Genomic DNA, 144179 nt, shown 5'->3' on the forward strand with positions numbered 1-144179 from the left:
CTTCTGCTCTCAGGTATATATTTTCCCTGGTTTATGGACACGTATGAACATTTGCTCTATCTCATGGGACCTGGCCTATATCTAGGTTTGGGGACTTTATTGGGGAGTGGACCACATGGAATGGAATTAGAGAATACTATGAAAGTAAAGGTCTCAGGATGCCGGCCAGACTTCCCTGGATTGAAGACACCACCAATGTGTCCTGGAGCTCAGCTTCCCCAGAGACCCATCCTACTAGGGAAAGAGAGAGGCAGACTGGGAGTATGGACCGACCAGTCAACGCCCATGTTCAGCGAAGAAGCAATTACAGAAGCCAGACCTTCTAACTTCTGCAACCCTCAATGATCCTGGGTCCATGCTCCCAGAGGGATAGAGAATGGGAAAGCTATCGGGGGAGGGGGTGGGATATGGAGATTGGGTGGTGGGAATTGTGTGGAGTTGTACCCCTCCTACCCTACGGTTTTGTTAATCCTTTCTTAAATAAAAAAAATTAAAAAATATATATATAAAAAAAAATAAATAAAGTAAAGGTCTCACCCGAGTGATGAAGCTGAAGGTTTGTCATTCCACATCTGAAGTCTCTGGACACAGTCTGAAGTGAAGCATGCTGGGGTGACACTCTTTGAGTTGATTAGGTTGCGATTGGCAGATGCAATATTATTTGATATGAATTGAGAGAAGCATGCAGGAAAATGTTTTTAAAAGTTCTAGACATATGATCAATATTTCCCCTCTCATATTAATTAAATAGTGGTTTATATGACTACACTTTAATAGGAGTGTACATAAACACCATTCCCACCACCAAAAGTCTGTGTTCCCCCCACTCTCTGCTGCCCCGGGGAAGCTGAATGTCCACCCTCCCCCTCAAAGTGTTTTTCATACTTTGAATCTGGTTGTTGTTGGGGGACAGAGAATAAAGCAATCACAGTTTCATATAGTAGAGCGACACCTTGTGGCAGACTAAAGAACTGTGTAGTATCTGGGGCATGTTGGCAATAAGTGTTGGTTTCAGTCTAACTTTTGGAGTAGAAATGAGGGTTCCTCAAAACCTGGAAGCAGCCCAAGTGTCCAACAACAGATGATTGGTTGAGCAAGTTGTGGTCTATATACACAATGGAATACTATTCAGCTATAAAAAATGGTGACTTCACCGTTTTTAGCCTATCTTAAATGGACCTTGAAAAATTCATGTTAAGTGAAATAAGTCAGAAACAGAAGGATGAATATGAATGATCTCACTCTCAAGCAGAAGTTGAAAAACAAGATCAGAAGAGAAAGCACAAGTAAAACCTGAACTGGAGTCGATGTATTGCGCCAAAGTAAAAGACTCTGGGGTGGGTGGGTGGGGAGAATGCAGGTCCAAAAAGGATGACAGAGGACCTAATGGGGGTTGTTTTGTTAAATGGAAAACTGGGAAATGTTATGCATGTACAAACTATTGTATTTACTGTTGAATGTAAAACATTAATTCCCCAAAAAAGAAATGAAATGAGGCTTCCTATTTTGCTAGCTCTGTGTCTCTGCTTTCTTTTGTGAAACTAGGAACACTCATAATATCTTTTGTTTAGCAGGTCTGCAGGTGACTATCTTTCTCTCCCCCCTCTCTCTCTGTCTTCCCCTCCTCTCTCCATTTCTCTCTGTCCTATCCAACAACAAAGCAACGTCAACAATGGCAATAATAACCGCAATGAGGCTGCAACAACTAGGGCAACAAAAAGGGGGGAAAATGGCCTCCAGGAGCGGTGGATTCATGGTGCAGGCACCGAGCCCAGCAATAACCCTGGAGGGGGAAAAAAAAAAAGCATTTAGACTGGTTCCCACAGCTACTGTTTATAGACATCGCAGTAGACTTCTGACCCACTGAAGGGGGCATATGGTCTTTGGGATATGGGTTTGTAGATTATTTATCTTGAATAGGATTATAAAGGCATAATATTTTCTTGCTATAGCTCTCCATTTGTGATAGTTAATTGATACATCTTAGATACAACTTCAGAAATTCAAATCTGGAAAGGTTCTGAGTGATTATGACATCGAACTACTCCTGCTCATACTATGACTATTCCCAGACAAAGAAATACCATGTGGCTGAAAAGAGACTTCACATTAAAGCCAGACTATTTGTGTGTGGTGATGGTGGTGGTGGTGGTGGTGGTGGTGGTGGTGGTGGTGGTGGTGGTGGTGGTGGTGGTGGTGGTGGTGTTACCAGTCTCATGTGTTCAGTTTGTGCTTTGAATTTTCTGATATGAAGATATGATTCCCTTGGTTCCAGGCTCTGCAAACCCAAGAAAGTACTGTTGTGTCTGAATGCCATCGCTTCTTGGTGCAGCAAATTCCGGCCCCCCCTTTTGTGATTAAAAGTGGATAGGATTACAGGGTATAGTTTTACACCACCAAAGTTCTGTGCCCCTACTCCTTTAATGGTAACCGAGTAGTTCTCACAAAGTCTTAGAGGCAATTTGTTCCTGATTTTGTTTTTTTCAGGATCATGTATTTCATTTCTCTAGATTCCACATACGAGTGAAACCATCTGATAGTTGTCTTTCTTTCTTTTTTAAATTTTTTTATCGTTATTCATTTATTGGATAGAGATAGCTAGAAATTAAGAGGAAGGAAAAGATATATAGGGAGACAGACACCTGCAGCACTGCTTCACCACTTGTGAAGTTTCTCCCTTGCAGGTGGGAACTGGAAACCAGATCCCCGCACACTGCGACCTGTGCGCTCAACCAGGTGCACCACCACCCAGACCCACACAGTTCTCTTTCATCTCTTAACTTATTTCTCTAAGCATTTTCACATCCAGTTCTGTCCATTTTTGTCCCAAAGGACATAATATCACCTGCCCACTCTTCTTCTCCTTCTTCTCCTCCTCCTCTTCCTTCTCCTCTCTCTTTCTCCTTCTCCTTCTTTTAACCAGAGTAGTATTCTATGGAGTATATATTCCATAACTTTTTAAACTAGTCATCTGTTAGTGGGCATTTAGGCTGCTTCCAGTCTTATGCTATGACTGGCCAGTTGTCTTTTGTGAGTGAGTGAGTTGAATGACTGAATTTTTTGTACGACCCATTTTGCTCAGAGTACTCTGAAACTTAATTGACTTTATATAAAAATGTTGGACGTAGTCATGATTTCTGGAGACGTCCAGAAACAATGCTAAAATTTTTTTTTCTCTTCTTTTCACTTCCTCTTTTGATTTTTTTTTTTTTAGTCTTGGTATAAATGTGAAACGTTTAGTCTTAAACGGTGTGAATAAAGATGGTTCAACTAAAACAGTACAGATCTAAATTCATGTTTGAAATGGTATGTCTTTGTAACAAAAGTTTTTCTCCTCCTGTGTGTTACAGACTACATGTTATGTGTGTGTTTCAAGTTTGATAAACACTGCAAACTCTAGTATACTTCTGCTTTCTTACTTTGGTGCCATACTCCAAACTCAGTCAATTTCTGCTTTGCGTTTCTACTTCTTCTTTTTTTTTTTTTACATGCATAACATTCCCCAGATTCCCATTTAGCAATACAACCCCCACTATTTCATTCATCATTTTTCATGGACCTGTATTCTCCCCACCCACCCACCCACCCCAGAGTCTTTTACTTTGGTGTAATACTCCAATTCCATTTCAGGTTCGACTTGTGTTTTCTTTTCTAATCTTGTTTTTCAACTTCGGCCTGAGAGTGAGATCATCCCATATTCATCCTTCTGTTTCTGACTTATTTCACTCAACATGATTTTTTCAAGGTCCATCCAAGATTGGCTGAAAACGGTGAAGTCACCATTTTTTACAGCTGAGTAGTATTCCATTGTGTATATATACCACAACTTGCTCAGCCACTCATCTGTTGTTGGACACCTGGGTTGCTTCCAGGTTTTGGCTATTACAAATTGTGCTGCCAAGAACATATGTGTACACAGATCTTTTTGGATGGATGTGTTGGGTTCCTTAGGATATATCCCCAGGAGGGGAATTGCAGGGTCATAGGGTAGGTCCATTTCTAGCCTTCTGAGAGTTCTCCAGACTGTTCTCCACAGAGGTTGGACCAATTGACATTCCCACCAGCAGTGCAGGAGGGTTCCTTTGACCCCACACCTTCTCCAGCATTTGCTGCTGTTACCTTTTCTGACGTGTGACATTCTCACAGGAGTGAAGTGATATCTCATTGTTGTCTTGATTTGCATTTCTCTGACAATCAGAGACTTGGAGCATTTTTTCATGTGTTTCTCGGCCTTTTGGATCTCTTCTGTGGTGAATATTCTGTCCAATTCCTCCCCCCATTTTTGGATGGGGTTATTTGTTGTCTTGTTGTTGAGTCTGGTAAGCTCTTTATATACGCTCCCAGAGGGATAGAGAATGGGAAAGCTATCGGGGGAGGGGGTGGGATATGGAGATTGGGCGGTGGGAATTGTGTGGAGTTGTACCCCTCCTACCCTATGGTTTTGTTAATCCTTTCTTAAATAAAAAAAAATGTAAAAAAAAAAAAAAACATTAACTTTATGGTTAAAAGTGTAACTTTGAAGCTACATTCTTATCAGACAGAGTTAAATGAAGGAGTTTTCAACACGATTCTTATAAAGGTAAAATTAATTTGCTAAAGTAACTGAGTATTTAAGGTAAAAGTCTAAATATTTAATGTGATAATTCATCATCTCCAAAATTAAAATACAAATTCTCTATACTGGACACATTTGGAGGGCCCCCAAAAGTGTCCTGTGAACTATCTTGTGGAAATTAATCCACAACAAATCTGGCATCAATGTGACATTGTAAATGTTCTAAAACATGTGTTAACTCTCTAAGTAACCTGAGTTTTTTTAAAGTCTAAGATAAAAATTAGTGAAAAATCAATATATTTTAACTAAATCTGTCCTGAAGGTCCTGTGCACACCAAGGGTGTGTCTCCATCTTAAATGGGTGTAACAAAAGATAGAAAAGATATATTGATATGTAACGCTCTCATATACCTTCTCAATTAAAGAGGTAGAACCAGCCTGGGCGAATGATAGATCACACAATGGTTATGCTAATGATTCTCATGTCTGAGGCTTCTAACAATGGTCTGTTAACCTTTCCACATTTTATTGTGCTTAAATTGTTTAAACAGCCTTAAAATCATACTAGAAAGGCCTTTAAAAATTATAAAGATATTTAAACCAATTATAATCAAGTTATCAATAATAGTAGAATTCTAACTTGTTACAAGTTTTATCTTTTTTCACAAGTAAGTGAATGACAGCTGTCAAGTTTTCACATGAAAAAGCATCTGCTCATATGGTAAGATATTAAACTATATAAGAAGTTCCCCATATACAATTTATGTAAATTAACAACAACATTCACATATTTTTCTACACTTAAGTGGTGTACCTTGTTTTGCCACTATAGGCTTGCCTTTGTCAGCCAATAATTTAAAGACTTTTTTCCTTTATAACATCACCCATGCCACAGACATCCCTTACAACCTCCAAAGACAAACGGTTGTTGAGAAGGCCCACCAAACACCTAGGCCCAATTAAATAAAGAAAAAAAGGGGAATACATCCCCCAATAGTCAGTTGGCTAATGCACTAACTACATTAAACCTCTTTTACTATCATAAAAATTTGAACTAGATGCCCTGCTAACCATGGGAAGCAGATTTCTTTGTGTTTCCTTCACAGGAATCCCCGGAAAACCATCTGGACCCCTGCACACTCTGACATCACCCACTAGATGGCACAACTACAGCACACCCCCAAAACCAATGATGTGACCTGACATGATCTAAAGAAGCTGATTCACAGACTCCAAGGACAGAACTTTCTTACTGTCTTTCTCTTGCTCATCGCTGTCTGCCCTTCTTACTTCTGCCTCACCTGTCATGTTTTGGCGGTTCCAGCTCACTCTCTACAGAGAAGAAAAGTTCCAGTGGCTGTCCTCCCCCATTGAGATAGACATGCTGCATTTCTTCCCCTGGTTGTTGGCATTAGACTGACACTTCTATCAGACTTTCTGATACACCTTTGGACACTCCCTTTACACTGCTGGACTTCTCGAGGAATGACTGTATCAGTACATGGACTTTTCAGCCAACTGTCTTGGGACTCTGCAACACCAGATCACCCCTCTCGCCCCAGGGGCTATAAGGCTCCCACTCCTCCGCCTATCAGGCAGTGCCCCCTTCCACCCACCAGGCAGCCCCTCTCTGCCTACCAGGCCTCTCTTCAGTCTCACACTGTCCCTTGCAACTCTTACTTATCACTCCCTGTCTTATTCCAGTTCTTTTTTTTTTCCTCCAGGGTTATTGCTGGGCTCGGTGCCTGCACCATGAATCCACCACTCCTGGAGACCATTTTTCCCCCTTTTGTTGCCCTTGTTGTTGTAGCCACATTGTGGTTATTATTATTGCCAACAATGATGTTGTTCGTTGTTGGATAGGACAGAGAGAAATGGAGAGAGGAGGGGAAGACAGAGAGGGGGAGAGAAAGATAGACACCTGCAGACCTGCTTCACCACCTGTGAAGTGATTCCCCTGCAGGTGGGGAGCCAGGGGCTTGAACTGGGATCCTTATGCTGGTCCTTGAGCTTTGTGCCACATGCACTTAACCCACTGCGCCACCACCCGACCCCCTATTCCAGTTCTTTTAAAAACGCCTGCACGATATAGGTTTCTGTTCACCCCCACACTGCTATTCCTCTGACAGAAATGGAGTTTTTTTTACAGACATTCACCCATTTAAATATAGCCATTGGAAAGAGGGAGATGTCGGGAAATTGTGAGGATGTGGTTGAGCTTGGAGGGCTTTAACCTGAGGGGTGTGTCAATCCTGTTAGTCTGTTTCTCTACCGAGAGGTTGAGCAAGGAAGGACAGTAGTAACCCCAATGGTGTGCCTTGTCCTATCAGACTCCCTGCCTCACAAAGCACCCTGCATTCCTGATACTATGGCCATTAGATAAAAAGAAAAGGGGAGATGTCGGGCCTTAAAGCCAGCCCCCCCTGCTCTGCTCCATGCTCCATTATTGACACTTTTGTCTATTTACATAATCATTGTTTTGCCTGAAAGATCCCCACCATGTTATTCCCTCAGGGTATTGCTAATTTCACCAGTTAAAACCATCACAACAGTTGCTAAGGACACTTCCACCTTCCCAGCATGCCTTTTGCCTCTCTCCACCCCCTTTCCTAGCCATTTCTGTTCCTGAGTTGCCACTTCCGGGTTTTACCCTATAAAACCCACTTCTGTTCCTGGTTTCTCTCTCTCTCTCTCTTCCTCTTTCTCTCTCTCTTTCTTTTCTCTCCCATGTCCCGACCTGGAGAAGGACTGGCGTGCAGAGTGGGAGGTGGCCATTGCGGTTTGGTGCCATGTGGTTTAACCCGCTGTGCTCACACCTGACTCCAAAGCTCCCGCATCAATAAAGAATTGCATTACCACGCCACCATGAATTCCTCATCTCTCTCTCATGAGAAGCTAGCCTGGCACATAACATTTTTAGCCAGTCATCTGATGATGGGCATTTAGGCTGCTTCCACTCTTTGGCTATTGTGAATAATGTAGCTATGAACATAGGGGTGCATATGTCCCTTCAAATTAGTGCTTGAGTGTCCGCTGGATAAATGCCTAAGAACAACCACCTTCATTTTGTTCTTTCTAATCAAACCCCTGTTTTGTTGAAGTAGTCTGCCCTTTATGAGATTTAGGGCAAAATGAAAGCTTTCCCAGTTCAAGGGTAACCATGTATTGACTTAAGAGAGCTAAACCACATATTTTGCACTTCATAGGATTGGCTCTTTTCTTGGGTCACACATGATTAACTGAGACAATCTATTCAATTATCCACCAGATGCAACCAATTTCAGAATGATTATCATCCATAGCAAGAGACTCTGCATTTTGGTTAAATAAAGATAAATCCCTTAACTGGTCCACTCTCTCACTAAGCCTAATGCACAGGGTACTTTATCAACATGATTTCCAATTATAGACTAGGATTATTAGTTACTGACCCCCTTCTTTGATTATTTTTAGTTGTGTAAAGTTAAACTTAATGTGACTCCATACAGTCTCTCCCTGAAGGGCCTCAGGAATCTGGAAAGGCTTAGCTACACTCTAATTTAGGAATCAAGATGGGTGACTCCACCTTTGTGTGGACTGGTATGAGTCTTTGGGGAGGTTTATGAAGTCTCTATTTAAGATGACATTGAACAGTTGTCTACAGCTGTTTCAAGAATAAGTACTATGGTGGCCAGAAAAAGGCCCCTTTCAGATTTCTAATGGAACCCATATAATTGACAGACAACCCCAGCTGCTGTGCTGTGACATCCTTGGTGCCAAAGCCCAGGGCACACTGCCCAGAGACTTCTCCTGGCCAGCAATTCAGTGTGGCAGCAGTAACAAGGCAACTCTTTCCTGAGAGATACACCATCCTTTTGTTGGGTGGGTTTTTTATTTATGTATTTATTTATAAAAAGGAAACATTGACAAAACCATAGGACAAGAGGGGTACAACTCCACACAATTCCCACCAGCAGAACTTTGTATCCCATCCCCTCCCCTGATAGCTTTCCTATTCTTTATCCCTCTGGGAGTATGGACCCAGGGTCATTATGGGTTGCAGAAGGTGGAAGGTCTGGCTTCTGTAATTGCTTCCCCGCTGAACATGAGTATTGACAGATTGATCCATACTCCTAGCCTGCCTCTCTCTTTCCATAGTGGGACAGGGTCTGGGGGTGGGTGATTATGAATCAAATTCTCACTCACCATTGATTGGCCTTGACAAAACTTCTGGAAATCCTTCTGCCATAGAAACCTCTCTTTCCTCATCTTTATTTAGCACTGTAGTCTGAGGGTCTCCCTGTCTCCTATGGATTTCTCTATCTTCTCTCACAAATGTTTCCCTGGAAAATAAAAAAGTCATTGGAACAGCTCATCTAATTTTGGCTTCTTCTAGTAGGAGATTCTGGTTAACAACAAGGATTGCATTAGCTCTTTCTCCCACCAGTGAAACCCTCAAGTGTATTTATTAAAATTGACTTTTAGTCTGAGTAGAGAACAGAGTCATTATCTTGAATGTATCTATGAACAATTCTTCTATTGAATTTTTCACATTTCAGGATATTTATTATAATTCTCATTCAAATGATGCAGCCTGGGGGCAGGCGGTGGTGCACCTGGTTAAGTACATATAGTACTAAGCACAAGGACCTGTGCAAGGATTCAGGTTTGAGCCCCTGGCTCCCCACCTGCAGAGGAGAAGCTTCACAAGTAGTGAAGCAGGTCTGTAGGTGTCTATCGTTCTCTCTCCCTCTCTCCCTCTCCCTCTTCTCTCAATTTCTGTATGTTCTAGCCAATAAAATGGGGTGGAGGGCAGGGGGAGAGAATGACTGCCAGGAGCAGTAGATATGTAGTCCTGGCACCAAGCCCCAGCGATAACCCTGGAGGCAAAAATAAAAAGAAACAAACAAACAGACCAAAAAGACAGCACAATCCAGATCTCAGGACAAGCTCCTACCTGCAGATTTATTGAAAGCACAGAAATAGAGTTTGTTGCTTCTCTTGAGAGGAGGCCAGTCTGTTCGCAGAGTTGTGAAGTCGTGCTGCTGCTCTGAGAATTTGTCCCGATAGAAATCAAGCTGTAAAGCTCAGACTTCCATTGCTGTGCAGACTGAGTGGATTGTTTGTAAATAAGTATTCTCTGTTCCATGAAGTTTCTTTTTTTGAAAAAAATTTTATTTATTTATTCCCTTTTGTGGCTCTTCTTGCTTTATTGTTGTGATTATTATTGTTGTTGTTATCGATGTCCTTGTTGTTGGATAGGACAGAGGGAAATAGAGAGAGGAGGGAAGACAGACAGGGGGAGAGAAAGATAGACACCTGCAGACCTGCTTCACTGCCTGTGAAGCGACTCCCCTGGAGGTGGGGAGCCAGGGGCTTGAACCAGGATTCTCACGCCAGTCCTTGCGCTTTGCGCCACATGCGCTTAACCCACTGCACTACCTCCTGACCTCCCTATTCCATGAAATTTCTTTTGTTGCTGGAACTATCAGGTTATGGACAGGAGTCCAGAAGCTATTGTGTAAAAGTATCACCATGTCTTCAATTTCTTTGGATTCTATAATCTATAGAACTATACCATTGATATGAGTCTCTCTAGGTCCTTCATCACAGATAAATTTCAGAAGAAACTGTAAAATTTACTGTGAAGTGTCTTTTAACTTTAAAATTTGAAGGGAAATGTTGAAGCCATGTGTAAGTTTCTGTTGTATGAGTGCCTCCTACAATAAGGTTGAAGTTAGAAATCTATGATCTTGGGGGTTGGGTGGCAGCACAGTTAAGCGCACATGGCACAAAGCACAAGGGCCGCTAGTTCGAGCCCCCGGGGCTCTCCACCTGCAGGAGGTTGCTTCGCAAGGTGTGAAGCAGGTCTGCAGGTGTCTACCTCTCTCTCCTCCTCTCAGTCTTCCCCTCCTCTCTCAATTTCTGTCTGTTTTACCCAACAACAGCAACAGTTATGACAATAACAACTACAACAAGGTTAACAACAAGGGCAACAAAATGGGAAAAATGGCCTCCAGGAGCAGTGGAGTCATAGTATAGGCACTGAGCCCCAATGGTAACCCTGGATGCAAAAAAAAGAAATCTATGATGCAGGCTTGCATCTAGAAAGTAAATTACAAGGATTAACACCATGTCTGTCTTGCCGCTCTCAATATGACATGTGTAATTTTGCTTTTCTTTGCTTTGAATTATCTGGATGATCTTTGCTCCATTTCTTCTAAGATTTCCTCTAAGAAATGTGATCAAATGTCAACTTGTGAAAGAGACCTTTCTGGACTTTGCTACAGAAAATAGCAAATACTGTTCACTCTCCACCTGGAGGGCAATCTGTCCCATCTTTACCTAATTTTCTTGTGCTTCATACAAGTTGGACTGATATGTGTTTATTTGTTTCCTTTTTTGTTTATGGTAAACACTATGAGAACAAGTGATCTGCTGTTCATCTTGCATTTCTGGACTCCTTATAGTAGATACTCGGTGAATGTATACTGAATGAGCATTTAGGTGACCTATACTAGCAAGGATTAGTCAAAGGCAGAAACTTGGTTTATATTTTTTCTTTTTTCTTTTTCTTTTACTTATAAAAAGGAAACATTGACAAAACCATAGGATAAGAGAGATACAACTCCACATAATTCCCACCACCAGAACTCCGTATCCCATCCCCTCCCCTGATAGCTTTCCTATTCTTTATCCCTCTGGGAGTATGGACCCAGGGTCATTGTAGGATGCAGAAGGCGGAAGTCCTGGCTTCTGTAATTGCATCTCCACTTAACATGGACATTGACACGTCGATTCATACTCCCAGCCTGCCTCTCTCTTCCCCTAGTGGGGCAGGGCTCTGGGGGAAGTGGGACTTTAGGACACCCTGGTGGAGTTGTCTGTCCTGGGAAATCTGGCTGGCATCATGCTAGCATCTGGAACCTGGTGGCTGAAAGAAGAGTTAACACATAAAGCCAAACAAATTGTTGAATAATCATGAACCTAAAGGCTGGAATAGTACAGATGAAGAGTGTGTGTGGGGGGGTGTCTCTGTTTTGTAGATAGCTAGTAGGCCTATTTTAGTTATATTCCAAAGGGCCTGTGGCTATACTAGTTTGTTTTTTTTTCCCCCTGAGCCTGAAATCTGAAATGCAGGTGGACCCAAGTTATTATCTGGGGAGATGATGTCATGGCTGGGAAAAGGACCAGAAAGCTGAATCAGGGAAGAGAGTAGCTCCCTAATACAGGAAAGGGGTATAAATATTGTTGACTGTAAACCTCATTGATTTGATGTGATCTGGGGCCCATAGGAACCTTGGTTTTTGTAAGAGCTCAAGAAATAAGTTATGTCTTTCCCTTGCTCTTCTGTCTCTCTTTGTCTGCCTTTCTATGTGAAAAAGTCAAGCTGGCTGGTGAAGCTCAGAGGAGAACAGGAAAAAACAAAACAAAAGGAAATGATGACTTCCCATTAGGCTCCTCACACTCTGATGGAAGGACAGAACCAACCATTTTCTTCTGTGTACCTGTTGTGATGTAATTAGCATATGGCTGAGGAATTGGACATAATTAGCATATGGGCTGATGTCAGGCTGGTTCTGTTGCTGCTCATTGGTCCTGCTCTCTGTCCTTCCAGGTTCTTCCTACATGTCCGCCTCGCCATTGCTACTTCTCCTTGGGCTCATACACATGGGAATCTAAACTTTGGTAATAAACCTTTCTCATGGGTCTGGCCTATTCTCATCCCTGCCTATAACTGCTTATTTTGCTGGACCTAAAATATACTGATCCCTACTGTTGAACAGCCTTGTAATAAATTCTGATTGTTCTAAACCCGAGCCTAGTAGTCCAGGTCATTGACCAGTTGTGCCACCCTCCTCATCATTCACCATGCTCTACAAGTTTCTTTTTTCTCCAGAGATCCACCGGGCTTGATTCAGAGGTGACAGGAGTCAGTTGTTGCCGTTTTTATAGTTTATCATAGGAGCAGAGATTGAAGTCTGCTCTAGACTGTTATCAACGAACAAGTTCTCAGTGTTGGTTTGTGTGCTGTGGGATTAAGTGTCAAAAGGCTTACTTGGGCTGTATGATGTTTTCATTTTATTTTCTTTATAAAAAAGAAACCCTGACAAAACCATAGCATAAGAGGGGTACAACTCCACACAGTTCCCACCACCAGAACTCCGTATCCCATCCCCTCCCCTGATAGCTTTCCCATTCTCTATCCCTCTGGGAGTATGGACTCAGGATCATTATGGGATGCAGGAGGTGGAAGGTCTGGCTTCTGTAATTGCTTCCCTGCTGAACATGGGCATTGACAGGTCGATTTTTTAACTCTATTTTATTTTTTTGAGCACTCATCACCTCTGGCTTATGGCGATGTGCAGGATTGAACTTGGACTTTGGAGCCTCAGGTACAAGCGTCTCTTGCAGAGGCATTATGCTATCTACCTCCTTGAGTGGTTTCATATTGCACATCTGATACTATATTGTACATATTCTACTCTCTTTTCTTTTTCTTTTTTGCCTCCAGGGTTATTGCTAAGGCTCAATACCTGACTATGAACCCATTGCTCCTGTATTCCTTTTTTTTTTTTATGGGATAGGACAAAGAGAAATTGAGAGAGGAGGGGAAGGTAGAGAGAGGAAGAGAAAGATAGACACCCACAGACCCACTTTACCACTTGTGAAACGATCCCCTGCAGGTGGGGAGCTGGGGCTTGAACTGGGATCCTTGCGCTTCGTACTATGTGTGCTTAACCAGAGTGCTAACAGCGGTCCCCTATTCTACTCTCCTTGTCTGCCCGTTCAGCATATTTCAGATTTCAAAAGAGTTTGACAGCCTATGAAAGTGAATCTAAAACAAAATTATGGTGATTCATATAAAAAAAATTTAGTATGCACGTGCTCCCATATTATGGTCAGGGGACCTGAACCTGGATCCTGGTGTATAATAAAATGTGTGCTCCATTTCAGTTAGCCGTCTCCTGGGCACCCATACATAACATTTCTGTAGTTGTCTTGAATTCGATGTGAAATTGTTAGGGCACTGACTTAACCACTAAGTTTACCAGAGATGTTTCTTATGATGTGGACATAGGAAGGTTTCTTCATCCTCTTAGTCAAGATTGCCTGTCCTTGTATTGATAAGAGTAATTAATATTCACTCAAGAAATTCAGTTCGCCCTGGGAGGTAGACAATGAGAGAGTGTGAACACGTGGTGTAGTTCAGGTCCTCCATACTGGAGTGCAGACACGTGGTGGGGCAGAAGAGGTTTATTTCTGTGGTGATATGAGTAACCTGGGAGCCCTCAAATCAAATCTCCATTTCAGGTAGAAATGAGGTGCTAATTTATGAAACAAAGGCCTTTCTGTTATTCTTCAGTTAGAAAAATTACTGAAGTTTCAAAAATAAAAGGAACCAAGAATCAAGATACAATCGATCCAGGAATCTCAGAAGTCTGAAGATTTCCACAAGATTGTTGGCTACTTCTCATCTATGGCCATTATCACCCTGAACATTTCTGATCTCAGAAAATATTTGACTACTTCAGTCAACACTAGAAAATATAACTGCTGAAAACAGACTATGATATTCAGAGGAACTGACCAAGATTGTGCTAAGCACACTTATCTATGATCCCATACCTGGTCTTACAAGCAACTAAAATGTATTAAAATTGTCATTTGACTGGGATTGTAGGAAGGCTTACTTCTTCTTTATGATTTATGGCCTTTAAGCAATTCAGGGTGTAAGGGCAAATTTCCCATCTCTTCCTGGGAAACAACCCTGGTAGCTGGTATTCATCTTCATGGTGACAATTTACTGACCAGTGTTGAACACCTGTGAGCCAGTAAGCTTAATTACCAGACACATGGGCAGACCAGGCAGGGCTTTTGCTTTTGTGTAACACCTGTGAAAACTAGAGACAGTACACTTAGCAGTTGGAAGACACTTGGTGTGCCTAGAATAGAGAGCAGTGGATATATACAAGTGTGAACACATACATCACGTGGATCCAAATCCTTGAGGGCCTTATCAGCCTTGTTAAGGTTTTTGCTTGGGTGATATAGTCATTGTGAAACTACTGAAGGATTTTTTTGAGTTTATTAAAAATTTTTCAAAGGAATACATGCACAAGGTAAAAAAAAATTAAATAGTACAGAAGGACTTAAATGAAAAAAAAAAAAATATAAGGTTTTCTACCTCACACTTGAATCATCCTAATCTCCTCGCTAGAGAGGTAAGGCTCTGAACAATTTCTAAATTTAGATCCCAGGTAATCCATTGCCTAGTGCTGAGTATCATTGGGACAATAATTTCGTGACTCATTAACTTGAGAGAATCTTTCATAATTCCTCATTACAAAAGATAAGACTTTAAATTCCACTGTCTGCACCATTTCTTTTTTTATCCTTTCTCAAATTTTTGTTAGGGTATGTTGAATATCCTAACAAGATATTAGTTCATTATAAATGTATTAACTATATCATTTTGGACAGTGTACTAATTCCCTGGTTATTTCCCTACTAATGGCAGAGTTTGTTTTTATTGGTTTAGTAAGTAAGTGGCCCTAGTCTTCCTTTCACCTCCTTCTCTCAACTAATCTTCCTCCTCTCTCCAATCTCCTTCCTTTTCAGAACTAAATTTTTAAAATCTCAGTTCAGCTGACAGCACTGAATGGCCATAACATTTGGGTTAAGTAATTATAGTTTACTGCAAGCCAAGTAGTGTGACAGGTTTTTATTCTATGATGTTCAAGGCCATGGGGATCTGTGTCACTTGAAAGGAAATGTACCTGTCACTATAGTCAAATTGGACCTGAATTTCTTGGCATCTTTTCATATTCTTCTCTTGTAGACCAAAGACTGTTTTTCATATTTGCAAACATCCCTAGCTTCTTAGTGACTTTACCCTCCAAAAGGCAAATTCATCTCGAAAGACTTGAGACTACGCACCCTCATCCGACATAGGTCTCCTTCACCCTCATCTGACATAGGTCTCCTTCATCATCATCACTCTAGAGCAGAGTGTCCTAGTGGGAGACTCCCTCTAGAGTGACATAAACTGGATGAGGACCCTTGTCTTCAGGATTCCATTCCTTCTTCCTTCCTGGTTTTATTCATTTTTTTAAAAAAGAAGACTGGAGAACTTCAATAAGCGTGCAGTTAGTTGTACATGCTAGAAGATGTATTGATTTTGACTTGACTTTTCCCTGGCTTGGCTTGGTAGGAATTCAGGACTGCTTCTAGCATTCACTGTTGCTGATTAAAAATTTGCTGGCTCTCCTCCCCTTTATATCTGTGCTAATAGTTATGATGAACTACTTTGATTCTCTCTCTGGGCACTTTTGATACCTTCCTACTATCACTGGTCTTCACAAATGTCACAAGATATCAGCTGCAGGGTGCGTGGTAATTCCTCAATTAGAGACTTAGTTCTTTTTCTTCTTCAGTCCTTTTTTTTCCCCCAGTGTTATTTCCCTTCCCCCTCCCCCCTCTCTCTTCCAGAAACTCCTAGTACTTAGATATTGAGTGTCTCTTCCTCTTTTTTGCTATTTCTTGCTATTCTGCTCTGTAATCTGTAGGGAGACCACTTCAATTTTACTTTCTAGCCTACTGAATATTTCTGGTAGCTATGTTTAATTTGCAAAACATGTGTCTAATTCTCTTTTTCCTTTCTCCATAGCATCTTGTTTTGATCTTACAAATACATCTCAGATCTCTGTGATCTTTATGTTGCTAACTCTTTGGGTTACTATTAATATTTCTTGATTGTAACTGGTTATTCTCTGCTGGTTCTTCCCACTCTCTGCTCTATATCTGAGAATTCCCAGTTGACCATTTGCATTTAAGGATCAACAGAATTATTGACTTTTATTCTAGCAGTCTGAGTTTCTTCTGTAGTTATAGAATAGAGTTAGGCCCGTTCCTCTCATAGAACTCTTTTCAGACTAGAAGCACTTGGCTACATGAGTTGGGGACTCACATGCCAGTAAAGAACTAGCTAATAAGCTAGGGGATTGCTATGTCCACAGGAAGAGAAACTTTATGTCAGAGCATAAACTCTTACCTCTCTTCAGGCAGTTTATTCACATCTCTTATACAAACAACAATGACAAGAATAACACATGAACAGCTTTTTTCACCGGTAGCGGTATATACTGCCAGGATTCTGTGCACAAGGGTTGGGGCAGAGCAGGATGGGTGCCATTTCCAAGGGGCAGGTCTCTTTGTTAGACTTGTCAGGTGCCCGAGGCTCATAGGGGTCATGCTCCAGATCACATTACATCCTATCTGGGAGGGGCCTTCGATTTTTTTTTTCATTTATTTTTTATGATTCACCCACTCTCTTTCTCTCTCTTCCAGAAATGTGCTGAGATCTTCTTTGCTTATAACCAAATTCCTCCATTTTCCTTGCAGAGATGTTGTCCATCCACTTTTATGTTTCTTGACTTCAACTTCAGTGGGGCCTGGGAAGAGAGGGGAGGGAAACTCTATGTTCAACATCTTAAATTCAAAGTCCCACTGAAGGCATTTCCATGAGGAAGTGAAATGGATAGATCTTGATTTTTTTTTAATCTTTCTTTCCAAAGCATTTATTTATTTATTTCCTTTTGTCGCCTTTGTTTTTTTATTGTTGTAGTTATTATTGTTATTGATGTCATCGTTGTTGGATAGGATAGAGAGAAATGGAGAGAGGAGGGGAAGACAGAGAGGGGGAGAGAAAGATAGATAACTGCAGACCTGCTTCACCGCCTGTGAAGCGATTGTCCTGTAGGTGGGGAGCCGGGGGCTAGAACCGGGATCCTTCTGCTGGTCCTTGCTCTTTGCACGCTTAACCCACCGGACTCCCTAGATCTTCATTTTTAACCCCCGCCCTGGGTGCTGAGCCACTAACAGTGGATTAAAGTGGGTACAAACTGATATAAATACATGAGTAAGGATCTGATTCATCTTCTTAGAACATGCAGTTCCTGGGACTTTGGTGATGTGGGAATTAAAGTACTTTAACAAAATAGCCCTCATCCAAACTCTAATTAGTAGAGTGAACTTCCAGGGCCTTAGAGAGAATGTGTGAAGCCCCTATAACCCAGAACCTAAAAAAAGCTTGCACCAATATACACAAATATAGAGAGACAGTTGTAGAAATAATATTCAGCCCATATCTGCAACCTTAAGTGAACTGCTGTACCTTCCAATGGAGTGACTGGGGATCCAGAACTCTGGTGGTGGGAATGGTGAGGAGCTGTACCCACTATGTTGTAATTTTGTAAGTCAATATTAAATCTCTAAAAAAAAAAAATGTCCCAGTCTTCTAACCTGACTTCTGAGTATAGGAATGACAGTTGCTGGGCAGGAAGAATGAGATGAGCTTTGCAGGCTTAAAAGAATGTGCTAATATGTCATGTGCTTTAAAAAAAAAATCCCTTGGAGTTGGTGTATTGCACCAAAATAAAGGACTCTGGGGCAGTATGCATGTCCTGGAACATGATGACGAAGCAGGACCTAGGTGGGGGTTTAGAGTGTTATGTAGAAAACTGTTACATATGTACCAACTACTATATTTTACTGTGGACTGTAAAGCATTAATAACCCCAATAAAGAAAACAAAAAATAAAACAAAACAAACAAAAACTCCTTTGGATAAAAAACAAAACAAGAAAACCCCCAAAACTTGCATCATCAAGGGGCCACCCCAGCCCACTAGAAAACACTTAGGCACTGGCTCTTCCTCAAATTCTTCCTTCAAACTGGCATTTATAACAATCAAAGGGATCTTTGTTATTGCAAAGTTAGATGTGAAGAAATGCCAACAGCCATGGTACTGACAGGTAAGGGCATAAAGGTCCTACTGTTTGCTGGCTGGCTTCACCACTCCATCTTTTATTTGGTGATTTGAATCCCTGGAGTTGGAGAACACCCATTCTGTAATCAGAATGCCTGGGTATAGCCCAGATCTACCATTTATTAATCAGATAGTCCTAGGCAATATACCTGATCTCCATGAAATCCAGTCTGCTCGTTCTCAAAATAAGAATGATCAATTTCCATCTTATGAAGTTACTGTGAGGGCTTAACTGAAGTTGTTTGTATCAAGACACCAGCATATCACTTGGCACATACTCACCCACCTACTGGCGGCAACTGTGATAAAGGCTGAGTGTGTATTCACCACCCATGTTTGCAGCACCCAGTTGGCAAGCATTCACGAGTTGGGGGGGATAATTCTATGACTGAGAAGTGACACCACTCCTCATATCAAATGATGTATTTCAACACCTAAATAAATGGATGCGGGAGTCCAGAGGTAGCGCAGCGGGTTAAGTGCATGTGGCTCAAAGTGCAAGGACCGTTGTAAGGATCCCGGTTCGAGCCCCTGGCTCCCCACCTGCAGGGGAGTCAATTCACAGGCGGTGAAGCAGGTCTGCAGGTGTCTGTCTTTCTCTCCCCATTTCTGTCTTCCCCTCCTCTCTCCATTTCTCTCTGTTCTATCCAACAATAATGACAATAAGAATAACTACAACAATAAAACAAGGGCAACAAAAGGGAATAAATAAATAAATATTTTTAAAAAATTAAAAAATAAATTAATGGACACGAGCTAAAGGGGCATTTTCTGGCTTTACACAATGGGAATCTTCGAGCCCTGACTTTAGTTAAAACTGCAAAGAAATGAAAGGTTCTGGGGGCAGCAGATGGTGGTACACCTGCATGCAGGTTCAAGTCCCCTACCCCCACCTGCAGGGAGGGAAGCTTCAAGAGTGACAGAGCAGGACTGCAGGTGTGTCTCTGTCTCTTTCTCTCTCCCTCTCAATTTCTCTAGTTCTATCAAATAATATAAATAAAGTTTAAAAAACTTAAATAAATTTGAAAAAAAGGAAAAGCTCTAGGCCATTGGAAGAGAGGCAGTGAGTATTCTGTAGACCAGCAAAAATCAAATCAGCCCCTTAGGCGGGAATCTACTCCACCGTCCACCATCCTCTGCAGAATGGCGCTACACCGTCACACTGAGAGACAAGGGGTTTAACCTCACTCCACACACAAAGAAATGCCTGGACAGAGATGTGCAGACTTTCTCCAGAGATAAACCAAGCACTTTCTCCTACGTGACGTTGCTTTTCAAGCTCTTTGGAAACCCCCAACATATAAGATAGATGAGTCATCAGGGAGCTGTCTGGGCATTGTGGTAAATTTGTGTTTTGAGTGGCTTCCAGTGTGAGGTTTTTAGAAAAACAAAATAGTCTAATAAGAAAAATCCCAGGAGTCGGGCAGTAACGTAGCAGGCTAAGCGCACGTGGTGCGAAGCGCAAGAACCGGCATAAGGATCCTGGTTTGAGCCCCCGGCTCCCCATCTGCAGGGGAGTCACTTCACAGGCGGTGAAGCAGGTTTGGAGGTGTCTGTCTTTCTCTCACCCTCTTTGTCTTCCCCATTTCCTCTCTGCCCTACCTAACAACGACGACAACAATGACGACATCAATAACACCAATGATAATTACAACAACAATAAAAAAACAAGGGCAACAAAAGGGAAAATACATAAATGTAAAAAAAAAAAAAAGAAAGAAAGAAAAAGAAAAATCCCAGGAGGGGCCTGGCCCTGGCACAACTGATTAAATGCACACGTTACAGTGCGCAAGGATCCAGGTTCAAGTTCCTGGTCCCCACCAGCAGAAGGAAAGCTTCACAAGTAGTGAAGCAGGGTTGCAGGTCTCTCTCTCTCTCTCTCTCTCTCTCTCTTTCTCTCCCTCTCCCTCTCAATTTCTCTCTGTCTCTATTCAATAATAATTAAATAAAATATTTAAAGAGAAGAAAATTACAAAGGGAAAAGAAAATCCCAGGGATCTCAGGGTGTCAGGATGAGACCATCCTCTCTCTCTGTGGGTCCCACCCATAACAGGTCACCAAGGATAAACAGAGGAGCAGCTGCAAACACCAGACCAGCTGCAAGGTTAGAAGGAATCTGATAGCTGAGAATCTGAGAAGAGCAGCAAGACCCAACAAATGGAAGGCCTATCACCCAAGCAATTCTGATCCCACTGCTTGCAGCATCTCTAACCTGCTTCCTTAAGACAGGATGGGGTGAAAGGGTCCAGGGTCAAATAAGCTGAGCAAGGACAAAGGTGGAGCCCTAAGAGACAGTCTGAGGAATGAGCCCCCCTTCCCCCTCTGCCTTGCCTCCCCCAACCTCTCCACTTGCCACCTCCCTAGGTACGCTCCTTACATCTGTGTGAGGAGATAGAGCTTCATAATGTTCTCCTTCCACTCAGGCAGGTAGGCCAGGCTGGTGGCCACTTCCTTCTGGATGGGCCAGGCCCAGGCCTCGAAGAATGGCACTAGGTTCTTCTGCACTTGGTGCGAGAACATTTTCACCCACAGATTCATTTTGTTGATGTTGTCTGTGGGCAGGTTGGTCTGGTTCCTGTACTCAGTGAAGAGACGGATGAATGGCTCCCAACCAAAGGCCTCCTGGAGCTGGCGAGAAAGAAGTCACAGAATGAGACAATGCAGATCTGAGTAAAAGGAGGCTTCGCCAACATGATGCAGGAAATCGATGCATCTGATCCCTGAAAAAGTACTTATTTTTATTTTGGTGCGGGGGCTCAACTCCGGCAACCATGGTGCTCTACCATTAAGCTACAAATCTGGCCGGAAACACTACATCACATCCATGGTTGTGGTAATGACCTAGATGGAACAAGAGATAAGTGGCTTGAGGGGCCAGGTGGTAGCACACGGTTGAATGCACAGGCTACAATGCACAAGGACCCAGGTTCAAGCCCCTGGCACAAACCTTCCAAGTGGTAAAGCAGGGTTGCAGGTGTCTCTCTCTCTCTCTCCCCCCAGTCACCTGTTGCTTTCTTTCTATCTTTACCTAAACAAACAAAGTTCAGAAGAAGAGATTAATGCACTGACACTATCCTAATGCCACTTGGCAGAAATGCAGGGACTACCTAGAGCCATAACTCAGCCGATATAAGGACTGGCACCTCCACGGCGCAGACACCCCTCCCCCCCATCTTGCTGACGCAAAGGAGAGGAGTGACTTATCCACAACCGCTAGTGGCACAACAACACTTAACACCTGACAGGGACTAAGGAGCCTCTTAAATCAAATCCACAAGTGGCCCTGAAGATACAGTTGTGACGCAGAGCTGAATGGTGGGCATCTGATAAAACTCAAACTGAGTCTCCGTCTGGATTCTACCTCAGACCCAGAAGCCTTCTTCAGTGAATGAACAGCTTCTTTCATCCTGTGAATCTCTCCCTCACTCTGTTCCACCTGGGTCACACCAGCAGGGGGAACACTTCAGGAGCTGTGAAGCAGTACTGCAGGTGTCTCTCTTCCTCTCTCCCTCTCTATTTCCACATCTCCTTCCTTCTTATTTATCTCTCTGTGAGAGAGAAGAGAGAGAGAGAGAAGAAAAATGGTCGTCAGGAACAGTGGATTCATCATGCAGGCACTGAGCCCCAGTGATCACCCTGGTGCAACTGAAAAATAAAAGGCTGCTGGGAACAATGGACTCATGCAGGCACCATAATAATCCTACTGAACAGTTACAAAAACAAATAAATAAATATACGTGATTAAAAGGATCAGGGGCCCAGTTGCCTCTGGTGGAGAGACTTGATGAATTAGTGGTGGAAGAAGTGTGCTAACACATATTTGGGGGAGATGAGAAAGTGTAGCCCTGTAATTACCGATTTGTAAAACAGCATTTCCTGAATAAAAATATAAATTAAAATACGAAGAAAGAAAAGAAGAAAGAAAAAAAAAAAGAAAGGAAACAGTGAGTGTCAGAAAAGATCTACAAAGAAGAAGACTCTTAAACACTGGAGGTGGAAAGGCAAAAGTTGGTGTAGCCACTGTAGAAATCAGAATGGAAACTCCTCAAAAAATTAAGATAGGAGGGCCTGGAGAGATAGCATAGTGGCTATGAAAATGATTTTTATGTCTGAGACCCTGAGGTCTCAGGTTCAGTCCCCAGCACCTCTGTAAGTCAGAGTTAAGCAGTGCTCTAGTCATGGGGGGGGGGGGGATAGAACAGAAGGCAGAAAGATAGCTCACCTAGATAGTGTGCTTGCTTTGCTAAGGGCACAGCCCAGGGTTGAGCCCTGCCCCCACTGCACAGTGCTGCAGCATGTTTCTCTCTGTCTCCCTATCTTAAAAGGTCAGCCTGGAGTGGTTAAGCCCCAGTAACAACAAACAAAAATTAAAATAGAAACCCCACACCATCTCGTTATTCTGATGCTGTGTATTCAGCTTCTGCCCCAATACATTAGTTTGAACACACACACACACACACACACACACACACACACACACATCTCTCTCTCTCTTTTTTTAATCATTACTACAACCAGGGACAGAAAACAACCTGTATCCCTCCACTGACAAATGAATAAAGAAAAAATATGGTGCATAAACACAATAGAATATTATTTAGCTATAAAAAAAAGTCAACATGTTGTCATTTGCAAAAACATGAATGGGCCTAGAAGGTGCTGTGTATAGTGAAATAAGCCAGTCGGAGGAAGACCGACACCGTGATGTCCTCCCTATGTGGGCTTCAGAGATAAGGAACTGATGGGTTCAGTAAGACAAGAGCAAAGCTTTGGCTTATGAAACAAGTAGTAGTTACCCTAATGAGAAGATGAAAGGCAGGAGGGGGTGTATGTGTGAGACAAGACGGAGTAAACAGAATGCTGGTTGGTAGTGAACCCTACATACTGTTCCAATGTAATGAGACTTTGTGTCACTAACTAGAAAAGGCTTTGCACCCCCCAAACAACCTTGATCCTTACTCCCAGCGAGGTAGAAGTGATAGAAGAAGGAGATAAGAGGGCTCTGAACTCCAGCTTCATCAGTACCCAGAAAGAGAGGAGGGAAAGGAGAGGATCACACAGAGGTAGTAATGTTGTCATGAGAGGCTCAGAGGGGAAGAGAGGAAGGAAAATGGGGCATAAATGTATAAATGCAGACAGATAGTTGTACAGATGGTGGCTGGCCCATGTGGTGGCTTGCAGTGGGGCGACTGAAGATACAGAACCCTGGTGGTGGAAATGGAGTGGATTTATGCCCCTGTTGACATGTAATTTTGTAAATCAATATTAAATCAAAAGACTCTCATGCCTGAGGCCCAGAGGTCCAATCCCCAGCACTACCATAAGCCAGAGCTGTGCAACGCTCTGGTATCTATGTCTCTAGCTTTTATGAAAATAAAACAAACTATTGTTAAAAAATGAAAGAAAGAAAAGAAAAGGCTCATTATATCTTTAAAAATGATAAACGAAGAAACAAGAAGTGAAACAGAATTCTAGAAAGAGGCAGAGATTCCCAGACCACTGGGAAGAGCCCATGCAAGGCTGGGCCTTGGTGTTTGAAAGTTAAAAGAAGAAAACCTAGATGGACTTCAGCTTTGGGGAGTAGCCTGACAGAAAGGTTAGCGTGTCCTTCGCAGGCGCAATGTCCCTCTGGTGTTAGTGGGAAAGGACAGACAGAAACCGGAGCAGATGGGAGAAGCAGGATAGAGTGTGGCCAGCCCAAGAGTGAGTAATGAAATTTGGTGAGAGGGCACTTGACCAGATCCAAGGGCTGGGGGGAGCGGGGGGAGCTGGGTTGTCAGACACAAATTCCAAGGCAAAGGCACCCCCACATCCAGCTCAGTGAGGAATCCTGGACAGCCCAGCAAGGGGCAACTAAGGCACAACCAAGTCATAATACAAAGAGCGGAAAACACATTAAGGGTGGGGAAGGCCACATTGCACACCACATAGGCATGTGAGGAGTTTGTTTGGTTTTAGGTTGCTATTAAGTTATCTGGCTCCTGTCTCAGCTCTGGGTTTAAAACCAGTGAGAGTAAACTCTATTTATAGTATGACATTTGCCTCTTCCTGTTTTATCCTTTCTTGGCATTTTCTACCCCTACTCATAAAACTTTTCAACACACAGAGGCACAGGGGGTTAAGATAATTCCGTCTACTTTAGGGGCAGGAGGCCTCACCAAAGAACATTTTGAGGGAGTCGGGTGGTAGCGCAGTGGGTTAAGTGCATGTGGCGCAAAGCACAAGGACCGGAGTAAGGATCCCGGTTCGAGTCCTGGCTCCCCACCTGCAGGGGGGGGGGGTCACTTCACATGCGGTGAAGCAGGTCTGCAGGTGTCTATCTTTCTCTCCCCCTCTCTGTCTTCCCCTCCTCTCTCCATTTCTGTCTGTCCTATCCAACAACGATGACATCAATAACAACAACAAGAATAACAACAATAATAACAAAAACAACAAAGGCAACAAAAGGGAAAATAAATAAATAAATATAAAAAATCATTATAAATTAAAAAAAGAGCATTTTGAGACTCGGGCATTTTCCTTTGGTGGCAAATGTGACTGGAAATTCCCCTGGGTCACTGGACCGTCACCTCACCTTGGAATTCTCTATAATGGTGATGCCAGATACTCAGTTTATTTGGGTCCCTCATTCCATTAAAAACTGCCCAGAGAAAAGCCAGTAGGGGTGGGAGAGAAAGGAGAATCTATTCGAATCCTATCAGGAGTTGGCTTTCTAGTCCATCATTGGTTTGACCCATTAACACTCCATAAAGGTTGTAGCCCCAGGACCAGTCTGAACCTGCTGGCCACACTGGAGCCATGGAGACCCAACAGGTCAGTTCTTATTAGTAAATTCTCTACACCTAGGACGGATTTATATTATCATTTTTGACACACAGGACACATGAAGAAGCATGGTGACATACCGTGCATGTTATGCCCAACCTCTACATGGTAAGACATCATCTATACAGTCCAAGAATACTCCAATCTTCAAAACGCAGAGACTTTATGATACTCAGAGAGGCTTTGAATAAACGAATTCATTTTCATGAGAGAGATAGAAAGGGAGGCACTGCTCAGCTCTGGTTTATGGTGGTCACGGGGATTGAACTTGGGTTTTCAGAGCCTCAGACATGAAAGTAATTTTCAGAACCATTATGCCATCTCTCTCCCTCTCTCTCTCTCTCTTATAGGACAGAGAGAAATTGAGTTGGGAGGGGAAGACAGAGAGGGAGAGAGAAAGATAGACATCTGCAGACCTACTTTATCTCTTGTGAAGCGATCCCCCTGCAGGTGGGGAGCCAGGATGGAGGTGGGATCCTTGCACGAGTCCTCACTATGTGCGCTTAACCCGGTGTGCCACCCAGCTCTCCATCTCTCTCTCTCTTTTTTTTTAAATTTTTTATTTGCTATTGGATAAAGGCAGAGAGAAATTGAGAGGAATGAGGAAGAGAGACAGAGAGACACCTACACCTGCAGGCCTGCTTCACCACTCATGAAGGGACCAGGGGCTTGAACCTGGGTCTTTGTGCACTGTAATGTTGAGTGCTCAGTCAGGTGTGCCACCGCCTGGGCCCCATTATGCTACCTCGATACCCCTCAGGGAGGTCTCTTTTTGGCACCACTCCCCCTCCACCTATTGTGTGATCCACAGTAAAGCTCTTACTCATTTGGAATTGTCTTGGTTCCTATTTGAGTCATGACAGGACTCCAGGGTCCATGACCCATGCCAGCAGTGTGTGTGTGTGTGTGTGTGTGTGTGTGTGTGTGTGTGTGTGTGTGTGTGAGAGAGAAAGAGAGAGAGAGAGAGAGAAGGGGTCAGATTGGGGGTGGGGCATGGGGATCCCATCTCCCTTCATTCCTGCTGGTACCTGTAAGTACGTTTCCAGCGCTGTCCACGCATTCCAATTCTTCACACTGGGACCCTTGCTCAGGTAGATTCGAACCCTCTTCTCCCGGACCGGGGGCCACAGGGCGATGTTGGCGCGGCTCCGAGGGATGCCCAGCACCGTCTCGTGCACGTACACGCACCACAGGTTGCAGGTGGCCTCGGTGGTGTGCGGGGGGAACTCCCACTCCTGCCGCTGCTGGTTGCGGCCCAGCTCGTGCACGGGGCCCCACAGCCCCTTGGTTCGGATGAGTCGTTCGTTGATGAGCTCCTGCACGGACTCTAGGTGGCACATGATAGGGTACCCCGCGTGCATCCAGCCTGGAAGGGGCAGGAGGGGAGGGGGAGAGGGAGACAGGCTTAGGGAGCGTCCCAAGATTAAAATGCTTTCCAACATAAAAAAAATTATTTATTTATTTTTGCCTCCAGGGTTATTGCTGGAGCTTGGTGTTTATGCCCTGCTCCTGGAAGCTATTTTTTTTCCCTTTTATTGCCCTTGTTGTTTTATCATTGTTGTGTTTATTACTGTTGTTGTTATTGATGTCATTGTTGTTGGATAGGGCAGAGAGAAATGGAGACAGGAGGGGAAGACAGAGAGGGGGAGAGAAAGATAGACACCTGCAGACTGGCTTCACTGCCTGTGACTGGCTTCACTGACTCCCCCTACAGGTGGGGCGCTGGGGGACTCAAACCTGGATCCTTAAGTCAGTCCTTGTGCTTTGCGCCACATGCACTTAACCTCTTGTGCTACCTCCCGACCCCTGAAATACTTTATTATTGGATAGAGACAGAGAGAAATTGAGAGGCAAGGGGGAGATAGAGAAGGAGAGAGACAGAGAGACACCTGCAGCTCTGCTTTACCACTCATGAAACTTTCCCCCTGCAGGTGGGGACCGGGGGCTTGAACCTGGGTCCTTGTGCACTGTAATGTGAGCACTTAACCTGGTGCTCCACCACCTGGCCCCCCACTTCTTCTTTTTTTTTCCCTGTATAAAACTGACATGAAGTCTCTGGGGTTCAGGCAGGCAAAATCAGGCCTGGAGCTGGCAGTTTGGAGGGTATGACAACCCCCTCCCAGGAGCAGACATATTGTTCTGCTATTTTGGTGTTGTTGTTACTACTATACCAGGGTTTATTGCTGGGGCTTGGTGCTTGCATTACAAATCCACTGCTAAGCCATGACCACTTTTTTTTTCTTTCCTTTCTATTTTTATTAGGACAGTTAGGTGAAGGTGATATTCAGAAGGAGAAAGAGAAACTCTTGCAAACCTGCTTCTCCACTGATGAAGTGTCCCCCCTGCAGGTGGGAAGTAGGGGCTTGAACCCGGGTCCTTGAGCATGATAATGTGTGCGCTTACCCAGGTATGTAACCGTCCCATGGTCCTACTCTTTTGGCTTTACCTGGACACAGACAGAACCTTGTTGATAAGCACCCCAGACCCTGGGCCAGGCAGGGCTAGTGAGTGGAGGCTGAACAATGGACTCTTTCTAGAACTGGAAGGGAGATAAAAGTGGGAAGAAGGACTCTGCAAATATACACACCCGTCAAAGAAATGACAGCGCCTACACTGAGCACAAACCCCTGGGACAGCACGGGGTTGGGAGCCCAAAGAACGGGAGGCCATTTCCCCAAACATCCATGCAAACCAACTCTTGTAGACACCAATGAAAGGAGAATGGACTGTCAAAATCAGCTTCACCAAGGCAAAACCCCACAAGTCAAGGGATCTTTACATTCCAGAGACTCTTGCCCTTTCTCAGATATCTAAGGACTATCTGAGCAGACGTTTTCCAGAGCCCTACAAAGAGGCCAGGGGAGGCAACGGGTTACTTTCCCAGCCTTATGGAAAATGTCACAAGCCTTTCTTTATTAACTTCACTAACATTAACTTCCTCCAACTTTCCTGCAAATAGTTGTCAACTCTATGTCTCAAGAACCCTTTCTCTTTCCCTTGGGACCCTAGTGTCTGTCTGTCTGTCTGTCTGTCTCTCTCTCTCTCTAAGATTTTTTTTCCTCTCCATTTTATTAGAGGACAGAGAGAGGTTGAGAGGAGAAAGGGAGATAAAGAGGAAAGGAGAATGACCCCTGAAGACCTGCTTCACTACTTGTGAAGCATCCGCCCTGCAGATGGGGACTAGGGGGCTCGAACCAGGGCCCTTGCACGTGGTAATGTGTGCACTCAACTAGGTACCCCATCAAACCCCCCTCCCCCTCTTGTTCCCTATGGGGCTAGATGTGAAAGCATGGTAGAGCATAGGGGAACTCCCATCATAAAGATGGAGGTCTGAAAAGATACCCCACCTGTCAGCCTTTCCCTTCCAGGGGTCGTGCATGGAGGGAAAAGCTTTCCTGACTCAGTTTCCCCTTGTCAGTCTCCCAAGCATCACAAGAATCTACACCTCCTAACACTTAACTCATTTCCTTGTTATAAACCAAATGGTTTGCCTGCTTAAAGTTCACTATAGTTCACCTGCTGTGATCACACACACTCCACATAGCACCATTCTGCCTTGACCAAAAGGCTCTTCCTTCCTAGCTCCTTAAACTCCTCCACTTTGACCTAACTCCTCTATCTTCCTTCAAGGCTCCTCTCTGTCTACTTCTCCCTTGTAGAGATAATAAACATGTCCTTCTAAACACCTTCAGCTAATTGACTCCCTTACCCAATTGCCACTAATCATTCTGGAAATCTCCCCTCTACCACTATCAATTCCTTAGAACCTTCACCACGGGGATTCTGACCTTCCAAAGCCCACCCTTACCACCGCATGTGGAAAATGTCCTTTGTTCCCTTCTGCTATTTAGACCCTGCCTTCTGTACAATAGACAGATCGTTTGTGACTAAGTCTCCTGGTCTTTTCCTGTTGTTAGCCACTGAGCTAACACGAGAGGCCAGTAGTATACCTTACTTCTGCTTTAAGGCCCCCACGGGAGTACCAGCAACCCCACTTCCCTAGGAAACCATGCTAGTGACAAGATAAATTCCCAGGGTTCTTTAATTTCCACACAGCTCTTTGCTAAGAAGCTAAAGGTCTCTTTGTTCAGGGTCTTCTCAAAGATATGAAACTCCTTCTGCCAATGACAGTGACTTGGGTCAAGGTCGCCTCCACTTCACCTGGTCCTTGAAGTCCCCTGATGGACATCTGTGAGTTGCATCCTGATTTCCCATTGAGTGAGTGACACCTCACACTCTCTTAAACAGGCGCATACTTGAACACTTCAGGGACACACAGATCTATACTTTGCGTTACGTATTTGCCATGTGTTCTCATTAAAACAAACAAACAAACAAAAGAAAACTTATCATCACCAGGCTTATTGCAGGGGTTTGGTATCTACACTACAAATCCATTGTTTCTGATGGTCATTTTTTCCTTTTTTTTTTCTCTCTCTCTCTCTTTTCTTTGGTAGGACAGAGAGAAATAGAGATGGGAGGAGGAGATATTGAGGGAGAAAGAGACACCTCCAGCACTGCTTCATGACTCATGAAGCTTTCCCCCTGCAGGTGGGGACCAGAGGCTTGAACAAGGTTCTTGAGCACGGTAATGTGGGAACCCTCACCTGACCCCCATCATCAACATTTCTATCAAAATATTTCTTCCATTTTCACAGAGGGCATCCTCCATGTAGTACAGGATCATCCCACAATTGGTGAATACTTAGCTTATTTCCAATTCCTTGTGTGGAAATTGTGAGGATATGGTTGAGCTTGGCAGGGCTTGACTTGAGGGGACATCCATCCTGTCAGTCTGTCTCTCTCTACTGAGAGGTCGAGTTAGGAGGGACACAACCCCCCAAGGTTTGCCTGGTCTTATCAGACTCCCTACCTCACAAAGCACCCTGCATTCCTGATACTATGGCCTGCTCCCTTATTATCTACATAATCATTGTTTTGCCTGAAAGATCCCCAAAGATCCCCATTCCATTCCTTTGATCTATCTTCTTTCTACCGTCAAGACCCTCCCTGCCTGCAGGTATTATTAATCTTATCAGTTAAAATACTCGCAACAGTTGCTAAGGAAGTTCCTACCTTTCCCAGCCCCTTTTGTCTTTCTCCGCCCCTTTCCAAACCATGTCAAGCCATTTCCGTTTCCGACTTGCTACTTCTGGTCAGACTTTTAAAAGCTTTGGCTCTCTGATCAATAAAGAATCTAATTGCCTCGCCACCACCCACTCTGTTCCTGAGTCATCTCTCTCGCGTGGCTGAGTGAGTAGTAGTCCAGGCTGGCTCCAGTTGTGTTCTCTCCAACCCAGAGAGTATGTGCCTGAGAAGAGGCACTCCCCCCCCCACTAGCCTGGCATGGAAAGGCAATGGAATCTACTAGAATTCATGGTACAGTTTTCTTCTTAAAAATAATAAATTAATAAGAGTGATAAAGAGAAAGAGACAGAAAGCATGAGAGAAAGAGAGATACCAGAGCACTAATCTACTCTTGCATATGTGGTCTTGGGGATTGAACCCAGGTCCTCAAGCATTTAAGCAAAGCAGGATAAAATCAGGGCTTGAACCCTTCCTTCTTAGCCACCCATACCCTACAGATCAAAACAAAGCTGTCTCTGGTCAGTTATCAATTCTTTTTTCTTTTTTCTTTTTTTTTGTCACAGGATTATCACTGATGCTTGGTGCCATCACTATAAATCCACTGCTCCTGGTGGACTTTTTGCATCTTTTATTTTTTCTATATTTATTTATTTATTTATTTATTTTCCCTTTTGTTGCCTTTTTTATTGTTGCTGTTACTGATGTTATCCTAGTTAGGACAGAGAGAAATGGAGAGAAGAGAGGAACACAGAGAGGGAGAGAGAAAGATAGACACCTGAAGACCTACTTCACCACCTGTGAAGCGACTCCCCTGCAGGTGGGGAGCCAGGGGCTCGAACCGGGATCCTTAGGCCGGTGCTTGCACTTGGTGCTACTTGCTCTTACCCCTCTGTGCTAAAGCCTGACTCCCATTTTTTTTTTGCATCTTATTGGACAGAACAGAGAGAAATGGAAAGACGAGAGGGAGATAAGATAGGAAGAGAGAAAGACAGACACCTGCAGATCTGCTTCACTGCTCATGAAGCGCCCCCCCAACACAGGTGGGGAGTGGGGGCTCAAACCCTGATTCTTAGGAGGGTCCTTGTGCTTAGTGATGTGTGTGCTTAACTGGGTGCACCACCACGTAGCCTCTGCCTATCAACTCTTTAACTCAACTTGGGACTTCTCTGTGTGAAGTAAGTGTAGAACACTGCTGGAGCCCTTCAACACCCCTCCCTCCTTGATGGCAGCTATAAGACACAACCTCAACCTCGAGCCTGCTGCCCCAGATGCCAGTGCAGCTGATAAGCCTCAGCCCACCTCAAGCCAGGGGCTAAATGGCCGCCCCGAACTGGAGGACTGTGCTGTGCACGCAGACTGTAAGGCTGTAGTCCAGGGGTGTCGGGCGGTAGCGCAGCAGGTTAAGAGCATGTGGCACGAAGCACAAGGAATGGCATAAGGATCCTGGTTCGAGCCCCTGGCTCCCCACCTGCAGGGGAGTCGCTTTACAGGCAGTGAAGCAGGTCTGCAGGTGTCTATCTTTCTCTCCCCCCTCTGACTTCCCCTCCTCTCTCCATTTCTCTCTGTCCTATCCAACAAAGACAATGACATCAATAAACAACAACAATAATAACTACAATACAATTAAAAAAAGGGCAACAAAAGGGAAAATAAATTAATTAATTAAAAAAAAAGACTGCAGTCCATCACATTAGTCCATCACACTGAGAGGATCTTATCTGAACACACAGGCTGCCTGCCTGCAGATGAGAAGAGACCTTTTGTGGGTAACCCTTGGCCTTTGGCCTTGGACCCTTGGGGAGGTCCGAGAGGGTTGACCCAGTGCACCCACCGACTGAGATCTGCACGTCGGCCACGATCCTCTGAGGCAGCCGCAGAGGAAAGGGCTCGGCCCCCAGGCGTGCTACGGCCTGCATCACCTCGTCCCAGAGGCGGAGCAGCGGCTCTGGGTTCTCCAGCGTGCGGAGGTTGGCACTGGGCAAGGTGAGGATGATGTTCTCGGTGGCCAGTTCTCCCCAGGGACCTGGGTTCTCCTGGAGCCGTTTCTTCCACTCCTCCTGGGATGTCTCCCCTGCGATGAGAGACCAGGATGCTCATACAGAACAATTTTAATTTCTCAATTGCTCTCCATTGGAACATGTACTGTGAGCCCCGGTAGAAGACTGAGGTCCCGACGGTCAGCCTCAAGTCCCTCCTCCATCCTTTTTGTCATGTACCATCAGTCAGGGCCTTGCATATGTGTCATACCACTGATCTGTCTCCTGCATTGAATTTTTCACTCTCTCTCATTTTGAGAGAAGGATGAAGAGGAAGGAAGAGACAGAGAAAAAGAGAAGAGACACCTCAACACAACTTCACCATCCATGTGATGCTGAGGCTCTAACCCACGACCTGAGGTTACAGAAAGAATCTTTCCCCCCAGTTTTATTTATTTATTTATTTTTTTGGTACTAGAATTTCACAAATGCTTGATCCCACCACTTCTGAGCAAACACTTTTTTTTTTTTTGGTATTTCTTTTTTCCTTTCTTGGGGGTGTTAATGCATCACAGTACAGTTGTCTCTCTCATTCATTTCTCCTTTTTTTCAGATAAAGAGTGAGAGAGGAAGAGAGACACCACAGCACTGCCCCTCCCTGCCACCTGTGACATTTCCCCTTTTGCACAGTTCTTCCACTAGGTGGCCTGGGACTTGAACCTGGGCCCGGGCACATGGTTAATGTGTGCTAACTCTAGTGTCTCCTCTTCTGTCGCTCTTTTTATTTCAGATAGTGCCAGAGATACACACAGAGGAAGAAATACAACAGCACCACTTTGCCATGCACGGGGCTTCCTTCCTTTGGTTTCACGGTGCTTCCTTGAGTATCAGGGCTCGAACCCTGAGCCTTTTGCATGGGGAGGCATGCCACCTATTGGGTGAGCAAGCTCCTGGCTCTCTAAGACATTTTCATTCCATAAGAATGAGAGAAAGACACAGAGAAAACAGTCACAGCACTATCTGCTCCAGCACATGTGGGACCAGCAGGGTTAGCTCCTGGGTCCCAGAGCTGAACATAAAGGAAGCTGACCTTCCTTGGGGATTCTCAAGGTGAGCTTGAGGGCTTGCACTTACCCAGCTTGTAGAAGGGGGAGCGCACGGCCCCCTTCACCGTGATGGGCACAGAGCCCAGCTTGCTGCTCTGAGGCACAATGATATAGAGGAGGCCACCCCACAGACAGGTGATGGACTTGGTGGGCTTGTCCAAGCAGCTGCGGTTAATCACCAGCGGGCCTCGGAACAGCTTGCTGGCCCGGGTCAGGTCATCCGTGTGACAGCCAATCTGGACCTGGAACAGAGAGCTCCCCGGGAGTCACCTTGGGTGTGAGTAGGGGAGTGCCCTGTGGGCTGGGGACCGGAGGGGTTCCTGCACTAAGATGCCAGGCAAGGCCAGCATTCCCCTCTACCTATGCGGTATGTGCTAAGCTCATAAAATTAGATCTTTACTCCTAGCCTCAAAGAACAAAGTGTTTGTCAGTCCCCTCTCAGGGAATGGAGGATTGTCCTACCAATGCCCGCATGCAGAGAAGCAGTTACAGAAGACTGAACTTGCACCTTCTGTAACCCCTAAAAGAACTTTGGACCATATTCCCAAAGAGGTGAAGGATAAGGGAAGAAGAGCAGAGGGCTCTTCTTCCAATTCCACCAGGAACCAAAGCATTTGTCACCAAGAATCTTGTTTGTGTATCATCACAGAAATCTGGAAAAAAGAAACAGAGGAATCTACACACTATTTTCCTTACCAGAGACAGGAGGGGGGAAAAGGAAGGGCGCCCGGAAGTACAAATAGGTGTAAGAGTGGCTTAGAAAGGAAGTGAAGTCAGGAACATAGAAAAATAGGCCACATATATAAAAATATATCAATATTAATTGTTATTAATATTAATATACTAATATATAATATATTATTATATATATATTTTTTCTGTTGGGATATTGTACAGATGTGGTTGAGTTAGGCAGGGCCCACAAACCACTATATTTCCATGCAAGTATTATTATTATTACACATCCCCACCATGTTAATCCCTCAGGGTATTTCTAATCCCTCCAGCTTTCTACCTTCCCAGAATGCCTTTTTCTTTTCTCCACCCTCTTCCCTAGCCAATTCCATCCTGACTTGCCACTTCCGGAATTCTCCTATAAAAGTCACTCCTGTTTCCTCTCTCTCTCTCTCTCTCTCTCTTTCTCTCTTTCTCTTCCGCATCTTGACCTGGAGAAGAGCTGGAGAAGTGCTGGCGTGCATAGTGGGAGGTGGCCATTTTGCTAGCTCCACGTGGCCTAAACCTGCTGTGCCACACTCGACTCTGGAGCGTCCACGTGAATAAAGATTTGTGTTCCCACTCCGCTGAGAGTTCCAGAGTCTCTCTCTCTCCCGCGATGCTAGCCCGGCAATATTCAACTCCCATCTGTGACCTTGGGAGAACTACTGCAGTTTTCAATAGAGGGAATGAGGACACAGAACTCTGGTGGTGGAAACATCATAGAATTATATCCTTACTATAATTTTGTAAGTCAATATTAAATCTGTAATGAAAAAAACAAAAGAAAAAATTGGGGGCCAGGTGGTGGCGCACCTGGTTGAGCGCACATGTTATAGTGCATAAGGACCCAGCCTCAAGCTCCCAGTTGCCACCTGCAGGCAGAAAGTTTTGCAAGTGGTGAAGCAGGTCTGCAGGTGTCTCTCTTTCTCTCTCCCTCTCTATCTCCCCCCTCTTTTTTTGGTTTCTGGCTATCTCTATCCAATATATAAAGATAATAAAATAATAATAATAATAATAAATAATAATAATTCTTCCAGGGGAATCAAACAGCTTCACAGAGGAACAGCTAGAGTGTCTGGTGACCCAGGGGAGGGTGGTTCTCTCCAAGTTCCCATGTGTGTCTGTCACAGACTGAAACCCAGTAGGTTTCCTCCCTGGTGGTGAATTTGGCCCTGGGAAAATGACAGAGGTGATACTGATTTTGCTGATTGGAGAGAATTCCCAGGAAAGGGCAGTATGGCTTACTTCTGTCCCACTTGTAGATCTGACTCACCATGCACCTCTGCCCAAGGCCCCTTTCTGAGTAATGGAGACTCTTATCTTTGGAGGAGTCTTGCACTGTTTTCCTAGACTTAGGTTGAACAAGTTGCACACAGACAGGCACACTCTAGATCTGAACTGTTCCCCTCAGGGGATTAGAGCAGGGCAGCAACTTGATTTGCCGACACACTGTGTGTATGTGAAAGGAGGATTGGACATGAAGAAACAGTCTCTGAGGTCACAGGGAAACTAGAGTCAGGAAGAACCCGTGTGGGGGTGGCAGAGGCAGTGAGGTGGAGAATGAAGCTAGGTAGGCAAACATCCTGTGTGTTAGGGCAAAGCCACCTGTCACCTTTCTTATTCTCCACTCAGTGACAGGGCCTAAGTCATAAGCACACATTCTGAGTCAGGAGTTGTCTGGGTTGAAATCTTGGCTTCTGAAATGTCTCATACCTACCCAATTTTATGTTAACTGATAGTCATCCATTAGATTTTTTTTTCATTTTATTCTATTTTTTTTCCCACTTAGGGTTATCATTAGGGCTCAGTGCCAGCACTGCAAATCCACCACTCCTGGTGGTTATTTTTTTCTATTTATTTATTTATTTATTTATTTATTCTTTATTTGATAGGGCAGAGGGAAATTGAGAGTGGAGGGGGAGATGAAGAGGGAGAAAGAGACAGAGAGATACCTGCAAATCTGCTTTCATTGTTCATAAAGGTTCATAAAGCCTTCTCCCTACAGGCGGGAACAGGGGCTAGAACCTAGGTCCTTGTGCATGGTAATGTATGTACTTAACCATGATGCCCAGCCTGATCAATTAGATATTTTGCATCTTAGCTGCCTTATCATGTGTGTGTGTGTGTGTGTGTGTGTGTGTGTGTGTGTGTGTGAGCGAGCATGACCTCGACTACTTCAGTCAGTGCTTGTTTGGTTGGTTGTCTTTGTATTTTTGCCACCACAGCTATTGCTCTCATTGGCTTTTTATTAGTACTTTTTCTGATTTTCCTTTTTCATTGTGATAGAGACAAAGAAACAGAGAAGGGAAGGGAAATAAGGGAGAAAGAAAGACACCCGATGTTGTCACCCTCCCCTCCCCCACCCGCAGGCGGGGATGGGAGACTTGAACCCTGGCCCCTGTACATGGTAGTACATGCACTCTACTGGGAGCACCGTCACCAGCCAGCCTCTTCTCTTGGATTTTTATAAGGGACAGTGTCTGGGCACCACGTGCTCCAGGTGAAAGAGAGCAGAGTTTTACCTTCAAGTCAGCAGAGGCGGCTTCTTCAGGCAGGGAGACCTCGATGATCTGCCTCCCAGGGATGTAGAGCCCGGTGCTCATCCAGCAATACCTGGTACCTGTCAGAGACACAGAAGAGAGGCCCTGTCACACCGCTGCACAGTTCCTCTCCACCTCACACCTGCACAGTTCCTGGGAGAGGACTTCCACACAGCCTGCCTCAACTACTACCAGCATCACCAACACACCTCAGAAAGCCCCCTCTTCCTGGAAAGTTCAGGGTCCAGGTCCAGGCTGCTCATGGACCAAGGTCCAGAATCAAAGCCCCAAACAGGGCTGAACATGAATGTTACCATGCTCAAAGATCCAGGTTCAAGCCCCCTGACCCCCACTTGCAAACGAGGAAGCTTCAAAAGCCAGGCTGCTGCTGTCTGTCTCTCTCATTCCCTCTCAGTGTCTCTACATCTCTCAGATCCAATAAATGAATGACTTTTTTATTATCTTTATTTACTGGGTAGAGACAGTCAGAAATCGAGAAGGAGTGGTTGAGACTGGAGAGAAACAGAGAGACACCTGCTACAATGCTTGACCACTGGCAAAGCTGTCCCCCTGCAGGTGGGGACTGGGAGCTTGAACCCGGGTCCTGGCATATTGACATGGGCACTCAACCAGATATGCCACCACCCGGCCCTGAATGAATATATTTAAAAAAAAATCAGCAGTTTCCAATGGAGGGAATGGGGACACAGAACTCTGGTGCTGGAAAAAGTGTGGAATTACACCCTTGTTATAATTTTGTAAATTAATATGGAATCACTAATAAAAACTAAAAAAAAAAAAAAAGATATTCCCCCAGCCCCGTTCCCCCTTCAGCACCTGGATTGTTACAGTTAACTTCCACGGTGATGGGGGTCTCCGAGGGGCGCAGGTAGGTGCTGCTGTACATGTCTTCGATTTCAGGGACCAAGAGAGAGAGGTCGCTGCCGGAGTGGGCTAGGCCGGTGGCCAGGGAGAGCATGGCACCCCGACAGCAGTCGTTGATGACCGGGTTCTCTCGGGTGGCCACGGGGAGGCGGTAGCGACTCAGCAGCTTCCTGAGCAGCCGGTGCACAGATGTGTAGGCTGGGATGTCATTGGCGGGGATCTGCAAGAAGGCCGCCCCGTCGGGGCCCAGCTTGGCCAGCCAACCCTTCTCCACGTTGCCCCGCTTCCTGCCCATGATAACCTGGAACTCGGCCAGGGTGGATCGGAAGTGGTAGGTCCTGATGCCTGTTTTGGGGGTCCGGAAGGGACCCGGGTTGAGGCTCTGGCTGGTGATGCTGATGCCAAAGGGATTGAGGAGCAGGTTTCCAGGGAACCGAGCCAAGGGGGACACCCCCGGGTTCTTGAAAGCCCACCACCAGGCCTGGGCGCCCACGAACAGGCCTCCGCCCTCGGCCACGAATTCCTGCAGCTCCTTGGCGTCCAGCTCGATGAGGGGATCGACGCACAGGACGCTGGTGTCCCCGGTCAGCTGGGTGCCCGGCGTGAGGTCGATGCCCCCCGCTGACAGCAGGTTGGTGAGGTTGCGCAGCTCGGGCTGCACCAGGATCTGGCCCTTGCGGCCCGCGTCCAGCCAGCGCACCGCGTTGAGGATGAAAGGGCTGAGCTTGCTGTAGCTCAGCAGGGACTTGTGGCCGGTCACCACCACCCGGCCACGGCCGTAGCGGGCAGCAGCCACCACGCAGCCGTGGTAGGAGTCCAGGCCCAGCGGGAAGGCCAGCGCCCCGTGCACCAGCAGCTGCGACGGGAAGCAGTCCGAGTGCGTGATGTCCAGCTCAGAGACGCCCAGCAGGAGCTCCTCCCGGTCCTCCACCAGGTCATCCTCGCAGCTGCTAAAAAGAAAGCGCATGCTCTGCTCAAGGAGTGGTTCCATTCTTCACCCACCCACCCACCCTTCCTTCCTTCCTTCCTTCCTTCCTTCCTTCCTTCCTTCCTTCCTTCCTTCCTTCCTTCCTTCCTTGCTTCTTACCATCTATCCCATCTATCCATCCATCCTTCTTACCATCTATCCATCCATCCATCCATCCTTCCTTCTTACCATCCTTCCTTGCTTCTTACCATCTATCCATCCATCCTTCCTTCTTACCATCTATCCATCCATCCATCCTTTCCTCCTTCCTTCCTTGCTTCTTACCATCTATCCATCCATCCTTCCTTCTTACCATCTATCCATCCATCCATCCATCCATCCTTCCTTCTTACCATCCTTCCTTCCTTCCTTGCTTCTTACCATCTATCCATCCTTCCTTCCTTACCATCTATCCATCCATCCATCCTTGCTTCTTACCATCCTTCCTTCCTTCCTTGCCTCCTTCCTTCCTTGCTTCTTACCATCTATCCATCCATCCATCCTTCCTTCTTACCATCCTTCCTTCCTTCCCTCCTTCCTTCCTTCCTTGCTTCTTACCATCTATCCATCCTTCCTTCTTACCTTCCTTCCTTCCTTGTTTCTTACCATCTATCCATACATCCTTCCTTCTTACCATCTTTCCTTCCTTCCTTGCTTCTTACCATCTATCCATCCTTCCTTCCTTCTTACCATCTATCCATCCATCCATCCATCCATCCATCCATCCATCCATCCATCCATCCATCCTTCCTTGCTTCTTACCATCTATCCATCCATCCATTCTTTTTTTTTTTTTGGGTATTTTTTTCTTTCTTTCCTTTTGTTGCCCTTGTTGGTATTGTTGTAGTTATTATTGATGTTGTTGTTGTTGTTGGATAGGACAGAGAGAAATGGAGAAAGGAAGGGAAGACAGACAGACACCTGCAGACCTGCTTCACCATTTGTGAAGCGACTCCCCTGCAGGTGGGGAGCCAGGGGCTTGAACCAGGATCCTTACACAGGTCCTTGCACTTTGCGCCACATGCACTTAACCCACTGCAATACCGCCTGACTCCCTCCACCCATCCTTCTATCCATCCACCCATCTTTCCATCCATCCTTCCTTCCATACATCCATCCTTCTATCCATCCATCCTTCCTTCTATCCATTCTTCCATACATCCATCCATTCATCCATCCATCCATCCATCCATCCATCCATCCATCCATCCATCCATCTATGCACCCATCCTTCCATCCACCCATGCTTCCATTCATCCATCTATCTATCCATCCGTCTATCCAAGCTTCCATCCATCCATCCATTCATCCATCCATGCTTCTATCCATCCATCCATGCTTCCATCCATCCATCCAACCATCCACACTTCCATCCATCCATCCATGCTTCCATCCATCCATCCATCCATCCATCCATCCATCCATCCATCCATCCATCCATTTTATTGCCACCAGGGTGACTGTGTGGTTTGGTGCCAGCAATAGGAATCCACCACTTTGGGCCACTTTCTTTTCTTTCTAATTTGTATAGATAGGACACAGAGAGTTTATTCATTTACTTATTTATTGCCATTAGGATTACTGCAGTGAGTCAGGGCCAGCACTAGGAATCCATGGCTCCTGGCCATTGTTCTCCTGTTTATCTTTTTTCTTTCTCTAATTTTTATTAGATAGAAGAGAATGAAATTATTTTTCATTTTATAAATTATCTTTATATATTTATCTGATAGTGATAGCCAGAAATTGAGAGAGAAGGGGGAAAGAGAGAGAGAGAGAAAGAAACAACTGCAGCCCTGCTTCAACACTCCTGAAGCTTTCCCCCTGCAGGTAGGGGCTGGGGGCTTGAACCCGGGTCCTTAGGCACTGTTAACATGTTCACTCAACCAGGTGTGCCACCCACCACCCAGCCCCCTTTTTATTTTCTTTACTGCCACCAGGGTGATTGCTGTGGTTTGGTGCCAACAGTACAAATCCACTGCTCCTGGCCACCCCACCCCCCAATTTTTATTAGATAAGACAGAGAGAAATTGTTTATGTTTTTGAATATATTTATCTTGTGAAAGAGAGATACAGAGGGAAATATCAGAGCACTACTCAGCTCTGGTTCATAGTGGTGCTGTCCAGCGAACCTGGGACGTTGGAGCCTCAGGCATGAAGGTCCTTTTGCATTACCATTACGCCGTCTCCCCAGTCCTTATTTATTTTTTATTGCGACCAGCTGTGCAAATCCATGGATCCAGGCCATTATTTTCCCTTTCTTATTTTTAATAGAAAAAAATATATATTTATTTATTTATTTGTCTCCAGGGTTATTGCTGTGGCTTGGTGCTAGCACTATGAATCTACTGCTCCGAGCCATTTTTTTCCTTTCCTTTTTTAAAGTTTTGTTTAATTTCTTTCTAATTTTTATCAGATAGGACAGAATGAAATTGAGAGGGGAGGGACAGATAGAGAGGGAGAGATAAGGCACTTGGAGACCTGCTTCACCTTTCATGAAGCATCCCCCCCTACAGGTGGGGAGGGGGGCTTGAACCCAGTCATTGCTCTATGTGTGCTTAACTGCCTGACCCCCTTTTTCCCTTTTTTGGTCTGTTTTTCATTTCAGTGAGAGAGAGGTAAAGAAACACGGAGCGAGAGAAAAAGAGACGGGGAAGGGGGCGGAATAGAGCACTGCTCAGCTTTAGATTATGTGAGGAGTTGAACCTAGGACTTTGAAGCCTCAAGCATGATGGTCCTTTTGCAAAACCATTATGCTATCTCCCCCTACCCAAACAAATGTACAACTTCCTGGAATTTTCATTTATCTATTTTATTTTATAAGTGGAGACAGAGTGTGAGAGAGAGAGAAAGAGAGAGAAGGAGAGGGAGAGGGAGAGGGAGAGGGAGAGGGAGAGGGAGAGGGAGAGGGAGAGGGAGAGGGAGAGAGAGAGAGAGAGAGAGAGAGAGAGAGAGACTTGTAGCATTGCTTCACTGCTCATGAAGCTTTCCCCCTGCAGGTGGGTACTGGAAGCTTGAACCTGAGTTCTTGCACTTTGCCTTCAGTTAACATGTGCAACCAATCAAATGTACCACCACTAGGGCCCTGATATTTCTATTTTATTGTATAATGAGAGACACATGCAGAGGAAAAGACTGGATAGGACAGAGAGAAATGGAGAGAGGAGGGGAAGACAGAGACGGGGAGAGAAAGACACCTGCAGACCTGCTTCACCGCTTGTGAAGTGACTCCCCTGCAGGTGGGGAGCCAGGGGCTCGAACCGGGATCCTTACGCTATTCCTTGTGCTTTGCGCCACATGCTCTTAACCTGCTGCACTACTGCCCAACTCCCCCTCTTTCTCTTTTTTTTATCAGAGCACTGCTCAGCTCTGGTTTATGGTCGTGCTGGGGACTGAACCTGGGACTTTGGAGCCTCAAGTCTGAGAGTCTTTTTTGTATAACAATTATGCTATCTAACTTACCCTGTCCTTGTTCTCTCTTTTTAAATTTTTTTATTAGTGATTTACAAAATTATGAGATGACAGTTATAATTCTGCACCATTCTTAGCACCAGGGCTGTCCAGCCCCATTCCTTTCCTTTCATTGGAAACTGCAGTAATTCTTCCAAGGTCACAGAGATGGGTTGATTATTATTTCTATAACTTTATTTACATATATTTACCCATTTCTTCTACTATCCTGCCTTTTCATCTTTTCTGTGTTACACCTATAACGTCCTTCCTTTTTTCCTCTTCTCTCTCCAGGTCTTGATGGAATTGGAGTTCAGAGTCCTCTGGTCATCTTCCCCTAACATTTCTACCCTCTGGGATTATAGACCAAAATTCTTTCTATGGTGCAGAAGGTGGGAATTCTGGCTTCTGGAATTGCTTCTTCACTGGACACGGGCATTGGCAAGTGGATCCATAACCCCAGCTCATTTCTTGTTTCTTAAGTTCCACCTGTGAGTGAGATGTCCCAGTATTCACCCTTCTATTTTTGCCCCATCTCACTTAACATGATTATTTCAAGGTCCATCCAAGATGAGGTGAAGGAGATGACTTCATTGTTTTTTAACAGCTGGGATTTATTTATTGGCGAGACAGGGAGAGAACCAGTACATCCCTCTGGAGGTGCAAGGGAACTCAAGACCTTGTGTTTGCAGGCTAGTTCTGAACTTTACCACTGTGCCATCTCCCCCCAGCTCATTGCGTTGTTCATTATGACAAATCGTGTTAGGACTGGAGAGAGAGGTCCCTGGATAGCATGTGTACCTTGCTGTGCTGTTGTGGGGCAGGTGTAAACCCTGGCAGCACACTGGAAAGTGTTATAATACCAGAGGACACTTGGGTACTAGAAAGTCTGTCTTTGAATGAAAAATGTTAGTTCTGAGTGGTGAAACGGGACATGCAAGAGGGCATAACTCTGCAAAAAAAAACCTTAAGATTTTTACATCCTGTCAATCTGTATTGCTCCCCAAGGTTATTGTTGGGGCTTGGTGCTGGCCCTATGACTACACTGCCCCTGGCAACCATTTTTCTTGTCTTTTTTTAAAAAAATTATTTATTTATTCCCTTTTGTTGCCCTTGTTTTGTTGTTGTAGTTATTACTGTTGTTATTGATGTCATCATTGTTGGATAGGACAAAGAGAAATGGAGAAAGGAGGGGAAGACAGAGAGGGGGAGAGAAAGATAGATACCTGCAGATCTGCTTCTCCACTTGTGAAGTGACTCCCCTGCAGGTGGGGAGCTGGGGGCTCAAACCGGGATCCTTAGGCCGGTCCTTGCACTTTGCATCATGTGCGCTTAACCCGCTGAACTACTGCTAGACTCCTTTTCTTGTTTCTTTTAAAATAGATAGGACAGAAAGAAATTGAGAGGGATAGGGGAGACAGAGAGGAGAAAGAGACACCTGAAGACCTGCTTCGCTGCTTGTCAAGTATCCCCACTGGGGCTGGAACCCAGATCCTTTTGCACATAGTACTTAACCAGGTGTGCACATGTGTACTTTGTACATGTGTACTTAACCAGGTGTGCCACCACCCCACCCAGCCTACTCTTTAAACAGTACTCAGCACAGAGTAAGTGATCCTTGAACGCAGGGCTAAAACTGCAAAGGTTTCACCTGCATGTGGATTTTCTTATATAAGACTCAGCTGTACACCTTGCCCATATTTGGGAGCTACTCTCTTTCCTGATCCAGCTTTCTAGCCCTTTTCCAGCCATGACATCATCTCCCCAGACAATAACTTGAGTCCACTCACATATCAGATGTCAGGCTCAGGAAAAAACTAGTATAGTCACAGGCCCTTTGGAATATAACTAAAATAGGCCTACTAGCTATCTACAAAACGGAGATCACAAATCTTCATCTGCACTATTCCAGCCGTTAGGCTCATGATTAGTCAACAATTTGTTTGACTTTATATGTTGATTCTTTTTTAAGTCATCAGGTTCCAGATGCTACCATGATGCCAACCGGACCTCGCTAGGCAGATGACCCCACTAATGTGTCCTGGAGCCCCATTTCCCTAGATCCCCACCCCACTAGGGACAGAGAGAGAGAGGTTGGGAGTATGGATAGACCTGCCAAAGCCCATGTTCAGGGGGGAAGCAACTACAGAAGCCAGACCTTCCGCCTTCTGTACCCCATAATGACTCTGGCTCCATACTCTGAGGGCTAAAGAAGAGGGAAGCTATCAGTGGAAGGGATGGGATACGGAGTTCTGGTGGTGAGAATTGTGCAGAGTTAGTTGTATCCCTCTTCTCCTATGGTTTTGTCAGTGTTTCCTTTTTAATTTTTTAAAATATTTATTTATTTATTTTCCCTTTTATTGCCCTTGTTTTATAATTGTTGTTGTAGTTATTGTTGTAATTATTATTGTTGTTGTCTTTGTTGGATAGGACAGAGAGAAAATGGAGAGAGGAGGGGAAGACAGAGAAGGGGAGAGAAAGATAGACACCTGCAGACCTGCTTCACCCCCTGTGAAGTGACTCCCCTGCAGGTGGGGAGCCGGGGGCTCCAATCGAGATTCTTACACTGGTCCTTGCATAGTGTTTCCTTTCTAGAAATAAAAATTGAAAAAAAAAAGAAAGAAAGACTTTAGCTAAGTTAAAAAAAACTTCTGTTTAGTTTATGGCCATACCAACCTGAACACAATCCATCTCATCTAAACAGAACATGTTTAAACTTACAGTCTTAATAACACAGTAGAGAACTGTGAATGTTCTTTTCTCTGTTACCTTAAGGACATTTTGTCTCCTCTGGTTTACTGTAGGAAATATATATGTGTAATCTACTACATGTGTGGCTTTCTTTATTGTCACCAGGTTTACTGCTTAGGTGAGGTGCCAGCAGTAGGAATCCATCAATCTTAGCAGCCATTTTTCTCTACCTCCCCCTTTTTTTTTCTTTCTATTTTTTTATTCAATACGACAGAGAACAATTGAGAGAGGAAAGGCAGATAGAGAAGAAGTAGGGCAGGGGGTCGGGAGGTGGCACACCGGGTCAAGCACATACAGTAAGAAGAAGGACTGTAACAAGGATCCCGGTTCTGGCCCCCGGCTCCCCACCTGCAGGGGTCGCTTCGTAGGAGGTGAAGCAGGACTACAGGTGTTCTTCTCTCTCCCTCTCTGTCTCCCCTTTCCCCTCTCAATTTCTCTCTGTCCTGTACAAAAAAATCAGGAAAAAAATGGCCGCCAGGAGTAGTGGATTCGTAGTGCAGGCACTGAGCCCTGTGATAACCCTGGAGGCAGGGGCTGGGAAATAAAGAAAGTCCTGTTTCATTACTTGTGAAGCCTCCTCCATGCAGATTGCAGCAGGGAGCTTGAACCCTTGTCCTTGTGCATGATAACTTGTGTGTTCAATTGGACATACCACTGCTTGACCCTCTGGCATATTTATTTATTGGCTTATTTACTGATTTATTTATTTATTTTTGCCTCCAGGGTTATCATTGGGGCTTGGTGTCTGCACTAAGAATCCACTGCTCCTGGAGGCCATTTTTTCTCATTTTGTTGCCCTTGTTGTTGCTGTTATTGTTGCCATTGATATTGCTGTTGGATAGCACACAGAAAAATTGAGAGAGAAGGGGCAGACAGAGAGGGGGAGAGAAAGACAGCTGCAGACCTACTTCACCACTTGTGAGGAGACCCCCCTGTAGGTGGGGAGCCAGGGGCTCAAACTGGGATCCTTACACCAGTCCTTGTGCTTTGTGCCATGTACACTTAACCCACTGCACTAAGGCCGGACCCCTGGCTTATTTTTTTTTTTATGTATTGCCAGGTCATGAAATTAAGAGCCTTAGAAATGTGTGATATCATCACTGAATGGCTTCCCTGGCCCTCTTTCATCCCTTCCTTCCTTCCTTCCTTCCTTCCTTCCTTCCTTCCTTCCTTCCTTCCCTCCTTCCTTCCTTCCTTCCTTCCTTCCTTCCACCCTTCCTTCCTTTCTTCCTCTCTCTCTATCTATCTATCTCCCTTCTCTTTTTTTATTTCCTTGAAAGAAAGAGAAAGCAAGTAAAAGGATGCAAAAGTGGAGAGAAACCACAGCCCCACTCCACCATCAACCAACTTGTTACGTGGTGCCAGGGATTAAGCTCAGGTCCTCATGTACACAGAGCAAAGCATGTGCACTCCCAGGTAAGCTATCTCTCAGTTCCCCAAAACATAAATTGAATGGGATTTTGCTTAGGTTTCTGATTAACAGCAGGCTAACTGGTGAGGGGAGGGTGAACAGTTATGGAGCTTGGACGACATGGAGTTCAGAACCTCTGTCCCCTGTGTCATTTATGAGAATTGCACTGTATTATCATTTTTAGCTTTAACAGAAGAATAAAGTGCTGACCAAGACTGGGCGTCAGTTCTGCTCTGCTCCCTCTTGGAGTAAACGTTCTCCACAGGACACTGTGAAGGGAGTCCTGCTGTGTTTACCTAATATGATATTATGAGCATTCTCAGCTTAAGTTTCTATTTTAGCCTTTCAAGTTCTTACAAAGAACTGAATAGGAAATCATGGTTTCGTTTTTGTTGTTCTTTATTATTATCTTTATTTATTTATTGGATAGAGACAGCCAGAAATCAAGAGGGAAAGGAATGACAGAGAGGGACAGAGACAGGGGATGGGTGGTGGCGCACCTGGTTGCACGCACATGTTACAGTGTGCAAGGACCCAGGTTTGAGCTCCTGATCCCCACCCTCAGGGGGGAAGCTTTGCAAGTGGTGAAGCAGTGCTGCAGGTGTCTCTCTTTCTCCCTCTTTATCTTCTCCTACCCTCTTGATTTCTGGCTGTCTCTATCCAATAAATAAAGATGATTAAAAAATTTTTTTAAAAAAAGGGGAAGAGAGACAGAGACACCTCTAGCACTGCTTCACCACTCACAAAGCTTTCCCCCTGCAGGTGGGGACCAGGGGCTCAAACCTGGGTCCTTGTGCTTTGTAACATATGTGTCCAACTAGGTGTATCACCACCCTGACCCCATGGTTCTACTCATGGTGAGTCTTGCTTATAAATTTCCTGCAGCTAATACTCTGCCCTACAGGGTCAGTAAAGGGAGAGTGGAGGTAGTGGACTTGAGGAATGACTACCTCCAGCTCTCCTGGGAACCCTCCTGGCATTGGAGTGGGCATGAGTGTCTACTCTCTGAAGCACATCTACTTACTCATGGGCTGTAAGAACTCTCAGTGCCATTTCCTGTGCCTAATTGTAAGTAACACACATTTGTAAAAACCTCAGGAAAACCACAGCCATGAAATGGGAGTGGAAACTCGCAATTCAGAGATATTTTTGAGGTAAGAGATAGAGAGATCTCTGTAAGTCTGAGCTTCTATAGCTGGTTCTGCAACTCTTGCTAGCTAAGGGCCTTGTATGGTCAGCCGGAAGCTGCTGTAAGGAAACACTGGAAAGTGAGTGTCCAGTAGACATTTGTGGTGTTGGTGTTAAAACACTCCCTGAGACAGGAGGATGTTACATCTTGTAACCATGAAGGGGCAACTGAAGTCTTCTCAGTAGGCACGAGACTCTTTCCTGGCGAGAAAAGGATCAACTTCCTACATGAACTGCCGGTTACTTGAAATACTAACCATTTAAGTTGTTTGGCTGGTTCTTCTTGTTCCAACTCCAGGTTTTCCAAACAATCTTGCGATTGTATCCTCTCTGCCTGGAGAACTGTGTCAGGGGCCAACCAAGCCAGAGTGTTCTAGCTTTGTGACATTTATATTGGCGATGCAGAATCTGAAGTCTAGCTTTAATTTGATGATTTTAAAATTCAGAACGAAAAGCTACCTGGTTGTAATACTTTAAGCATATGTCCAAAGTAAAATCCAAGATGTGTTTTACATCTATTCGAACAAGTTCTGTTTATAAATATCCCATAACTAAATGTTTTACAAATGGAGTCAGCAAAGAGGTGGTGGGGCTGTGTTTTGACTTAAGACACCAAAGTCCAGGTTCACACACTAGTCTGCATGGCAGGATGCAAAGCTGAGACCCACACACCAAGCTGCTTGAACCTCATGTAGATAACGGCCTGGGTGGGGTTTCAACTCATCTGAGCTGAAGGACAACAGCAGAGACATCTGATTATTATCAGCATTTCCAAAAGTCATGCCTTCTAGGTAGGGAAAGGAAAATTCATTATTTGGAAAAAAAAATACAGATTGGAATTTTACTACCCACTCCCCTCTCTCCTCTGAAATGAATCCAAGGCTGTTAAAATAAGAATAAACTCACAGTAGTACTGGATTTTGAGAAAGGAAGCAACCGACAGACAAAGACACTGAAGAATTTCTAGAAAATGAGAGTCAAATGGACGCTGACTAAAATGGCCACCAGGAGCAGTGGATTCTTAGTACCGGCAATGAGCTCCAATGATAATCCTGGAGCAAAAAAAAAAACAAAACCCAAAAACTGAATAAAAATACAGTTGTCAAAATGATAATGTTGACATATATGAAGTCTGTAAACAAGTGAGAGAAAATAAGTCACATGACTCTCACTCAGAGCAGAGATGAAGGTCAAAACGATAAATATCATCAAAAAATAAACATAAAATGGAGGTCAGACCTGAAGAGTAAGTGGGAGCTCCTAAACAAAGAACAGAGAAGATAAAGGGAAAGGAATAAAGAAAGAAAAAGCCATAAAATGGATGAAATTCTCCTTGCACTGAAGACCAGATTTGAGTTCTTGAAATGAAATTGTAGTCACATGTAAATCATTAGAAATGAAGTGCCCTACTCAATGGGTAAGTTTATAAACTCCAAATACAAACAAATAACTTTATTTATTCTATTTATTTATTATTGGATAGAGACAGAGAAAAATTGAGAGGGGGGAGATAGAAAGGGAGAGAGAGAGAGAGAGAGAGAGAGAGAGAGAGAGAGACCTGCAGCCCTGCTTCACCACTTGTGAAGCTTTCCCCCTGCAGGTGGGGACCAGGGCCTTAACCTGGGTCCTTGTGCACTATAATGTGAGTGCTTAACCAGGTGTGCTACTACCTGGTCCCTAGAAATAGCTTTATTTTTATTTTTTACAATCTTTTCTTATTTTATTTTGCTACCACAGTTATTGCTTGGGCTCTGTGTCTACACAATGAATTCATGGATCCTGATGGTCATTTTCCCCTTTTATTTTGACAGAACGGACAGAAATTGAGGGGGGTGGAGAGAAGACAGAGAGAAAGAGACACCTGCAGCCCTGCTTCACAGCTCATGAAGTGAACCCCCTACAGGTTGGGACCAGGAGTTTGAATCTGGATCCCTGCACATGGTAATGTGTGTGCTGAACTGGTGTGACACTTTCAGACTCCAAGAAACAGCTTTTAAAATTAGTAGAGGGAGAAAAAGACAAATTATCTTTCTTCCCCCACCACCATCAAAATACTCTTGAAAGCAAAATATTTTAGGGTAGGAAAAAGAACTTATATGATACACAGTTTCATAAAACTTTTCAGCAGCACATGGGGGTATCTAATATCCATTTGGCAAATGTAATTTTTAAACAAAGAAGCAATTATCAAGCAAAATGAGCATGGAAGACACAACATCGCTATGACTCTAACTCGACTCTGTGCTTGCAAGTCCTCAGCTGCAGGCATTTAAAATGTGTGCCTTATGCTATAAGTCTAGAAAAACAAAAATTAATATAATAGAAAAACACAGGGGTCCAGGTGGTAGCACAGTGGGTTAAATGCACATGGCTCGAAGCGCAAGGACTGGCCTAAGGATCCTGGTTTGAGCCCCCGGCTCCCCACCTGCAGGGGAGTCACTTCACAGGCAGTGAAGCAGGTCTGCAGGTGTCTGTCTTTCTCTCCCCCCTCTCTGTCTTCCCCTCCTCTCTCCATTTCTCTCTGTCCTATCCAACAACAACAACAACAGCAATAACAACAATAAGAACAACAATAACGACAAGGGCAAGACTATGTAAAAAATGGTCCCTAGGAGCCGTGGATTTATAGTGTAGGCACTGAGCCCCAGCGATAACTCTGGAGGCAAAACCAAAACCAAACAAACAACAACAACAACAACAACAAAACAATAGGAAAACAGACTGGCTACAAAAAAGTAGTGATACTGTCGGTATAATTTATAACTCATGTGGAAACATGCTGCTAAATGAAGTGCGAAACTTGATAAAACTGCTAAGAAACTGTCCCAAATTAGTGGAGCCAAGATCTTAAAAAAAGACAAAGCAGACAGTGGAACAAACTAAAAACGAGGCAAAATTAAGTTGGACCAAAAATTATCCGATAATTTCCGCACAATGTAGGGAGTTAGGGATTGGCACTAGGAAGTGTGAGATATAAGAAGTTCTTATTTTAAGTGGAAAGATAAGTTATCAAAACTATCCATAGTTCATTCTCAACTCGGGCAAAAATTGTAAATTTCTATACAAACTAAATGGAACAGAAAGCATGGCTGTTAGTATATAATAATCTGTCTTTAGCTTCATCTTTTTATTATTATTATCTGTATTATATTTACTAGATAGAGACAGCTAGAAATTGAGAGGGAAGAGGGAGAGAGAGAGAGAGAGACTTGCAACACTGCTTCACCACTTGCAAAGCATTCCCTCTGCAGGTGGGGACTGGGGGCTCAAACCTGGGTCCTTGTGCACTGTAACATGTGCATTCAGCCAGGTGTGCCACCACCCGGCGGTACAGGAGCCTCCTTCAAAGTGGTGGGAGGCCTGGCTCAAACCTGGGTCATAACAAAGCATCACTCTCCAGGTGAGATATTTCACCAGACCTTAGATTCATTTTTCTTGAGGCCCTTCAAGTCTCGTGTGTATGTGTGCCTGTGTGTGTGTGTGCCTGTGTGTGTGCTATCCTCTTATTTGTACTTCAACTATGAAGTCTGTCCTTTTCTCTCTTCTCCTTCCTTTACCCACTTGATACAAATCCTGTTCCTCTAGATGCTATCCCATAATTCTCTTGTAATGTCTTATTTGTTTTCATGTTTTTCTTTTTGCGGTCTTTGTTAAGCAGGGCTTTTTTTCCCCCCCTTAATTTCTTGCTGTCCACTCTTTGTTCCTTGGCGTGTCTCTACCTGCAGGTAGTCTCCTCTGCTATTGCTGTTCTTTCTTTCTTTTTTTTTCTTTCTTTCCTTTTTTTTAAGCTTTATCACTTCAGTCTTCTTTCTTCTGAATGCTATTATAAACTGATTAACAAATACCTCCTTTATTTCTGAATTAGCTGTCATACTCAGTATATTTCGTCTCAACTGAGGGAAGATCTCCAGGATCACAGCTTCACAATGTGCGTCACGCGACGTTCATGAAGTCCTATTGAATTTAGAGTTTTCCTTGAGCTGTTCCTTTTTTAAAAAAAATATCTATTTTTTAAAATTATTTATTTATTTATTCTCTTGTGTTGCCCTCATTGTTTTATTGTTGTAGTTATTAATGCTGTCGTTGTTGGTTAGGACAGAGAGAAATGGAGAGAATAGGGGAAGCCGGGGGGGGGGGGGGGAGGAGGTGAGAAAGATAGACACCTGCAGACCTGCATCACCGCTTGTGAAGCGACTCTCCTGCAGGTGGGGAGCCGGGGGCTCAAACTGGGATCCTATGCCTGTCACTGCGCTTTGCACCACCTGTGCTTAACCCGCTGCGCTACTGCCCGACTCCCAATATCTATTTATTTTGTCTATTTTGTCTGCTAGAACCAAGAGAAAATGTGAACTGGGAATACAGAAGGAGAGAGACACCTCCAGCACTGCTTCACCATATGGGAAGCCTCCCCCCTGCAAGCAGGCACAGGGGGCTTAAACCTGCGTCCTCTATGTATGGTGAACTGTGTTCTCAGCGTTGTGCTCTACTGCTCAAGCCTTCCTCGAGCTATTTTCGTGGACCAGCACTGCAGGCAGATTGCATTGTCTGCCCTTCATATCTGCTTCTCAGTAGAGCTCACCGAGACTGCAGAGCCACAACTAGAAACTGATGGTGAAGACAGAGATTAGAATCATCTAACTGGAGCCAGGTGGACTCTCAGGTACAGGCTGAATCAGGCAACAGGAGACCTAACTGATGCTGTAACTAAGCAAAGTGCACCAGGCACAGGCTGAACCAGGAGTTAAGTGAGTAGGGCAGGCTGAATCAGAAACAGGGAGCTTACCTGGAAGGCGGAAGATGAAGTCTCTGTGTTGGCTGGGACCTTATGGAATGAACCAGTCCTGAGTCTGAAACTGACTACAGAAGGTCTTGCTGGAAACCTTCAACCTGGACACTGACCAGCTGCAGCTGGGAGCAAGCAAAAGCCAGCAGCCAAGAGGAACATAGCCACAGCAGTGGGGACTAGGGCAAAAGTCATGCCTGCTTAGGTCTCAGAAACAGAAGGAGCTCAAACTACTGTGTTAAGAGCCAGAGTGCAGAAGGCAGATCCCAGCAGCCAGGAGATCAGGTGGTGGGAGACCAAATGGAAGCAAATTGTTACTTAAGTTGTAAGCTCCTCTGTCCTTGTTGACTGCATACATTCTAGCCTGATGGGAGTTCATCTGGGCTCCAAACTCATTGCTACATTTTTTTTTCCATTTCTACATTTTTGTTTGTTTGTTTGCTATAGTTCTTGTGTTGATGAAGGCAGGAGAAACCCAGGCTCCTAGTCTACTGTCATCTTTACTGAAAGTCATGTCAGTCCTCTGAATGAATGTATTTCTTTAATTCTTTCCTTTTCTTTCATTGAAGCTATGTTGAATTATCACATTACAAACATTACAACAAGGGAGTCGGGCAGTAGCGCAGTGGGTTAAGCGCACGTGGCGCAATGCGCAAGGACCTGCTTAAGGATCCTGGTTCCAGCCCCCGGCTCCCCATCTACAGGGGAGTCGCTTCACAGGCGGTGAAGCAGGTCTGCAGGTGTCTATCTTTCTCTCCCCCTCTCTGCCTTCCCCTCCTCTCTCAATTTCTCTCTGTCCTATCCAACAATGAAGACATCAATAATAGCAGTAATAACTGCAACAATAAAACAAGGGCAACAAGAGGGAATAAATAAATAAAAATAAATAAATACAAACATCACAACAGCAGGTGTGCACCACTCATAAATATGAGAGTATACTATATTAAAGTCATCACTTACAGTCTAATTTGGTACTTCACCATACCATTTGTCCCTTTTGTCCTAACTTATCCACCCGCTTCCTTCTTCCTTTTTCGTAGCTACTTATTGGTCTTACAGTCCCCAAGTTCATTTTTGGTGTATTTAGTGCATCTGTTTGTTTTCTCTCTATCCCATATCAGAGTAAAAACATATGATGCTTGTCTTTTTCCATCTGGTGAATTTCACAAAGCATGAGAATGTTTCTGGATGTATTTAATACTAACTACTCTGAAAGTATTATGAACCCCACAGAAGAAGTGAGGTTTAGAATGGTCACCCATGGCTCACAGTTTGGGAACAGAAATCAGAGACCTCTTGAAGTCTGCTCTTTGTCTTTTTTTTTTTTTTTTTAGTATGCAGAAAAAAAATCTCATTTAGAATTCTGGCTCCTGCAAGGCGGCTGCTAACAGGCTATGACAAAGGGCCATTGAGCGCTCAAATAAAATATTTAGCAGAAAGAAAGTAGAAGTCATTCTGCAATAACCATTTCTGTTAGAGATCAGGAACTGAGTAAGACAGAGCAGAAATCACTTGGAGAACAGATGTTTCGTGCTAATATTACAGATGAGGGGGGAGCAGTGCTCTAAACGCACTGCATAAGGCTTTCTTTGGGGGCGGGCAGGGGAATGATGGCTAAGATGGCCAAGCTCCTTTCATGGCATCTGCAGGTGTTCCCACCAGGCTAGAAGAAGGACTATCTGGCTTAATCACTGAGGGTTTTATTTGTTCTACCATAAAAGTACCAACTTCTTCAGAAACTTGATCCACCTTTTTTAAAATCTGCAGTTTACTTTTTTCCTTCATTTATCTATCTATCTATCTATCTATCTATTTTCTTAATTGCACTAAGGTTGTTGCTAACGTTTGTTGCCTGCACAATGAATCTACCCCTCCTCAAGGCCATTTTGACTTCCTTTTTTCTTTTAATTTATTTTATAAGACAGAAAGAAATTGAGATAAGTAGGGGACGGAGGAAGAAAGAGAGAGATTGACCTAGGATACTTCTTCACTGCTCATGAAGTTCCGCTCTGCAAGTGAGGGGACTAAGGAGCTTGAACTGAGGTCTAGAACATGCTAACAGATGCACTCAACTGGGTGACCCACTGCAGGGCGCCGACAGTTTGCTCCTGTAGAAAGCAGATAAAATCCCAAAATCTTATTTTAACAAGAAATGAGCATATAAGGAGGCCAGGAGATAGTTCACGTGGTAGAATACACACTTCAGCCATGTGAGGGGACCCAGATTTGAGCCCCTAGCACTGCACAAAGAGGCAACTTTGCAGGCAGTGTAACAGTGCTGTGGTGTCTCTCCTCTGTGTCTCTCACCCTATCAAAAGGAAAGAGAGAGAAAAGCAGAAAGAGAGAGAGAGAGAGAGGAATATCTACCAGGAGCAGTGGCATAACATAGGTACAAAGTACAAGCAGCAAAAATAGATACCTTGGTCAAGTGTCTGAATCTACAGTGGTTTCTCAGTCAGAATATAACTCATATTCCTTCTGGAATTCTGATAGATGCAACTTTTATTGTGTGATATAGCAAAAGTGCTTTGAGGACATTGTGTACAATATTGCTTGATATAATCAGAATGGAGACAGAGCCAACTGAAAAAAAAAGTAGTCAAATACATAAGCTAATAGGCCTATGCACTGCATTCATATGAAGTGAATGAAATGTGATTTTAACTATCATATTAGAATAAAAGAAAGGGAGTTATGAGCAGAATTTACAACAGCATGCATACTAAGGTGAAAACTGCATAAAACTATGAATAGATAAAGTAATATAAAAAGATGAAGAGAGTTGTAAGGAATGATTTAATACTGTTTAAAATGAAAAAAAGGAGATTCAGTACTATTTAAAAAGTACTTTTAAAATAAAAGTATTCTATGAAGAATAATTCAAATGTGCTTACAATATCAAAAACATATACACCATATATATGCACTTATAAATATATTTATATATAAATATATGAAAGAAAAGTGAAAACAGGATTAAGAAAGTTAGAATTTTGTTTGATATTTTCAATTCACATAACATACACACTGGTGTGTTATACACATGTAGAAGAACTTTAATGTGACTTCCGAATTATTAAAAAAGATTTTTTTTAAATCTTTATTTGTTGGATAGACAGTCAGAAATTGAGAGGGAAGGGAGTGATAGAGAAGGAGAGAGACAGAGAAACACCTAAAGCCCTGCTTCACCACTTGTGACTCTTTCCCCCTGCAGGTGGGGGTGAGGGGCTTGAACCTGGGTCCTTTGCACTGTAACATGTGCATTCAACCAGGTGTGCCACCACCTGGCCCCCCGAATTATTTTTATTTTGTGCATGTAAAGTGAGGTACTTGTATATTAGAGATAAAAACCTAATAAGAATAAACAAAACCTAATAGGAATTTGGAAAAAGAAAAAAAAATCCTTAGGTGAAATTCATCTACTGTTACTCCCTCACTGGAGAGGATCTGCTATTACATACTGACACATATCCCTATATAGTATTTCCTACACATGACTTTTAAATTAAACTGAAAACACAATGAATATTAGTTAGCAATTCTACTTTATTTCATTTAGTAGCCCCCACCAAAGATTTCCCCCATGTCCTAAAATAACTCATTGAAACATATTATTCTAAAGGTTGTTCAGTAAGCCTTTAATTTATTTGATTCAAAATAAAGTTGAAATACATGGGGATTTAGTGATGCAAGATGATTCGCACTTAAACTAGGAAGAGGTATGACTACATGTCTGAAAGAGGACTAGGCTACTAAAATGTAGAATCATGACTATGTCCTCCTGTCTGCTCAAGAGAGTGGACATCATTGGTAAGCTAACGTTCGAACGATTAGATCAGTCAGTCACTGTGCTCCGAGTAACTGTCTTTCCTCATTGGACATGAGGAATGGAATCCTTAGGGGTCCCTGGAGTTCTATGCCAATGAGAGAGGACACTTCATCCCAAAGATCTCTGTACTACAACTGGGAGTCACCTCCACCCAACCCCACCTTGCTGTGCTCCTATTTATCATGAAGTAACTCTGCTCCTTGCTCCAAGCATACCAAGAGATTTAATGCACAAGGGAGGGTGTGATATGGTGTGATTCTACGTTCTTGGTACTATTGTGGCTTCTTGTATCTCCCATCCATCCATCCATGCATGCGTCCATGCATCCATCCATCCATGCATCCATCCATGCATCCCTCTACTTACTGAGCCCTTACAATCTCCAACATCTTCCAAGGTGCAAGAACACAGTGTGGACAGAATTACAGAATTAACTGGAAAACTCTTCCAAATAAGTTTCCGTGAAGCCTTTCTATGTGTCCATCACTTACCTCCTTCCCTTCTCCATCATGTTTTTGGAGTGTGTGTGTGTGTGTGTGTGTGTGTGTGTGTGTATCCTTGAGAAATAAAACCCTCTCTTAATTCTTATACTTAGCACATACAAGGTGTACCACTTTTTTTTTTTTTTTTTTTTTTACAATCTCAACTTCTGAGTCTTCTGGTTCTTACTCTAGTCTTAAGCCTGTACAAATGTACATATCAAAGTCATTCCTTGACTTTATTGACTGAGGTCCTTCTAATCCATTCTCCTTTCCTTACATTTCAGGGCATAGTAAACCTTTCTAGATTAACATGCCAATATTTTGGGTCAGTAATATATCTTGTTAAGACAGATACTTGGAGTAGGTGGAGAGACCGAGGAAGCTAAGAAGTTTCTCCCCTCAAAGAAGCTAGATAGTCTTGGTCTGAACATGTAGCAGCAATGAGGCCTTTGTTGATTTCTGGTGAATCCATGCCAGAGAGACATGTTCTTCCCTGCTAACCTGAGAACAACCTGAAGACAAGAGTCACGTCTCACATTCAACAAGAGATCCACTCCCCACTGGGGTAGTATGCTTACCTGACTAAGACTGGGTTCTTGGGCATCTTCTTAGAGACTTTGAAGAAACTTGTATCACCTTTGTTGTCTGTGAAGTACACACCAGCCACGCTGGTCACCAGGTTGCCGGGGAATGAAAACAGTGCCCTTTCCTCTTCATTCTGGTTAGCCCAGTCCCAGGCCTGGCCCCCAATGAGCAGGCCCCCTCCCCGCTTCACAAACTGGACCAGCTTCTCAGTCATACTTTCATTGTAGGCATCAACGCAGTATACCCCCAGGGAGTCTTTCACTTCAGACTCAATCTTGGCCTCCAAACCAGAGCCCTCGAGGATTTTGACCAGAGGCGCCAGAGAAGGGTGGACACCGATGGGAGTCCCAGGGGAAGAACAGAGCCAGCCCACAGCATTGCAAAGGAAGGAAGTGAGCTGGGCCTCTACCAAGTAGTTCTCATGGGACAAGACCACCAGACGGCCTCGGCCGTAGGAGGAGGCGGCGATGAGCACCTGACCTATGTCATTGAGCATCACTGGGAAGGAGGATTCCCCAATGAGCAGCAGTTCAGAGGGAGTGGCATCTTCAGGGAGATCCCAACTTGTCACTCCTTTCATGAGGGCCTCAAAGGCGGCAGAGGGAGTCGCCATGGCTCAGTCGACGTCTGTGGAGAAAAAAAGCAAAGGCTGAAATCTGGTGCAGAACAGATAAGCACACCGACAAGCTAGTCATTCATTCCCCTGGCTCTGGCAAGTCTTCCCATCCTGAAGGTGAGATCAGCACTGGTAAAGGCTGGGCAGTGGCACACACCTGGTTGAGAGCACACACATGACAGTGCGTGAGGACCCGGGTTCAAGCCCTCAGTCTCTGTAGGGAGACATTTCATGTGCAGTGAAATAGCATTGCAAATATCTCTCTTTCTCTCTGTCTCCCTTTGCCTTCTCAATTCCTCTCTATCTCTATCCAAAATTACTTAAAGTAATTAAAAACACTATGACAGAACTCAGTAAGAACACCAATGTCTTTAATTTCAGAGACCCTATCAGGCTTGTTCATTCTCTCTCTCCCTTTTGTAAATATTTTCTGTTTATTTATTAATGGATAGACAGAAATTGAAAGGGGAGGGAGGAGGTAGAGAAAAAAAGAGACATCTGCAGCACTGCTTCACCACTCATGAAGCTTTCCCTTTGCAGGTGGGAACCAGGGGCTTGAACCTGTATCCTTGTGCACTATAACATGTGCACTCAACCAGGTGTGTCACTGCCTGACCCCAAGGCTTGTTCTCTTAAACTTTCATTGAAGGAAATTCCCAGAAGTAAAGAGTGAATTGTGTTTTCAGAGAGATATGCTTAAATTCTAATCCCTGGCATCCATGACCATATATTTCATATTTCATATTGGAAACAGGACCTTTGCAGAAGTCAAGAGGAGGCCATGTTGGATTGGAACGAGCCCTATCTAACTTGATGACCATTGTCCTTGCAGGAAGAACTTTGGATACAGACTCAGTGGTACAGGAAGAAATGCTTTGAGAAGGGAGTCAGGCGGTAGCGCAGCAGCTTAAGCACACATGGTGCAAAGCACAAGGACCCGCGGAAGGATCCCGTTTCAAACTCCACCTGCAGGGGAGTCGCTTCACAAGCAGTGAAGCAAGTCTGCAGAGGTGTCTGTCTTTCTCTCCCCTTCTCTATCTTCCCCCTCTCCATTTCTCTCTGTCCTATCCAACAACAATGACATCAATAACAACAAAAACAATAACTACAACAATATGAAAAAAATGCTTTAAGAAGACAAAGGCAGAGACTGAAATGATGCATTCACATGCCATAGAAAAATAAAAAATCGCAGGCATATACCAGGAGCTGAAAGCGTGTCACCGAAAAGATTCTCCTTCAGAAATTCCAGACAAAAAATGCACCACCTGCATTTCAAACTCGTAAAGCTACAGAAGTATAAGAGAATCACTTCCTTTTGTCACTTTTTCCAGCTTGTGGCAAGTTGTCACAGCGGCTGCTGGAAACTAACCCTGTGGGGCTGCACGATCCCTCCAACCCTCAGGGCTCCTACAGTGATCTTATTAAATCTGTTTGACAAGGGAGAATTCCAGTGTCAAAAAAACTGGTTCTTAGAGAAAGTCACTGGAAAGCAGCACTCCTCAAATCCAGGTCCCAGCCCACAAATGGTACCACTCAAATGGTGGCAGACTCAGACTTGCACCTGCGCACACAGAAGAGAGCTACATGCATGTTTGTCGATACGGGCTCACGAAACCCTGGCCTCTTTGCCTTGAACTCTCCTTAAGGATGCTCTACAGTCTACCCACTAAATACTCTTTACTGAAACGTTCCCTTCAACGACAATCTGCTTTTGTCTCTTCCCCCCACACCCCCCGAGTGGGCACATGATTCATTTCTGCTCCCATGCTGACATCTTCATGACTTTTATTTCAGATAGCTACAAGGACACAGAGAGGAGAGACAACAGAATCCTGGAGCTCCACTAGGTGCCTTTGGTCTCCCAGGTGCTCCCAAGGCTCAAATAGGAATTGTATACATGATAAGACTTGGTCTCACCAGACGAGCCATTTCTGGCCCCTCATAACCTGTTTCCACACTCAGGAGAGCTGTCATTCTCAGTGGCTGTAGAGAGTGCTTCTCCCTGGCCTTGGAACTCTCATGACCTTTAAGGTCATCATGGGCCAACCAACTTGGACAACTTGCAGCCTATTAAACCACCTTCTGTTCAACCTACTCTCTTCTTGAAAATGTAATTTTTTTTTTAAGTTTCCCCCTTTGTCCCATCTTTATTTTCTGTTTTTCTTCAGAGTATGTTTGTTCTTAAGGTAAAATACAACAAAGTGGTGACAAGCACAGGCTCTTGAATGAGGCTGTCGGGGCCTGAATCTGAGCTCTGCTTCTTACTGAGATCTGGCCACACCGCTCAGACTTGGCTCCTCTTTCACTAAGTGGGACAACAGTGCTGACCACCTACAGCTGTCTGAGAAGGAAGGCACCACAACAGAGGCTGTAGACAATGTGGTGGAGACCATGCTCCAACTGACTCCGCTTGAACCTGAGTCACAAGCATGACCGAGCAGGTACACTATCCATGCAACCATTCTGCCTGCCTGACCTTCTTGATTTCTTGTTAAATGTGATAGACCTTCTGAAATTGAAGCAGGAGGAAGATGAGGAGGCAGAAAGGACTAAAGAAAAAAAAAAGAGTAAAAAGAAGAGAAGGAGAAAAGCACCTGCTATTTAAACAACATTACAATCCCTCCTACTACTTCCTGTGGCCCTCCTACTACTTCCTGTGGCCCTCCTACTACTTCCTGTGGCCCTCCTACTACTTCCTATGGTCGTGTTTTCTCTTTTGCTTTTTTTTTTTTTTTTTTTTTTTAAAGAGAGAAGGGTTAGAGGGAGGAAGGAAGGGAGAGAAGGAGGGAGAGAGAGAGAGAAAGAGGCAGACAGAAAGGGAGAGAGAGAGAAGGGATATTGGAAGCACTGTTTTGGCTTTCATGAAGCCTTCCCCATGCAGGTGGGGACCAGGGATCTGGACACAGTTCTGTGTGCATGAAAACATGCACTGAACTGGGTGGCATGTGCACTCTTCTGGATGAGTCACCATCCATCCCCATGTTCTTGTGACTTTGGTTGAACCAAGAAAGACCTCTGTATCAGTAAGGACCCCAGACTGCTAAGTGGCAGCTGTGTGGAGCTCTGCAGGGGTTAGCTCCTAAAGCAACCAACTAATCAATCATCTATTGCCTCCTCACCCTCCTAACACTCACTTCCCTGAAGACATTTCTCTGTCACTATCTGTGCATGTGAGAGAGCCAAATCCTAACCACCAGACCACCAGGGAGTCTGTACATGTGAAATATAGTCCTGTGTGCTTATTTCCTGACATACATCCACATTCCCTTTCAGAAAGATGCTTTTTTTTTTTTTTTTGCTTTGTTTGTTTGTTTTCCTTCTGGAAAACTCCTAAGTGATTATGGGCTGTGCTATCACTCCTATCACTCTGATCAATAACTCCGCATATAACCAGGCTCCACGTCCTCTTGTTGAAGATGGTTCCACAGTCTATTCTGCTAGACTTGCTTCCTGCCTTTCAAGTTGTTTTCATAGCCAGTGAAGTATTTTGTTTGTTTGCTTACCAGAGCACTGCTCAGCTCTGGGTTATGGTGGTGCTGGTATTGAATTTGGGATTTTGGAGCCTCAGGCATAAGAGTCTGTTTGCATAACCATTATGCTCTCTACCCCTAGCCAAGTTCATCCTTTTCTTTTTTTTAAATTTTTTTTAATATTTATTTTATTTTTGTTGATCTTGTTGTTTTTATTGTTGTTGTAGTTATTATTGTTGTTGACGTCAGTGTTGTTGGATAGGACAGAGAGAAATGGAGAGGAGGAGAAGACAGAGATGGGGAGAGAAAGACACCTGCAGACCTGCTTCACTGCTTGTGAAGTGACTCCCCTACAGGTGGGGAGCCAGGGGCTCAAACCGGGATCCTTACACTGGTCCTTGTGCTTCACGCCATGTGTGCTTAACCCACTGCACTACCACCCGACTCCCTTTAATTTCTTTATTGGCGAATTAATGTTTTACATTCAACAGTAAATACAAAAGATTGTACATGCATAACATTTCCCAGTTTCCCATATAACAATACAACCCCCACCAGGTCCTCTGTCATCCTTTTTGGACCTGTATCCCCCCCCCCACCACCACCACCCCAGTCTTCTATTTTGGTGCAGTTCATTCTTTTCTAACTAGCTGTTCCCGATTTCTTTTTGATGTAATTTGTACTGTTTTTGAAATGAAAAACAGGCTATATCAATTCGATCAAGGAAGTAAACACATAGACATTTAGGTTAATCAGCTGATCTCGTCTCACAGGCCTTCAGATGTTTCCCCTCATGTCCCAATAGGTAGTATATTTCCCACTAATAAATCCGATTTCCTTTTCTGTGGGGCTCTTGGAAAGCTGCAGCTGTCTCTGTGCTCACCATAGTCAACTTTCAGTGGTTTTAAGGCTTGGTTTTTTAACTTAGGGCATCCTTTTTGTGTTTGAATGCCTCCTCCCTGTCCCAGCTTGGGAGGAGCTTGGGAGGAGCTAGGCAGTGCTTGGGGACGTGACCATTATTTCCCTCCCTGAGGTTTTCATCCTTGTTTCCACTTGTAAGGTTCCAGATTGATCCCTCATCACCACACCCACCCTCAGCCTACTCTGATCGCTTCCGGATTGTTTGGAACCCAAGGCACTTAAAGCAGAAGATACCCCAGGTACAACCTAGAAGCCAGCGAGAGAGGGAGAGAGAGAACTTTACAATGCTTCCACAAACCCCAGGAATAAGCAGCCCCTAACCAAGCATCTATGGTGACACACCCGATTAAGCATAAATATTGGGAGTCAGGTTACCACCTGGTAGCGCAGCGGGTTAAGCAGAGGTGGTGCAAAGTGCCAGGACCAATGTAAGAATCCTGGTTGGAGCCCCAGGCTCCTGGCCTGCAGGGGAGTCACTTCACAGGCAGTGAAGCAGGTCTACAGGTGTCTGTCTTTCTCTCCCCCTCTCGTGTTCCCCTCCTCTCTCCATTTCTCTCTGTCCTATCTAACAACAATGACATCATCAACAACAACAATAATAACTACAACAATAAAACAACAAAGGCAACAAAAGGGAACAAATAAAGTTAAAAAACTTTTTTAAAAAAGTATAAATATTACAATGCTAAAGGACCCAGGTTTAAGCCCTCCCCAGTCTCCACTTGCAGGGGAAAAGAATGGTGAAATGGTGTGGCAGGTGTCTCTCTGTCTCTCTCCCTCTCTACCTCCTCCTTCTTGACTCCTGGCTGTCTCTAGCCAATAAATAAAAATTTAAAAAAAATTTTAAAGGACTTTCTCATTAAGAGATTCCTTTGGAAGGGAAGATGGATCACAGACATAGCTTGACTATTGTATCACATCCTGCATTGCAGTTTGGATCGCAAATCCCCAAAGCAGAGTAAAAATCTGAGGTGGCGGACTGAGGGCTCACTTTAAACTTTGGATTTCTCAGGAGTAGGTATTCAGTGGGTGCATGAATGAATGAATGAATGATGCACGTGGGTGGAACTGCAAACCTAACTGCTTCAGCAAACAGCCATGTTGACCCAGAACAATTATTACCACAGACAACCAAGTCCATCGGGATCTTTTTCAAGCCAGTTTCTTCCCAAAACTCTTTATTTCCTCGTCCTTCCGGTCTCTTTTCCGACTTCTGTCATCTTCCAACTATGCCAGAATTGAGGCTGTTCCAATCTCTTCTTTATCAAAATTGGCCCCAGCTCAGTCTTATTGATTTGATCATTTTTGGGATTTTGTCTGTTTGCCAATTTTGATAAAGAAGAGATTGGAACAGCCTCGCCACCACGGTTATTGTTTGGGCTCAGTCCCCTGCACTACAGACAACAACTCCAATATTTCTAGTAGTCATTTTATTCTCCCTTTCATTCATTCATTGATTCTCTTTCTTTTTCCATAATGACAGAAAGAAATAGACAGATTGAGAAAGAGGAGGGGGGAGATAGAGAGAGAGAGAGATTTGCAGCACTGCTCCAGGGCTTTTGTTCATGAAGCCCACCCACCTCACTCCTTACAGGTGGGGACTGGAGGCTTGAAACCTGGTCCTTTTACATGATATGGACACTCTACCAGGTGTCTTACCTCCTGGCTTTTCAATCTTATTCCTTTGATATTGACTTGAAAACAGTTCAATTCAGGGCCAGAGAGATCGCTCAGCAGTAGAAACAGGGCTTGCCCTATATTTCCCCCTGTCCTAGAACCTCTAGGGTGGGGCTTACTTTCCTGCATGCTTCTCTCAATCCATACCAAATGATATCGCATCTGCCAATCCCAACCTAATCAATGCAACGAGTACCACCTCAGCATGCTTCACTTCAGACTGTGTCCAGAGACGTCAGGCATGGAATGTCAACCCTTCCATTACCTACCATTACTCGGGTGAGACCTTTCCTTTCATAGGATTCTCTAATTCCATTCTAATTCACCTCCTAAAGTCCCAAAACCTAGATATAGACCAGGTCCCATGAGATAGAGCATATGTTCACATGTGTCCATAAATCAGAGCAAAATATATACCTGAAAGCAAAAGTACACAATAGTCTGTAGTAAGTCAGTATAAAGTTGATAATGAAATAATGTCCACTTAGACTTACCCTCCTCACCTACTTCCAATTACAGTTCTCTCACTCACTCCAAAGCTAACCTTAGCAAAGCAAGGACTGCAAAAGCTGCATAAGGGCAAGAGACTGGCGTACTTTAATGATGACTCTTTAGTCACTATCAGGACATTCCAACAGCTGAGTCCCTAATCAGGGAGTCCTGAGTCTCCCAAACAGACTTGATGAGCCTAGACCTCAAATAAATCCCTCTCTCCATTGTTAGGAACAACAAAATAGACCCCTTTGTGGGCCTCCATAGGACCTTGCCCTCAACCTGGATCAACAATGGTAGAGAATATTCCATCCTCTAAAGGGAGGCTGGACAACATACTCTATGATACACCTGAGGAAGATGGGTCGATACTGGGGCAGCATGAAATGCTCCTACTCATGACCACAGAATGTGAGCTCAGATCTACAGGGATGCAGAGGTCACATAGGCTCCTAAGCTGAATATGGGTTCCAGATCACATCAAATCCATGGGGTTTAGAGTCAACAATATTTATACACCTTTCCCATATTTGGGAGCTACTCTCTTCCCTGATCCAGCTTTCCGGTCCTTTTTCCAGCCATGACATCATCTCCCCAAACAATAACTTGGGTCCACCTGCATTTCAGATTTCAGGCTCAGGGGGAAAAAAAAAACTAGTATAGTCATGGGCCCTTTGGAATATAACTAAAATATGCCTACTAGCTATCTATAAAATGGAGACACCCCCCCACTCTTTATCTGCATTACTCCAGCCTTTAGGTTCATGATAAATCAACAATTTGTTTGGCTTTGTATGTTAACTCTCTTTTTAGCCACGGGTTTCCAGAAGCTAGCAGGATGCCAACCAGACATCCCTGGACTGACAACACCAACAATGTGTCCTGGAGATCTGATTCCCCAGAACCCTGTCCCACTAGGGAAAGAGAGAGAGAGAGGCTGAGATTATGGATCTACCTGTCAATGCCCATGTTCAACAGGGAAGCAATTACAGAAGCCAGACCTTCCACTTTCTGCATCCCACAATGACCTTGGGTCCATACTCCCAGAGGGCTAAAGAATAGGAAAAGCTATCAGGGGAGGGGACAGGATACAGAGTTCTGGTGGTGGGAATTGTGTGGAGACGTAGCCCTCTTATCCTATGGTTTTGTCAATGTTTCCTTTTTATAAACAAATAAGTAAGTAAGAAACAGGGCCTGCAAGTCTAAAACAAATAAATACAATCTAAAAAAATATATTAAAAATGATCCAACCATATAATTATTCAATGTTATTAAAATTTTGTCTCTGTTTCTAGAGAGTGACAGAGAGGGAGAGACTCCAGTGTCACCTTGGTACTTCAGGGGGTGTCATGGTTCAAACAACAGAGACTGCACATTGCAAGACACGAACCCTACTTGGTAAGTCAGGCCCCAAACCGATATATTTAAAAGTCAGTGTAGAGCACACAGGAGGGTCTATAAGGTAAAAATAACAATAATGAAACAACTAAAAATAAGTAAACACTCGTGCTCACATATACCTACTATGGGTCTAAGAAACACAAGCCTCTCTGAAGTCCTCCCCAATCAATTCCTCCCCACCCCAGAAAAGTCAGTAAATTCCTAAAGGTTTCCTTTACCCCTCTATGCCCATCTTTCTCCATTCCTTTCTTCATTTCCAAGCTCTCCAGCGGACCACGTGGTCTTTACTTGTCACTGAATAACTGGCAGGAGAACAGAACAGGGAGGTGCACCAGCCCAGGAGAGAGAAGGCCTGGGATGATGGGAGAGAGGAAAAAAGGAAGAGAATGAAGGAAGAGGAAAAGGAGGAAGGGCAGGAAGGAGAGAGGAAGGAAGAAGGCAGTAAGAAAAGAAGGAAGTAGGGAGGGAGAGAGGAAGAGGAAGAAGGGGGAAGGAGGCAAGGGAAAGAAGAAAAATAGGGAGGGAGGGAGTCGACAAGGTAGGAGAAAAGAAAAGGAAGGAAGGGAGGGAGGGAGGGAGGAAGGAAAGAAGGAAGGAAGGAAGGAAGGAAGGAAGGAAGGAAGGAAATGGAAGGAAGGAAGGAAGGAAGGAAGGAAATGGAAGGAAGGAAGGAAGGAAGGAAATGGAAGGAAGGAAGGAAATGGAAGGAAGGAAGGAAGGAAATGGAAGGAAGGAAGGAAGGAAATGGAAGGAAGGAAGGAAATGGAAGGAAGGAAGGAAGGAAGGAAGGAAATGGAAGGAAGGAAGGAAGGAAGGAAGGAAGGAATGGAGGAAATTCCAGGCTTGGCTTCTTCTTACCCAGCTGATCAGCCAGCCCAGAGTGAGTGTGTACATTCTTCATTAAGTCCCCACCTCCCAGCCTGACTTTCCTCCCGGGCCCAGGGCCAGTCTGCAAAGAGCAAGTTGGTGACGGTGATGTCAGTGGAGGGGGTGGAGAAGAGGTTGGGGGTGGGAGCCAAGGAGAGAATTGGGGGATGGGGCAGATCTGGAGACCATGGGGACACTGGTCCCTCTTGCAATCACACACACACACACCCAGCTCCAGGGGACACTGGTCCCTACACACACACACACACACCCAGCTCCATGGGGACACTGGTCCCTCTTGCAATCACACACACACACACACACACACACACACACACACACACACCCAGCTCCAGGAGTGCAAAGTGAGTGGGGCGAAGGGAGACTGGAGTCCCAGAGGCGCTACTAGCCGAGACCGAAGGGCAATGGGGCTGAGGGGCAGAAGTGATGCGCTGTCACCAGCCTCCACCACTGTGACCGCTCAACCAGCCCTGCCTCCTCTTGGGAGGTGGGGGGGCTGCCGCCGCCTCACCCCCTAAATTAGCCGCGGATTAAAGACTGCAGCTCCAGGCCAGGCCTGAGTGCAAGCGGACACACAAAGCCAGGGGGAAAAAAGAAAGAAAGAAAGAAAGAAAGAAAGAAAGAAAGAAAGAAAGAAAGAAAGAAAGAAAGAAAGAAAGAAAGAAAGAAAGAAAGAAAGAAAGAAAGAAAGAAAAAGAAAAATAAATCAGATGTCACAGTTCCTGGGAGGGAAGGGGCGACAGGAGCAGAGAATCCCCACCCCCAGGAACCCGGATCCAAAGGATTAGGGGGGTGGTTCACAGGTCGCGATTGAGGCTCAGCCAGCACCCCCCCAACCTCTAAATCTCCCAAGTCTTGGTGCGCCCCACCCCTTTTGCAAGGCCCTCCACAGCCCCAGGCCCCAGGCCCCAGGCCCCAGGCTCCAGGCCCCAGGCCCAGTCCTAAGCCATCTACCCCCTTCTCAGCCTGCAAAGCAATCGGAGATGGTCACTCACCAGGTCACCCTGCTCGAGCCGCAGGGCTGGGTGCAGCGAGGCGGAGGGTGTCTCCGCAAACCGCCAGGAGCAGGGAGAAGACGCAGCCGCTGGAGGAGGGGTTTCAGTCTCCACCCCACTTCCTCCCCCGGCTCGGGGCCCAAAGGGGCGGCGCTTGGCTGGGAACAGCGCTTCTTTGTGTCGCTGGAGCGCTGGGCTCAGCGCTGCGCACCCCCCTTTGCTCTGGGCCTGGTGGGTGCCTGCAGTATTACAGGCATCACTTCTGTGTTTATTGGAGAGGACGCGAGCTTGCCAAAATGTCAGTGCCGTATTACTCCATTTTTTAGGAAGAGCTCAGAGCTCCATTTCAGGGGCGTTAGGAAGGTTTGATATAGTGCCCAGAGGCAAACGCAACTTGTCGACATGGTTGAATATGCATAGGCATATATATATATATATATATATATATATATATTCCTGCATGTACTTGGGCTTGCTTGTGTGGAGATGGGAGAAGACACATTCCTGTTAATAAATATCTTTCAATCCTGAGAACAGTGGAAAGTGCCCTTTCATTTGGCTGTCATTTGCAATGCTAAGTGCTCCTTTCGCAAATTAAAACTGAAGGCCTATTTCTCACAAAAAAACAGGTAACTGCAATTTATTTCTCAGCATCCTTTCAAATCCCATTTCTTTAAGTTTCTTTCTTTTTTTTTTTTTTCCTCTTATATCAGCTGAAGGTTGCTACTCTCTCTGTAAAGTTCAGGTTCCTATTACGGTAGATTCCACCAGCTTCTGGTGCAATTCAAGAACTTGAACTGCAGGATAGTGTAATAGCTAGAAACTAAGAAGTCAGATCCAGAGAGATAATTCACCTGGGAAGGCTCATATTTTGCTCTAGGGGGCCTGGGTTCCAATCCCTCCTCCAAGACACATACACAAACTGAAGGAAGTTTTGGTGCTGGCTTTTGTGGTGTCTTTCTTCCTTTCTGTCTTTCTACCTGAAAAAGTTTTCCTCAAGCTGAGAGACTTTGTACAAGATAAACATAAATAAATAAAGCAGAAGTCACTATGATCGTATGCAGATTCCAGGGCTATTCTTCACAGCCTGCATGAGTGACTGGTCAGTTACATAATCCCTCCCTCTGTACATCAATGTCATTGCCAGTACAATGGGGGTGATATAACCAGCACCTATATGGAATAGTTCCCATGAAAAGTGTATCTTATGGAAACAGGCTGGGGGTATGGATCGACCTGCCGATGCTCATGTCCATGGTCATTGGAAAAATGCAATTACAGAAAGCCAGAAAGGAGGAGAAAAGCAATTACAGAAACCAGAATTCCAATCTTCTGCAACTCCAAAAGAATGTTGGTCCTTACCCCCAGAGGGGGAGTGATGTTAGAGGAAGAATGACCAGAGGGCTCTGAACTCCAATTCCATCAAGACCCCAAGACTTGGAGAGAGAAGAGGAAAAAAAGAAGGACACTGGGAAGTAGCAATAGGCGCAGGTGTAACTTAGAAAGGAAGGGAAGGCAGGACCATAGACCAAGTGGGCAAATGTATGTAAGTATAGATTCTTCTGGAAATAATCGTCAACCCATATCTGTGACCTTGAGAGAACTACTGCAGTCTCCAATGGAGGGAATGGGGACACAGAACTCTGGTGCTGACAACAGCATGAAATTATACCCATGTTACCTCATAATTTTGTAAATCACTATTAAATCGCTAATAAAAAATAAAAAGAAAGAAAAGCGTATCTTAGACAAGTGGGTAACTGTACATTTCTTTAACCACTGCATCAAATTGACACTATATGAGCACTTGTCAAACAAAATAAACATTTACGAAGTGTCAAGGTTTCAGGAAGATGTATACTCCAACCCATACAAGAATTTTGAGTCCAAATTTAAGCTATCCAACCTATATTTTTATTCTTCGTCTTTCTTCAAGTCCCTTTCCCCAGACTGAATGATGTTAACAATAATCACTAAAGGGAAATAGGTATCTGAGTGAGTGGGGTAGCAGGGTTTACTCCAGGAACAGAAGTCAAGAGAACTTGAATTCAGCATCCTGTTTCTCCAGTCCAACTTGGGTGACAGCCAGCCTCTCCTGTACCTTCTCCAGGGCTGAGGGTCTACCACTAAACAAGAGGACCAGGGACTTGTTAGCTAAATCTTTTAGAGTGTGGAATATCAGGAGACACCTACAGACCTACTTTTTAATATTATTGTAGTTATTGTTATTGATGTCCTTGTTGATGGATAGGACAGAGAAATGGAGTGAGGAGCAGAAGACAGAGAGGGGGAGAGAAAGACAGACCCCTGCAGACCTGCTTCACCACCTGTGAAGTGACTCCCCTACAAGTGGGGAGCCAGGGAAGATGTGAGCTTTAACACTTGACTTTTTTTTTTTTTTGATAGGCATAAGAAGACAGAGAAGGAGTAAGTGAGTGAAAGAAACAAAACTAGAGCTTCTTCAATGCAGTGGGGGCTGGGCTCCAACCAGGGTTGTACACATGGCAAAACAAGGCAGCCTCAGCGCTTGACTTCTGAGCCGGGACCTACCTAACATAATCTGTGTCTCTTCATGTAGCCTTGTGAGCCCAATGCTAGAACCTAAAAGAGAAGCCATCTGCCCCCTTTTAAAGGTTGATGCCAAAGACTGGAAATATTTTCTTGGCTGCTGAATATTTCTCTTGTTTCCTAAGCCCTCAGGGCACTGGCTCTCATTTGACTAGGAACAAGGTGTCCCCAGACCATCCTACAGGAGTGGACTTGTTAGAAGTCTTCTGCCTTTTGCCACTACTAGTTTCTTTAGGGAAAAAACAATTACTTATTTTATTTGATAGAACAGAGAGAAACTAAGGGGGGGGAGGGAGAAGGAGATGGAGAGACACCTGCAGCAATGTTTCACTGCTTGTGAAGCCTTCCTCCTGCAGGTGGGGACTGGGGGGCTTGAATTCAGGTACTTGTGCATGGTAATAAGTGCACTCAACCAGGTGCCATCACCCAGCTGGCATTTCCAAGGGGATGTGAGTTCAGTGGTAAAGTGAATAGTGTCCCACATCCTGGTTTAGTTCAGATTTCATCACAACTGCCCCTTTATATAACTTGTACTCCCTGGGGCTGAGAAGACAGTTCAGATATAGAACACTGGACTTATAAGCATGTGGTTCAAGTTCTTGTTTTTTGCCTCCAGGGTTATTTCTGGGGTTCAGTGCCTGCACTATGAATCCACTGCTCCTGGAGGCTATTTTTTTTCCCCTTTGTGGCCTTTATCGTTGTTGTTATTAATTGTTATTGTTGCTGTTGTTGTTGGATAGGACAGAGAGATATCGACAAAGGAGGGGAAGACAGAGAAAGAGAGAGAAAGATACACACCTGAGACCTGCTTCACTGCTTGTGAAGTGACCCCCCCCTTGCTGGTGGGGGGCCAATGACTCAAACCAGGATCTCAGGGATCCCTGCTCGCCATGGGCCTGCTTCCTGCCATAGGCACTTAACCCACCATGTTCAACTTCTACCCATGACACTGCATACACTGGAAGTGCACAGTGCTACATAGTTTCTCTCTCTCATAATATATATATATATATACATATATATATATATATATAATATAAAACAAATGTTAATATCCTAATATACTGATGGAATGGAGGATAAGACAGATGACTGTCAAATAAGGAAGGGAATTCTAACATTGCTTCCTTAACAAAATTTACAAAAGATTGATAAGAAAAATTTGGCCAAATTTATTTTTCTCCTGTACTGTAAGTTTTCTTCTCCATATTATTTTTAAATTTTTTCCTTCTTAGACCTTTGCTTTCTTCTTATTATTTCCTCAAATGCAAATGGCTCTACCCTTGTATTAACTGAGGTTCCATATACTAGCTCTGTTTCTGTTTCTCCTAGAGTTTGTTTTTCTTTCCACTCTCTGCCTGGAGTTACTAAGTTATGAAATCCTGTGAGCATCAGAATAATTTTTGAAATAGTATATATTCTTTTAGTACTCAGCCATATAGGAATGAGCAATTAATTAAAAATCCACACGACAAAATACTATACAGCTTATTAAAAATAAGGGAAGCTCAGATCATCTCTGAAGAATGCTCTATTTTTTTTTTAATCAAAAGCTACAATCCAACTTTTGCATGTTTATGTGTATGTGCAAGGGGGGAAAGGTAGATTTAGCTGCCTCAGGAAGTGGGAAGAGTTAACCACTTACATTTTTCTTTAGACACGTAGTGTTTTTCAAATATTAAAAAATAATTTTCAATAAACATAAGACCATTCAGTAATCTTCCCTTCCACACTTAACAGAAATGTTAACATATATCACTAAAAAGAATGTACTAGAATATTCAAGACTACCACACTCATAGCTGTCTAAAACTAAGTTACCAAGTGCTACCCTGTCTGCTGCCTTATTCCTAATGCTATAATAATGGCATATTCTATTACAAGATTAAGAGATTAAGCATCTTATTATCAAAACAAAGCATACTAGGAAACTGTCATAAAAAAAATCTACTTGAAGGGAAATTCAAATGGATATACTTTCACAATAAATAAAATCACTCTAGGAAAAAATAATCTAAGGATGGGGTAGATAGCATAATGATTATGCAAAGAGACTTTGATGTCTGAGGCTTCAAAATCCCAGGTTCAATTTCCTGTATCACCATAAGCCAGAGCTAAGCAGACAAACAAACAAACAAAAAAAAGACAGAGAGAAAGAGAGAAAGAAAGAAAGAGAGAAAGAAGGAAAGAAAGAAAGAAAGAGAGAGAGAGAGAGAAAGAAAGAAAGAAAGAAAGAAAGAAAGAAAGAAAGAAAGAAAGAAAGGATAAAGAAAGAAAGAATAATCTAAGATGTAGATGTAGACAATGTGATGAGAGACTTCCAATTCTGGCATTGAAGAAATTTCTTGTTTGGAACAAAGCACTGAAAACAGCAGCAAAAATCAGACAAAATATAGAAAATGGAAAAGATTAACGAATAAGTAACATGAGCAGGACCAAAGGAAGCACAACCCTGAAGAGAAGGAAGCCAGGATACAAGTTCTACATTTTTTGCTATCGTGGACATTGAGAAAAAGGGGGTATAGAACAGAAGAGAGACATAGAGATACCTGCAGCACTGCTTCAGCAACCTGAAGCTTCCTCCTGCAGATGGGGACTGGAGACTAGAACCCAGGTCTTTGTGCATTATAATATGTGTGCTCATCCAGGTGTGCCACCACCCAGCCACCCACCGCTTTCAGTTTCCGTTATCTATCCAGTAGATAAATCCAATTTAAAAGAAGCAAGCAAAAATTCAGCGGCATTTTGCATGGAAAGAATGATAAGGGCTGACAGGTGGTGCATTCTGTAGATGACACATGTTATCATACAGAAGAATTCAAGTTCAAGGCCAAGATCAACACATATTAGTGCCTAAGAGGGGTCAGGGACCTTCACAAATGGTGGTGTGGTGCTTTGGTGTCTCATGCTCTCTCTTTCTCTCTTTCTGTCTGGATCCATATCTATCTTTCACCCTCTATCTAGAGGAAGGAAAAATAAATAAAATAGTCTTGTCTCCAGCAGTGGAGTCTTGCAGGTACTGAGATCCGGCAATAATCTTGGTGGGTAAATAAATGACCTAAAATAAATCATTTTTGTATTTATTAAAAAATCCTAAAAGTCAAATAGGAAACACATAGGAGCTGCATTATATCAGAATAACTGATACAATTTTCAGCTGAAAAGATACAAGTAGAGGTACAAGTATAGTCACGGATCCTTTTGAATATAAAATAGGCCTACTAGCTATCTTCAAAATGGAGACCCTAAATCTTCATCTGTAATATTACATACCTTAGGTTCATGATTAGTCAACAATTTGTGTGGCTTTATATGTCAACTCTTTTTTCAGCCACCAGGTTCCAGATGTGATACCATGATGCCAACCAGACTTCCCTGGACAGATGACTCCACCAATGTGTCCTGGAACCCCGCTTCCCAGAACCCTGCCCCATTAGGGAAAGAGAAAGCCAGGCTGGGAGTATGGACCAACCTGTCAATGCCCATGTTCAGCAGGGAAGCAATTACAGAAGCCAGACCTTCTACCTTCTGCACCCCATAATGACCCTGGGTCCATACTCCTAGAAGGTTAAAGAATTGGAAAGCTATCAGGGCAGGGAATGGAATATGGAGTTCTAGTGGTGGGAACTGTGTGGAGTTGTACCCCTCTTATCCTATGGTTTTGTCAGTGTTTCCTTTTTATAAGTAAAAAAAATTTTAAAAGATATTGCAGCCCACTATTAACCTCAAATATAAAAATGGAAAATGAGAAATGAGGAAAAAACATCATAGTGAAATCCTGACATATCACAAAAAAAAAATTGCTCACAGTAGCCAAGATAGGGAAACAAGTGTCTACGAAACTGGTGAAGAAATGAATTATCATCTATATGTATACATAATAATGGGATTTATTCAGCCATAAGAAGGAATTCCTGCCATTTGTGACAACATGAGTGAACTTTGAGGGTATTATGCTAAGTGTCAAAGTAAATCAGATAAAGAAAGACAAACAGTGTGCAATCCCATGTGTGTATATTTGGAATCTGAAAAGTCAGGCTTATAAAAGCAGAGAGCTTGGTGGTTACTAGGGGCTGGAAGGGAGTGGGGACTGTGGAAATGTTGAACAAAGGTCACAAACCTTTATGTATGCAAGATAACTACGTTCAAAAGAGATGTTCTGTTGTTTTCTCCCACACACACAAAAGATAAAGTATGTGAGATGGTCACTATGTGAAGATGGTTGAAAATAGTTTCACAATAGCACATATATCTATCTAAGCATAAGAGGTATACTCCATGTGATATATATGCAAGTTTGGGTCATTATTCCTCGGTAGTTCCTATAAATCAAGCTGTCATATGGGAAAGTATTTGTTTTCTTTTTTTTAATGGTATTTTTAAAAAAATACTTATTTATTTTCTTTTTTGTTGCTCTTGTTGTTTTTCATTGTGTTGTTGTAGTTATTATTGTTATTGCCATTGTTAGATAGGACAGAGAGAAATGGGGAGAGGAGGAGAAGACAGAGAGGGGGAGAGAAAGATAGACACCTGCTGACCTGCTTCACCGCCTGTGAAGCGACTCCCCTGAGGTGGGGAGCCAAGGGCTAGAACCGGGATCCTTACATCGGAGCCTGTGCTTTGCACCACGCATGCTTAACCCACTGTGCTACAGCCTGACTCCCAGGAAAGTATTTCTAAGACAATGAACATGAACTTTGTGTGTGTGTGTGTGTGTGTGTGTGTGTGTGTGTAAGAATTAATGAAGTTGTCCACCTTCTGGCAAAAGTCATCAAAGCAAAAAGAAAATGCAGATTCCCCAGGACATAGCTTACCAGGGAGATCATGTGCTCTGTCTTGTATGAGACCCAGGTTTGAACTTGGGCACCATATAGAGACACCATGAGCAGCACCATGTAGGAACTCCTGAATGGTGGTTCTTTCTTCCCTTCCTTTCTCTTTTCTTCCCTTCCTCCTCCCCTCTCTCTCTCTCTCTCTCTCTCTCTCTCTCTTCTTTTATATTATTTTTTAAAATTATCTTTATTTATTTATTGGATAGAGACAGCCATAAATCGAGAGAGTAGGAGGAGATAGAGAGGAAGAGAGACAGAGAGACACCTGCAACACAGCTTCACCACTCGTGAAGCTTTCTCCCTGAAGCTGGGGAGCAGGGAGGGGCTCAAACCCAACCTGGGTCCTTGCACATTGTAACATGTGTGCTCAACCAGGTGCATCACCATGCAGCCCTTAATCTCCTCCCTTCTCGAAATAATAATAAAATAAAAATAGATCCAAGATGTTATTCAGTGGTTGCCACACATGCATAAGGTCTTGAGTTCATTCCTTACTGCTTCATGACAAAAACAAAAACAAAAAAGATTGTTGTTGGTCAACATTTCTTCTTTGGCTAGTTCTGCTTCTGTTTCTATCGGTGTCACACCAGGTTCCCCTGCACTGCTGGATGCTGTGGTCTATTTACATAATCATTGTTTTGTTTGAGACCCACACTGGTTTAATTCCCACTGGATCAAGCTCTTTTTCCACTCTGCCCCCTTATCCTACATACTTCCTTTTTCCACCCTACCCCTTCCGTTTCAGAAGATATTTAAAGGCAGATCAATAAATGCAGCAGGGTATTGTGTGTTCCCACACCCCCAGCACCATTGTATGCCTCTGTGAAGCAGCACTCTGGGAAAGCTTTGCCAGTGGTGAAGCAGGGCCTCAAGTCTCTCTCTCTCTCTCTCTTTCCCCCTTCACCCTTGATTTCTGGCTGTCTCTATCCAATAAGTAAATAAAGATAAAAAAAAATTTAAAGCAGTGCTCTGTTCTTTGTTTGTCTCTCTCATTCAAGTAAATACATTTAAAATTTTAAAACAAAAAAAAGTCTGGGGCCAAGAGACAGCTCATTCAGTAGAACTCTGGGACTCACGTTAGAGGCCTTTATACCTCAGTGGTGTAACATGTACAAGGAGCAGTGCAGTGTGTCTCCCTCTCCCTCTCCCTCTCCCTCTCCCTTTCCCTCTCCCTCTCCCTCTCCCTCTCCCTCTCCCTCTCCCTCTCTTTCCCATCTGAAATAAAATGAGCATAAGACTCTGTCCAGAAGCAATGAGGATTCACATTATAAATAAAGCATCTGTTATCTCTCCCTCTAACCCCCAACATACAAAGTAAATAAACAACAACAACAACACTAACTTTCTTATCATGGAATAAGGCATTTGCACATGCCTTATTGAAGCTGAGATAATGAAACCTTTCCCTTTATGTTCTTAAGGCTGAAACAGAGGTCCTCCCCTAGATTTCTCAGTGTCATATTGGAGAATCCAGTTGCTACAGTAAAAAAAAAAATACAGTAAGAAATTAAATGTGCAAGTATTGCAATGAATGAAGAGACTGTCATTATTTTCATACAATGTAAATGCCTGTGTAGCAAATATGGAAGGTTTTATAGGTACACCTAGAAATATCAGTGATGTTTATCAGTTTAATTGATGCATAAGCAATATATAAAAGACAATTGGATTTCTTTTTTTAAGTTTTTTTTTCAATTTTTTTAATTAATTTTTTATTGTTGTTGATGTCATCGTTGTTAGATAGGACAGAGAGAAATGGAGAGAGGAGGAGAAGACATAGAAGGGGGAAGGAAAGACACCTGCAGACCTGCTGTACCGCCTGTGAAGTGACTCCCCTGCAGGTGGGGAGCCGGGGGCTCAAACCAGGATCCTTACGTTGATGCTTGCACTTTGCGCCACATGTGGTTAACCTGCTGTCCTACCACCCAACTCCCAACAATTCGATTTCTACAAGGCAGCAAAAAATTTATAAATTTTATGAAAGAAAAATTTATAATAGCGGTGGAAAAAAAGCAGAAATATGACAAACTTAGAAATAAATTTAATAGAGTAAAGGAAAAACAAATAAAAATATAAGATCCTAAAAAAAACATAAAGGTGAAATAGCTATCATTGTACCAGGTTCACAGGTGGTATTATTTTATTTCTTCTCAAATTGATGTGTTCAATCCATGTTATAACACTCAAAATTCCAGCATGCTGCTTGCCTGTTTATGCTTTATTTACTTATTTTCCGTGGATAACTTAGTAAATAGCTTTAAGTATCCAAAATAAAAGATTCAAGAGTCAGAAAAGCATTATCAGACAATAAAAAAGAGATATGAAGACCTTTCCTGCCAGATTCCAAGACTTATTACAAAGCCCTAGTAATTAAAAGCACACTGGTATTGATGTAAAGTCAGACATAATGAGAGTAAGGAACTTAAAACTCATGTAAAATTTGATTCCTTCTAACCACTGGTGCTAGAATAAATGATTACAAATGTAGAGTAAACAGCATCAAAGTCCATTACCAAGCAGATTAAGACTAATCACCAAATGTGAATATATAAATGCTTTTATAGGAAAAACAGTAAACTTAATGCATCCCCGTAGGAAACAGTTTCTCAAAGACAAAATTTGAAAATAAAGTGCTGGAGAGCTGGCAGAGGGTTGAAAACACGATTCAGAGGGAGGAAGGAGGACTTGAATTGATGCCAGGAGTTGTGGGCAGACATCTATCACTGGGAGATAAAAAAAAAATGGCATCCACAGTCCTGAACAGTAATCCTGAAAATCATTATTCCCTTAATAAAAATGACTTGAAAGTGAAGAAAGAAGTCACTGGCAATTTGACATTAAAATTCAAAATTCAGTTCATTAAGAGGAGAGGAGAGAGAGAAAAGGAAAATATTAAGTACCAAATGAGAGTAGGTACTTGTCAATAAGGTAAGAGTGATTTGTATCCAGATTATATAAGAAAACATGTCAGTGAATCAGTAAGAAAAAGGCAAACAACCCAATAAGAAAATGAATAAAGGAGCCTTAAAGATAGTTCATCTGGTAGTGTTTACTTTATCCTGTGAGGGACCTGGGCCCAAGGCCCCCTGAGTACACTACAGGGGTCACTACAGCACTGAAGGAAGCATTGCTGCTGTGGTATGTCCCCTTGCCCCCTCTATCTGACACTGTTGAAGCCACTGTGTCAGGAAGGAAGGAAGGAAGGAAGGAAGGAAGGAAGGAAGGAAGGAAGGAAGGAAGGGTGGAAGGAAGGGTGGAAGGAAGGAAGGACCAGGAACCAGAATTTCACAGTGTGAAGAGAAGAGACACCATAGCTCATTAATATGGGTAAAGATCACAAGAGAGTCTTATTTCATGTTCAACAAGGTTAGCTACAAATGAAATTTGATAACCCCAAGTTACGACAAGTCTGTGGAGCATCAGGGACCCTATCTGTCTCCAGAGAGATTCCAAAGTGGCTCAGCCATAGAAACAACTTGACACCCTAGGAATATAACTAAAATAGACCTACTAGCTTTTTCCAAAACGGAGACCCCCAAATCGTCATCCGCAATATTCCAGCCTTTAGGTCCATGATAGTCAACAATTTGTTCTGCTTTTTTTTTTTTTTCAAGATTTTATTTATTTATTAATGAGAAAGATAGGAGAAGAGAGAGAAAGAACCAGACATCACTCTGGTATGTGTGCTGTTGGGGATTGAACTTGGGACCTGATGCTTGAGAGCCCAGTGATTTATCCACTGTGCCACCTCCTGGACCACTTGTTCTGCTTTCTATCTTAACTCTTTTCAGCCACCAGGTTCCAGATGATACCATGGTGCCAACTGGACTTCCCAGGGCAGATGACCCCACCAACATGTCCTGAAGCCTTGCTTCCTCAGATCCCTGCCCCACAAGGGAAAGAGAGAGGTAGGCTAGGAGTATGGATAGACCTGCCAACACCCATGTTCAGCGGGGAAGCAATTACAGAAGCCAGACCTTCCACCTTCTGCATCCCATAATGACCCTGGGTCCATGCTCCCAGAGGGATAAAGAATAGGGAAGCTAGCAGGGGAGGGGATGGGATATGGAGTTCTGGTGGTGGGAGTTGTGTGGAATTGTACCCCTCATCCTATGGTCTTGTCAACATTTCCATTTTATAAACAAAAATGTAAAAAAAAATTTTTTTAAATGTGGGTGGAGGGTCGATAGCATAATGGTTATGCAAACAGACTCTCATGCCTGAGGCTCCAGAGTCCCAGGTTCAATCCCCTGCACCATCATAAGCCAGAGCTGAACAGTGCTCTGGTTTAAAAAAAAAAAAGTAAAACACAAGGAGAAAAACACAGAGCAAGACTAGGACTGGGTGAGGGATAGTGCAGCATGGCAAAAGACTCTGGACTGGGACATATGGGGACAAGAAGAAGCATCAGGTCTCCAGGACACAATGTTTAATAGACTTGGGTTGGTGGAGGAAGTGTGCAGACACCTGTTATAAGGACATAAGAAACCGTACACATACCAACAGTTGTCCTGTAAATCATTATTTCCCCCTAACAAAATGAGAGAAAAAGGAGGAGAGGGAGAAGGAAAAGGAGGAAAAGAAGAAGAAGGAGGAAGAGGAGGAGAAGGAGAAGGAGAAGCAGGGGAGAAAAGGATTGTCACTCTACAAAAGCTGGATAAGGGTTCGAGATTGGCACACTTGAATGATGACCCTAGTCAGGGAGGGAGTCCTGGGATTTCCACATAGACATGATGGGCCTAGACCTCTAACAGATCCCTCACTCCACCATCACTGGTCATCTCCATCAGGAACAACATTATAAGTCCTCTTGTGAACCTCTAGAGGACCTTGCCCTCAATGTAGAACAGTAATGGTAGGCACTGCCCCACTCTCTGAATGGTGGCTGGGTCAGCCTACTCTGCCACTCCAGGAAGAGAAGTCCCAAAATGAATGCACCTAGAATGTTCCCAGCTGTGACCATGGAACTATGAGCTCAGACTGACAGGGATGTGGAGCTTACACAGGCTCCTGTGCTCAATATGAATATGGGCCTTAAGTCAGATAGATGGGTCAAAAAGCTAATGGTATTCACATACTTTCCTCATGTTTGGGAGCTACTCTGCCCTGATCCAGCTTTTTAGCACTATTCTCAGCTCTGACACCATCTTTCCAGACAATACTTTTAGTTCACCTGCGTGTTAGCTGTCAAGCTCAGGCAAAATTACTTAAGTCATGGGCCACATGGAACATACCTAAAATAGACTCCCTAGCTTCTTCCCACACAAAGATCCCAATTTTCATCTGCTCTATTCCTACTTTGGGGCTCCTTATTATTAAACAATTTGCCCTGCTTTATTTCTTATTGCCTTTCAATCACCAAGTCACAGACCAGGACTCCATCCTGACTTTCCTGGGCAGACAACCCACCAATGTGTCCTGGAACCTAACCTCTCTAGAGCCCTATCCCACTAGGGGCAGATAGAAAAAGGCAGGGGGTATGGGTTGACCTGCCAACATCCTTGTCCTGAAGAGAAGCAATTATAGAAGCCAGACCTTTTCACCTTCTGCACCCAATAAAGAATTTTGGTCTATACGCCCAGAGGGATAAGGAATAAAGAAGTTTCCAATGGAGGGGATGGGACACAGAACTCTGGTGGTGGAAACTAGATGGAATTATGTCCTTGATATCTTACAATCTTGTTAATCATCATTAAATCACTAATAACATTTTTTTAAATGTGTACAGCATAATGCCATTAACAAGGAAGTTTAGAAAATGGAAAAAGTCTGTGTATGTGTGTGTATATATATATGCATGAGTACATAGTTCATATATGTAACCCATACAAATGGTAAAACTATAAAGAAAAGCTAGGACATTAATTGAAATATCAAGGAGAGATGTGACCTCTCAGGGAAGACAAAACTGTTGTGGGTTGTGGACAGAGGCCTTCTATCGTCCTGCAAAATCTAATTTCTTGTCCTAAAATATGGCCAGGCACTTAGTCCTTTATTCTGTGAACCTTCTGAGATGCTTTATATCAAGCCCCTGTGAATGATTTAATAACAAATTCAGCTTTCTTACATGTTGAGAGTTCATTGTATTCGTTTATTAATACCTTTCAAAATCAAGTCAATGCAAAGAGAAAAGACTGTTAGGTTTTCAAGTCAACTGGTGACTGTTTGGAATATGAAAGGGAAGGGAGGGTGGATAAATGGATAGATGGATGGATGCACGGACAGCTGCACTGATTTATTCTGCCTCCTAGGTCTAGTTAGACTCGCCCCACTTCCAAGAATTTTCCCTGATGATACGGTTGGGAAATCGTTTCCTCTGACACTTGAGCTGTTTTGATCCCCCACCCCCCCACCCCCACGCTTAGTGGCTGTTTGGCCATTTACTAGGGAAACCATTTAATCCAGTTCTAACAGCTTCAGGCCAAACGCGCTGCAGAACCTCCCTTCCCGTGCCCAGTCCCTGCACCCCCAGCCACTACAACCAGTCCAGGTACCTCCTTCCCCAACCCCAGACACAAAGATCACTTACTGGGAGTGGTGGGGGAGGGTATTCATCCTGGTGGTTATGCAGAAGCAGGGTACACCCCTCCCCCCGCCCCCCCCCCCCCGTGAAAAAAAAGACTCCAAAGCAAACCCCCAGGAGGCACAATGATGTGACCTTTACGGGTCTCTTTAGCTCCAGTCACAAAAGGCTCCAAGGCTCCCTGCAGAACTAAAAAAACTGGACCAGAAATTGGGGGAGGCTGGGGGTAAGGGCGTGCTCCCCAGATAATCCGGGAGATTAACAATGCGGCCAGAAAGGCCTGGAGACGCAGAGGTGGCCAGTATGCAATGCTCTGGGGACACCTTTGTCACCCTTAGCTGGGTACCCCAGCTAGGGTTCTCCAGAAGCCCCCACACTTGCGGGATCCCACGCAGCACAGACTCATATCCGGAGGGAGGGAGTTTTCACCTTGTCTCCATTGCACCTGCTGGCTGTGTACACCAGGCCTATGCAGGTGTAGACCCCACCGCTGACCGCCCCCTCCTCCCAACTCACCTTTTGCTCCGCGATTCCCTGCCTGGGGGCCGGGGGAGGGGCGGAGCAGAGAGGCTGATGCAGAGGAGAGCAGCGAGAGGGCGGCTGGCTGTTCCCTTGTTCACCAAGTTTCTGCGAGCAGAGACCTGCAGCAGAACCAAGCAGGGGGCGTGGAAAGCCTGGGGCCTTCCAGGGAGATGATTGGTGGGATTCGCAGTGGGGGCGGAGTTTGACTGGTCACCCTCAGGCTCTGGGGAGAGGAGAGGAGAGGAGAGGAGGGGAGGGGGAGGGGAGGGGAGGGGAGGGGAGGGGAGGGAGGGAGGGGAGGGGGGGAAGCCTGGCTTGTGTCAGTTTCTGGGCTAAGGTGAGGCCTCAAATCCAGGAGGGAGATCTTGGTACCCACTCCAGGAGGAGTATGGAAGGCAGTCCAGTCTGGTGATTAACTACATCAACAGCAACAAAAACAATAATAAAACAGAGTAAGGGATATCCATGAACAGGTAAAAATAAAGGCTAAAACAAGTTAGTAAAGCTTTAGATCTATGAGGCAGATAGGCAGAGAGGGAGTGGAAGAGACCACAGCATGGAAGCTTTTTCTGGCTGTCTCTATCCAATAAATAAATAAAGGTAATAAGCCAAAGAAAGGTAGAAATGTTCAAAGTCAGGACTCACATGACCCAGGAGATGGTTCAGTGGTACAAGAACTGGATTTAAAAACTTGACCAAGTTCAATCCTCTGTGTGGAGTTTGCTGTAGTGATACTCTGGTTTGCTCTTTCTCTCTCTCTCTCTCTCTCCTTACTCTCTCATCTTAGAAAATCAGTAAATCTTTTATTTTTTTCAAGTATTTTTACTTATTGGATAGAGACAGAGAGAAATTGAAAGGGGAGGGGGAAAAAGGGAAGGGGGAAACACAGAGACATTTGTAGCCCTACTTCACCATCCTGAAACTCTCCCTCTGCAGGTGGGGACCAGAGGCTTGAACTTGGGTCCTTGTACACTGTAATGTGTGTGCTTGGCCAGGTGAGCTACTGCCTGGGCCCCATAAATAAATCTTTAAAAATGCAGTGAAGCAGTGCTGGAGGCCTCTCCCTCCCCGCCTCACCTTCATTCCCTCCTCTCCCTAACTCCCCCATCTCTCTCCATTTCTGTCTCTATCAAGTAGATGAAAATGAAACCACATATTTTAAATTATTTTTAATTTTCTTAATTATCTTTATTTGTTTAGTAGAGACAGCCAGAAATCAAGAAGGAAAGGGGTGACAGAAAGGGAGAGAGACAGAGAAACTCCTGCAGCTTTTCCCCTTGCAAGTGGGGAGCAGGGGCTTGATTCCTGGTCCTTGCACATTGTAATGTGTGTGCTTAACCAGGTGCATCACTGCCAGGCCCCAAAATATGTATTTTTTTTAAATATGATTTTAAAGTCGTTCTGCTTAAGAAGGTAAGTCAGTCCAATCAAATGTCCAAAGCTTGGATGTCCCTAACCTCAGCCCCTTCTTGATCATTCAGCTCTTTATTGGTGGACAGTCTAGTGGAATGAACACCTGAGGGGTGGGTCACTTAGATTATCCCCTGGCTGCCTTAAAAGCAGACACTTTTCAGAGTAGTTATAACACTTTTGAGAATGTGTGAAGCAGGGTCTTTTGAACCCTCAGCCAGTGGCTGTCAGAATTTGGCTCACAGCCTTCTGTAAGTTTCCTCTCTGTCCTCTCCAGACTCCAGGCCCCTGAGCCAGTCCACGGAGAGCAGACCCTGGAAGTCAGAAGAGTGAAGGCCAAAAGGGGGAGGAGGGCAGCCTCACAGAACAGCCTGGCTCCCACAGGCAGAGAATTTGCTGGCAGAGGTCCCAGAAGTCTGCTACACACACACACACACACACACACACACACACACACACACACACACACACACAGATCTTGGCCTGAGAAGTTTTGTGCTGAAAAGGACTGAAGCCTAAATGGGTGCTTGAATGCCAAAGTCATTCTGAGCCCTGCCTTTCCACAGTCTTCTCAGTCAGTACTCCTTTTCTGATGAAGAGGAAGCCTGAATAACATGACTGAGCTCGGAATCTCTCCCTATCTGAAAGACAGTGGATTTGGGTTGCTTGGGTTGTATCTGAGGAAAGAGGAAAGATTGAGAGAGGTTGTCCTGGGTCCTGTTTACTGTCAGCTCCAGGGAGGAGGAGGGGTATGGCAAGAGAGAAATGCAGCTGTCTTGGCAGAGAGAACGCAAACCACAGTGTGTGTGTGTGTGTGTGTGTGTGTGTGTGTGTGTGTGTGTGTGTGTGTGTGTGTGTGTGTGTGTGTGTAGAGAGAGAGAGAAAGAGAGAGAGAGATATCAAGGCCAAGGGGCCCAGTCTTTCAGAAGCACAGTTGGCAAGCTCTAAACATACATGTGCTCCAAGAAATCCCCTAGATTCCCCACCCAAATGCACAAATGAACCTTCAAAGGACTTTACTCAGAAATCACCTCTCTGTGCATTGGTATCCAGGTTTATTTCTTAAAACTTTTGAGAAGTTAACCTCCACGTCGTCTACCCTTCAGTCTCAAGCCAGACCCAAGAAAGCAATTCTGGAGGAGAGCTCACTTAGGAATGGAAGTGAGGAGAACACACAGGCTTGCATACTCATTCATTCATTCAATCATTTTTTAAGTATTTATTTATTTATTCTCTTTTGTTGCTCTTGTTGGAGTTATTATTGTTGTTATTGATGTTCTTGTTGTTGGATAGGATAGAGAGAAATGGAGAGAGGAGGGGAAGACAGAGAGGGGGAGAGAAAGATAGACACCTGCAGACCTGCTTCACCACTTCTGAAGCAGTTCCCAGGCAGATGGGGAGCCGGGGGCTCGAACCGGGATCCTTATGCCGGTCCTTGTGCTTTACACCATGTGCGCTTTACCTGCTGTGCTACCGCCTGACTCCCTCATTCGATCATTTATTCATTCACCCATTTATCTATTCATTTTCTTGATCAGAGAACAGTTCAGCCCTGACTACTGGAGGTCCTGGGGACTGAACCTAGAACTCTGGCATGCAAATCCTACCTCTTCACTATCTGGCAAATCCAAGACTAGCAGATTTAAAGAGTAAAGAAGACAAGAAAGAAGGCAGCAGTGGTTTGTATCTTGCACTTTCCCTTTGTAACTGAGCAAGTTGAGCCAAAATTATTGCTCAGAAATTCTAGTTAGCATCTACTAGTGTTAAGATATTGGTCTATAGGGCCTGGGTGGTGATGTGTCTGTCTGAGCATGCATGTTACAGTGTGCAAGGACCCAGGTTTGAGCCCCTGGTCCCCACCTCTAAGGGAAAGCTTTGAAAGTGGTAAAGCAGGGTTACAGGTGTCTCTCTGCTCTCCCCCTCTCGCTCCTCCTTCTCTCTCAATTTCTAGCTGTCTCTATCAAATAAATAAATATAAATATATATACACATATATATATATACATATATATATTAACTTTTGAGAAAAGATATTGGTCTGTTTATTAATGGTTAAAAAAAAAAAGATTTTGGTTTGCCCTTACTGGTTGAGGGAGGGAGAGGATCTCTAGTTCAAATAACATTATTTCTAAGGAAATACTGTAGGGGCCAGGTGGTGGCACATCTGGTTAAGCACTCACATTGTGGTGCTCAGAGACCTGGGTTCAAATCCCTGGCCCCCACCTGCAGGAGGAAAGCTTTGTGAGTGGTGAAGCAGACCTGTGGTCTATCTCTCTCTCTCTCTATCTCCCTTCCCCCTCTCAATCTGTATCCAATGATGCATAAATAAAATACCTGAGAGAAAAGGAAAGAGGAAACTGTAATTTAAGTATCTCTTAGGTCTGAAGAGAACTCTGGTTTAATCCCTTTTTCCATATCTTACACTGAAAAAGAGACCCACGTTTTACATTTTTACATTAGACCTTCTAGCTTCTGACTGGCTCAAGATTGCATCCAGCACATGAAGCAGAGGGAGAGAAAACAAAGACAGTGAGAAGGAAGACTTAGGTTTGGGGAAAAGGGTTTGAGTGATTAGTCTCGGTCCTCCCCCCAACCCCCTACCACAGGGGGAATGATTTGAGCTGTGGTGTTTCTTTTCTTTTTCTTTTTAATATAATTTACCTTTTCTTTTCTTTACCAAAAGTGTGTTATCAATCACCGATTTTAAAAAAACAGATCTTTTTCAGATTCTTTTTCACTACCGTGGTAGATCCCATTGCCTGGGAATGTTTCCCTATGGCACTACGATTTCAAAGAGGCAAGTAGGTAGTTAGACAGGTGATAGATGATAGCCAGGGCATGATAAATAAGAGACTTTGAGAATCAACAAACAGCATCAATAATAACAATAATAATAATAACCACAATATGGCTACAACAACAAGGGCAACAAAAAGTGAAAAAAAATGGCCTCTAGGAGTGTTGGATTCATGGTGCAGGCACTGAGTGAGCCCCAGCAATAACCTTGGAGGCAAAAAAAAATATTAAAAGGTTGCTACAGCATTCTAGAATCGACTTCCGGTGACTCATCCTGTAATTCTCTCTGAGTTAACGACATTTATCATCTTGTTTATAATTTGGGTGTCCAAGACTGGACCCACCTTGACGATATGGCCAAGTCTCTTCCCTTGATGAACATGAACTTTTGCACTGCTCTCCAGAGCACATCCTCTCCCCATCTCTAGATCTAGCAGCTAGGATTTATAATTTTTTTCCTGGGTCAGATGAACACTTAAATTAGTAGACTTGAGTGACGCAAACAACACTCTGATGAAAATGTGACCCGAACAGAGAGACAGACCCTGTATCAGCGAGAAGATTCTTCCTGCCACCTGGGACATCTCATTTCCTGTTTAGACTTGAACTAAAACATGATTTTTTTTTTCCCCTTGAATTTTAAGCCTGTTGACTTTTCAGTGAATTTCACACCAACACTCCTGGGGTTCCAGCTTATTCACTCACTCAACAGTGTTTGAATTTGACTAATTCCATAATGGAGGGAGCCAGTTCCTCACAATATAGTATTTCTACCTGTACATATGCATGCATGTACCTAACCACCCACCTATGAATTATCTATCTATCTATCATCTACTGAGCTATCAATCACATATCTATATTTATCATCTGTATAACTACATATCTCTCTGCCAATTTTCTCTACCACCTGGATAGCTAGCATTCATCTGTCTTCAGTCTATATACATATATTTTTATTTATTATTGGATAGAGACAGAGAAATTGAAAGGGAAGGCAGAGATAGAGACAAAGAGAGATAAAGAGAAACCTTCAGTCCTGCTTCACCATTTGTGAAGATTTCCCCCAGCTGGTAGGGCCTGAGGGTTTGAAACTGGGTCCTTGTTCACTGTAGTGTATGAGCTTAACTAGTCATACCACCTCCTGGCCCCGTCTACATACATGGTATGTGCCCATTAATCCTTAGACCCTTTAATCATTTGTGTGTTTTCCTTTCTATCTCTTTCTTTCTTTCTTTCTTTCTTTCTTTCTTTCTTTCTTTCTTTCTTTCTCCCTTTCTTTCTTCTTTCCTTCCTTCCCCTTCCTTCCCTCCTTTCTTTATTTCTTTCTTTCTTTCTTTCTCTCTCCAGGATTACCACTGGGGCCATTTCCCATCCCCCCTCTATACTAATGACAGATACAAATAGAAAGGAGAATGAGGGGAGGGAGAGGAAGTGACAAAGACACCTGAAACACTGCATCACCATCATCACTTGTGAAGTTTCCTTCCTGCAGAGGGAGATAAGGGGCACTTGCTCACTTGTCCTCATGCCTGGCAATATGTGCACTCCACTAGGTACAGCTTGGCCCTCTGTCCATTGTTTACTTCCTATTCATTTTGTTTCTCCTTCTTCTACTTTACTCAGGTTACACATTTGTCATTCTTTGTTTATCGCACTGTCCCTAGAAACAATGATCAGTCTCCTCTTGACTTGTTAGTTACTATGGATAGCTCTCAGCTAAGGCTCTCACAGGAGACTCTTCTTTCTTTGGAGAAGTGAAGGGTGATTGTAGGAAGGATTTACCCTGGGATGTGTGCATGGAGATGGAGTGGGGGTGGGGGTGGGAGAGGGTGGTAATATTGGATAGAAGTCCACAGGAAGGTCTGGTTTTGTCAACATTTCCTTTTTATAAATTAAAAAAAAAGTTCACAGGGAAGTCCCTAGGTCTACAATCTCACAAAAATTCAGGAAAGTTAAAAATTCAGGCAGCAGAGACACTTACAGAAAAGGAGGGAGAAGTCCTGGCTAAAGCCCATACAGCTGAGGATTTCTGGGGGACACTTTACTGAAATTGGTGAATCACAGCTCAGAGCTCACAGGTCTTTTTCAGGGTTGGTTTCCGAGTGTTTACAGAATTGTCACTTCCTAAACTAGGCTGAGTACTAGCAACTTCAGGTCGCCACTGAAGTTCAGTCATAGGGCAATGGGAATTTTTCTCACTGGTGGATGACGATAGCAACTGAAAGTAAAATCCAAATTCAACAGAGCTATGAGAACCTACTTAAGAAGACATCAAGATGATTTTCCTAACTCTCAGATAGTTTTGTGCATGTGTGGAACATAGATGACTAGATCAACTGAACTTGAAAATAATGGCAACCAACCTATCTCTCATACTCTGTGAGAACTAGAACTTAACAGCAGGGTACATCACATGACTTTGGGGTAATAATTTGTACACATCACCTCTGGGGGTAAAAATATACCCATTGTTGTTAAAATTCGGGGCTCCAGCAGGCCGGGCTAACTTCGCGGTGGTAGACAGAGACAGAGACTCGAAGACACATGGCTGGGCAGGGAAGCTATATTTCTTTATTCAGGAACAATGATTCATAAACTAACCCAAACTAATCACCAAACAAAACTCTCCTGCCTCCTTCCCCCGCGGCGGCGCCAAGAACTCTGGAACTCTCTCGGGGTTCCTTGGGGCGGGAACAAGCGGCCGCGAAAACTAGCAGGACTAAACCAATTTTCCTGGCAGGGGGAGAGCTAGAACAAACCAATGTAAAGCATACAACAACCCATGAAATCTTATAGTTTTGCAAGACACTGTGAAATCACAAATAAAGCAAAACCAACAAATGGTGGTCCTGAGGATATGCACTGAAATGAGATGTCCAGTGGGAGAAAGCTTTAACAAAGTCAGAGAAGTATGAAAGAAGTAATAGTAGGAATCAGAGATATAAAAATACAGTGGCTGATCTAATATTATAACAGAGAGGTACATCTGAAAAAAAAAAAAAACAGATATCAAAGGTCAAAGAAATGAACCAGAGGAAAGAATAGAGGAAACCAACAGGCAAACACAGAAGGAAAGAAAAAAAAAAAGAGAGAGTTAAAACAAATGGAGATAAAAGTCATGTGACAAGGGGCTGTTTGTAGCACAGCGGGTTAAGAGCACATAGTGCAGAATGCAAGGACCATGGTAATGATCCCGGCTGGATCCCCTGGCTCCCCACCTGCAGGGGGTTCACTTCACAAGCAATGAAGCAGTTCTGCAGGTGTCTTTATCTCCCCCTCTCTGTCTTCCCCTCTCTCTCCATTTTTCTCTGTCCTATCTAATGACAGCAATAACAACAACAATAATAACCACAACAATGATAAAATAACAAGGACAACAAAAGGGAAAAAAATAGCCTCCAGGAGCAGCAGATTGGTAGTTCAGGCACTAAGCCCCAGCGATAACACTGAAGACAAGAAAATAAATAAAAGAATTAAAAAAATAAGAAAGAAAAGAAGTTATGGACAACATTAAAATGTTGACATTTGCATTGTATGTGTCATAGGGGTGGTCAAAGCATAACAGAGGAATGGGGAGACAGAAAAAGAGAGAGAAAAATAGAATTTCTATTTGCATGAATATCAGTTAAGAACATTCTTAAACTGAAGAAGGAAATAAACCCTCAGATCCAGGAAGCTCTAAGAGCCCATCTTCAAAAAAATCCCAGTCTTGTTTTGAGAGTTCAATGAAAATGAAGACACAAGCTATCAAAATATTTGGGAAACAGATAAGGCAGTACTGAGAGGGCAGATCATAGCCAAACAAGCACACATTAGGAAACAAGAAGAAGCACAAATAAACAACCTGATTACACATCTTAAAGACCTAGAAGAAGAACAAAGAAACCCTAAAGCAACCAGAAGGACAGAAATAACTAAAGTTAGGACAGAAATAAATAATATTGAAAATAAGAAAACCATACAAAAGATCAATTAAAGTAAATGTTTGTTATTCAAAAGAGTGAACAAAATCAAAAAAACATTTAGCCTGATGACAAAAAAAGGGAGAAGACCCAAATAAATCAGATCTTAAATGTTGATCTTAAATGTAAGAGGATATCACAACAGACACCATAGATACTCAACATATCATGAGAGGCTTCTATGAACAACTATATGCCACCAAGCTAGAGAACCTGGAAGAAATGAACTATTTCCTAGGTACCTAAAAACTTCAAAAATTAAATAAAGAGGAATTAGATAACATGAATAGGCCCATCACAGGCTAACAAAATTGAAACAGTTATCAAAAACCTTCCCAAAAATAAAAGTCCTGGACCAGATGGTTTTACAAATGAATTCTACAAAATCTTCAAAGAACTAACACCTCTGCTTTTAAAAGTCTTCCAGAGGATTGAAGACACTGAAATACTCCCTTCTAGCTTCTATGAAGCCAATGTCACTCTGATACCAAAAGTAGACAGGGACACAACCAAAAAAGAAAACTACAGACCAGTATCTCTGATGACCATATTTTAGCATTAAAATATTGAAAAAATTCTAGCCAACCAGATACAGCAGTATATTCAAATGATTGTTTATCATGACCAAGTGGGGTTTATCCCAGGCATGCAAGGTTGGTTTAATATATGTAAATCAATCAACATCATCCACCACATCAACAAAAGCAAGACCAAAAAACACATGGTCATATCAATAGATGCAGAGAAGGCCTTTGACAAAATACAACATCCCTTTATGATCAAAACACTACAAAAATGGGAATAGATGGAAAATTCCTCAAGATAGTGGAGTCTATACATGGCAAACCTATAGCCAACATCATACTCAATGGTGAAAAACTGGAAGCATTTCCCCTCAAATCAGGTACTAGTCAGGGCTGCCCACTGTCACCATTATTATTCAACATAGTGTTAGAAGTTCTTGCCATAGCAATCAGGCAGGAGCAAGGAATTAAAGGGATACAGACTGGAAGAGAAGAAGTCAAACTCTCCCTATTTGCAGATGACATGGTAGTATACATAGAAAAACCTAAGGAATCCAGCAAGAAACATTTGGAAATCAACAGGCAATACAGTAAGGTATCAGGCTACAAAATTAACATACTAAAGTCATTGGCATTCTTCTATGCAAACACTAAGTTAGAAGATGAAATCCAGAAATAATTCCTTTTTAATATATCAACAAAACAATAAAATATCTAGGAACAAAACTAACCAAAGAAGTGAAAGACTTGTATACTGAAAATTATGAGTCACTACTCAAGGAAATTGAAAAAGACACAAGGAAGTGGAAAGATATTCCATTTTCATGGGTTGGAAGAATTAACATCACCATAGTGAACATATTACCCAGAGCCATATACAAATTTAATACTATCACCATCAAGATCCCAACTACATTTTTTAGGAGAATAGAACAATTGCTACAAATGTTTATCTGGAACCAGAAAAGTCCTAGAATTACCAAGACAATCTTGAGAAGAAAGAACAGAACCAGAGGCATCACACTTCCAGATCTCAATATGTATTATATGGCCATTGTCATCAAAACTGCTTGGTACTGGGACATGAATAGACACACTGACCAGTGGAATAGAATTGAGAGCCCAGAAGTAAACCTCCACACCTATGGACATCTCATCTTTGACAAAGGTGCCCAGACTATTAAATGCAGAAAACAGAGTCTCTTCAGTAAATGGTGTTGAAAAAACTGGGTTGAAACAGGCAGAAGAATGAAACTGAACCACTATATTTCACCAAATACAAAAGTAAATTCCATGTGGATCAAGGTCTTGGACGTTAAACCAGAAACTATCAGATACATAGAGGAAAATATTGGCAGAACTCTTTTCCGCATAAATTTTAAAGACACCTTCAATGAAACGAATCCAATTACAAAGAAGACTAAGGCAAGTATAAACCTATGGGACTACATCAAATTAAAAAGCTTCTGCACAGCAAAAGAAACCACTACCCAAACCAAGAGACCCCTCACAGAACGGGAGAATATTTATACATGCCATACATCAGACAAGAGTTTAATAACCAAAATATATGACAAGCTTGCCAAACTCAACAATGAGAAAACAAGTAACTCCATCTAAGAATGGGAAGAGGAGATGGACAGAATATTCACCATATAAGAAATCCAAAAGTCTGAGTAACACATAAAAAAAATGCTCCAAGTCTTTGACTGTCACAGAAATGCAAATAAAGACAACAATGAGATACCACTTCACTCCTGTGAGAATGTCATACATCAGAAAAGGTAGTAGCAGCAAATGCTGGAAAGGTTGTGGGGTCAAAGGAACCCTCCTGCACAGCTGGTGGGAATGTAAATCGGTCCAACTCTGTGGAGAACAGTCTGGAGAACTCTCAGAAGGCTGGAAATGGTCTTACCATATGATCCTCCAATACCTCTCCTGGGTATATATCCTAAGGAACCCAACACATCCATCCAAAAAGACCTGTGTACACATATGTTCTTAGCAGCACAATTTGTAATAGCCAAAATCTGTAAGCAACCAAAGTATCCAACTACAGATGAGTGGCTGAGCAAGTTGTGGTCTATATACACAGTGGAATACTACTCAGCAATTAAAAACAGTAAATTCACTGTTTTCAGCCGATCTTGAATAGAGCTTGAAAAAATCATGTGGATTCCCAAACATGATGGGCCTAGACCTCAAATAAATCCCTCTCTCCATTGTTACGGGCCATTTCTATCAGGAACAGCAAAATAGACCCCTGTGTGGGCCCCCATAGGACCTCGCCCTCAACTTGGATCAACAGTGGTAGAGAGCGTTCCATCCTCTGAAGGGAGACTAGACAACATACTCTTTGATACACCTGAGGAAGATGGGTCGATATTGGGGCAGCTTGGAATGTTCCTACTCATGACCACAGGATGTGAGCTCAGATCTAGAGGGATACAAAGGTCACATAGGCTCCTAAGCTGAATATGGGCTCCAGACCAAATCAAATAGATGGGGTTTAGAGTCAACAATATTTATATCCCTTTCCCATATTAGGGAGCTACTTTCTTCCCTGATCCAGCTTTCTATTCCTTTCCCCAGCCATGACATCATCTCCCCACACAATAACTTGGATCCACTGGCATATCAGATTTCAGACTCAGGTGAAAAAAAAAAAACTAGTATAGCCACAGGCCCTTTGGAATATAACTAAAATATGCCTACTAGCTATCTACAAAATGGAGGACCCCCAACTCTTCATCTGCACTATTCCAGCTGTTAGGTCCATGATTGCTCAACAAATTGTTTGGCTTTGTATGTTAAGTCTCTTTTTGGCCACCGGTTTCCAGATGCTAGCAGGATGCCAACCAGACCTCCCTGGACAGACAACCCCACCAATGTGTCCTGGAGCTCTGATTCCCCAGAGTCCTTCCCCACTAGGGAAAGAGAGACACAGTCTGGGAGTATGTATCCACCTGTCAACGCCCATGTTCAGTGGGGAAGCAACTACAGAAGCCAGACCTTCAACCTTCTGCATCCCACAATGACCTTGGGTCCATACTCCCACAGGGTTAAAGAATAGGAAAGCTATCAGAAGAGGGGAAGGGATACAGAATTCTGGTGGTGGGAATTGTGTGGAGTTGTACCCCTCTTATCCTGTGGGTTAGTCAATTTTTTATAAATAAAAAAAAAAACCAATATGTGAAAACAGAAAAAAAAAAAAAAAGAAAACTCATGTTCAGTGAAATAAGTCAGAAACAGAAGGATGAATATGGGATGATCTCACTCTCACTCAGGCAGAAGTAGAAAAACAAGATCAGAAGAGAAAACACAAGTAGAACCTAAGCTGGAATTGTCATATTGCACCAAGGTAATACCTCTGGGGTGGGTGGGTGGGGAGAATACAGGCCCAAAAAGGATGACAGAGGACCTATGGGGGATTGTATTGTCATATGGAAAACTGGGAAATATTATGCATATACAAACTATTGTATTTACTGTTGAATGTAAAACATTCCCCAATAAAGCAATAAAATTTTTAAAAATCCCAGTCTAAAGTCATCAAGACACATACTTGTTAAATGGCAGAAATCACAGGTAATTTTGAAAACAGAGAAAAGAGTCACTTATAAGTGAAATTCTGTAAGATTATTAGCTAATTTTTAACTAAATCTCTGAAGGGCCTGGAAGAATGCAGTCAAAATTTTCAGTGGAAAAGACAAACAATATATATTTTTATTCATAAAAAGGAAACATTGACACACAGTATATTAGGAGAGAGAGAGAGACTGACCCATAGGTCTAGCTTTCACCTCCTTTCTAAGCCACGCCTACCCACACCTGTTACCACTCCCATTTCCCTTGCAACCTATGTGCCTGGGGAACATGTATTCTGGTGTGGTGCAGCAGTGTCTGTGTTCCCCAGTTACGTCCTATCATTTCTTTCTTTCTTTTTCTTTTTCTTTTTTTTTTGTATTTATTTATTTAGGGATTAGTGGTTTACAGCTGACAGTGAAATATAATAGTTTGTACATGCATAACATTTCCACATGACAATACAACCCCCATACTTCCTGTCATTTCTGACCTCAGTAGTCACGGTGGAGTTTTCAGTGCCATTCATGCATTTTGTGAAATTTACCTGCCTTTGTTGTTGTTATTTGTATTAAGGTTATGAGAACTTAACTAATTTAGCCTAAGAAACTGAGTGAAATGACCATTCACTTCTGGCAAAAATAAGGAAAAAAAAAAAGATGTAAGGTTGTCATAGTTTGGTCCCTTAAACAACACATTTGAGGTAACATAATCCCATGGTCCAGTGAGTCCGCATTCCTCATCAGTGGGTGGTGTTGGACCCCCTGACCTGCATCTTTTGTGTGAGGGGAAAATCAATTTGTTGTGCAAAGCCAGTGAGCCACTTCTTTTCATACTGTAGCCAAGGGTTAATTATCTAGAGTGGCACTGAGGGTATTGTTCGTTGCTTACACTCTTACATAAATTTCAGTGCATTGAAAATCACTGTGGAGGAAAATTATATATTAAAATTAATATATAGGGGGCTGGGCAGTGGGACATCCACTTAAGCACATACATTTTTGTGTGCAAGGATCTGGGTGCAAGTCCCCAGTCCTGGAGTTCCCAAAGCAGTGAGGCAGAATTGCAGGCATCTGTCTCTTTCTCCTTCTATTTCCCTCTTCTCCTCTCTCTCTCTCTCTCTCTCTCTCCATATATATATGTCATAGGAATGGATTCATAGTGCAGGCAGTGGGCCCCAGTGATCATCCCAGCAATAAAAACCATTCAGTGTTCCAGGATGATTTATTCAAATAGAAAGATACAGACAGAAATAGAGAAAGAGACCACACAACACTAAAGCTTATTTTAGTGTGGTGTGAGTGTGGCTTGAAACTGAGTCTTATGCATGGAAAAGTACTGCCCAAGTGAGTTTTCTTGCCAGTCCAGGAAATAGTTTATTTATCTTTTTTTTAAAGCTTGGGATTATTTTCTTAGTATAGATGATCAGAAATGAAATGAATGGATACCAGAGTTTTGTTGTTGTTGCTGTTGTTTGTTTTGTTTTAGTTTTTTGCCTCCAAGACCATAGCTGGGGCTTGGCACCGGCACAACCACTCCTGGAAGTCTGCATCCCTTTCCTCCTCCCTTTCCCGTTGTTGTTGTTGCTCCTGCTGGGGTTGTTGGATAGAACAGAGAGAAATCAAGAGAGGAAGGGAAGACAGAGAGGGGGAGAGAAAGACAGGCACTTGCAGACCTGCTTCACGGCCTGGGAAGCGGCCCCCATGTAGGTCGCACCATTTGCACCTAACCCCATGTGCCAACCCCTGACACCCCCACCCACCCAGTTTTTAAATCCTTGTTTCCAAGTGATTCTTTTCTATTATAATTCCGTTGAGTTGAATATCATTTTTCTCACTAGACTATCAGAATAAGTCATCATTAAGAAAAAAATATTTGGCACAAGAGACATGGGGAGAGTGGGTTGGGGTGTTAGTGCAATGAGTGAAGCGCACATGGAACAAGAGCAAAGGACCGGCGTTAAGGATCTGGGTTCGAGCCCCAGGTCCCCCACTTGTGAGGGGGGTAGCTTTATAAGTGGTGAAGCAGGTCTGCAGGTGTCTATCTTTCTCTCTTCTTCTTTGTCTTCCTCTCCTCTCTCGATTTCTCTCTGTCCTAACAACAATGACAGAACAACAACAACAACAATAACAACAAGGGAAAAAAATGGCCTCCAGGGACAGTGGATTCATAGTGCAGGGACCAAGCCCCAGCGATAACCCTGGAGGCAGTAAATAGATAGATAGATAAATAAATAAGGGGAGAAGCTCTTTGTGATTTCAAGTCATATCAGAACTGGTTAAACTGGATTTGTTTTCATGTGTATTCTTCTAAATAAATTTCTCCAAGAGGCCAGATGGTGGCACACCTCGTCCAGTGCACATGTTACCATGCTCAAGGACCTAGGTTCACGGGCAGGAAAGGAGCTTCAGGAGAGGTGAAGCAGTGCTGCAGAGGGAAGATAGATTCCCCCTTCCCTCTCAGTTTCTCTTGTCTGCCTTCAAAAATGAGTACAATTAAAAAAAAAAGTATAAACTTATTTAGGTAGAAGTGATTGGTAATACATAGTAAGGTTTAACATATGAAATTTAGTAAGCTTTGACATCTGTGCACACCAGTAAAACCATTACCACAACAGAGATAGTGGACGTAGCTGTCATCTTCAGAACTTTTTTTATGCTTCGTGACATTCCAGGGGTGATAGAGAGAGAAAGACAGAGAGGCATCTGCAATACTGCTTCACCACTTGCAAAGCTTTCCCCCTGATGGTGGGGACCTGGGGCTCGAACCTGAGTCCTTACACACTGTAACATGTGTGCTCAACTAGGTGTGCTGCCATCTGGCCCCTCATTTTCTCACTTGCTAATTCCAACGTCCATGCCAGTCAGAGTTGCTTTGATTTATAAAATGTTCTTTGTAATATTGATCCTATTTTTAATTATTTTTTGTTATCTTTATTTAATAATGTATTGGATAGACAGCCAGAAATCAAGGGTAAAAGGAGTGAGAGAGAGGGAGAGAGAGACAGAGACACCTGCAGCACTGCTTCACCACTTGCAAAGCTTTCCTTCCCCCTGCGGGTGGAGAACAGGGGCTCGAACCTGGGTTTTCCACATTAAAACATGTGCTCTCAACCATGTGTGCCACCACCTGGCCCCTACATCCATCTTGTTTTTGAAGTGGCTTTCTACACAGAGTTGCCCATCCCTGTGCATGCTGTGTGGAGAAGAGGGAGATGGAGGTTGCTTCACTGACAATATCTGAATTCCATGTGGGATGAGTCATGGGTATCCAGAGAAAGAATTCCAAATAGAAAACAACTAGGGCAAAGATTCTGAGATGGATGAATGCCAAGTATGGTTAAGGAGTAGCCACAGCCAAGGAAGTGAAGAAAGAAATGTAAGGAGATAAGACCCAGTGAATCCTGTAGCACCAATGTGTGCAGAATTATTTCCGATAATATCTTAGAATTGACGAGCTTGGGAGTATGGATCAACCTGTCAACGCCCATGTTCAGCAGGGAAGCAATTACAGAAGCCAGACCTTCCACCTTCTGCACCCCATAATGACCCTGGGTCCATACACCCAGGAGGCTAAAAAATAGGAAAGCTATCAGGGGAGGGGAGGGAATGGGATACTGAGTCTTGGGGAATTGTGGGAATTGTACCCCTCTCATCCTATGGTCTTGTGTTTCCATTTTATAAATAAAAATTAAAAAAAAAAAGAAAGAAAAAGTAAAAGGAATGCTTTCAAGGGAAGGGATGGGATGAGGAACACGGATGGTAGAAATTTGTGGAAGTATGCCCTTCTTATCCTATGGTCTTGTTGATATTTTTTCTTTTATAAATAAATTAATAACAGCAAAATGTAAATAAAATATTCCAATAAAAGTTTTTTTAAAAATAACTTATGAACTTGAAAACTATATAACCTTTTCAATTGCTGCTGTATACAACAACAGATGAGTGGCTGAGCAAGTTGTGATCTGTATACACAATGGAATACTACTCAGCTATTAGAAATGGTTGATTCTTCTTCTTCACCTTATCTTGGAGGAATTACGTGAGGTGAGATAAGCCAGAAGGAGAAGGATGAATATGGGATGATCACACCCATAGACAGAAGTTGAGAAATAAGAACAGAAAGGGAGACACAAAACAGACCGTGGATGGGTTTGGGGTATTGCAAGGGAGAGGGGGGCTCTCAGATCCTGATGCAGAAGAACTGAGAAATTTTACACTAGTACCAACAATTATATTTATTGGTTACTGTAAACTATTAACACCCCCCATAATTTATTTTTTAAAAAAGAAAAAAATACTTAAAGGGTAAAACTGGATTATAATTTGAAATTTTAATCAGATGCTTAAGCATAAACTTAGAAGTCTGAAAAAAAATTCAAATTTTCTTATAAGCTTCAAGTCAAAGAATAATTAACATCAACCTGACCTCCTCCACTGATTTTAGTTTCATTCATTTTTCTCCATGGCCTCTTCCATATCCTAATCCAACCTGTTCTACAATCTTCTTTTTGACCAACACACCTTCTACACTGGTTAGTTCCCAACTCTCTCACCATCTATTCTCATGCTGCAACCATTGAACCACCTACTTTTTGGTCATTAGAGAGAGAAGTTTTGACCTACATGTTCACCTCCTCAACTTCATTTGGTGGCATTCCTGTAACCTGCAGAGATGACCTCTGGGGCCTGGTGGTGGCGCCCCTGGTTGAGTTAACATAGTACAATGTGTGCAGGGTTGGGTTTGAACCCATAGTAGGTCCCCACCTACAGGGGGAAAGCTTTGCAGGTGGTGAAGTAGTGCTGCAGGTGTTTATCTCTCTCTCTAACTCCCCCTACCTTCTTGATTTCTGGCTGTCTCTATCCAATAAATAAAGATAATAATAATAATAATAATAATAATGAAAGAGATAGAAAGACAGAGAGAAAGAACCCCCTAGTTTTTGCTTTTTCCCACTCTCCTGGGCACCTTTCCTACATACATCAAGTCAACCCCTGCTTGTATTCAAGATATCTGCTCACAGGTACAGTTTTCAGAAAAAGTTCTATGGAGTCTTTCATACGAATACACAGTTTACACATTATGGCTCATTATCTTTGCTGCTTAGAATTGTGGTAGATGATTAGTTTAAAATTGACACGCTTTTATAAATATCTCCTTTTTAGCTCAATTCAGGTGTTAAAATAGAACCCGAGTGTTCTATTTTAGAAAGAGTATTAGAACATAATGTTAAAAAGAACTTTCCTTGAAATGGTCTTAATATTCACCTAATTCTTCCATAGAAATCCTATCATGATGCATTTGTAGAAGTTACTGGTTATTAGTTCTAAACTACTTCTGAGAAATGTTTTTTTAGAGGCCAGATGGTGGTTCACCTGGCTGAGGGCACATGTTACAGTGCTCAAGGACCCAGGTTCAAGCCCCTAGTCCCCACCTGCAGGGGGAAAGCTTCACAAATGGTGAAGTAATGTTGCAGGTGTCTCCCTGTCTCTTCCCCTCTCTATATTTTCCTTCCTCTCAATTTCTGGCTGTTTCTATCAAATAAATATAAAGATAATAAAAAACATTAAAATAATTTTTAAACGTTCATATATATGTGTTATTAGGAGAGACAAAACCACTTAACTCTGGCATATGTAGCACCAGGGATCAAATCTGTAGCCTCAGACATACAAGTCCTGAACCTACTGATGAGATGCCTCCCCGATCCCTAGAATTATTACGGGTCATTTTTTAAAATGAAGCAACATCGATTTGAAATACCAAATAGGTTTCAGCTGTATAGCATTATAATTTCAGCAGCTGTATATTCTGCATGTATATGACTGTATATGACCATTTATTTACCCACTAATTTTCCCTATTCCCTCTGGTAACAGTCACTTCATTCTTATCATCTAAGTTTTTTTTTTTATTATTGCTTTCATTCTCATTTTCCACATGTAACTCAAAACAATAAGTATTTTCCTCCTTCTGACTGGTTTCACTAAGTGCAGTACCCTCCAGTTTCACCCCACCCCCACTTTTTTTTTTTTTGTAGCTGAGAAGTAGTCCATCCTTTGTATACAGACCACATCTCTCACATATCTGTCAGTAGACACTTGCAGACTTCTTAGAACTCTGGTAGCTATCTTTGGGAGATGGAAGTGTGGGGACACAGGACTTTGGTGGTGGGTGCCATTTTACAATCTTGTAACCTACTTTTAATGACAAATATCAAATGGAAATAAGCAGATGCTTAGACTGTGTCAGACTCTTAGCTGTTGTAGGTAATACTTCTGTGAACACATCGATACAAGATAACTCTTCCAATACTGCCTTCATACCCTTCCTAAATGCTAGTGAACTTTGCAACAAGAGTAATGAGGTGACAGAAAGAAGAGAGTTGGATCTCATTCTTCTCAAGCAGGAATAGAAGACTCAAAACTAGAAGCAGCAGCTCTGGGTGTTCTCATCATTTAGCGGGAGGCAGAGGATGACATGCCTATGCAATCCTAAGAATTTCCCTCTAGGTTTCCATTGAGAAAGTACAGAAAGAATTGAGGAAGAAGGGAACACTGACAGTTTTCTTAGAGAGTAAAAATAGCTAGAAAGACCAACCAAATTGATCATTTAAACAAGTTCAAATGCTTAAGGCAGGAAAATTCCCCCAGGCAAGGGCAGGTAAAGTGGGATTTGAAAGCTTTCTCAGGACAACTGCTGGCCATCTTGGAGAACTCTTCCTAATTATCATGGTGACTCATTTGTTTATAGAGGGAGCAGCTATCTTGGTGCTAATCAGTTCACTGCAGGAGAGGACCCTAGGGCCCTGGTGACTTGACATTTCAAGGGTTACTCTGCTTGTTGCTGGCTTTGAAAGTGACTGGGATCCATGTGGATTCAGTCAGCTAGGAAGGATCGTCAGTTTCCCCAATGAATGGGTACTCACGAGATGCACCACGGGAAGGTTGATCCAATGAATGCATCGCTATTGAACAGGCCATGGCCGGTGCGCCGCCATGTTCCATCGCTGGGGAGCCAGAGACGACCCGAACTGCCCCTGCGGCTACAGACAGACTATGACCCACATAGTCAATGACTGCCACCTCTCCAGATTCAAAGGAGGTCTCGAAACTTTACATCATGCTCAACCTGACGCTGTTGACTGGCTACGGAAGAAGGGCAAACGCTAGAAGAAGAAGGGTTACTCTTTGTAGTCACTCTTTGAGCATCTCCTCCCTGTGGTTACAGTCTGGGCAATGCTTTTTTGATGAGAAATCAGACAGCCAAATGCAAAAGAAAACCTGCTGTCTTTGTGTTATGACAGTAATGCAGAAGATTGGAAAGAAACACATATTTCTCTTACTGTCCTATTCCTGATAGTTACCAGATCTCCACATATCATCACCTAGGGAGCACAGTCATACATAAAAACTTTGCTTAATTTAAGCAGAAATCACCATCATTAAGGATTACTAAATAGCTCCCAGAATCTTTTGAGAATCAAGCACTGAGCAGACAGGTATGATGACAAGTACTGAAAAATTCTTCTGTAGGAGATCTGAGTTAAGGTTAGTCATGAAGTTAGAAATTAGGAGGGCAGAGGAACCGAGACTCCCAGTACAGGGGGACAGATGGAGCTTCGTTGTAGATGAGAAATGAAGACACATATTTTGAGCAAGGATGAGACAGTTAACCTTCAGACAGAAAACAAAGACCAATCCATCTCTAAGATCAAATTTCCTGGATGCCCTGTTTTCTTGAGTATATCAAGTTCCTGTCTGCACAGATTTTACTCTAAGGATGAAGGTGTAATTAGGACACTATGGACAAATCCTACGTGAAATGGAAAGAACGAGAAGAAAGAAGAATTTGGGTCTAGCAACTGCTTCGAGGAGGAAGAGAACGTGCAAATGTGTTATGCTTTCATTACCGTAACTGTGGTGTGGTGACTAAGTCTGGGAGGTTTTTGTTTGTTTGTTTGTTTTCTTTTCTTTTCTTTTTTTTTTTTCTAACACTGTTCCCCAATCCAACCGCTTCTTCACTGAAAAGGTCATCTTAGTCTTCATTCTGAGAAAGCAGGAATGTCGAGAGTGGGCATTGGCTATGCCAAAACTCTGTAGTGGGTTAAATTTCTCCTATTCACTATGTAGGCCTATCAACTGAAAAACAGAGTAGACTTTGATTCTTAGGTGAGTTGATGTGAAGAGTGGAACTGAGACTTCAAACCTAGGAGGAACTTAAACGCGGAAACAGACCTCACATAGTTTTGAAAGACCTAGTGCATAAGACTGGGTCCTGGTGTAGAGATTTCTTACACTCTGAGTACATGAGGGGGCTTTCAACTAATGTCTAAGGAGGCTCACAGCATAGTACTGTCTGTGTTATCTCTGACTGCAGCCATCAAACAAGGTCACCCATTTCCTTTCTGTCTATCCTGCTAACCTTTCTCTTGGGCATGGAGGGAGTCAGGTATCTATTCTCCGCATGTCTGAGTGTTACTATGCCCCTGGTTGCTTATCACAGTGAGGAGACTTTGACCTTGGTTGTGTGGCCTCTTCACAGAACCGGATTAGTTGAATTTTGATTTTTGGCAAATAAATATGACCAAAAAAGAAGGTGGTTTCAGGTTGATTTTTCTTTCTCTTTTTAAAAGATTTATTTATTTGAGTTAGAAATCAAGAAGGAAGGGGGGGTATAGAAAGGGAGAGAGATACCTGCAGTACCACTTCAAAACCTGTGAAACACCTTCCCTGCACGTGCGCGCGCTCACACACACACACACACACACACACACACACGCATACACATACACTTAGGAATCGGGGTCTTGAACCTGGGCCCTTGTGTATCGTAACATGTGCACTGAATTGGGTATGCCACCACCTGGCCCCAAGCTGTATTTCTTTCTCTTCTCTCCTTTTTTTAATTAATTTTTTGTTTTATTTTTTTTGAACTTTAGTTTATTTGATAGAACAGAGAGAAATTGAGGGGGGCAGGCAGAAAAGGAGAGAGAGACAACTGCAGTCGTTTCACTACTTGTGAAGTTTTCCCCCTGCAGGTGGGGCCCAAGGGCTTACACATGGACTTAACCAGATGTGCCACCACCTGTACCCCCCTCTATTTCTTCCTTTTCTTTCTAAAATTTTATTAGATAAGCTAGGCGGAAATTGAGAGAGGAGGGGTAGATAGAGAGGGAGAGAAAGATAGATACCGGCAGACCTGCTTCACTGCTTGTGAAACATCCCCGCCACAGGTGGGGAGCAGGGGTTCAAACCTGTGCACCGAGTAATATGTACCTTTAACTGGGTTTTCCACCGCCCAGCCTCACCACCCATTCTCTCTCTCTCTCTTTTTTCCACAAGGATTATCTTTCAGGCTTAGTGCCTGCACAAGGACTTTTATCATTCCCTATGACCATTATTTTTTCTTTTTCCTTTATGATAGAGACAAATAAACAAAAGAATTGGGGAGAGAAAGGCAGAGAGAAAGAGACATCTACAACACTGCTCCAACACTTAAGGACCTTATGAAACCTCCCCCCACCCCCACAGGTGGGATTCTGAGACTTGAGCTTGGGTTTTTTTTATGTTTTATTTTTATTTTTTCATTATCTTTATTTTTTGGAGACAGCCAGAAATCAAGAGGGAAGGGGGTGACAGAAACAGAAAGACACCAGCAGCACTGCTTCACCACTCGCAAAGCTTTCCCCCTGCAGCTGGGGACCGGAGGCTCGAACCGGGTCCTGGCGCATTGTAATACGTGCGTTCAACCAGGTGCATCACCTCTAGGCACTGAGCTTGGGTTCTTATGATTTGTAATGTGTGCACTCTACCAAGTGCACCACACTGCCACCTCTCAGGCTGGTTTCTCTGACAGCATACATGTGAGTATCCCTGTTCTGGGCCCAGGCACAAGTGCTGTTTTACAGTGCGTGGGTTAAAGTGAATGGGGTGCAAGGACCCTGGAGGGACCCAGGGCAGCCTTGGGTCTTCCATGGAAAGCTGAAGGGCAGGTGTTAGCGAGCAAAATCAAACTGCCATCCACTGCAAGGAAGCAAAAGATGTTTATTCACAAATTCGAATCCGGGTGGAGAGGTGACTGACAGCAGTCCACCAGGCTCTACCCTGAACAAGGCTCAAACCACACAATTTACAGGATTTCAGAATACACTCAGGGAGGGGGAATGTATAACCTTATCACGCTACAACCAATAACATGCCATAAAAAGTGCGGAATCCAATCATTTTAAACATAGTGAAGCGTGGAGTCCACTCAAAGCAAAGCGCGGGCTTATTTTAAACATCGCACCACCACACAACCAATAGGACTTAGCCAGAGTAGCTGTCCCAACATCCTTCCGCCATCAGTTGCAACCATCTGGTAAACAGCTTTCCTTAAACCCTGTGCAAAGGTCCTGATAAACCTTGCCCTTATGCGGGGTCTTGCTAAACATCTAGCGGCTTACTGGTTGGTTCCTGTTTTTCTTTAAGGGGGAAAGTACAAGGAATTTTCCACTCCACAGCAGGGAGGGCAGTTCTCTAGGACACCTCTGGGCACCTCTGGGCCAGAGTGGGAGAGAAGCAGCCTGATTGATGGCACTCTGTCTGTGCCAGGTGTGTGGCTATATTGTCATTATCTCTCAATGCACAGAAGAGGTGACTTGAACCCCTAGAAGAATGACTTCTGGAGTACTTGGAAGATGGACTGAGAGGATGCTGCACCCAGACATGTAACAAGAAGCTTCTGAATTTCCTTAGCTCTGGGATCTTTAGGGGACCAGATGGACCATTATAAGGAGGCAGACAGACAGAGACAGGTACAAACTCAGTATAAGCATTGCCATAGCTTGGGGTCCAACCTGCCTTAGTCAGGTGTGGGAGACATGGGAGACACTGAGCAATGATGGTCTAGTCTCATTCTTCTACATGAAACCATCTAGTTGTCCCTATGCTGTGTGTTAAAAAGCCTTCTTACTCTGTTGAATGCTTTGAGTCTCACATATGTTGTTTTATTTCTAGGCTCTCTCCTCTCCAATGATCTGACCTTTCTTTCTTTCTTTCTTTCTTTCTTTCTTTCTTTCTTTTTTTTTGGTTCACCAGCTTAATTATGATTTCTTTGTAGAATATTTAAAAATGGGGATTGCAATTCCTCTGTTCTAGCTTTTCTCTCAAGATCTAGGTTTATCTACTCATGAACTTACTGTGGCTCCACAAATCTTAGGTTTATTTCTTCTATTTCCTTAAGCATTGAACTTGGATATTTGATACAGATTGCACTGAGGATATAAATTGCTTTACGTGGAATGGCCATGATAACAGCACTTATTCTTCCATCTGTGCAAAGGGCATGTCCTTCTGTTCCTCTGTATGTAAACATTTAACAGTGGCCTATATATTTTCCCTGTAGATGTCTTTCACCTCTGTTGTTATGCTTACTCCCAAGACATTGTCTTTTTTTGGCTTCCTGAATTTTTCTTTTTTCTGACTTACGGTTTGTGTACAAAAATGTCACATTGGTTCCAACTTGGAAGCGACAAGATGCATTTTACTGTAGAATTACTCTACTATGTCTATGTGTGCCAAAAAATATATTGTATGCTTTAAATATCTATCTTTTGAGATGGGGAGATATCAAATGTTAGTGCACCAGACTTTCTTTTTCTTTTTTCTTTTTTTTTGCCTCCAGGGTTATTGCAGGGGCCTGGTTATCACTGCACTACAAATGCACTGCTCCTGGAGGCCATTTTCCCATCTTTTTATTGTTATTACTGTCATTGTTGTTATTGCTGTTGTTGCATACAACAGAGAGAAGTCGAGAGAGGAGGGGAAGACAGAAGATGGGTGAGGGGAGAAAGACACCTGAAGACCTACTTCAGCACTTATGAAGCAACCCCGCCCCATGCAGGTGGGGAGCCAGGGGCTCAAACAGGTTCTTGCATTACGTGCCATGTGCACTTAACCCGCTATGCTACAGCCCAGTCCCCTTTCATGCCTGAATCCCTCAGTACTCAGTGCCATCATAAGCCAGAGCATATAGCTGTCTTATAATAATGTATAATTAATTGGATATACTCAATGTGCCTATTCAGATACACTATCAGTCACTATTATCCTCCACCCAGAGGTAATTCTCTGAGGTCCCTAAACTTTGAAGAAACTCACTACCAAACAAAGAAATGAAAAATCACTTCAAGTAGTTGATACAGGACTGGCTTTGCCCTCACGAGACTTTGTGCTGCTACCACTCCAAACTCCGTATAAACCTGTCTGGGACTAGGTTTTGGTCCTAGTAACTTAGAGAGCTGTTGGAGGTGACTTGTTGTGGACATAGCTAGACTGACATAGCAGTCTCTGCCTCCACTCGACACGTGTCCCTCTCCTCTCTTCTCTCTTATCTTCTCCTCTCCATCTCTCTTTTCATCTGTCTCCTCTTCTCTTCACCCTTTTCTCTTCCTCTCCCTTCTCTCCCTCTCTTCCTTTCTCCATTTCCTGCTCTTCCTCTCCCTTCCTTTCTTCAGCCTTCCCTCTTCCTTGCCTGGTACATAGATGTACACATATTCTTATTTTTATGTAGTTAGGACTTTAGGTAGAATTGGTTCATCACTTAGTATAGTTACCATCATTTAGTCAGAAAGTTACTGTAGGATATTTCACTGAGTCTAGATTTTGTGTTTATTTACAATTCAAGTTAGTACTCTGAAGTTTTCACACCATGGGAGACTTGCAGGATCCCTACCCCTGGCAGCGATCCACTTTGGACAGCCATGATGACCCTTCAATGGGATAGTTTTCTGGTTTGTCATAGGCTGGCTGACAGGGGTGAAGGTGAACATTTAGCTTTACAGGAAGGATATGATGATACCTTCCCAGCTGTGGGTGCCCATGCAGAAGCTCATATGCTGGGGGACAGGAGACACCTCAACACTCTGCAAATACTAGAAGCTGTAGAGCAGACAGACTCCATGCTGATGATGGGGGAGCTGGCAGAGGGGCAGAACATCTGCACCCAGCTGTGCTCACCACCTCCACCTGGCTGAACCTGAGGCCCAGGGCGTCTTGTGAGAACTCACATATGAAATGCAGCACTGTTAGTGCCAGGGACTCACCATTGGAGACCTTAGTTCCTAGTATATCTTGATCAGTAGCAAAGGGGGCTGGCATTGGGAAGTACATTCACCCCTAGGAGAAGCCCTCACTGGGGGGCCTGCGGATACCACTGGACATGTCTGGTGGCGGTCCATCTTACGTGACTACAGAATTATTAGGAGACTTATCTACCTTGCCAATTTCAGACAAGCAGTGATTGGGTTAATCTTGTCTGAGTTCAGCACTAGGGCTCTTCTCTTCATCTTTTAAGACTTTGGGGGAGCTGGGAGGGCTAGTGCTGTGGAGGAACTGCTATGAGTCCTACACCATCCTGTCACCCCCAAACATCTTTGGGGGAGACCATTATACCTGGACCCCATGCAGAAAGGCATGGCACAGGATGTACACAACTCCTTTGGATCTTATGGGAAGAGGTACTGGAAATCAGAGTCAGGCCTGCAGATTACCAACAGGAAGAAGATGACCAATGAAGCCTCTGCCAGGCAGCTCCTCTCTCTGAGGAGGAAATGTCAGAGTAAACCCATGTTCCCCACCTGCTGAGGACAGCAGGAGACTCTAGAGTCGAGGGCCACAACTCTGAGGACCACAACCCCCAGAGATGCCCTATTACTGCCTCCTCCTTTTCTCCAAAGAGCATTCAGCTGTCCTGCCTGGGAGGGGACCAAAGAGGTCAACCAAGAACCAGGACAGCCTGTAAGGGTGACTCCAATTACTCCGACCAACCCAGATGCTTGCTTGCTGGGGCTGGTGTGTGTATGTGTGTGTGTGTGTGTGTGTGTGTGTGTGTGTGTGTGTGTGTGTGTGTGTGTGTGTGTGTGTAGGGGGGTGAGGGGAGTCAGGAGAGTCCTGTGCTTCTTCTGCTGTGGCAGGACACCCAGGAACAAAGGCTTTCCTCAGGGAAACCTCAGCCCACCATCACCTCCCCTCTCACAGGCTCCCACAGAGCCTGTGAACTCTCTATAGAGGCACATTCTAGCCTCAAAATTGCAGCAAGGAGAGCAGTTGTGGTCTCTGGAGACTCAACATTTCAGGTCACTTCTCGTGATTTATCTTCCATGTCTTTTGAATCTTTCGATAAAAGAAGAGTCCCCAAGAAGTCACAGTCAGTGTATTCTACCAGTGTAGACCTCAGGGAGCATCTAGTGAAACTGCAGAGGCAGAGAATGTGGGATGCAGCACAAGGCAAAAGGCAGAAAGGTCTGGGGGTGACCTAACAACAGGTCCCGAGGTTACTGTTGATACACAGTGGCCAGTCGAAGCCACAGAATAGATGGCATCTTGGGTGAGAAGAGGAGTGCCCCTACCCCCAGTTGGGACAGATGGGTGCTAATGGGTTGAGTTCTCTGGCAAAAATGTCAGAGCTAGGTCCTTCCCCACCCATCAGGGAGGGACCCCCCCAACTGCGAGGGTCTTTGCACAGGAAGCTGCAAGATCACAGAAGTGGCAGTTGATTGCAGATAGTGGGGTGGGGACTGGCCCAGCTCCTCTAACATCTAGCACCATGTCCACAGGTTCTTTGGTTTTGTGCCTCAAAACTTTAAGCACACCTCTCCCCTTGCCCAACCTATGACCTGGTCATGAAGTTCAGTGAGGGGACCCTCTGCCAATGGCCACAGAAAACCAAACTGCAACACCTGCTTTTATATGAATTTGCTTGATCACCGTCGCAAGGTATTATGTGGTGTTTTGATCAGTGATTGGGAGTCATTTGTTACAGTGTTCATGCAGGTGGGAAAAAGGACCTGAGAGGCGAGATTGGACTTTTAAGTGGGTCTTGAGTGCTTGTTTTCCCTGAAGGAAAAAAGACAAGTGGTAGCTTAAGTGGGGGTGGAGGTATGGGGGGAGTCTTTGGGCCAAGTCATCTGCCTTCAGGATCAGTGTCAAATTCCCATAGTCTGTTATTTTTCTGGGTCACAGCTCTGATAAGGAGCCATTCTCTAAGTCTGTGTGATCTTTACAACTTGCTTGACTTCCAGGTGGCTCTTCATTCTACCCTCAGGCCAAGCCTGGGGGACTGCATAATAAAACACCCATCAGGAAGCAACCTGATGGACTTCCATTAGACCTGATGTCTCTGGCAGATGCCAAGATGCTTCTGGGGGAGCTGGAGAGAGAGCTCTTGATTCCGTAACAGTCCTGCATCCCCATACATATACTGACTACCTTGAACCAGCCAATTTGAAAAGTAGCTACAGATCTGAGATTTTCAGCTGTGCCCAGTATATGAGGAACTTCATGCACTTCACATGGTGGACAGTTTCTTAGAAAACTGGGAATGAGAATGATGGGAAGGAAGATATTCAGATTGGAGAGACACCTGGGCCAAGTTCCCAAGGGAGTGACCACTTGTGGCAAACTTATGCCAGCTTTTATCTGGGCACAGGGCAGCCTGAGGAATAGGTCAAAAGGCCTGTGGATAAAGATCCAACTACAGGACACTCAGGTATGATGGGTGCCTACCTATACGTCAGAGGTTCTGGGAGCAAGGTTTCAAAAACAGATTCATGGCACTGTTGTATGCTCTACTGAGAGGCCAGCTCTTCCAAGGAATTCTCTCTACCTACAAAGCTGCCCTAATCACCTCACCCCCCCCAGTTCCCCCTGGCTCTTGTTTAGTCCACTTTCCTCATCAGCATGTGGTCTGTCCCCTTCCACCACTAAGACTAGAAAGAATAGTCACAGAGGGTCCCATGAGGCCCTGCCAACATGATGACTTCTGATTCTCTTCCATGACTATTCTCTCCTTTCACACAACTCCCACCGTGCCTGGTATCCCAACTTCCTGAGTTCTGCTTTTCTTTCCACAGCATACCGTGCCTTCTCCTGTGGTCACTGCCTCCCTGCACAAGTCGATCCCTGGCGGGGGAGGGGGGTAGGGGGTGGGGTCGCTGTGGAGTTTTCCTATCTCCTTCCCTGCCTGCTTATAGCTGAGGTCAATACTGGTTGGAGAACGATCAGTAAAGAGGGAATGGACCCTCTTGTCTCTCCTGAGAATCTCCTGGGTATCATGTAGAGTTTTCCCTCATCCAGCACACTTTCACTGAGATAATGCTGCCTGCGGGGGTAGCTGAGAGCCTGGGTCACAAAGGGGTGAGGCAGCCAGCTATCCATTCTCAAGCAGCTGGCAACCCAGTGGAGAAGACCAAGAAAAATCAGCACTATGTAAACAAAGACAAGCACTGACATGCACGGTGCATTCAAAGAAAACTGTAAGGACAGCTGAGTCTATTTCTGACAAGGATTAAAGTTTGGGGAAATAATGTAATGCACATGTTACAATATATAAGGACCTCAGTCCATACCTACAGGGGGAAGCTTTGTGAGTGGTGCTGCAGTGTTGAAGGTGTCTCTCTACTCTTATCTCTTTGTCTGCCTCTTTTAAAAAAGCAGTGCTTCTTTTAAATTTTTTTATTATCTTTCTTTATTGGATAGAGACAGAAGTTGAGAGGGAAAGGAGTGAAGGAGAGGGAGAGAGACAGAGAGACACCTGCAGCCCTGCTTCACCACTCACAAAACTTCTCCCCTACAGGTGGGGACCAGGGGCGCAAACTTCAGACTTTGCACATTGTAACATGTACGCTCAACCAGTTATACCATCACCCAGCCCCTTTCTCTCTCTATTACCCTGTTTTCTTTATTTCTGGATATGTCTATACAATAAATAAAGATTATACTTAAAAAAATAAGATAATAAGGTTATAATTCCACACTATTTCTACCACCAGAGTTCTGTAGCCCCACCCTCTCCATTTGAAACTATAGTAGCTCTTCCAAGGTCACAGGCATGAGTTAACTTTATATCTACAACTATCTATCTATCATCTAGCTATCTGTCTATCTATCATCATCATCTTTTTGTTGTCCTTTTTTTTTTTAATTTAAGAAAGGAGACATTAACAAAACCATAGAATAAGAGGGGTACAGTTCCACACAATTCCCATAACCCGATCTCCATATCCCATCCCCTCCCTTGATAGCCTTCCCATTCTCTTGTTTTTACTTCATTTCTAAGTCACATCTACACCTAATACTACTTTGGACTGTCCTTCCTTTTTTTTCTCTTCTGTCTCACATAACAGAAACCGAGCCTGGCTTCTTCTGGTGTTTTCCAGATTGACCTCCCTTTCGGTTATAGCATAAAAACAAGATTCCTAGTGACAAATTCTTTGGGTCCTCCTGGAATTGGGCTTCAAAGCCTTATGGTCACCTTCCCCTATTATTTACCCTCTGAGACTATCTTCTTCATTTTTCTTAGGACCAGACTGGATAACTTTCTCCATATATATATTTCCATCTTTCCTCTGTTGCTATCTTTCATGCCACAAGCATTGTTCCTCAGATAATTGGAGAATTTTTCAAGAGGAACATAAAGGAATCCCACCTGTGAGCTGTACACCCCAGTTATTTTTCTCCCTAGACTTGGGGGTGAGATCGTGTTTCTTCTACTGGTAGTGATGACCTATGACTTTTAAGTGGCTATGTGTGACCCTCTTGACATTCTTGGTCACCATGCATGTAGGGTTCTGTTACTGGCTGACCATCACATCCTGGGTCAGTGGCTCTCTGAACACTCCAATACTTACGACCTTGCTTTTCAGCTGCTCGTGTGCACAGTCAAGTTTACTGTGCAAATATCTTGTCATCTCCTAGCTGTGATCAGGCCCTGACCTATGTGAACTCCACCTTCAGCAAAGTTGCAAGAATGTTTCTAGTATCATATTGCTAATGGTCTCTTTCTGCCTAGCTATCTCCACAGAGGCAAGGAAAAAAGCCTTTCAGACCTCAGTAAATCTTTCTCACTTCATTGTAGTTGCCCCAACTTGGCTCCAATTCCTCTCTGCTTCAGAAGTTGACCTTTCTCTTCTATGCCATTTTGACGTCCATTCTGCACTCCATAATGTTAGCGAGCATAAATCAAACCACCATCCACTGCAAGGAAGCAAAAGATGTTTATTGACGAATTGCAATCCTGGCCGAGATTGAGACTGGCCGCAGTCTACCAAGCTCAACCCCGAACAGGGCTCAAACCACACAATTTATAGGAATTCAGACTACACTCAGGGAGGGGGAACACATCACCTTATCAACCTACATCCAATAACAGGCTATAGTAAACACAAAATCCAATCATTTCAAACTTAGCAAAAGCATGATCCATTCAAAGCAAAGCGCGGGCTAGTTTCAAATATAGTAAGATCACACAACCAATAGAATTCAACCAGGCAGGGTCGCCACATCCTCCTTCCATCGGCTATGACCACCCATCCGGTAGACAGCACACCACAAAGTCTGTGCAAAGGTCCTGATAAGGCTTGTCCCCATGCAGGGTCCTTCGAACAATGGGTGGCCTTCACTGATTAGGTCCTGTTTATTCAAGGGGGAAGGGGCAAGGAATTTTCCACTTCACTCAGCAAGACAACTTAACTCTAAAGAAAAAGGAACTTAACACTTAAAACCTAAAAAGAAACTTAACCAAGAAATCTACTTAATAAATCATTAATATTTAAGAGGGGGTTCCAATGTAACAGCATGTTATTTCCTGTCACACATAATTTACTGTCTAAGGAATAAGAGGGTAGGAGGAAATTAGCAACAAGCCATTAGGGAAGTTATTTGGGATAAGCTCTAAACTGACAGTTAGATGAACATTTTGAATCATCCAGAGACAAGAGCTTTCTTTACCTGTGTGCTCTCCCACTCAGCTCAGACGTGTTAGGCATTAGCTGTGTTGCCCTGGCAACCAGGAATGAGATGATGGATCCTAACAGTGGTGCTGGGAAGGACTTTTAGGGTTCAAGTGGTGTAAAGGATATAAGTTCATATATTTTTTTTATGTCACAGCAGCATGTCCAGAATTAGCACACTTCTGTAAGAAAACTTTTCACCCCATCTTCGTTTATACTGGCTTGGGTGAAATTGAAAGAAAAAAAAATGCTGCTTACTGTTTTCACTTGTCAAATTGTGATCAGAGACCTACTTAATTATGGATCATGCTTTCAATTCCAGAATATATATATATATATAATTTTTATTTATAAAATGGAAATATTGATAAGAGCATAGGATAAGAGGGATAAAATTCCACATAATTCCCACCACCAGAACTCCATATCCCATCCCTTCCTTGATAGCTTTCCTATTCTTTATCCCTCTGGGAGTATGAACCCAGGATTATTATGGGGTGCAGTAGGGGAAGATCTGGCTTCTGTAATTGCTTCTCCACTGAACATGGGCATTGGCAGGCAATTCATATTCCCACTCTGTCTCCACTCTGTCTCTCTCTTTCCCTAGTGGGGCAGGGAGATGGGAAAGTGGGGCTCCAGGACGCATTGATGGGCTTGTCTGCCCAAGGAAGTATTGTTGGCATCATGTTAGCATCTGGAACCTGGTAGCCGAAAAAGAGTTAAGATATAAAGCAGAAAAAATTGTTGACTAATCATGAACCTGAAGGCAAGAATATTGCAGATGAAGATTTGGGGTCTTCGTTTTGGAAAATGCTAGTAGATCTATTTTAGGTATATTCCACGGGACCCATGATTTTCTAGTTTTTTTCCTGAGCCTGACATCTAATATGCAGGTGGACCCAGGCTATTGTCTGGGGAGATGGTGTCATAGTTTGTGAAAGGGCTATTATTTATCCAGATTTTGTACAAGGTTATCATGCTTTTCACAAGAACACAAACATTTTCATGTTTTAGATTCAATGCAGGTGATATGTGTTGAATGTAGTCACATCAAGTAATTATGAGTCATTATTCCTGTTTTTTTGTTGTTGTTTGCTTGTTTTGTTTTGTTTTTTTGTTTTGCCTCCAGTGGCAAAATTGCTGGGGCTCAGCATTGCCACTATGAATCCACTGCTCCTGGCATATATATATATTTCCATTTTATTGGATAGGGCAGAGAGAAATTGAGAAAGGTGGGGGAGAGAGAGAGGGAGAGAGAAAAGGAGACATGTACAGACTTGCTTTGCAGCTTGTGAAGCGGCCCCTCTGCTGGTGGGGATCTAGGGGCTCGAATCCAGATACTTGTGCAGGCCCTTGCACTTCTTATTTTTTTATTATTTATTTTTTATTTAATTCCTTTTGTTGCCCTTGTTGTTTTATTGTTGTAGTTATTATTGCTATTAATGTCATTGTTGTCATTGTTGGATAGGAGAGAGAAAAATGGAGAGAGGACTAAAAGACAGAGAGGGGGAGAGAAAGAAAGACAGACACCCGCAGACCTGCTTCACCACTGGTGAAGTGGCTCTCTGGCATATGGGGAGCCCTGGGCTCAAACCGGGATCCTAGAGCCGGTCCTTATGCTTTGCGCCGGTCCTGAGCTTAACCCACTGTGCTACCACCCTACTCCCTGCACTTGTTTATACCATGTGCCCTTAACCAGGTGTGCCACTGCAGGGCCCCTGTGAGTCACGATTCCCAGGAGAATATTGCCTTCAATATTAAAGGATCATTAAAACGTTTTTTGTTCTAAATCTGCCACTTAGGGACATAATAATGCCTTTGTGTGCATGCTGAAAGTAGCTCCAAGGAGAAGCTTCAGCTTACAGTCCTTTTACGTTGTTGTGAATAAAAAATAAGGTTATGCACAAGCCTACTACTGGTCAAGGAAAACTGTTTCAGGCACTGCTTGTGAAACGTCTGTGAGAAAGTTTATGACATATTAGAGGACAGAAAACATTAACATTAAAACAGGAACCAAAGTGACAGCTCATGTCTTTTTTTAAAAAAATATATCTTTAGTTATTTATTGGATAGAGATAGCCAGAAACCAAGAGGGAAGAGAGATAGAGAGACAACTAAAGCCCTGCTTCACTACTCTCAAAGCTCCCTCCCCCCTCACAGGTGGAGACTGAGGGCTCAAACTCTGGCTTTGCACAGTGTAACATATGCCCTCAACCACCACCCGCCCCTTACAGCTCCTGGTTTAGAGCATGTTTCTTGCCCTGTGCATAGACCAGCTTCAAGCCCTTATACCACATAGTGAGCTACTATGAATCAATGTCTTATACTGTGTGTAATTTCACTGCAATTCTCTCTGTCTCTCTCTGTCTGAATGCAAAATGCGACTTGGGAGTAGTTAGATTGCACATGCATGAGCTCCTGGACAGACAGACAGTAAACACACACACACACACACACGCACACACGCACACATGCACACACGCACACATGCACACACGCACACGCATGCACACGCACGCAGACATCCAAGATCTGAAAACTCTAGTGACTGTTTTTACCTTAGCTTTAATTACAAAGGAAATCCATGAGATCTGAGACAATGTAAAAATACTTAAGGTATGTTATCTCATCATTTTGTGATTCAATATTAGATTTCTAATAAGACATAGAAAAAGAAAGGAAGAAAAAAGAAGAGCTACCTAAGAAAAGAAAGATTTGTTTGCCAAGGTTCATCAATGATAATACAACTTTAGAAAGGGATTCGGGAATCAGGGTATCCCTGATAGATCACCCTCCAATCTCTGCATAAGCTTAACTTCTTTTGATGCATACACAGCAGAATCTTACGTCATTTTTGTTAACCTAGAGATATGGAAAGTCTGTAAAGTGGTCCAAATCTATTAGAAAAAGCCTAAATAAGACAAGTGAGACAGAAATTCAATGGTGTGGTGGATAAGAAAAGGGTAGTAGAAAGGGAATGGGATGGTGGTTACTTTTCTCACTTCCTGAAGTCAAGGATGTCTCTAAGTCATTTCATTTCTTTTTTTAAAATGTAATTTAATTTTATTTATAAAACAGAAACACTGACAAAACTATAGCATAAGAGGGGTACAACTCCACACAATTCCTACCACCAGAACTCCGTATCCCATCACCTCCCCCATTAGCTTTCCTATTCTTTATCCCTCTGGGAGTATGGACCTAAGGTCATTGTGGGATGCAGAAGGTGGAAGGTCTGGCTTCTGTAATTGCTTCCCTGCTGAATAAGAGTGTTGACAGGTCGATCTATACTCCCAGCCTGATTCTCCCTTTCTCTAGTAGGGCGGGGTTCTGGTGAATCGGAGCTCAAGGACACATTGATGGGGTTGTCTGTCCATCTAAGTCATTTCTTACCACTGTGTCTTTTTAATGTTAGATGATATACACCATGAGCTCAAGTGTGAATGAGTGACTACAATTTCTCTACTCAGAGCTGAAGATACATATAATTTGGAGTTAGTTTGACATTTTAATTAATTTTGTTTTGATATGTATAACTCTAAACTTTTTGGACATGGGCAGGCGTCTTTCAGAATCTCAATGATGGAAGTCCGTGCTTCTCTTGATGCAAATCCAGAAACATCAGCAGAATATCCGGGGTTGGCCAATGACAGCTGTTTCTGAAATATCATGGTTAGTAAGAGTCCCGATGGTGATGTGAGGGAATCTCAGAGATGACACTGAATGGAGCAGTGTGATGGGGCCAGGTGATGGCACACCTGGTGGAGCACACATGTTACCATGCACAAGGCCCTGGGTTTGAGCCCCTGGCGGCCACCTGCAGGGAGAAAATGTTGCAAGTGGTGAAACAATGCTGAGAGCGTCTTTCTCCCTCTCTGTCTTCCCTTTCCCCCTTGATATCTGACTGTCTCTATCCAGCAAATAAATAAAGATTATTAAAAAGTAAAATACAATATGACAAGGGTCACACAGAGAGAATAAGAGTTTAGGGGGTGATTTCTTAAGTCCTCATGCCCAAGAGGGCTCACCTTTAAGTAAGTGTCAGTCATACCATCAGAACAATCAATGCAGATAACAAAGGAATCTGAGTGAAGAGAGCTGAGAAAAGTGCTGAACTGTGAGAGAGTAAGGAGGGCTCCAAGGTACCCTGGGGATTGAGTGAGCCATGAGGAGGAGGAAGTGGGCAGCTGAAGAAAAATCAGATCCTCATAGTGACTAAAGAGTCAGCATTAAAGTATGCCAGTCTCTTGCCCTTATTTGGCTTTTGCAGTCCTTGCTTTGCTAAGGTTAGCTTTAGAGTGAGCAAGAGAACTGTAATAGGAAGTAGGTGAGGAGTGTATCTAAGTCTAAGTAGATACTATTTCATTAGGAACTTTTTACTGACTCACTGCAGACTATTGTGTACTTTTGCTTTCAGGTATATATTTTGTCCTGATTTAAGGATACATGTGAACATATGCCCTATCTCATGGGACCTGGCTTATATCTAGGTTTTGGGACTTTGTTAGGAAGTGAACCTCCTGGAATGGAATTAGAGAATACTATGAAAGGAAAGGTCTCACCCAAGTAATGAAGCTGAAGGGTTGTCATTCCACACCTGAAGTCTCTGGACACAGTCTGAAGTGACTGGCATAATTTAATGATGACTCTTTAGTCACTATCAGGCCACCCCATCAGCTGGGACCCTATTTGGGGAATCTTGAGATTCCCAAATAGACATCATGGACATACCTCGAATAGATCCCTCTCTCCATTGTTACCAGTCATCTCTATCAGGTACAACAAAATAGACCCCTTTATGCTCCCCCCTGTAGGACCTTGCCCTCAACTTGGATACACAACAATAGAGAATGTTCCATCGTCTGAAGGGAGGATGGACAACATACTCTATGCTACACCTGAGGAAGATGGGTCCTGATACTGGGGCAGCTTGGCATGTTCCTACCTATGACCACAGAATGTGAACATTATTATTTATGAACTTGGATGATGCCATGAGAATTGTATTCAGGTAACCATCAATATTTGCAATAAACACCCATTAGATTATTTGCACAAATCTAGGAGTGAAACACAATCTTCCTCTTGCTTGAAAGTGAGAGAAGGTTGCTAGAGTCAGGGTTCTTTTTTTGACCAGGTTTGAATGTAACCTTGTTATTTCTCAGTAGAATAGGAACATTGAGGTGTAAGAGTACAGACTGCGCTATTAAACACAATCCTAAAACTCCAGAGTAGCAATTCTGTGACTATTTTTTTTTTTAATACTAATGATTCAGTGAAGCATTGGAAGTATGGGGAATAGAAAAAAACCAAACAAAACAGGGAGTTGGGTGGTAGCACAGCAGGTTAAGCGCAGGTGGCACAAAGCGCAAGAACCGGCATAAGTTTCCCGGGTGGAGCCCCAGGCTCCCCACCTGCAGGGGAGTTGCTTCACAGGCAGTGAAGTAGGTCTGCAGGTGTCTGTCTTTCTCCCCCTCTCTGTCTTCCCCTCCTCTCTCCATTTCTCTCTGTCCTATCCAACAACAAAGACATCAATAATAACTACAACAATAAAACAGCAAGGGCAACAAAAGGGAATAAATAAATAAATATAAAAACAACAACGACAAAGAAAAGAATATCAGGTTCAGTGCTGGGCTATTGAGAAATGGAAGTGGTGATAGCAATTAGTTCTATACTGCATGAAGTTCCTGAGGGGAGCCTGTCAGCCTTCCGTTGCTGGATCAGGCTCTGTCATATTTCATTAGCTTTTGGCAAGAGTTAGCTTAGGACCTCTATAAATACCACTACAGCAGTTTTCCTCATATTCTAAGCAGATCCAGGTGAGTTCTCAGTCCAGGAGGTCTATGGAGTCTGGGATTGTCTTGGGGTTCACTACTTGTTAGAATGGGAAGTCTATTTTGTTTTTAATAATTTGATAACTTATTGGAAATAGAAGAGAAATTAGAGATATGGAGGTGGGACTATTTTTAAACCAAATGAAATCCACATCGAAATAAACATGTCCATTTCTTGGACAGGAGTGTCTGAGAGTTTGTAATTAGAAGACTCAAGGTGGGGGAGGGTGCATACAAATGGGCAGAAATAGAACTGATTTTATTTGCTTGACTTTGCATTTAGGGACTAGACTGTGAACGTTGACATAGTCTTATTCTAAGTATTATGGCAGAGGAGTGGTTATGAAAAACAACCTTCACTCTTGGGACTCTGAGGTCCCAGGTTTTATCACATACATCATAAGCCAGAACTGAACAGTGCTATGGTAAAACAAACAAACAACTCAGGCATTAGTGCACTCAGTGGAACACACATGTCACCATGTGCCAGGACCCAGTTCTAGTTCCTGCTACCTACCTTCTGGGAGGAAGCTTCACAAGCGATGTAGCAGGTGTACAGGTATCTATCTTTCTCACTCTCTCTCTATTGCCCCCATCTCTCTCATTTCTCTTTGTCTTATCTAATAAAAAAAGGAAAGAAAAGAAAAAGAAAGACAGAAAGGAGGAAGGACGCAAGCAAAGATAGAAAGGGAGGAGAGATAGGAAGGATGGAAGGAAGGAATGAAGGAAAGAAAGAGGAGAGAAAGGAAGGATAGAAGGAAAGAAGGAAGGAAGGAAGTAAAGAAATAAAGGGAGGAGAGAAAGGAAGGATAGAAGGAAGTAATGAAGGAAGTAAAGAAAGAAAAGGAAGAGAGAAAGAAAGGATAGAAGGATAGAAGAAAGGAAGGAAGGAAGGAAAGAAGGAAGGAAGAGAGAAAATGGCTTCAGGGAGCAGTGGATTCATTGTGTAGGTACCAAGCTTTAGCAATAATCTGGTGGGGGAAAATACTAATATATATATTGCATCATTAAAGATAAAATGAATGGAACTGGGGTGATTATGCTTAGTGAAACAAGAAGTGAAAGATAATTAGCAGTGGTGCCACTTGTATGTAGAATATAGATAACTGAAACACATAGAGCAGATTGAATCTTACCAAAGTCCACTGCCTGAGAATTTGGTAGGAGAAATATATTTAACTTGACTCTAAAGTTTGATTTTTTGGGGCCAGGCAGTGGCACACCTGGTTGAGTCCACCACTTATTATGGTCGAGGATTGAGGTTCGAGCTTCTGGTCCCCTCTTGTAGGAGGAAGCTTCAGGAGCAGTGAAGCAGGTCTGCAGATGTCTATCTTTCTCTCTCCCTCTCTATCTGCATCTTCCCTCCCCTCTCAATTTCTCTCTGTCCTATTCAGTAAAAAGAAGGGGGAAAATGGCAGCTAGGAGCAATGAATTTGTGTGCTGGCACCTAGCTACATAAAAAAAAGTTTGATTTTCTTGTTGTTATTTTAAAAATGGGGAATGGTGTGGACACTATTAGGCCATAGGTTATTTCTACTGAAAGGGAGACACTGGTGTAGCAAATTACAGAGATGGCATGAAATAATTGGCTTATAGATTAAGGGAGGAGAAGCATGGTAAAGTCAGATTGTGATCAGCTTCCTCTACCTCCTCAGATAAAGACCAGACCTGGCTTTAGTTAGTGTCATCTATAACTCTGAACTTTCCACTTTTCATCTTGTTTAAGTCACATATCTTTCCAATTGAAAGTGTTACCAGTTAATTGGAAAATAAACCAACAGAAGAAATTTGTACATGTGTTTTTTGAAAGCACAATAGGCTAAAATCACCAATTTGTTAAAATTAACATCTATTTATATAATACAGAAAAATGTTACAGTTTTTCTGGAATCAGTGAATAGATGTGCTTTTTTTTTAAAAGGAAAGATTATTTAGATTGACTAAAATTTGACTTTTAAATGAGGTGTTTTAAGCCCTGTAAAAAGAGTTGTGTGGTTAATCTGAACACCTACTTTATGTCTTTATTTCTTTGTCATTTAGAAGAACATTTTAGTCTCTATATATCTGGAACTTATTATGGGTAAAAAGAGAAGGCACAAGGGTTAAGTAGAATGTGAAAAGGCTGTTTCTTGGGTTCTGTAATGAGGCAAAGGATTCTATTTCAGTACACAATGACTCTCACAAGCTTGATCTCCTCCTCTCATTGGTTATGTGCATTCAGATTAAGGGAAAAAGGAGAGTAGGCAGACTTGGCGAAATGATGAGAGTGAGTCAGCCCTACAGAAATGTATTTCAATGAAACCATTTTGGTTTCATGTTTAAAATGGATACTGTTGCACTTACTCTATTGAAAATGTGCTTCCAGCACAAATGAAAGAAATTGAAGAGCAATGCATTCTAATATATGTTTATGTGAAATCAGCTTAATCATCGGCTTTGAAGAATGAGAAGAGAGCCTTATACATTTACTTGCCCTTCTGTTCTTATAGAGAAAGTCAAACATCCTTGCTGGCATTTTCTTTATTTTAAGCTCATATATAAAGAATAGGTTCTTTTTTTTAACATTTCTTTTTTAAATATTTATTTATTTATTCTCTTTGGTTGCCCTTGTTGTTTTATTGTTGTAGTTATTGATGTCATCGTTGTTGGATAGGACAGAGAGAAATGGAAAGAGGAGGGGAAAACAGAGAGGGGGAAGAGAAAGATAGACACCTGCAGATCTGCTTCACTGCCTGTGAAGTGACTCCCCTGCAGGTGGGGAGCCGGGGGCTCGAACCGGATCCTTATGCTGGTCCTTGCACTTTGCGCCACATGTGTTTAACCTGCTGCGCTACCGCCTGACTCCAAAAGAATAGATTCTTAACAGAGGCAAGTCAAATAAAAAAAAAAAAAAGCACAACATACCATTATACCTCCATGACCTATTTTTCCTTACTTATCACTCCCGAACTAAATAAAGGTAGTCCAAAATAATTGTTCCTCACCAGGGTCATTGTGATCCGGTTTCTCACTTCTGGATTTTTATTAGTGATTTAACATTGTACTACAACATTATAAGATGTCAGGGGTGTTAATATCAGACCCACACCTGGTATATGCAAGCCACCACACCCCCCCAGCAAAGTCCAGTGCCCCACCACCTGGATAATGAGCATGGTTCTAAGCCTGAGAGACAGTTTGGTTACTATTTGTCTTTATGTAAGTTTGTTTGCTCTAGCCATCTACATTCCACATATGACCTAAACCACCCCATAGTTGTGCTTTATCTCTTTACTTATTTTACTTAGCACAATCACCTCCAGTCCCACCCCCGTAGTCTTAAACTTTATAATCTCTTTCTTTTTAATTGCAGAGCATTATTCCATTGAATCACATCCCACAGTTTATTTGTCTAGTTATCAGTCATTTACACTGATCAAGAATTTAAGATGCTTTCACATTTTGGCTATAATAAGATGTGTAGTTGTTGATATGAGTATATATATATATACATATATATATATATATGTATATATATATATGTATATATATATATACATAGATTTAAAAATTATCTTTATTTGTTGGATAGAGACAGTCAGAAACTGAGGATAAAGAGGGAGAGAGACAAAGCGACACCTACAGCACTGCTTCACCACTTGTGAAGCTTTTCCCCTGCAGGTGGGGATCAGGGGCTTGAACCTGGGCCTTTGTGCACTGTAACATGTGCGTTCAACTAGGTGCGCCACCACCTGGCTCCTGTATATATATATTTTTCACAGTAATGTTTTTATGTCCTTTGAATATATGCCTGGGATTGATGAAGCATGAGATGTCTCCATCCAAATACTGAGCTGTACTTTACACAGAAAAACTTCACTATCAAAAATCGCCAATTACTAACGGTAAAAAAAAGTTATGTGTGTGTATTTTTATTTCAAATAGAGAAGAGTGAAAATGAGAAAGGTGGGAAAGGCATGATAGCAACACTCCACAATTTATGACTTTCCTTTTGGTGTCATGGAGCTTCCCAGACACCTTTCTGCCTGAGATAAAATAATAGATATAGATTTTCTTCATGAATTTCCTCCAAAATTCAGAAAAAGAATAAAATAAGAGGCAGTATTTAGCAAAACTAGTACAACTTTTATAGAAAGCAGTATGGAGAGTCCCTCAACAAATATAACTCAAAATATCTGATGCTTCACAACGCCTAGACACATATCCAAAGGACATGAAAACACTAGTTTGGGATGATATATGCACTTGCATATAGAACAATGGGAAAGATAAGAGATGGTTCTTTGAAAATGTAAATGAAAATCAATGACAACCTCTTACTGAGACTAACTAGAAAAAAGGGAATAGCTATATATGTACCCAACATCAAACTGTTATAGCCAAAACATAAAAAGGACTTACAGAATCCAGCAGCAACATATAATCTCATTAAAATGGGGAGAAGACATGAACAGTGTCTTCATAACAGGAGCTGTCAAGATGACCTACAAACACAAAGGCTTAAAGTAAAATATTATCAGAGAAATGCAAACGCAGACAAAAGTAAGCTACCACTTCATACAGGTGAGGATGTCAGACATTAAAGAGCACAAAGGTAAATATCGAACTGCTGCTGGCAAGGTAGATTTGTTCAGTTCCTGAATAGAAGAGTCTGGAGACCTGTCCTACTCAGTGGTGAGAATCTGAAAGTTTTCCCTCTTAAATCAGGGAAAAGATAAGGATGTCCTTTATCACTGTTACTACTCAACATAATCTTGGAAGTCCTAGTCAGAGCAATCAGATAAGAGAAAAGAATAAAAAGAAAACCGGCCAGAAGAGAAGCAAAGCTGTCCAAGTTTGCAGATGTCACAATCATACTCATATGATCCAGAAATTCCTTTCCTAGGAACTTATCCAAAGAACACAAAAACACACCTACCTTAACAGAAGCACTCTTGAGAATAATCCAAGCTTGGAAACAATCCAAATATCCAACAGCAGATAAGTAGTTGCAAAAGCTGTGTTAGACAAATTAGATCCTAAACAGCTGTGAGCAGTGATCAGATTCTCTCCTTTAATTTACCTTGGATGGAACTTGAAGCCGTCATTGTTAAGTGATATAAAACAGAGGAGGACAAATACTAGATGACCACTTTCTTAGGTGGAATTTAAGAAACAAATAAAAAAAAGTGACAACACAGGGTGAAACCTATAATAGTTGTGGTTTACTACAGTGGAGTTACGGACTCAGAGGAGAAGGCAGAGATGGGAGGGGGCTGAGAGAGGTCTGGGAGCATGCTGCAGTGGTGCGAGCTGTACTCAGACAAATGTCACAGGAGAGAAGAAATTATACTCTTAGGACACAATCATCATGTGAATCACTATTTCCTCCCATCAGTTTGATTTGGGAAAACAATGCAGGGAGGGAAATTTTGCTCATATAGGAAGAATATAACACCGAAACAGAATGTTGTCATAGTAACTGGCAGAAATCTTTTCAATACCAGAAATTTAAGATTAGAAAGCTCAAGCCAGATATGATGGGCCTAGATCTCTAACAGATCTCTTTCTCCACTGTCACTGGTCATCTCCATCAGGAACAATATAATGGACCCTTTTGTGGGCCTCTGTAGGACCTTGCCTTCAATGTGGATCGATAATGGTAGGGAATGTTCCATTCTCTAAAGGGAGGTTGGACAACACAATCTTCCACTCAAGGAAAATGGGTCCTGAAATTAGTGCAACCTGGAATGTTCCTAGCTGTAACCACAGAATGTGAGCTCAAATCTACAGGAATGCCGAGGTTACATAGGCTCCTGTGCTGAATATAGACCCCAGATCAAATTGATGGGTTTACAGTTAACAGTATTTATATGCTTTCCCCATATTTGGGAGCTACTCTCTTCCCTGATCCAGCTTTCTAGTCCTTTTTCTAACTATGGTACCATCTCCCCAGATAGTAACTTGGGTCTACCTGCATGTTAGCTGGCAGGCTCAGGCAAAAACTAGTAATGTCATGGGCCCCTTGGAATATGTCTAAAATAGAGGCAGGGAGACTGATAAGAGGCACACTTTTTGGGGTTCTACTGTCCCTCCTTGCTCAACCTCTCCGTAGAGAGAGAGACTAACAGGATTGACACACCCCTCAGACTCAAGCCCTTCCAAGCTCAACCATATCCTCACAATTCCCCAACATCTCCCTCTTACTTAATGGCCATATATAACTGGATCAATGTCTGTAAAAGGCTTTATCTCTGTCAGGGGAATAGCAGTATAGGGGTGAACAGAAACCTGTTGGGAAGAAAGCAGAATGATAGCGTGTAAGTGTCTTCAAAAAGAACTAGCACAAGACAGGGAGGGATAAGTAAGAGTAGCAAGAGACAGAGTGAGCCTGATGGGTGGAGGAGTGGGGGCCTGATAAGCCGAGGGGCTAGAGGGGTGATCTGGCATTGCAAAATCCCGAGTCAGCTGGCAGAAAGTTCTATGAACTGCTACAGTCATTCTTCAAGAAGTCCAGCAGTATAAAGGGAGTGTCCAGGAAGTTCTATAGAAGCATCAGTCCAATGTCAACAGCCAGGAAATAAATGCCACACGTCTATCTTGATGGAGGACAGCCACTTGAACTTTTCTTCTCTGTAGAGAGTGACCTGGAACCGCCAAAACATGATGGGCGAAACAGAAGCAGGAAGAGCAGACACCGATGGTTGAGAGAAAGGCAGTAGGAAAGTCTTGTCCTTTGGAGTCTGTGAATCAGGTTCTCCAGATCATGTCAGGTCACATCATGGGTTTCGGGGGATGGCTGTAATTGTGGGTGATGTCAGAGGTCAGGGGTCCAAGATGGATTTCTGGGGATTCTATATGAGCAGATGCTTCTTTATGCGAAGGCTTGTCATAGCTGTAGTCAATTACTTATGAAAAAACTTTGTAACAAATTAGAAGTTTACTATATTGATAACTCAGTGATTATAATTGGTTTAGGTATCTTTATAATTTCGTGTAAAGGTCATCTTATGTGACCTCATGTAGCAGTCTCTATATAGCAAAATTTTCATACCGAATTTAAGTCACATATATTGATTCTTAAGTATTTTTACATTGGGTTTTTAAGCAAACTCAGGTTACTAGAGTTAACGCATTTTAGTGACAAATTTTTTTTGGTACATTTACAATATCAGATTGATGCCAAATTTGTTGTGGATTAATTTCCACAAGATAGCTTACAGGACATTTTTGGGGCCCCTCCAAAAATGTCCTGTATAGAGGATTTGTATTTTAACTTAGGAGAGGATGAATTGTCACACTGAATATTTAGAGTTTTACCTTAAACACTCAGTTACTTTAATGAATTGATTTTACCTCTTCTCATAAGAATGTAGCTTCAAAGTTACAATTTAACCGTTAAGTTAATGTTTACCAAACTTGAGACACGCATATTAAACATATAGTTTATAACACACAGGAGGAGAAAAACTTGTAAATAAGACATATCATTTCTTTTTTTGATTCTGCCATGCTGTATTATGGATCCCGGGGTGCATCCTGCAGCCAGTCCTCTTGCAGCAAGTCTTCTTGCAGTGTTTCTTGTTCTTCAGGGATATCAGTGCCATCATGTGGGTATTGCCGGACATGGCGGGCAGGAACCCAAACAGGCTTGGAGTAATTTTGTGGAAAAATGCATGCGAAACCCCTCCCCATAGTCAACAGGGGGTCAGGTCCTTTCCAGATTTTATCAGGTGGGTCTTTCCATTTGACTTTAATAGTCGGGAGGGTGGGTGGTGTTTGCCAGTGAAGAATAATAGGAGGTTGGTCTGAGTTTTTGTAAATATTAAAGAGATTTAATGTAGTTAAGGCTTTTGCCAGCTGGATATTGGGGGGGTACATTTACCCTTTTTCTTTATTTAATTGAGCCTTAAGAGTTTGATGGGCCCTCTCAACAATGCCTTGTCCCTGTGGATTATACGGAATGCCTGTAGTATGAGTAATGTTCCAGAGGGAACAAAAATCTTTAAATTGTTTGCTGGTAAAAGCAGGTCCATTATCCGTTTTAAGTTGAAGATGTAAGCCCATTACAACAAAACAGGAGAGCATATGGCTTATAAGCTTTTTTGAGTTTTCTCCAGTCTGAGCTGTAGCCCACATAAACTTAGAGAAGGTATCAATTGAGACGAACACATATTTTTGTTTGCCAAAGTTGGGTATGTGGGTAACATCAATTTGCCAAAGAGCGTTGGCTTTTAAACCTCGAGGATTAACCCCCAGAGTTTGAATAGCAGGTGTTTTGATTAGACCTGCACAGGAGGAACATGTAGCAAGAATACGTTTTAACTGTGGCAGAGGAATATCAGGAAATCGAGCTCGAAGACCTTTAAGATTAACATGGGTTAGGGAATGAAAGTCAGCAGGATTAGAGACAGAGGCTAGGAGAATTCCTATGGAGGCAAGGTGGTCGGCTGCAGCATTCCCTTCAGACAGGGGACCAGGAAGAGGGTTGTGGGAACGTAGGTGCTGAACATACAGTGGTTGGGTTCGAGAACAGAGCATAGAGGCAATTTGAATTAAAAGAGGAGAAAGTGGGTTGTCATCAATTCTTACATAAGATCGAGCAAGCCATGGAAGTAAGTTAACAGTATACACATTGTCAGAAAAATGGTTGAAGGATTCTGGTACAACTTTTTATGCAAGGAAAACAGCATAAAGTTCTTTGTACTGAGGGGAATTATCAGGAAGTTCAGTAAAGAGAGGTTTGGGGTATTGCCGGTCTGGATAATATATAAGGGCAGCAGCTCCCTTTTTTCCACCATCAGTGAACACTGTAGGAGCAGAGGGTATGGGATCTCGAGAGAAAAGTTTAGGTACTAGTAGAGGCAACAGAGGTAAAGAAGCTATCAAATTATTAGAGGGAAAATGATTATCTAATTGTCCTGGAAAACCCATTAAACTTATGGCAAAACGAGAATGGTGGCGTATGAGTCATTCTGTATCTGTGAGAGAAAAGGGAAGAATGATTGAATCTGGTTCCCTTCCTAAGACCTGAACCGATCTGTTTCTTCCTTGGCGAACCATAAATGCTAAGGCATCAATCTCGGTAAGGAGTCTTGGAGCTCCGCCTACTGGCGTATGAAGCCATTCGAGAATGCCATGTTTCTGCCACAATGCCCCCACTACCGTGGGGGTGGAGTTAAAGATTAGAAGATTTACAGGAGAGGAGGGGGAGAACCGAACGAGGTGCATGTCCTGGAGAGCCTGGTTAACTTTTTCCGGTGCTAAGGAGGCTTCGGGGGTTAACATACGCTTTGAGGAGGGCTGTTTGTTTCCTTTTAACAGATTGAACAGTGGTTGCAGGCAGCTTGTAGGCAGATAAAGATACTGCCTAAGCCAATTCAAGTTTCCAAGAAAACTTTGTAAAGAAGCAAGAGTGAGATTAGAAGGAAAAGTAACACAAGGTTTTAAAGGACGAATCTGCATTAGGGAAATCTCTGAGCCTAAGAAAGATATTGGAGGAATTAGCTGTATTTTCTCAGGAGCTACATTAAGTCCACTTCTCTTTAAGGCAGGGATTAGAAAATCACGTAGGGTGGAGAGATCTGTATCTTATTCTCCCCATATTAACACGTCATCCATATAATGAAAACCTTAAGGCCCTTATGAATATATGGAAAAAGGGCAGATTTAACAGCCTCTTGACAAATAGTAGAACTATTAGCCATGCCCTTGGGCAGTACCACCCATTCAAATCTATCGGCAGGGCTGGTATTATTAATAGAAGGAACAGGGAAAGCAAAATGTTTACAATCTTGTGGGTGTAAGGGAATAGAGAAAAAACAATCCTGTATATCAATAGCTATGATTGGAATTCCTGTGGGAATTGCAGAAGCAAGAGGCAAACCCCTTTGGGGGGAGCCCCAAACCTGCATGGTTTATTAACTGCATGAAGATCTTGGAGGAGGCGCCATTTTCCTGAGCGCTTTTTAATCACAATGACTGGAATACTCCATGGGCTCTGAGAATGACGAATGTGTCCCAAAGATAACTGCTCTTGGACGAGTTTTTTTTTAAATTTCTAGCGTCTCCCTAGGCAAAGGCCACTGTTCCACCCAGACAGGCTCATTAGAAAGCCAATCTAAACGGGGAGTTCTGTTACAAACAGTGGCAGCTAGTATTGGGGGTGCTTGTTGGGTCTAGCAGTCTCACAGGAGTGGGTGTGGTGTCCTGCAGAGGTTTCTGAGGATATCATTACATCTAAAGATTCCAGCAAGTCTCTTCCCAATAAATTGGTGCTTATATCAGCTATTAAAGGCTGAAAGCGTCCAGTAGTCCCTTCTGGATCTTCCCACACAAGGGAATCTCATGTGCGGAATGCCTGAGTCAATCCTCCAACACCATGTAAGCGTGGTCCTGGGAGGAGTTCCCAACTCTGGGGAACCTCTGCTTGTCTTAAGATTGTCTTATCTGCTCCTGTGTCAATAAAACACTTAAAAGGAATATTACCAATCTTTACTGTCATAGTTGGGTGACCCCTTTGTAAAACAGGGGTGGTCCATAAAATCTCATGCTCCGAATTTGAGCTGTTCTCTTGCTCCAGCTGGTTATTTCTATGGTGGAAGTTCCCACATACCGCGGGTTCCTCCTTCTGCTCACCCTCTGTTATTGTTACTTGGCGTGGTGGGTGTAGCGACGGATTGGGTCCCAAGCTGGGCTTCTGTTTGTGGAAGAAGGGCACAGCACCAAGCGGGCGACCTGCTTCCTTCCCTCTTGGGGGCGGGGCTAAGGGAAGGCCCACACCTAGTTTAAATCCCTGTTTACATTTGTCAGAGGTGTGCCGTTCCTTGACCAACAATCTCTCCTCCAGTGAAATCCTTTCTGGCATCTGGGACAAGGCATTCGTGGTCTCTGATTCCCTGTCTGGAGGCAGGGTTGCCCTGACTGGAGGTGGGGTTGCCCTGACTGGAGGCAGGGTCGCGGTCTATTTTCTGGACATTGGTTACGCCAATGCCCTTGGCGACCACACTGAAAGCAAGCCCCTTTTTGCTTATGTAAGGTAGCTGCATAGGCCTGTAACATAGGTGCTTGAAAAGAGCTTGATCTGAGATCCTGTGTAGCTATAGTCCAAGTATCTGTGTGTTCGTTTTTAAGAGTGATACAGGCCTGTCGAAAGTGCGGAAGCATTCCATCCCAGACTATGGATCGCAGGAGGAGAAAATGAGCGTCAGGATTATAAATCTTCCTTTCCAAACTCGACTGGACCCTGGCAATGAATTTAGCGAGGGATTCATCAGGTTCTTGTTGAAGGGAGAGAATGGGGGCTGAGGCCACTCCCATGGGTGGTGTTAATCGCTCCCATGCTTTTAATGCACACAGGTGTACCTGATCAAAATAGCCCGGTGGAAACTTGGCTTCCGGCTGTTGAATCCCTGTTTCTAATTGGCCTGTTCCAAACAATGCATCAAAATTCCCCTCTGGCTGATTTTGAATATTTTTCCATGATTGTTGTAAACATTCGTCGCGAAAGAATGCCTCCCATTGCAGGAAGAGGGGGCCTGGGAGCGTAGTGCAAGTTACATCCCTCCAATCTTGGGGGGTATTAAGGTTCTGAAGCAGGCCTTGTAAAATGGACCTGGTCCATGGGGCATGAATACCGTCATCCTTGATAGCCTGGCATAGTTCCTTCAGGTCTGTGGCGGAATATGGATACCAGGCCTGAAATTTTTGTCTATTGGGGGCAACATTGACCGGAAATGTGTGTACTTGCTCTGATAAGTGTGTAGCGGTAGGAGGAGTCACCGAAGTGGAAGCTTCTGGACAAGTGGTCGAAGAAGTGGTTTTGGAGGCTACAGGAGAATTCGGACATGTTTCTGTCAAAACATGAATTTGCTGATGCTCTCTTTGTGACCTAACATATGGCCTATCCTTGAGAATGACAATTGAGTGGAATTGAGTGGAATTGAGTAGAATGTGTATTCCATTTTCTTGGAATGGGTGACTCTGAAATGTCCAATAGTTCTAGTTTATTTATCTCTTCAGATACCTCCCTCATTTCTTTACTGATTTTCTGCCTGGATGATCTGTCAAGTTGAGAGAGTGGGGTGTTGAAGTCCCCTACTATAACTGTGCTGCTGTTAATATATTGCTGTAGCTCTTTTAGTAGATGTTTGATGTTTTTAGATTGCTTCTCATTAAGTGCATAGGTGTTAACAATTGTTAAGTCCTCTTGATTGATTGATCCTCTGAGCATTAAGTAATGTCCATCCCTATCTTTTTAATTTTATTTATTTTGAAGTCTATCATGTCAGACATGAGTATAGCTGTTCCTGCCCTTTTTTTTTTGTGGGCCATTGCTTGTATGATAATTTTCCATCCTTTCACTTTGAGTCTCTGTCTTGTTGAGTTAGGTGGGTTTCCTACAGACATCATATTGTTGGGTTGTGTTTTCTGATCCATCTTCCTACTCTGTGCCTTTTAATAGGTGAATTCAGGCCATTGACATTTATTGATATCAAAGATTGAAGATATTTTAATGCCATTCTCATATTTTTTAGTGTTCTGTTATATGGTGAATTTATGGTGGTCTGACTGTTTATAGGAGACCTTTAAGAACTTCTTTCAGGGTATTCTTGGTGATAGTTGATTCTTTCAACTGTTGCTTGTCTGAGAAGGCTTTTATGCCTCCGTCTAGTCTGAATGACAGTCTAGCAGGATACAGTAGTCTTGGTTGAAAGCCTTTCTCACTGAGCACTTGATAGGTATCTTGCCATTCTCTTCTGGCTTGTAGTGTTTGTGTGGAGAAGTCTGCTGCTAATCTTATGGGTTTTCCTCTGTAGGTGACTCTTTGTTTTTCTCTTGCAGCCTTCAGGATCCTTTCTTTATCTCTATTTCTTTCCTTTCTAAATATGATGTGTCTTGGTGTCTTTTAGTCTGAATTAATTCTGTTTGGGACCCTCTGGGCTTCTCGAACCTTTATGTCTTTGATGTTGCCTATACTAGAGAAGTTCTCAGCTATTATGCCCTGAAGAATGCTTTCTTCCCCTCCCTCTCTTTCTTTCTCTGGTAAGCCAATAATGCACATATTATTTCTTTTGAAGTCATCTCATAGTTCTATGTTTTTTTCATTATCTCTTAATCTGTTTTTGAGATATGTTACTTTTTTAAAGATTTTTATGTATTTATTCCCTTTTGTTGCCCTTGTTGTAGTTATTATTATTGTTGTTGTTGTCATTGTTGGATAGGACAGAGAGAAATGGAGAGAGATGGGGGAAGACAGAAAGGGGCAGAGAAAGATAGACACCTGCAGACCTGCTTCACCACTTTGAAGAGACTCCCCTGCAGGTGGGGAGCCAGGGCTCGAACTGGGATCCTTACGCTGGTTCTTGTGCTTTGTACCACCTTTGCTTAACCCTCTGCACTACAGCCCAACTCCCCCCTCACTTCTTTTTTAGTTGCCCCTAGTTAGTCCTTGATATTGTCAATTCTGTCTTTGGCCTCATTTATTCTATTCTCTCTTCCCTCTGCTGTTTTCTGGAGTTCATTTATTTTGTTACCCTGTTCTGATACTGTTTTAGCTTGTTCATCTAGTTGTGTTCTTAGCTCAGCTATTTCAGCTTTCATCTCTCAGATATTTAGTGTTTTCTTCTAGAGTCTCATTGGTTGTTTCTGCATTTCTAATGACAATTCTTTCAAACTCTTTACTCACACCTGTGATTATTTCCTTAACTAGTGTTTGAATGTTGTCCTCATTATTTTGTGCTTCAGCCTTTGGGGGGCTTTTAGCTGGACTCTTGTCCTGTTTCAGTTCTCCAGTATATCTTCTTGTTGGTTTAACCATTTTATATAGTATGTTATGAGGTCCCTCTCTCAGTACTTTTCAAATTACTGATCACTCTTGCCTGGACTGACTTGTGTCTGAGTACAGTACTTAAAGTGCTCACAGTTGAGGAAATTGACAGTTGTTTTAATATCATTTTAATCCGTGAGTTAGAGCACAGTAGCTTAGAAACCTCTTTTGTTGTAGAAGCCAGACCTTCTACCTTCTGCAACCCACAATGACCCTGGGTCCATGCTCCCAGAGGGATGGAAAATGGGAAAACTATGAGGGGAGGGGGTGGGATATGGAGATTGGGTGGTGGGAATTGTGTGGAGTTGTACCCCTCCTACCCTATGGTTTTGTTAATTAATCCTTTCTTAAATAAAAAAATTAATAAAAAACCTCTTTTGTTCTTTTTCTTCCCTGTATACTATGGGAGCCTGAGGTCTTTTAAACTGTAAGAAGTCTTGTAAGCTTAATCACTCACTCCTGACCAAGAGGTAAAGCAGGGTGGGTAAGAAATAATTCAGTGGTTATGCAAAGTGATTATCACAACTGAAACATCCAAAGCTCCAGGTTCAATTCAGCTTATCTGCTAAGCCAGACAGCTCTGCTGGGCCCTGTGAGTTTCTAAACATCCCATTTATAGTCTGTAGGTTCTGAGCCATCTATTCACTATGCTATCATCATAAGAACAACATAGAAGTGCTCCCACCACACAGCCCCACTGCTAGGCCACCAAGATGTAGATCTTCCCCTCAGTTTCCTGGTTAGTTCTCTGTTCCCAGGTGTTGGCACAGGGCCTCCCCCATGCTGCTCCAACCTGTGAGGGCAGTAGCAATGGAAACTCACAGTTGCATTTGGTGAGTCTTAAGAGAGTCCTCTCCTCCCTTCAGCCATCTTTTTGTTGGTAAAACAGACTGAAGGTGGTGCCTCAACTGGTAAACTGCCGGACTGTTACCAGTCATTTAATCTCTCCCTAAGCTCTTCTGTGTCCACGAGCCACACGTACTTGCACTCACCAGTAATTTGGTGGGTTCCTGAAGTTGTTCTAGTCATGCCTTATTGTGGTCCCAGATGATCTCCCTTGGTCAATCTTTCATTTTATTTTTCTTTCCTATTTTCATTGGTTGTGTCCCTGGTGCTAATCTGATGTTGATCATCCCACTCACAGTTTGTGTTTCTCTTTTACTTCTTTTCTTGTGATACTCCTTTCAGTAGTTTTTGTAAGGAAGGACTGGTGATGGCAAGTTCCTTTATATTCTGTGTATTTGAGAAAGCCTTTCTTTGTTTCTCCCTCTCTCTTATATTTAATGAATATTTATTGCAGAGTGGAGAGTTCATGGCAGGCAATTCTTATCTTTTTAAAAAATATTTTTTTATTTTATAGGGGCTGGGCAATGGCATACCTGGTTAACCGCTCATAGTACAAAGCACAAGGATATGCACAGAGATCTCCCCTGCTCCACACCTTCAGGGTGGTCACTTCACAAGCAGTGGGGAAGGTCTGCGGGTGCTTATCTTTGTTTATCTCTCTGTCTTCCTCTCTCCTCTCAGTTTTTCTGTTCTATCAAAAAAAAATTGAAAAAAAAATGGTTGCAGGAGCAGTGGGTTCGTAGTCCAGGCACTGAGGCCCAGGGATAATCCTGGAGGCAAAAAAAAAGAAATTTTTATTTTATTTATCATTGGATAGAGACAGAAATTGAGAGGGAGGGAGGAGAGATAGAGAGAAAACTACATCCCTGCTTCACAACTTGTAACGCTTTCCTCCTGCAGGCAGATGTCGGGAAAATATGAGGATGTGGTTGATCTTGGCAGGGCTTGACCTGAGGAGTGCATCTATCCTGCCTATCCTGTTAGTCTCTCTCTACCGAGAGGTTGAGCAAGAAGGGACAGGAGTAACCCCAAAGGTTTGCCCCATCTATCAGACTCCCTGCCTCACAAAGCACCCTACATTCCTGATACTATGGCCATTAGATAAAAAGAAAGGGGGAGATTTCGGGAAATTGTGAGGAGCCTCACAAAGTATTAAGCCAGCTCCCCCTGCTACACCCTGCCTTCCTGATGCTATGGCCTATCTGCATAATCATTGTTTGGCCTGGAGATCTCCACCCATTCCATTCCTTTGATCTGTCTTCTTTCTGCCCTCTGGACCCTAGCAACAGTTGCTGGGGGGAGGGTCTACCATTTCCGGCCTCTCCTACCTTTCTCCACTCCTCTCCTAACCATATATGGTATTGTCAAGCCACTGCCAGTTCTGTCTTGGCTCTTTGTGTTCCAACCTGGAGGATGGCAGGCATGCAGACTGAGAAGCTGACTCCAGCCATTGCAGTTGGCTCCACATGGCTTAACCAGGTCTTCCACCACCTGACTCTGGGGCACTCACATGAATAAAGATTTGAATTGTCTTGCCACCATGGACTTAGTCCCTGGGTCATCTCTCTTTCTCTGTCTCTGTCTCTCTCTCTCTCAGTGCTAGCCTGACAGGTGGGGACCAGGGGTTTGAATCTGGGACCTTTAGCACTGTAATATGAGTTCTTAACTACCTGGCCCCTATTTCCTACAGATGCATGAGAAAGCCTAATAGCTTCATGTTTACATGTCACTTTTTCCCCTTACATTATTAGTTTGCAGTATCTTTTCTTTGTCATTGATTTTTTATAGATTTCTGATTATGTGTAGTCTTGTAGGTTTTTGGAATCATGGATTTGAGTATTCTATCAGCTTCCCAGTTGTCTGTGGTCTGGTTATTGCCCAGTGTGAAAGATTATCTGATATGAATTTCTTGAATACAGTCTCTATTCAACTCTCCTTTCCTTCTCTCTCTTTTAAAAAATTTAAATATATTTATTATTGGATAGATACAGAGAAATTGAGAGGGTAGGGACAGAGAGATGGAGAGACACAGAGAGACACCTGCATCTCAGCTTCACCACTCATGAAGCTTTCCTCTGCAGGTGGGGACCTGGGGCTCAAACCTGGGTCCTTGTATACTGTAGTGTGTGCACTAAGCCAGGTGACTCACTGCTTGGCCCTTCCTCTTATCCATTGAAATTTGAGTTGGTCTCATGTTTGTCTTTGGACTTTCTGATTTTTTTAAAGTTTTCTTTGAAGTTTTTCTTTTATGCTTTCCATAACCTTAGTGAAAGAATCTTTCAGTTTCTATATTTATTTTTTGAAAATGTTTCTATGTCTTAAGTTGATATCCTTGAATTGCCTTCTGAATAAATCTCCTAAATTATTTGTCTGATAAACCTCCAGTTCTGTATATTCCTAGAGTTCTTTTGTGGACTTCCTTTCAATGGGCTTTACTATAGTTGTTTGTTTATCTAGCATTTCTCATCCAAGTACTAATGAGGTCAGATCTTGCTTAATGTAAATGATCACATGAGATAGGGTGAGTTAAAGGCATAGCTTTCCTTCTGTTGTTGAACCAGCTAATGACTCTATGGTTATAGCATTGGAATGCCTCTGTATTTCTCATGGGATGAAATCACCAGTGAAGGGTTGTTCTCACTTTAACCATCTATGCTGGAAGATATAGAGTTCAGTGGGAGTGTTTGGGAATGCTTCCAAATCTCTTAAGGACTAGTCATGTAAGAGCTACTTTCCTATGTGTCCTGAATGGGGTAAATCACACTCTCTTATTTGACTATCTCCTGAGTCTTCTCCAACTTAACTGTTATGAAGCCAAAATCACCCTGATACCAAAAGCAGACAGGAACACAACAATAAAGAGAAAACTACAGATCAATATCTCTGATGAACATAGATGCTAAAAATTTGAACAAAACTCTAGCCAACTGGATACAGCAGTATATTAAAAAGCTTTTTCATCCTGGAATTGGCGTATTGCACCAAAGTAAAAGACTCTGAGGTGTGTGTGTGTGGGGGGAGTTGAATAAAAGTCTAAATAGGATGATAGAGGACCTACTGGGGGTTGTATTGTTATATAGGTAACTGGGAAATGTTATGCATGTACAAACTATTGTATTTACTGTCAAATGTAAAACATTAATTCCCCAATAAAGAAATATTTAAAAAAAGATTGTTCATCATGACTAGGTGGGGTTTATCTCAGAGATGCGAGGTTGGTTTAATATACACAAATCAATCAACATGATCCACCATATCTATAAAGCAAGACCAAAACCCACGTAATTATTTCAATAGAGCAGAGAAAGCCTTTGACAAAATTCAACTTCCCTTTATGATTTAAACACTAAAAAAAGTGGGACTAGATGGAAAATTCCTCAAGATATAGCAAATCCTCAGCCAATATCATACACAACTGTAAAAAACTGCAAGAATTCCCTTTCATATCAGGTACTAGACAAGGCTATCCACAATCACTATTAAACATAGTGTTGATATATAAATGGCTTCCAGAGCAGCCCTGTCACCACTGTGCCATCCCAAACCATGTATATGAAACATGAAATTTCATAAATATGAATCCAGAATATTAGTCATATGTGAAAGAAAAATTAGAATGAGCATGACCCAACATTGACAATCTTTCTGAAAAATTTGATGATACCACTGATACACTCTAAGACTAAAAGAAAGTTTCTAGATGGACAATGGCTAAAATTTCAAAGTAGACATGCCAGAGGAACGACTGAATCATATTTATACTACTAAAATTGAATATTATACCTTTGCCATGTGAAGACATATGAATATATGTCCAAACAGTGTAAAAACCCATTGAAATATGAATGTGTCTGGAGATTAACTAATAAAAAAGGCTTTCTTCATTATCTAATGCTTGTGCCATTTTGCATTCAAAACATTTTTTTTCCTCGGAAATCATGTTTAATTGCTACCGTGGACAAAATAAAAGGAAAACAAATGCAATATTATAATTTATGAGACTCTGAGGAGGAATCTAGGAACTTTGGTAGCCTGACCAACTGGTGCCAAGATTCATTAGGTATGGATGAATCTATCGCCCCTGCTATCAACTTCCTCCCAGTTGTATCCTTAACTCTCACAATTAATCCCAGGTGACATACTAACTCTGGAGTCTAAGCCAGTTAAGAGATCTTTTCTATATGGTTCAAACCAAGAGAGAGGCAGGCTTGAGTATTTTGGGAAACCTCAACAGATAACTTGGAGGTTTCATCCCCATATGGGAGTACAGGTTGAGAAGGGGCCAAAACAGAATTGAGAACTGCTAGAGACTTTGAAGCAAGACTGGAGGAATATTCTCAGGACTCATAGAGATTCTCATGCTGGAAGTGTATACTGAAAATGCTCTAGACTTGGGTATAATTTCTTTTCAGCAGTCTTCTCCATGCCCAGGCTTGGCATTGACATAGAAGAAGGTCAGAAGTGTAACCTCTTTAGCTATGAAGTGATGTTGATTATCAGGTGATAAGGCATACATTATATGAAAAGGAGATGAATCATCAACTGATGTCAGTCCTTATGTTTCATTTATTTTCCTGATGATTAAATCCACAGGATATCATGCTTACCTTTTTGAATAAAATAAAATAGAACTTAATATGTAAGACAGTCAGTTTCTTTTTCAATTGTCATTAGCTATAAAGTGAACTAAAGTTAGGATATTGGTTTCTTAACTCACTTCTCAGGGTGATTTGCTCTTTAGTTGACTGTGAAGATTGTACTTTGAAGACCTGCGAGTCAGATGACATTCTTGTGCACAAAAATCTACAGTGGTTAGATGCATAAAGGTGAGGCTTTATAAATCCAAACTAAATCAAAACCTATCATAGTCAATTCCACAGTTGCTCATCTTTGAGAAAGATGTCTGCACTTTTGTGTTTCAGGTTTTATGAGAATTCAGGTACCTGTGTAAGACTGGAAAAAATTAACAAGAAAACAAAGGGCAAAACTGATTATCCTTCTAAGATATTAAACTCACTTAAAGATCAGCCCTTCATCTGTGCTGCCCCAAGCTCTCTGATTTCAGTCATTAGGATGATGCAAGTATCCCTTCTCCCCGTGGATGCACTTGATGTTTTTGTTAACAAGTCAGAGAGACCTGTCCTGCATGAATACAACATTCCTCTGGACAGTCCAACTTTATAAAGGTATGAGTGTGGGTTGGTGGGTTCTTTTTGTCAGAAGAATCTTATGTCTCTAGTTTTGGGTCTTCCCTTCCTGTGTTCTGCTTCTATGTTCAGGATTTCATTGGTCCTACCAACATTGATAAGCGATAACTCCAATGCTCCAAGTGGCCATTTTCTTTTTTGTTTTTAATAGAAGATAAGACCGAAGACATAGAAAGGAAGAGAGAGAGAGAGAGAGAGAGAGAGAGAGAGAGAGAGAAAGAGAGAGAAACTCAAGAGGTAGCAAGAGTGAGAATGAGAAAGAGAAGACCAAGAGAGATGTCTGCAGCACTGTTCCATCACTGGTGAAACTTCTTTCTTATCAGTAGTGACCAAGAGTTTGAATGTGAGTCTTCACACATGGCAATACCCTCTAATGTGTGCACCATCACCCAACCTCTCAGGTCAAATATATTTAAACATAAATGTATAATCAGCCAAAGAAAAAGTTAAAACTGACATTGGATTTACTAAATAATCTTACCATGCTACACATATGTGTTGTATTAAAAATATGAAAACTTAGTTATTGCCATCTGTATTTTTTTACTAGACAATTAATTGTGGATAGTCACAGAGAGGAAGTGAGGAGGGGAGAGGTTGGGAGATATCTGCAGCTCTAATCTACTGCTTATAAAAATTTCCCCCTGTAATTGTGTATCAAGAATTTGAACTGTGGTCCTTGTTCACTGTGATATGTGCACTCAAGCAGGTATATCAGTACCAGGTCCCTCCATCTGTGTTTTAGAGAGTTTATTTTCCTTCCATTTTCTGTATTGATATCTACTAGATCTTGGCAAAGGGGCACTGAGGCTCTTTTAATAAGGATAATTAAGGAGCATTTGTTCTAGTCCTTAGTTTAAGCAGAAAAGTTTGTGATTTCTCAATGAGAACTGTCATAGCTTCCTAAGCCTCACACCCTACTCTCGTTGATTCCGCATTTATATCAAGTTATAAGTCTTTCAGATTAATTTATCTTAGCATGATTCCTTCCAGTACCATCTATGTTTTAGCAAAAGATCAGATTTCATTTTTGCTTTGTAAAAATTTCTATTCAATTCTATATACTTATAGATAGTTAACAGTGAGATGAGAGATGGCGAGATAGCAAGTCACCACTCCATTGCCCATGAAGTTCCCTTTGTTCTTGTCCATGGCACTTGAGGTAGTTCTAGGAATTGAACCTAGGGTCTCACACCTTGTAAAGTGGGCACTCTACTTGTTGGTAAACTCTGGTCTTATGGGACTAGCACTCAACTGTGTATGTTGTTCAAGTCATGCTTTTGAGCAGCATTTGTATCTTTGCCCTATCAAGGTTGGTTTTAGAAGACTAATATTTAGCTTTCTGACTCCAGGTATTTAGACACTTCACATGGTCTGTTACTCATCTTCATTCAACACTCAGAGTACAGACTAGAAAGGCAGCTCTGTTTTGATGAAAGCTGCTCTTAAGTAATGTAGAAATGGTGTTTGATGCACTGTGCTTAAATCTGACCAACTATATCCTCTTCACTTGTCTTTCCAAATGCAGAATCTATTTTTTATTTCACCAGAGTCAAAGAAGTTACTCTATAAAACTGGAATGTCTGAATATAAATTATTTTCAGTTTAATTACTTCAAATCTTGACAACAGGTTTCAGAAACAAGTAAATTCTGTGTAGGATCAAAACTAGTTATTGACACAACCGTGGAGGCGATTTAAATATTTACAGGCTATTTTAGTAAAATTATCTGCTTTAAAATGCACAAAATGTTAATAAATTATAAATGTAATTATACCAATGATAGACCAGGCTTTAATTAATATTAGGACATCTCTATCTATGCTGTTCTTAATTCTTTAAGCAATTCAATATCACAAATTACATGAAAATTATTATTGCTGGATTTCACTGTTCTGGGTGGAATTTTATTCAGAGAGAGAGAGAGAGAGACATCATGGCTCTGAGCTGTCCCTCAGTGCAGTGTGTAAGAGCTGTAAATGTAGATGTCGTGTATGGAAGGTCAGGCACCTTCACAGGTGAGTTATCTTGTTTATCTGACACAAAAATTTCTGTTTGAGCTTGAGAATATTGTGATTAAATTTGTGTTTTGGCAAACTTTCTAAGAGATAGAGTAATGAATGGGGGAGATATAAGGCAAATACAATCTACTTTCTCTCAGAGAGTTCACTGTCTATATAATACCTATATTGCCCTTTTGTTGAAATGATAATAGTTTATAAAAATTTGAAATCGCAAACAGTAAGGAAATTGGAGTACAATGTGGACTATTTGATTCATGTGTGTTATGAATTACCTATGCTTTGAGTTAGGCAATCTAACATTTCATATATTAAATAAGAGCTTATCTCTAAATCATATATCTGGTACACCATAAAAGCAGGGTTCTTCTCCAGGTCTTTTCATTAGACGTTTGTCTTGTGTGTCTTATTTTTCTGTCAACTTCAGAATGTCTGTCTCTTTCTTTGTATTTTATTTATTTATCTCATCAATGCAGAACTGTCTTTGAACTTCAAACCATGAATATTCTCATGGTTGACAATGTATTTCCATTGTCCCCTACAATTTCCCCATGCTTTTGAAAGATAGAGAGCATCTGAAATTACACTGTTTTATCTACAGGTTTAAATACATGTCCAGAATCATAGCATAACTTTGTAAATACAATTAGCTTGTTTCTCTTAAATAGAGAAGATATAATGGATATTAAAATCATTCTCGTCTCTTTGTCCATAAGTGATGTGAAAGGTCTGGCTAAAGCTGCCAGGTCACACCATGTTTATTTTTTTAATGTTGTTTCTTTGACATTTTATTTGATCATATGGGGCTGGGCACAGGAGGGGCCATAGCAGACTAGAATAACAGTGGTTGCACATTTTAAAAAATAAATAAATATTTATTTATTTTCCCTTTTGTTGCCCTTGTTGTTTTATTGTAGTTATTGTTGTTGATGTTGTTGTTGTTCTTGGATAGCACAGAGAGAAATGGAGAGAAAAGGGGAAAACAGAGAGGGGGAGAGAAAGATAGACACCTGCAGACCTGCTTCACTGCTTGTGAAGGTAGAGTGCAGGGGGCTGGAACCAGGATCCTTATGCCAGTCCTTGTGCTTTGTGCGATGTGCACTTAACCCACACCATGTGTTTTTAAAAGAAGGTATTTGCTTGGTTATTTATTTCAACAATCATTTCAATTTTCATCTCTGTAGATCCTCCATTTTAAATGGGACCTGATAACCAGACACAGGTGAGTGAGTTTATTCTCCTCGGCCTGTCCAGTGACTGGACCACTCAGGTCTCTCTCTTTGTTTTGTTCCTGATAATGTACCTGTTGACAGTGCTGGGGAATGTCCTCATTCTTCTTCTCATCAGACTGGACAGCCGACTCCACACTCCCATGTATTTCTTCCTCTCAAATCTCTCCGTGGTTGATGTCTCTTATGCCACTAGCATTGTTCCTCAGATGTTGGTGCATCTTCTTGCAGAACATAAAGGAATCCCAGTCGTGAGCTGTGCAGCACAGTTATTTTTCTCCTTGGGCTTGGGTGGGATTGAGTTTGTTCTTCTGGCAGTGATGGCCTATGACCGCTATGTGGCTGTGTGCAACCCTCTGAGGTACTCAGTCATCATGCACGCAGGGCTCTGCTCTAGGTTGGCCATCACTTCCTGGGTCAGTGGCTCTGCCAACTCTCTGATGCAGACTGCCATCACTTTTCAGCTGCCCATGTGTTCAAACAAGTTTATTGATCATATATCCTGTGAAATTCTAGCAGTGATCCGACTAGCCTGTGTGGACATCTCTTCCAACAAGGTTGCCATCATGGTTTCCAGCATCATCCTACTGATGACACCTTTTTTCATGGTGCTCTTGTCCTACATCCAAATCATCTCCACCATCTTAAAGATCAGATCTGCAGAAGGAAGGAAGAAAGCTTTTCAGACCTGTGCCTCTCACCTCATTGTTGTCATCCTGAGCTATGGCACAACCATTTTTACTTACATTCAACCTGGCTCTAGTCCTTCTGTACTTCAGGAGAAGTTGATCTCTGTCTTTTATGCTATTTTGATGCCTGTACTAAATCCCATGATTTACAGTCTAAGAAATAAGGAGGTGAAAGGGGCCTGGCAGAAACTATTAGGAAACTTATCTGGATTCAGGTCTAAGATGTCCAGTTGATATATCAAACACATCTCCTTTGTTGCTTTGACAACCAGGAAAGAAGTGATAGACTGTGTACATTGTTTTTAAAAAGTTGTTTGTCCAGACCGGGTAGTGGTGTACTTGGTTAAAGGCACATGTTACTATGTACAGGTACCAAGGTTTGAGCCACAGCTCCCTACCTTCAGGAAGAGGGCTGCTTCACCAGTGGTAAAGCAGTGTTGCAAGTGTTTATCTTTGTCTCTCACTCTCTACCTCATCCCTCAAGTTATATTTTGAATAAAAAATATACAAGAAAAAAAGGGAAATGGTCACCTTGAGTAGTGGATTTATAGTGCTAGCATGGAGCCCCAAAGGTGTCTGTGGTGGCAAAAAGGAGGAAGATGAGGGGGAAGGAGGAGGAAGATGATGACAAGAGGAAAAGAAAAAGCAGAAGAAGGAAAAGAAGAGGAAGAGAAGGAGGAGGAGGAGGAGGACTCATAAAGTTCAATACATAGGCGTTTCACTTCTTGTATTATGTTCATTCCTAGGTTTTTTAATTGTTTTGGTTGTCATCGTAAAAGGTATTGATTTGTGGATTTCTTCTACTACATTAGTGTTTGCATAGAGGAATGCCACTGACTTTTGTATGTTAATTTTTGCAGCCTGGAACCTTTCTTTGTTGCCTGATAATTTCCAAAATCTTTCTACTGGGTTTTCTAGGTTTTCCCATGTATACTGTCATATTATCTGTAAATAGGGAGATTTGACTTCTTCTCTTCCAATCCTTATCCCGTTACTTCCTAACTCCTGCCTCATTGCTATGGCAAGAACTTCCAACACTATAATGAATAGTAATAGTGATAGAGGGTAGCTCTGTCCAGTACCTTATCTGAGGGGGAATGCTTTCAATTTTTCACCATTGTTTATAATGTTAGCTATAGGTATGCTATATATAGACTCCACTATCTTGAGGAATTTTCCATCTAGTCCCATTTTTTAGTGTTTTCATCATAAAGGGATAATGGATTTTGTCAAAGGCTTTCTCTGCATCTATTTATATAATTATATGATTTTTGTTTTGCTTTTATTAATGTGGTGGACCACATTGGCTGATTTGTGTATATTAAACTATCTTTACATCCCTGGCATAAATTCTACTTGGTCATGATGAACAATCTTTTTTAATATACTGCAGTATCCAGTTGTCTAGAATTTAAAAAAAAAACATTTTAGCATGTATATTTTTCAGAGATATCTGTTTTTAGTTTTCTTCTCTTGGTTTTATCCCTGTCTGATTTTGGTATCAGAGTGATATTGCTTCATAGAAGCTTGGAGTATTCCTGTGTCTTCAATCTTTTGGAAGAGTTTTGAAAGTAGAGGTATTAACTATTCCTTGAAGGTGTTGTAGAATTTATTTGTAAAACCATGTGGTCCAGG

The 144179-nt window shown here is 42.9% G+C and overlaps 2 protein-coding genes across 4 annotated transcripts; one reads left to right on the forward strand and one right to left on the reverse strand.

Moving 5' to 3' along the window:
* Window positions 1-15652: 15652 nt before the first annotated feature.
* TCAF1 (TRPM8 channel associated factor 1) lies at window positions 15653-81980 on the reverse strand. 3 transcript variants are annotated; one of them, XM_060196753.1, is made up of 9 exons: window positions 81851-81980; window positions 56942-57575; window positions 37455-38449; window positions 36600-36697; window positions 33389-33602; window positions 32110-32349; window positions 26219-26556; window positions 20743-20993; window positions 15653-16989 (listed from the first exon to the last, which is right to left on the reverse strand). In XM_060196753.1, exons 2-9 carry the CDS (start codon window positions 57559-57561, stop codon window positions 16980-16982), a joined length of 2766 nt encoding a protein of 921 aa, XP_060052736.1. In that variant the 5' UTR covers window positions 57562-57575; window positions 81851-81980; the 3' UTR covers window positions 15653-16979. The 3 variants fall into 3 exon arrangements, with proteins under 3 accessions (XP_060052736.1, XP_016043305.1, XP_060052735.1); XM_016187819.2 differs by having other exon boundaries at window positions 37455-38452; XM_060196752.1 differs by lacking the exon at window positions 81851-81980 and adding an exon at window positions 67412-67518 and having other exon boundaries at window positions 37455-38452.
* A 59844-nt stretch (window positions 81981-141824) lies between these two features.
* On the forward strand, window positions 141825-142778 carry LOC132539808 (olfactory receptor-like protein OLF3). The gene has a single exon (XM_060195734.1). The coding sequence runs from the start codon at window positions 141825-141827 to the stop codon at window positions 142776-142778; it is 954 nt and encodes a 317-aa protein (XP_060051717.1).
* Window positions 142779-144179: the final 1401 nt, after the last annotated feature.

This window comes from Erinaceus europaeus, chromosome 8 (genome assembly GCF_950295315.1).
Source record: "Erinaceus europaeus chromosome 8, mEriEur2.1, whole genome shotgun sequence".
Taxonomy (NCBI): Eukaryota; Metazoa; Chordata; class Mammalia; order Eulipotyphla; family Erinaceidae; genus Erinaceus; species Erinaceus europaeus.

Excerpts from the sequence above, each read along its gene's own strand:
- LOC132539808 (XM_060195734.1), top strand. The coding sequence starts at position 141,825 with ATGGGACCTGATAACCAGACACAGGTGAGTGAGTTTATTCTCCTCGGC.
- TCAF1 (XM_016187819.2), bottom strand. The coding sequence starts at position 57,561 with ATGGCGACTCCCTCTGCCGCCTTTGAGGCCCTCATGAAAGGAGTGACA. Across the intron at positions 38,453-56,941 it reads AAGAACCCAGTCTTAGTCAG|CAGCTGCGAGGATGACCTGG; the intron begins GTAAGCATACTA and ends CTTTCTTTTTAG. Across the intron at positions 26,557-32,109 it reads CGACGTGCAGATCTCAGTCG|GCTGGATGCACGCGGGGTAC; the intron begins GTGGGTGCACTG and ends TGCCCCTTCCAG.